The sequence below is a fragment of the Oreochromis aureus genome, linkage group 17 (genome assembly GCF_013358895.1).
Source record: "Oreochromis aureus strain Israel breed Guangdong linkage group 17, ZZ_aureus, whole genome shotgun sequence".
NCBI classification, from domain to species: Eukaryota; Metazoa; Chordata; class Actinopteri; order Cichliformes; family Cichlidae; genus Oreochromis; species Oreochromis aureus.
In genome coordinates this window covers 19,831,484-19,944,687 of record NC_052958.1, presented here as the reverse complement: position 1 = coordinate 19,944,687, position 113,204 = coordinate 19,831,484, and the positions used below count along the sequence as shown (strand labels likewise).

The window sequence follows — 113,204 nt, the reverse complement described above, 5'->3', positions numbered from 1 at the left end:
ATCACACGGTCCCTGCTCAGGCTCATCAAAAGCTGGTATGAAGCTTTGGCCTTCCTCCACCTCACCTTCTGATGTCTGGAGGTCTGACTCTTCTTCTACATATTCACGCGGAGACGAAAGTACATGCATGGTACAGTACATGCGAGTGAAATTCTTGTATGCGAGCTTCACAAGCAACAGAGTTGTGCAAAAATACAATAACGTAAAACAAGCAAAATATAAGAATGGCTAAATCTGAGTGTAATAAATATATGTACAATATAAGAGTGTATGCATTACTGGATGTGTATACTAAATATGTTTTTGTTTTTTTGTTTTTTTTATGTGTGTGTATACATATTTTACAAATTAAATAGATTAAACCATAAAATAAAATATATAAAATATACAGAGGTTGGTAGTTGAGACGTGCAAAACAAGTAGCATTTATATACAGTGTGGAGTGCATAATGTTGTTGAATGTGGGTGAGGTGTCTATGAAGTGTTCAGCAGTCTGATGGCCTGATGGAAAAAGCTGTCTCTCAGTCTGCTGGTTCGGGACCGGATGCTGCAGAACCTCCTTCCTGATGGAAGTAGTCTGAAGAGTTTATGGCTGGGGTGACTGGAGTCCTTGATGATCCTCCCCGCTTTCCTCAGGCACCGCTTCCTGTAGATGTCCTGGAGGGAGGGAAGCTCACCTCCAATTATTCTTTCAGCACACCGCACCACTCTCTGGAGAGCTTTGCGGTTGTAAGCGGTGCTGTTGCCGTACTCTCCCTGTAATGGATGCTCCCGTGTGTACGCGGACTAGTGTGCTCTTTAGTAATGTGTGGTAGAGGTGGCACTTTTATTTTTGATATTGTAAATAAATTAGTACTTTTGGAAAGTCAGAAGCTGTTGCTCATTCGCTATCCACCTGCACACCTCCGCGGCTGACTTCATCTCCACCGCACGTTACAGTGTGGACGTAGCCTTAATAACAACATTTAACGTGCTTTACCTTGTAATTTCCAATACTTAGGACACTGTTATATTTCTCACCCGATACAAAAGGTGTGAAGATTGTTTCCAGAAGCATTATGGGAATTGTATTTCCAAACTTAAAATATGTGTTTGTAATGTAAATAAATGACAGACCCGTGGTTAGAGAAGTTAAACTTTATTTAGTTTCACAGGAAACATTAAATTTATCTTATTATCCAAAAAGAGCTTTCAGAAACATTTCTTAAATAAACTTGAGTATCTTAAATAAATAAATATCAAAGATGTTCAACACTCCATTTTAACGGCAATAATTTCTCAATAATTAAACAACTTTCAAGGAAATTTCCAGAAAAACCTGAAACCATGCCAAATAAATTTCCAGTAGTTAAATATATGCATGAAAATGAATTTGGGTTCCTTTCAAGGACACTTCCCATAAAGGGGTCAGAAATTAAATGCCGCTAAAATAAAGCACTGCTTGATGTTAGCAGCCTCGGACACTTTCAGGTGGTGGCGGCGTCGTGCACCGGGCAGCGTCAGAGCCCTTTGGGTTTTTAATCCGGTTAAGGTGAACTCATCAAGGGAGAAGCTGAGATGCAGAACGAGGCGATCCAGGAGCGAGCGAGCTTGGCGGAGGCGACGGAGAGCAGGCGCAGAAATGATTCAGGGTCGAGTGTCTTTTACAAGACACGGCCGATGCTTCTAAAGTTTGCATCGTACAAAATATAATTAACACATTCTAAAAATATCTCTCTTTGCCACAGAGCGCCACACCTGTCCACACCAGAACACTAAATATGGAACAAAATCCTCCCATTTTTTAAAATGTCGGCTTAAAAAGTCACAAAGATCTATAAAATGTCTGAAAGCTAGCTGTGGAGATGTTTCCATCAAATTTAAAGGCGACACAAAAAACATTCAACAAGTTACAACTTCTCACATTTGAGCTCCACCTCCATCTGTTTTCTGATTAAAGATTTAGTGAAAAAAACTTCTAAAACCTTTCAGATATAGCCTCTGCAGAATTTAGTTTTCACCACCAGGGGGAAGCAGTTTCTTCGTTCATTTTAGCATTACTTCAATTTTTCAATATGTGCTGCAAATAATGTTTACATTGACTCACTGCACCATCTTGTGGTGCTAAATGGTATTACATTAAGGTACAACTCAGCCTTGGTTTACGTTTAAGGCGGCATCTCTCCAACACCACACACAGGTGTTATGAAAATAAAGTTGTAGCTGTGTTTCTTAATATTCAGCAATATTTATAGATTTAGTTAATTATGTAAGGTTTTAAACTATTTTTAAATAAAGTCTTTAAAACGCAGCAGGAAAAAGGAAAATCTCAGATCTAATTTTCCAGTCCTTTTCCACTGCTCTTCATATGAAACTCTGGGGGCTTCTGTTTGTAGGACTTTCATAATGATGGTGGAGCTTTAGAGGGCGTGGACCTGAGATTGGTCAGTGAAGATGAGTGTTTAATGTAAGCTGCACCAAAATACATACAGCAAAAAAGAAGAAACGACACCAAGCATTTAAAAAAAGAAGAAGAAAAAAGAAACCCGAGGCAATGTGAAGCTTGGCGTTACCCGACAAACCCTTGCCAGGCACATTCCAGAGGTTCGAGGACAGAGAAACAGGTCAAATAGTAGAATTATTAACTTTTTCAAGAAAATCTTCTCAGATTTGAAGAAAGCACCCGTATGTGCCCGAGAACTAAAAGTTTATTTTATTTGGGATTTAGTCAAAGTAAATCTGCAGTGGTCTCAGCTGAGGTAGGTGAGGATGACAGACTGGATGGGCAGCCTGCAGACTGGGCACAGCTTGTTCCTCTTCTTCAGCTTCCTGGCACAGACGTAGCAGGACATGAGGTGTCCGGTGCGTCCGTGCACGATGCAGCCGTTCTTTGGTCGCGACTGACAGATGAGGCAGGGGTCCAGACACGAGTCCGGCAGACGCCACTCCGCCGACATGCTGCGCTCCATATCGGGGACTTGCGTGGTAGGAGGAGCAGCTTGAGCTGCAGCTGGAGCTGGGGAAGGTGAGAGAAGCTCCTGAGAATCAATGGAGGATGAGTATGAGGAAGAGGAGGGCTGGGATTCGGGAGTCCAGAGCTTCTCCTGCGAGTAGGATGAGGAAGGCTGGGAGCATGAGAGAAGATCCTGGGAGTTTGGTGCGGAGGAGGCGGAGTCAGCAGCGGCGGAGGAGCATGTGGAGTCTGACGCACACTGCGAGTGCAGAGGAGGAGGAGTTTTTAATCTTTTCCCATCCGGAACGTCGACTCCATTCTCCTCCACGTCAGAACCTGCAGGACACAAATCAATCGATCGATTAGCAGATTATCTGTCACCGAAGATAAAACTGACATCAAGCTGCAGTGAGGGGAAAAAAGTGAACCAGTCAGCACCTGCAGGTTCTTACCTGAACTGAACGTATCTGTGCTTTTCTGGAGCGTTTTTGATTAAATTATTTGAACAACAACAATAATAATAATAATAATAATAATAATAATAATAATAATAATAATAATAATAGGAGGAAGAAGAAGAAGAGACTTAAAAATGATTTCTACATTCATTTTGTGATTGGCCATTCATTAGAAAGTGGCTGCAGATAGAGATGTGCACCAAAACTCGAGTATCAGCTACATAGATCTGAGATGAGGTGTACAGCAGCAGCTTGTCTCTTTTTTCCTCTCTGACTACTGATTCGTTTTCTAAAGTGTCGCTTCAGTATTCTGATGTAGACCATGATCATCAGTGGTTTTACGTTGGCTGTGTCTGACTAATATGAAATAATCTGAGTGATGTGTAATTCTGCACAGGTGTGTTGACATTGGCACACAGTGACATTCGACCTGGTTTTATAGACTGAAGTTATGTTAAATGAAGGAGTCCAAACTTCATTGACCTTTGAAACGTCTGTGTCCTCCTCCTTTCATTTACACCTCTTTGACAGCAGTACCCCGAAAACAAACTACTTTGGTCTCTGTAGACATGATAAGATTTACCTGGAGGTTCTTTGGCAGCTAATAGGTTGGTCGGCTTTGTGGGTAGGGCTTTAGGGCTGGAGGAGGTGCAGTTGACAGACACCTCAGGTAGCCAATCCTGGCGCAGATCCCAGCAGCGGAGGCAGTTTCTGGGCAGAGGAGGGTTCAACTCATCGCATTTCGCACAGCGCCAGTAATCCTGCGAGGACAACACTCCATTACACCTGAACAACGTGCTTAAGTGTGTGCGTTCGTGTAATCTGTGTGTTTGTGCAGCAACTCACAGCTTCAGTAATCTCTGTGTCTTCATCAAAGGAGTCGTCGTCATCTGCTTCAAAGATTGTGACCTCATATACCTGCAGCACACGGACGGGATGGCTGTTAGTAACGGTGTCGAGCTAAGGTAGCTGTTTAATGGCCAGCTCAGTCTATTAAGTGGTTCTTACCTGATCATCAGCAGAGAGAGAAGCATCATCTTCATTGTAATCATCTGAATCTATGGACTCGACTTCAAATTCAACACTGAAGTTGTCGCTGTCAGAGTCTGACGCTGCGTCCGTGACCTCTGATCTCCCAGACTAAACACGCACAGAGTCCACATTACACATGATACATCAATACAGGCTCAATAAAACACTGATTGTGCGTTGTGCTTACTGTGCTGTGCGAGTCAGATGATTGGCTGCTGTGTCTTTCCCGCCCGCTCCCAAGTCCTCCAATCACACACCAGGACAGGCTGTCGTCGAACGTCAGCGAGTAGCTATCAGACCGTCTCCTTTTCGTGCCTCCCTCTTCCTCATCCTCCTCTGAGTCTTCCTCAACATCCTCGTTGTCTACACTGTGTGAAGGACCTGCAGACAAAAGGTGGGCGGAGTTTGGTTAAACAGTTAAACACCTTGAATGCAGTTGTGGTGGAGTTAGTGCTGGTACCTCTTGAGGAGAAACTCACCTGGCTCATTGCTCCTGCAGCTCCACCTCCTCCTCCTTCTTCTCCTCCTCCTGTCAGGCGATGAAGAGCGACCTTCCGTTTCTGCCGCCTGAAAGCACAAACACATTTTTGAGCTGATTTTGAAACTTTTAAACTCTTGTTGGGCCACAGAATAATCACCACACTCCACTGTAAAATCTGAGGACTTTTAAATTAGATTATACACATTAGATTTGTTTATGATCATCGTCCCCATAAAGGTTCAATTTCTCCCAAACACAAAACAAAAAAGTCACAGGAAGGCAAGAAGGAAACACTGCGGAGTTTCCTGATGTGCAGCCAGATGTGTTTGATTAAACCGCTGACAGAACAGAAAAAAGGAGAAAGCATGTGTTGGAGTATGTGTGTTAATAGGATAACGTGGCTTGTGGTCTAATGCCACAATTGAGTTAACTGGGAATACAGGAAAACACTTTGTTTGTTGGTTTTTGGGGTTATTTGTCTTTAAAAATTCGGCTGCAGCTCTACTCTTTAAATTCACCGCCGCCCTCTTGGATTGTTAAGCTGGGGTTACTGGGACTGCTTTGACTCAATCAAGAATTCACTATAATAGCGGTTTGAGTGCTCAGTAAGAGTAGAATGTTTCTGTCTGTAATTCAGAAGGAAGTCAGTGAAAGTGTCGGTAAAAATATTCCTCAGTGAAGACTGCAGCAGCGTTTGTGCTTCTTAGGTGGACTCATAACTGGAGTTGAGTGCACCTGGAAGTAATTCTCTCATAAGCTGGAATGGTTCAGAGGTTGGAGCTTGTGAAATGGTCCAAAATAGCCTGTGTGAATAGCACAAGCTGAAATTTTACTTCGAATTTATTCTAAACGTCCTAAATGCTGCGCTCACAGCATTTAAAAAGTGATCAGCAGCGAGGGAAAGGAAGCTGAAGGTACGTAAATGTGAAAGAACAAACCCGGGCCAGAAATATCGAAGGTTTATCTGGCAAAAACACAACAGATGTAGAGAATCCAAACATGGTGTGCATCTTACCTCCGTCCTTCTGTCTGTCTGGCTGCTGCTGTGTGGCTCACTCAGACTTGTTGTTGATTCTAAGAAAGAGAGTGTTTGTCAGAGTCAGAGCAGCAGGATATCATCTATATATACACAAACACACACACCCTCAATATTTAGAAGCTATGCCTTTATCCTCCAGAAGGAAAAAGCAGGTGGAGGTCTGACATTTCATCCCCAAAAGTCAGAAAAACAAGTTCATTTGGAGTCAGTTGGTGTTTATACAGAAACTGCTAAATTTGGAAAGCCCTTGGTTTTCCACACGTGGGTAAGACTGGAAACTTTCGGAGCACGAAGGCTGCAGTGTTGCATGGCTTCATTAAATATGAAGAAGTTAATGCGGAAAAACAAATTAGCTGATTCTGTGGTGATCAGGTGTAAACTTTATTCTTACTACGAAGACCTCAGCTGTATTTAATAATGAGCCTCGTGTGTAAAATGTGATTCCTACCTGGACTCCTGACAGCCACCAGGTTCTTGGTGATCATTGCAAACAGAACCCTGAAACAGGAAAACATCACGTATTTTATTTACAGGGGTTTTTTTTCCTTTTAGTGAATCTGAAGGACCAAAAGCTTCATCCTCTTCCACTCACTCACCGCGGCTCTTTCACGGAGAAGCTGTCGACTCCCAGCACACGGCCCAAAGCATCCTGGGCGCAGTGGACGATGTGTTGCTGCTTCTGGTCGTACAGCTGCTTCTGGATGATGTACTGACCCAGGTAGAACATTACCTGAAAAAAAAAAAAAAAAAAAACAGAAACATAATGGGACGATTGTAGGATGCACAGACAACAGCCAATCAGCTTCTCAGAGTCCTCCTGAAACTTGGGGAACAGGCATATGAATTGCTAATTATTACATTTGGGTGTTTTGTTATTGTGGTTTTTAAACATCAGCAATTTTACCAACATTACAAGACTGCAGTCAAATTAACTGAAGTTATGCACTCTGAAAAAGGAACAGGATAAGCTGAGTTTCTTTTCAAGTATTTTCCGAAACTAATTTTATTTCCATTTTAAAACTACCAAAAATGCTTAATATGCCGGAAAAATCCTCATAATACGGTCTGCTTGCAGAGACGAATGAGAAAAAAGAAATTCAAGTCAAAGACGATGAGCTCAAAAAGAAAACAAAACAATGTATAAATAAATAACACGTCTTAACACAACGAAGACCACTGCCCCCATTTGGATTCCACGATGGTGGAGCTAAGGTTTGATTTTCTCTTTTGCAGTTCACAAAATGACACTGAAGACTGGTATAATAGTGAGATGCAAATGACCAGGATTTAACCTTCAAAATAAAAGACCATGACTGGCGACTGTCCAGAAATTAAAAAGTGTCTATATGTGGGAAACACTACAGACATAAGACTGAGAGGGAGAAGGAGTCGAATAGGGAATTCTGGAAAAATCATGAGGATGAACTAAAGGAGAGCTGAGGTGAGTCTCAAAGTTTTGCTTTTTTCACACCGTCTTCATTAAAGGGCCAAAACACCATTTTTTCTGCATTGGCAATAGATCCTCACAGTGACCAGTAATTTCCAGCTACCACACAGCTCGATCACACCAGTGTACCGATGGAAAGAATCAGCTTGGTCAGAATCACGATATCAGCAATAACGGCAGAGAGTCTGAAACTTTCAGGGGCAACCAGCAGTGACGTGTCAACCGAGTGCCACAAATGTCAATGACAGCAACGACAGCGTGCGAAATCCCCTCCTGCAACTCAGGGTGGGCGGGTCCCACGGTAGCCTTCGGACTTTTCTAAACTTTCAGAGAAGCAACTGAAGCGAATAAGAGCGCAGTTCAGTGTAGTAAATACAATAAAGGGGTTACCTAGGCAACCAGAGCCTGGAACATCCACTATTGACGCGCGATGAGCAAATTGCTTCCCGTTTAGCTGTACGAAAGCAAAAAGAACAATCAAACACTTAAAATAGTTTTGCACTTATAGTTTGTAAAGTTTCTTAAGACTTTCTGCAACTTTCTGTCTTTCATTACAGCCTGCCTATTTTTTTTAAAACATTTTTCTTTTTTTGCATGCCAAAGAGCAAAGTGAACTGGACTTAAATATCTTGTTTGTGTGCACAAACTTGGCCGAATAAAGATGACATGCGCGTTTCTAATAACAATTTTTAAATATTGTAACACCAGACACTATATTTCACATTTTATAATTTTTATTTTGCTGAGCTCATCCTGCATTTTACTTTATTCAGCCGATTTTATTATAGCTGTGTCTAATGTTTTAGCTGCTGTGATAGCAGATTTTTGGACAGAAAAAGCATATTTAATCTCACTCACTGTATCAGTATCCACAACGTATTACTACAAACTTCACCACAAGGTGGCAGTGTTTCATCATAAAGTGTGCAACTGCAGTATGAGGCAGATTTTTTTTATGCAGGAGGGGGCAGCGGTAGTAAAGAAAGTTCTGGGTTCATTCATTCATTGCTGTCCGTGAATGCAGGTCCGGTAACAGTCCTAACACCACCTGACGACACCCCTCACACATCAAAGCCGACAGAAAGACCGTCTCAAAGCTCCCGGTGAAATGTGGAGCAGTAAATGGAAATGCCGTACCTCCTTCATGGTGAAAACATCTTTAGTGGCTCCAGCATGCTGCAGCAAAGAGCAGAACTCTACCTTTGGTCTCACCTGAACGCACAGAGAGAGGAAAACGTTAAGTCACACAGTCAGTGAAGAGTTACGAGCACACGGAGAAGTCGGGAACTTGCCGCCCTCACCAGTTTGTTGTCGTCCTCTGCGGACCAGGTGTTGGTATCACTGTCGGCTGACATGGTGAAGCTGATTGTCCCTGCACACCAACACACAGCAGATTATTATAGATTACAGAAACCAGTACAGGAATATTAAAACAGGATAGATTTGGAAAAAGCGCTCCTAAAGTAAATCTTTTTCACAGTTTAAGACAGATTAGGCATTCATCATTAGCATTAGTTATATTTCTTTGAAGTCCTACCCCTCCACCTGCGGCACTGCAATATAGACCCGGACACAGAAAGTATAATCCCAGGCTTACTGTGTAAATATTATCATCTTCTTCGTCTGAGTTTAATCTGCCTGGTTTAAAAAGTTAATTTAACCTTTTAAGATGATGCAGGTTTGTTTAAAGCATGCTGACCGCCTGGTGTTGCCTGAAAGGAGCGGGTTCCTTTTCTGTGTTTTTATTTTGCTTACATAAAAACACAGCTGGAGGAAAGGGACGAGGGCCACTGAGCCTCCAACTGTGGATCATTTAACTGAAGAAACCAGGCACGTGTCGAGCTGATACTTGGATCAGATATTGGTAATGAAAAAAGCAGATCAATGTGGCCAATCTATTGAAATCTGTCCTCTGATTACTAGATTTATTACTCTGTGATGCAGCAAAGGAAAAAATATTCATTTGTGCGTTTACAAAATTCAGTTTATTCATTCAAGACTGGTACGGGATTTGCATTCTGTACTGCAAACACCTGCAGTCAAGGTACTTGTACACTAGGAATGGATCAGTGCATCCTCACCTGAAAGTCTAAGGCACCCTACCTGACAGACGTTTGTGTATTTCCCTATTTGATAAACAAAAATATTTTTTTAACCTTGAATAAATTGTAGTTCACCTTAAAAGAAAAAACAAGCCTAATAGGGCTGTGCGATATGACCAAAATCTCATATCCCGATATAAGACATTTATCGTCCCGCAAACGATATATATCACAAAAATTTTACATTTTCTATAAAATTCTGTGAGTCACGGGCAACTCCACTTGCTTGAAGTGTTTTCAGCTGGGTGTCGTGTACCTGAAGTCAAGTGTTTTGACCGATGCATGAAACTATACATTTTTAGACATTAGTTGTAATGGCCGCCATTTTCTTTGTGAGTATTTATTACACGGCGTGCTGTGGCGAAAAGCCTGTTCTAACGTCTTGATGCATTCTCAATCATCCAGGAAAGTAAATCTCCAAAAGTTGAATCTGTTCATCTGGACGTAGCGTTTTGTGGGAGAAACGTTTCGTCACTCACCCAGCGTTCCTCCCTGTCCAGGATGTGTACATGATGAGGATGTACACATCCTGGACAGGGAGGAACGCTGGTTTGAGCGCGGAGTCAAGGAGGCCATTTACGTGAAAAGGGAAAGACCATCTCTGAATCGAGGAGGGGGCCTAAGGGTACATCTGTCACCATCTTACAACGCTGTAATTGCAGCCATTCCCCAACTCTCTGTGAATGGTACTCATGGCCATTGATCAGTGTTCTTTGATCAGTGGGTTTTGGTCAGTGATTGTTGATCAATGGTCATGGGAATTTGCATAATTATGATTAAGGAACTGACCTCACAGCCCATTGTTCCTTCAGTGGGCTGGTTTCAGTCATTATGCAAATGTACTGTTTATAAGGTTTGGGGAAACCTGCAGTCAGCTGAGACTGAAGAAGTCACTTGGATGAGTGACGAAACGTTTCTCCCACAAAACGCTACGTCCAGATGAACAGATTCAACTTTTGGAGAGCCTGTTCTAACGTTTGATCTACTGTTTATTTTGAGCACCTGACGGCTCTTTTCAGCTTCTCATCCGTAAACTCTCCGCATACTATTTCACGTAATTCAGTCATTTTTTGAAAAATCTCAACAGGATCCTCAGCTTTATAAACAAGCGGACGGCGGAGCCACACGCTGGGTTTACCGTCGTTGTTGCTAAAGACAACGTGTAAAAACAGTCTCTTGTTCGTCCATAGTGTGGTTATTTTAAATATAAGAGAAAGAGAGAACTGTAAGAAATGAATATAGCCACTACAGTGACCATCAAAACGATGAAAAAATATTGCCGTAAACAGCTTATTTAGTGACACTACAAAACAAACAATAGCGTAACATGAAACGATAGACGTTTTCATATCGTTATATCGAACAGCCCTAAAGCCTGGAGATTTTTATTTTTGTGGAGGGCAGAAACCTCTTTGAGCAATAATCTGATCTAAATACTGAGTTCAACTGTAAACTCAGGAGCACAGGTATCAGTGCAGATATTACCTGTGACTGTAATTAACAGGACATTTACTGATGTAAGCGGCTCATATTTACAGTATCTGATCAGTTGTGACCTGACATGTTGTTGAGATGAAAAGCTCTAAAATCAAACTTATGGAAGATCTCTTTGTTTCTGTGATGTACAACTGGAATATAAATAACCACAAATATGTGCACAGGCTCCCAGCCAAACTGATACCGAGCCAGGATTTCATAACCGGTGCATCACAAATTTTCGTTCAGAACAGAATGTCACTTTTCAACAGGCAAATAAAGCAGGAAAATTTAAAAAACATCACACTCTCAGACAGAATATACTTACAGATATAAAACAAATATTTACAGAAAACAATTCACAGAAGCTTGTAAAAACTTTGTGTCAGTTTTGCTTAAAAAGTGACTGAATCTTTGCTTGTTTTTAACAACACAGACATGTAGTCCTAACACAACACCTAACAGACAGATCAACTCAATTACCACCCAGTCTTTTTGCATTAGCACCAGGTCAATGCTTAATAAATCAGCTGTTAAAAGTCTAAAATGTTTTCCAGTATTCAAGGAATAAAATGAAGTCCTTACCAGTATATGCAGGGGAAATGAAGGAGTTTTAGCAGCTCATCTTGTGCAAATAACGGCAGATAAAGTGCAGAGAGAGTGGAGCAGGGCAGAGCTGCAGCCTCTTATAGTCCTGCTCAGACATGTCAGGACTAGACCAGTTTAAAGGCCTGGCCTAGTCTGACTGGGGCCTATCATGTCCTGACTCAGCTGTACTCATGTTTGTACGACTGGAACAGCTGATTCAATCATAGAGCTTCTGTAGACAAGCCAGGGCTAGTCTGCAATGACTCATCCCATCTAAGTGACATAATCACACTAACCAGAGTGCTGGTTATCTCACTAACCAGGACTAGTCTTAGCCAGATAACCAGGGCCAAATCAGGGGCGCAACATCTGCTTGATCCGAGCACAGGGAATAGGGAAGATCAGCGCAATACTTAATTCTCCAATTTATTATTTATCCCAACCAAAAGTGTTTTTTTACATATACATTTTCTTTCTGGTCTCAAGTAAAAAAAAAACAACAACACAAAATTAGACCTAAAAAACAATATATTAAAAAGTCATAAATAAGAGTTCTTCTATTCTATTTCTGTTACATTTTCTGTTTTCAGTTCTTTGTTTCTTGTTTATTTTTTATTATACATTAAAAAAAAAAAATTAATATTTTTTCTTTGTTTCAGTGTTAGTTTGACACTTCTGTTTTTTAGTAAATGTAGCTTTTTGAAATGCACAGACTTCTGTTAAATAATGTAACATGGACAGGTTGGCTTAAAGGCCCATTCAGATTTTTTTTTAAATCAAAAACTGTAAAATCTAGTTTTTATTTTGATTAACAAATATGTGGTTTCACACTTTTTAGTTTAAATCTCATTAACTAAGATGACTAAGGATGGACCTTGTTCTTTCTGTTACTGTAAAAAGACACATACTGATTGGATTTTAAACTTTCCAACAACCCTGGAAAGCACCGCCTATGAGACTGGGTTTTTTTTACAGTTTCCAGCAAAGCAAAAAAACAAAAACAAATCTAAGCTTTAAATTGTGGATAGTTTGATATGTTTACACACTGATCTGAGTGGTACTAAACAGAGTTATGTCATCAAAACTTTGCTGCACTTCCCCACTGAAAGCCCTGTTTCCACAGAGGTGCAGGACTTTTTTTTTTTAAGTGCACCCACACAGTTCAGAGGTGTAAACTACAAATGGCAGCGGCTCAGAGAAGGAGCAGACCAACCTGACCACAGTACACCGCGACAGCAGCACTCAAAGTCACGCTCAACAAAAAACAGCCGTAAGTTTATCTGTTGATTTACCGGCTCACCAGTGACATAAGTTTAAAGTTCACATTTTTCTAATAAAGATTTCCTTTTTTTTTTTTTTTTTTTGCAGGAATAATTCGCAAACAAAAACAAAACATACATGACATTTAAATATCTGTATGGGCCAAACTATGTGGTATTCCCAGGTACAGGTTTGCTCTTTGGGGATGGCACCCAACTCATTTGACATCTGCATCTGACGGTTACTGCTAAATATCTGATCAAAATCTCCATTAATCTGGGTTAAATTAAACATCCAACCGGGTTAAAAATTGAGCTTTAGGATTGGCTTAACGCTGTCTGTCTGCATACGTTCATGTTCAGATCGCTGGACAAACAAAAGTGTCCTATACACCCACTACAACCCTGTTTTAGGTAGTTTTCCTTTGACTCGGTGGGGTTTTTTTAATAGTAAAAAAATGACTTTGTTGCTTTTGTTTTGCTTCTCTGTAGCTTAGAGTATATTCTGATTTAAAGCAGCAAACAGATCAGAAACTGCTGAGAATATGAGATATTCTCAGGCATCTTAAAGCAAATCAACATAATTTCATTAAAAGCATAAAATCCATCAGATCAAATTGTATTGTTTTTGGTTGTTCAGGTTTTTTCTTTTTTTCTGAGTTGAATAAACCCAGATATAAATGAAGATGATTGTTTTATGCTTTTTACTGGGCTATGTAGCTTTTAGTAACCATCTTATTTCTTGTCATGATTTAACTTCTGAGGTGTTTTTGTTTTACTAACAGCATGTGGTCACTGTTTCCCAATTACTAATCTATTGATTTTGTTTAACATTGTCTACACAGTGCTGTGGCTGTAACCTCTCTACTTCACAGTCTTCCACCTGGAATAAAACCGCATTATGAAGAAAGTTTTGCTTGCTGTTTCAGACCCAGAAATTAAACTGCTTGTAATAAAATTTAACTCAAATTGCTGACACAACTATGATAATCTAATGAATGCAAAAATGTGAGGCAAATAAACATGTTTAACCTTATATTATGAAGGATTATTATTATTAACTTTATCTGCATTGAATTGTGAACATACTCAAAATGCTTAAACTAATTATCTTTACAGTGCCACTTTTACTACTTCAGCCTGAGTGATCTTATGGCTTTTCCTGTGTGCACCACTTCCCCATGTCTTCTGTTTTTACGAGCACATCACTAGTTTCCAAAACTGATATTGCATACAAATAAACTTCTTATTTTTTAAGGATCCTAAAAGAGCTGCCTAGGTGAAGCCAGTACACTTTGTACTTGTATGGCTATGCTTTTGCTCTCGAGTGTGTAATTTTTCCCCGCAAACAGCTGACCGGCTGTGTGAGTCAGCTGCTAAACCGTGACAACTCAGAGAGGCAGGAAGGTTTGCCCAGACATGTCCCGCTCACTCTCCTCTGTCTGAGTTTCTGTCTTACACAAACAGATCTGAGAGAGCCCGGCCGGAGCCTTTCATCACCTCTGAATATATTATCTCACACTCATCGGAGGAAAATTAATGAGCAGATACTTCAAACTGACCGCAGACTTCAGGAGCTAAAATTAAAGGCCGATTATTGTTTTGTCTGCAGAACGAGGTACTAAAGAGCTCAATTGCTGGCTGCTAACAGTGGACAAAAACACACATCTACTTAAAACTTTATGCATGAAGCAAAAACAATATTTAGTAATACATTTCTATAAATCAGATGTAAAAGCGCCTCTATCTGAACAGTTAAATCCAATTTGCTCTGCGGTATTGACGGCTAACGCTGAAGCTTTAAATATACTTTTTAAATATCCTTTAAACAGTAATTAAAAAAACCGCAGAGACTAGAAACCCACCAAAAGCGTTAGTGTTAAAGCACAAAGGGTCATTTTAGAGTGTTCTTTTTATCTTACCAGGATTGAGCAGACGCACTTGAGTTGCTAGAAAGCAGCGTCCACGGCGCTACTTCTCAACGCGTGTCAACTTGATCAGGAAACCCCGAGGCTCCGCGGCCTGCTAGCCACAATATGCTAACAACTTGCTAACGCGGACTTCTGCTGCAGTTAGAGCGCTAAACTCTGGCGCAGAAAAGTTTAGCCGTTATTTACGCACATTTCTAATTCACTTGTGATGAAATAATATCCAACAACGACGTTAATCCAACAGTTTCCCGGACAGTTGAGCTACTTCCACTTAGTGTTTACAACGCTCAACACTAAAAGGCTGCGACTTAGTCAGATGGCGCCCCTAGTGGCTAGGAAGCCGACACTTTCTCAATTCAAATCCCCAAACACACTGATACAACAGTAAAAGCATTAATCATCCAATCATCCAATCTGAGCAGTTTGGGCCATAAAATTCCAGCCAAAATGAAAGAATACATTATTCATTTCAAAATAAAGTCCAGTCTACATTCGCAGGACATGTTAAAATATGATCAGTAAATTGCTAATGTTTTATATGAAATTATTTTACCTCAAATCTATACATATGATCATGCTTTCCATTTTTAAAGAAATTTATATGACATGACCCAGAGCTGTGGGAAGTGTGGGGTGAAGTGGAGGCTGTAAAGGTATTCATGTTACAATGAAGTCATATTTTTGAGATTGATGTATATTTTACCCCAGTAGCACATGGTTTGGAAATATTTCTTACATAAATAACTGCATAGTTTTTAAATAAAGAATTTGTTTATATGTACATATATTAATTTTAAAACTGTCAAGAGATTTATTCTAAAGACACTTCTTCAGCTAAGAGTCTAAGGGCAGAAACACACAGACGCTGCAGCATTTACTTGTATACAAGGGCGATCACAGAACGCTCACACCAGAGTGGGGGCCCTGCGATGCGCGCTCCGTTACCGCTCTGGTCTTTATTTATATACAAAGCAATACAACGGTGAATACGTCTATTCATAGGCAGAGGAATTTTTAGTGCGTAGGGAGTGAAGATAAGAGTGGTTCAGGTGTATGTGTGTGTGTTGTGAGATTCAGAAGGACGCGGCCCCTCTTCTTGTTAGAGAGCGCAGATAAAAGTGTCCAGCTCTCCTCTTCCTGCTTGTTCAGCTATTATCGCTGTGAGAAAGAATTTATAAAACAGTCTTGTAGTGGACAACAGTCTAAGTCATCAAAAGGTCAACATACAGTATTCTATCATATGCAAACTTATATCATTAAAAGCTTATACTGACTACTAAGTACAATTTTCCATTGACAAAAACCCAAACTGGCACCTGTGCCAGCTCGTGTACTGGGACCTGCTTCTAATTAAAATACACAAGGCACTACAGGAAACAGGCTTTTATTTTTTTTATTTTGCAAAAAACAGACAATCGAAAAACAAAACAAAACAAAAATCAACAGCGCTTCAAACACTGCTATGTGTGTGTGTTTCTTCGTTCATGACTGCAGTTCATAGCCCAGCGGGTCGACTCCTCGGTCCAACAGAGCGAGAGACGACTCCCTCAGTTTCTGCAGAAACCTCCTCAGTTCCTCCTTAGAGAACACCTGAGAGCAAGAGGAGAGGGACGAAGAGTGAAAACAAAGAAGCAGAAACCAGGAATTTCCACAAACTCAAGTTTCATGTTCCAGTACAGCTGATGTGAGTATGATCTATCAAATCTGAGTATGTTCACCCCTAGTTAAGTCTGTCCTTAAGTAGGGAAAGAAAATCTTCATTATAAATGGACCTGCAATACCACGATTCACCATGGCAACCGGTCGTTTTAGAGAAATACTGAAGTCATTTTAATCAGCTTAGTCAACTCCATGATCACAGACAACATAAAAGTTCATATAATTTTAGTTTTTATATCTGATGTTTACCCCACTTTAATTTTCATCAGACGAAGATGGAATCCTAATTTTATATTTGCTTTTAAATTTAATTAATCAGCTGTAACCCGAGAGGGACAAAACTAAATAAATAAAAGTAAGGCTTTTCCAGTTAGTCAGCTGTGAGACATTTTTCCATCAGTGACTAAGTACAACACGATCAATGACTGATCATTGAGATCACTGATCAGTGTGATCTGTGTCTGTAGCTTTACACAGATCTGTTTGTTTCTCAGTAATGTAAATGTTTCAGAGACACACAATCTGAAAGCGGCATCACTGTCCAATAATGTCTCTGTCCACATATACTGATGAATGATTATAAAAGTGTGGATGTTAAACACATCTCACTGTGATTCAAGTGCTTGTAAAAATCTTCTGATGGCCTTGCTTTGAGCTTGGATAGCGACTTCATGAATGAGAAAATGAAACTGAGTGTCAGGCGGTTCAGGTGTAGCAGGAGGGGTGGAGTCAGAGCTGAAGAAAACCTGTCTGCTACCATGGTAACCGACTCAGAGTTGAAGTCAACTCTCTTTTTGGAACAGGAAAGTTTCCCTTCAACTCAGGATTAACAAACTTAGTTGATAGCTAAACCTGCTTCCTGGAGTAATACCCTGACAAAGAAAACATAAGTTGACAGTTGGAAGTTCATGGAGGCTTCAGTTACCTGGTAGAGGCGGTGCTGGTCAGACGAGATGATGTCAGCAAGCCGCAGCGCCTCCTGGTGTCTCGAGGAGCTCTGCAGCACGCTGAGCAGCAGGAAGCTAAGACGTGGAAGACACAGAGAGCGCAAAGCCGCCATTTGGTGGCTGCGCTCTGAGTCTGGCTCCGAATCCTGAAAACACAACCAACCAAATATTAAATTACCACATGGTCACGTTATGAATGTAGCTGATGCTCCTAAATTAATCTTTTAGAGTCTGTGTGTTGTGATTTAAGCAGTAACCTGTCTGTTGTCGACCATCCAGCCTCCGTCCACGAACAGCAGAACATTGTAGATTCTCTCTTTCACATCTTCCGTCAAAGCATCCAAACGGCAGGACCAGGCGGACAGCGAGGCCTGAAAAACCAGACAATGCACATGTGGAACATCTGCAGTGGTAAAGTTTTTATTTTTAAATACTGATGCCTTAACTACATTAAAAAAAATAAATAATAAAAAAAAAAAAAAAATACCTGGTACTCCTTTTCCCTCATCTCATTGGCTACCCTCTCTGTGAATTTGGCCTCGGGTGCCGGTGCCGGCTTCTGTGGGGCTGAACTGCTGTGTCTGAACCAGTCAGTGAATGCCTCGTGGGCCTCCTGCAGGACCATCAAAGCACACGTTCAGTCCAATACATCTCAGTGAACTGGGTTATAAAAACAACATGAAGACAGGTGTTGCTAACAGACCAGGTAGGCTCTGATGCACAGGTGTTCTCTGATGGCATTCTCATCCTCAGCAGGAAGTGGTGTGGTCTGACTGATTCCTGACCACTGGGAGCAGATCTCCCTCATCGAGTCTTCCGGGACTTTAGAAAACACCGCCTTGGCTGCGTCATGTTTCTGCAGAGCTAAGGCACGACAGACGAAGGAAGTCAGCTGACCACTGAATCGCAATTTAATTGGAACAAACAAAACCATCAATAAATAAACAGCTAAAAGAAAAAAAAAAGAAGAGTACCCAAAAACTTCCTCATGATGGCATTTGACTGCTTCAGGGCCTCAGCTCGGTGGGCAGGGTCATAGAGGAGCCAATCAATGACATCAATCTTCCTTTGGTCCTCCTATCAGAGCACAACATCACTGTAGCCATGTTCACATAAACAAAACATCTTCAGCCTGATGAACACTTGGATTAGAACGTCACTGTTGGACATATGGACCCTAAATTAGCTGGTCTGATCAAGACATGCTTGAACAGAAAACATCATTCAGACTCGTCAAACGGAAACAGACGTTGTTGCAGCTGTGTGAATTTCTCCTAATATCTCTCTGAACTTCAACTATTGTTTCTGCTTGTATTTGATATAGGCCAGTTCCAAACATACTGCCATAAATTACATAATTCCCTTAGGGATTATTTAAGTATTCTGATTCTGAAGAGTGGCGATATGGCGCATCAACGACCCAGCAGACTTGTGTATATGGAATAATATTTATGTCAGAAGTTCGGTGCAAGAAAAAAAAAATCCTTAGCAAATTAATTAATTTCAAGGGTGCAGGTATTCATTGCAGAGTCACTCTCTCGCAGGTAACTTCCAGTGAAAAGTCAGTCGAGTCGATCGAGAAGGATTCAGATCCAAGAGCAGAGTTACCTGCAAGAGCGTGAATCTCTCACAGCACTCAAACCACACACTCTCCAGACATCGTCCCTGATTGCTGCTGAATTTAACTGTGCTAGTGGCACTAAATATCTTTTCCCGTTTCCACACAGTTCACCAACACTGCAAACATTCTGCATACCTCTGCTAAATAAGGCAGTTTAGCTTTAACATATTCGACAAATAAAAATTATTTTTATGTAGAGTGTTTAAAGGTTTAAACCAAAGGTGTGATACATGGCCTAATACAGTAGTTCTCAAACTTTTTGCTAGGCCTCCCTTTGTTTTACAAGAAAATCTTTGCACGCCCGGCACAAACACATCCTCCAACCACACACACATAACAGAAAAACAGACCATCATTGTGGTGTAATTAATTTAAGTATAGTTGTTTGTTTTTTTATTGTGCAATACTATTCAACACTACTGGCAATACATTTTTCAAAAAATGTTTCTCTGTGCAAAATGGGTTTAAAAACATAAACAGCTGTGGGATACTGTTTGTGATTTTAACCGGGGGATCATTATATGATATTATTTGTATCCCACTGTAACTTTAATGTATAAAGAGCTAACATTGCCAAAATTTCATTATAAGAAGTGTTTGTGAAGTATAAATGAAGAATGTAGGATACTCTTTGTCCGTGATTTGGACAGCCCAGCGCGTGCTCCCAAAGCAGGGGAAATAAATTCTGTTCTGGGTACCTACCTTGGCACCGCCGTTGTGCAGGTGAAGCCAAAGGCAAGATATGCTTCATCATATCATCAGGAAGTTGGTTTGGAGACATATGTGGTTCGTTCATCTTCTGCTTTGCGTTTGTGTGGGAGCCCCATCAAAAACCTGTCCATTATGCTAGCAGTGTCCAAGCATTTTTTTTTTTATTTATTTATTTATTTTTTTGAAATTCATATTGCCCCCCCCCCCCGCAATGGCTCTGCACTCCCCCTACTTTAGGAACCACTGGCCTAATATATTCCCACACATGTGCAAAGTTACATTTTTTATAATTTAGACAAATTACTTGAATCACCTCATTAGAGAAACTAAATCCAAAGTGGACACTTTGGTCGTTACCTTTGTAGTTCCCGTCTCCAGCGTCTGGCTGTGGTGCGTGAACTCTGTGTCGTCTGTCTCTCTCACAGTCTCCACCACCAGCTTGGTTATGGCAGAAACATCCAGACCTATGCACACACATGGTCAGTTATCTTTCAGTGATAAAGCGTCTGCTCTTGCTGACCTCAGCGTGTAACAGCGTCTCTCTCACCCGCTTCGGTGGCGAGCTGCAGGCAGCGGGGGCGGAGTTCCGGCTGGGTGACGGTCTCCAGGAAGGCGGCATATTGAGAGGTTGCAAGATCAGCGGGAAGCTGGCCGACGTAGCTTGCCACAAGGTCTGTCTGCTGATCTTGGATCAGAAGGGAGACGTACGTCTTCACCACATCAACGCACACCTCCTCCTAGAGACAAGAGGCAGGAACACGACATTTAAAAACGTGAACCCGTAAACAATGTGAACGCCTCATTCACTGAAAATATAACTGAGCCACTTAAATTCCTCTCAGAGTCTCCAGATTTGGTTCCTGAATTTTTTTAGGATTGGGGGGGGGGGCTATAAGAAAAATAAATCCCATTTGTTGGACTGCACAGTGTTCCTCACGCTTAACCAGCTCCATTCTTTACACTCAAAATTTGGAAAAAATAAAATAAAATAAGGCTGGAAACATGACCAAACATGAAAAAGTGATTCACTGTTTGCAGTTTTGTTGACTAATTATTTATTCTTTGAGAGTTTGTCAGAACTGTCTTCATTACTTTAGGCAAGAAACTGAAAAATACATTTAAAAGTGAGGTTAAAGGTTAAAGTTAGATTACATTGATCCAATCTGCTCTTAGTATTTGTAAAATTAAATACAGACTAAAGCGAAAATTTCTCATAAAATGACCTGTAAGAACCTTTAACGTGGATTTTACCTTTAGTGCCAAACCCAGAGAGCGGAAGAACAGCACAAGGTGAGTCATGAAGCGCAGCAGGTGCGAGGGGAGGGGCTTAGAGGCGGTTAGCCAATCGGAAAACTCCTCCAACAAGCCTGAGTGAGACACAAACAAAGAGGTTCATGAGAAACTGGAGCTTACATGTTTATGTGACCCGTCAGGTCAGAGCTGGTCTTACCGTCCAGGTCTCCCAGGATGACAAACTTCTGGATGACGTGATAATGCTCTCTCGTCTCCTCCAGCACCCTCTGCACACAGTAAAATAAATAAACAAACACTGGTTTACTGTGCTGTGCAACTTCAATATGTCCCACCAATCGCATTCAGTTAGAACCGGTTTCACCTTCGACTCGGATGATTGAAGCTCCTCAAACACTTTCTCCATGGTCCAGCTGCAAGAGGAAGCAGTAGATCAGAGACGAAGCAGTTTTGTTTTTTTAATTTATTTATTTTATTCTGTGTGTGTGTGTGTGTCCTACTTGGCCTCCAGGTACTCCCGCGGTAACGTCTCCACCTCGTGATGAGCCATACCCGAAGACATGAGATCCTTCTCAACCAGTGAGTCAACCATCACACGGAAATATGCCCACACGCAGTCCTCCCACGATTCACACACTGCCAGCAGCTAACACACAAAGACACACACAGAGTCAGGTCTGCCATTATCTAGGATTCGACTGACCGTAAACACAGAGGTGACTCTGAGCTGCTGATTTCTGATTAACACAAAAACTGGTTATATTACCGGTCTGAGGTTCCCACTCAGGCTGGCGTAGATCGCCCTCTCATATCTGTTTAACTGCTCCTAAAACACACATTTTATTTTGCTTTAATTCTTCTCATTTTCAAGCTTGACTGAACACAAGCTCAGCCTTCTTATTTATCACAAATTTGGTAATGCATGACCTACCTCCTCGGCCATTCTCCAGCAGCAGGCCTTCCATATGCCTCTTTGTGGGTTTCCTTCAACTGGCTGCAACTCGATACCACCTGCAGAGAGAAGAGGACAGATACACAGTCATGCAGAGAAGGATCGTACAGGTATACTTTGTATTTAAAAAGGTGGGAAAAGTCCCAGAAATTCCTTTAATTAGGGTCCTGTTGCTTTTCCTTATTTCTTGTCATAAATGCTGTTAAAATGGTGGATGTACATATTAAACATGGATACAGTTAATGATCACTGTGAGCAGCAAGCCCAGGCTTTAGGAATTGTAATTATCATGGTGGTTCCTCTTCCTTTCTCCCATTAAAGGAGGTGTGTCAAATTTAAGTTCTACAGCTTTTCCTGTAGCTACAGACCTCCCCAATGGTCATTCACACTACACCAAAGTTATTAAGCAATAGGTTAATAATTAAATGGCAGAAAGACAGAAAGATGTAATTTCACCACCTCTGTATCCCCTCGTTCTCGAGTTGTTGCATTCACTCGGCGGGGTGATGTCACCACCCCATCAGCCTTTTATAGCTGAAGGGTAAAAAGGGCTATTTTCTGTGAATTACAAGATTTCTGTTTTCTGAATACAGGTCAGTGTGGGGAATAAGCTTCCTGAACTTTAAATAGTAACTATAATTGATTTTCTTACAGATTAATCCCAAATAATCCCTGTAATGCTGACAGATTACGCTCTTTCATACAGCAGCATTTCTGTGTCATTATGTTGAAAAACAGAAAGCCATGAGCTCAGATTTCTTACAGCATTTCTCTGTTGTTGCTTTGGATGGCTGAGCACAGATATTTAAACTTAGGTAACATCACTCCCTGTGCTCTTTACTTTGGGGCCAGACAGTACCTGAGGTCATGTTGGGGTCATGGTAGAGTTTCCAGCCTTCCAGAGTTGCTGCTCTCCAGGCCTGACCACAGCGTTTGCACAGCCGCTGAGCCTGAAAAAACACAAAGACACAAACAGCTGAAGACATGAACAGGAAATGAAACTTCACAGCATCCACTGTAGACCATCAAAACTTTTCATTATGTGCTCCAAACTCCTCTCAGCTTTGCTGTCCTTATGGTGCACCTAAGAGACTGGAAGATCCTCCATGATGTCTCAGGAGCTAAGATCACCTTAAGCACCAGCACGACACCAATAAAGTGCACACTTAAATTATCTGCCTCTTATTACAGCTTTCCAGCTTTCCTGGTGGAAATCCTGCAGAGCTTATAAATTTTCTGGATCATAGCAGAGAGAAACACAACTAAAAGCTTGACTTGTTTCAGCTTTTAAACAAAACACTGAGTGCGTTTTGATTTTTTGTTACCCTGACTGAAGAGGCTGGGATGAGAATTAGAGCGTGAATCTGAACCTGAGACTACGGTTCCCACTCTGGGTAGGAATGAGTTTCAAGACTGGTTTCAGTCTTTTAAAGCACTTTGAGTTGAATTTGTCTAGAAGGTGAACTTCTTTAAAAACATTAGTTTATTGATGCCCCTCTATCCCCTGCTGTGTGTTTCGGTGTCTCTTCACCTCCTCGGTCATCCCCGCTCTGATCAGCGTGAACAGGTTCTTCAGCAGCCGGGCGTCATCCTCTCTGTCCAGGTCAGCCAGGGGGCGCTGCTGCCGGAGGGGGGCGTCTGGGTCCTAAACACACAAATGTTATGGACACATTCAGAAACACAGGGGACAAAGAAATTATGCGATTATGTTTGCAGTAACAGGCCTCACCAGCTCAGTGACCAGAGGGACTGTGAAGGTGGTGCCGCTCTTCCTCCTCATCTTCAGCGCATGGAGAGTATTCTCCCTAAAACACAAATACCCCACCGATGACTTTAAATATGGGCTAACAATATGGGCTTTATGCTGACATAAATAAACAAAGGGGCTCACCAGCACACATTTTTGGCGTAGTATTCAATGTTATCAGAGAAATCTCCAATCTGATCCTTGGCGATGCTCTCCAGCCAATCAACAACCAGCTGCAACACAGGGACCACCAGGGAAACAATTAGCCTTACAATCGGCTCATTAGATCACAAGAAATATAGAGTCCAGATACCATCAAGATCAAAAGACTTCACCAAAATATGAAAAATAATAAAGAACAACACATAAGCCTAATTGTTCTGGAGTTTCTGACTTTTGTTTTCACTTTAGAAAACAGGTCTGACTACAGGATTCCTGACATTAAAGGCACATTTATGGGCTCAAATTGTGGTCATAAATATTTTGTACTTGTAAATCGTAGTTGTGAACTGAGGTTTGTAACCTTATAAACCAAGATATCTGAAAAATTTTATGTTTAGCGATCTATAGATGAGAATTTGGTGTGTGTGTAAAAAAGATTTGTGCTTGTACAAAATATTTACACAAGTTACAAATTTGTTTTGTTAAGGTCTGCTTACAGATAGAAAGCAAAAAACCACGTGTAAAACTCTGCGCTCAAGTTCCCTGGCTGTGTGTGACTTTCAGCTTACCAGTAAGATATTTTGACCAAATTTTCATCCTTTCAGCTGATTGGTCAATGTCATGTCAATCACGAATTTAACAATCCAATCAGAGAACATATTGGGGGGGGGGGGTTGGTTTTTGTTTGTTTGTTTGTTTGTTTTTTTACACACACACACACACACACACACACACACACACACACACACACACATTTTGGTTTACAAAACTCAGTTCACAACTACGCATTTGATTTACAAGTACAAAATATTTATGACCACAATTTGAGCCCATACACATTTCCACTCTTATTCATCACAAAACCATGAGGTCATTTTATAAGGACAACATGAGGGCAGTAAAACCTAAACCCTCTGCAGTCTTATAGCCTGTTTACCACTAGTACCTAATCTACTTGTTTTATATTATACCTGCAGCTCAGTGTATGGCTTCTAGTCAGACTCAGGATTCAGTGTTGGTTTCCCTCGTTGAGTTTCAAAAATGCTAGTTTTGATTTTTGTGAAAGACTAACTCATGACTCATCGAGTGACAACACTGACTGTCCAATTAGTGGCATTCAGTCTCTTGATGCCACATTTCTGGATCAACAAGGTTCAGCTAGAACCCCGGCTGAGTAGGTTACTAAAACAAAAAAAACAAAAAACAAAAAAAAAAACTACCCCGTACCAGGTAATACCACCTAATGGAAAACCCTAAAAACCAAGTTGAGTTGAGGTGAGCAGAGCAGGTACTAGTAGAAAAGGGCTTCTTATGAATTAAAACAAATTAAGTAAAGCACAACCACCAATACTAAAGATCTTAAAGATTTGGTGTTGCTACAATGGAAATGTAAGTACACAACTTTCATTTCATGTGGTACAGGATCACTTTAGTTTTGTGCAGGAGCAGAGGATGGTCGGGTTGAGATCAGTAAAGCTACACAAGTCCCGAGAGTTGAGATAAACTCATTAATGGTGCAGGCCGGATCCAGAAGGACCCAAGTTAACTCACCATTTTCATCTTTGAATGATTTACTATTAAAATCTAACAAAAAGACAGAAATCATGTAACCCTAATTGCAGCTAATCCATGATTAAATCTGCCGTGTAGAACAGACAACCTGCAAACCCTCATCACTGTAACCCTTTCTATTTTGTGTGTGTGTGTGTGTGTGTGTGTGTGTGTGTGTGTGTGAGAGAGTGAGTGAGTGAGTGAGTGAGTGAGTGAGTGAGTGAGAGAGAGAGAGAGAGACAGTTACCTGGCTCTGTCGTATGACGGCATCTCTCTGGAAAAGCTGCTCCACTACAACCTTCTCGCTCTCACTGGGCACCTACAAACACAAACAGGTAATCATTACAGCTTCCAGAAGACTCAGATTCCTGCTGTGGTTGTGTTGTTTACTGAAGCTAGAGCTCTGAGTACTTTTAAAAGAGGCCAAAAACAATCCAGTATACGTTACTCACAACCATGTCCGTCATGAGGTCATCCTCCAGCGCCAACTGGACCCGATCTCTACATGAACACATTTGATTGTTGAGGGTTGAGCAGACAGCCAATTAGTTACAGAAAGTAAATCAGTGAATTAGGTACCTGTAGAGCGAGGCGATGAGCCTCCATGTGCAGTTCTCCTGCTGCAGCAGCCAACGGACGCCGGCTGTTTTACTATTCTGACCCGCTCTGAGCACCACAGACTGCAGCACATCCACCTTAAGGCATGTGACAGAGAACAAGAGAGCATTTAAAATGAGCACACCACAGCTTTCACGCACATCAAGCAAACTTGCCTACCTTATCCTGGCAGAGCGCCTGATAGTCATCCAGTAGCTCAAACACAGCCGAGGAAGAGTGTTTCAGAAAAGCCCCAAGGAACTCAGGGAAAAGACTGGCAGCGGCTTAAAGGAGCAAAAACCGGAGCGTTAGCGGGAACAACAAGACACCTGCAGAGTAACTGGGCATGCTCAGGTGATTTACTCACCAGCCTCTCCTGGGTCATCCTCCTTTAGGAGAGCTGAGCTGAGGTTCCCGATATCTTCTCTGAAGAAACTCGTGTTCTCCAGACCCGAAACAGGCGACGTGTACATGCTGTTAGTCCAATCACTGTCGTCCAGATTCTACACACACACACACACACACACACACACACACACACACACACACACACACACAGCATCATCATGGAGTTAGCAGTGAGTTCAACATAATATGATTGTAAGTAATACATCATTAAGTTCAAGAAGGGTTTGACAAAACTGATACACTGAAGGTCTGGAGTATCTGAGCAAGCTAACTGGTCAGCAGCTGGCCTGTTTGGGTTAGTGACAGCATTTCCACCAATCACAACTCAACTACCTAAACAAAACCCTCACTAATTAATATGTTTTTCTGCTGTCTGTATTTTCACATTAAAGAAAGTTTGTGACATCACTAATACAAAGAGACCGTTCTTTGTGTCATGGAAAACAGTAGAAGTGCAAAGAACTCACGTTTTCATTTATTTAACAAAATATATATACATGAATAGAAAAGTGTGTGTCTTACCAGACTGCTGAGTGCGTTTCTGGGCGTGTGTGTGTATCGAGGCGTTCGACCTCCTGGGGCCAAAATGGATGAAACATCTGGAACTCTGGGAGTAACTGAGACAAACAGATGAATGAGAAGAGAGTGGAGATTTAGTCAAATATAAATGCCTCTGATACCTGTGGGTCTGTCTGTCATATATCTATCTTACCTGCTTGTCTGAAGAGTGAAGCAGGTGTGTTCCTCAGCAAGGGCCGAGCTGGTGTCACTGTGGAAATGACAGGGCTGCCGCTACCGGGTGATGGGACTGACAGCAACAGTCAGGAAAACAAGCAGCTTCTACTTTATCAATCAACACTGTAGCAAACAATTCCACACAACAAAAACCCAGATAAATTAAGCTCTTCCACTCTACTTATGCCACCATACTAAACACAGATGCAGGTGGCAATCAATCGGTCAGTTTAGTGAATTAGTAAAGTGAAATACAAAATCCACTTTTTTTAAAATAGAAAAAACGATCAAGAGAGATTGCTGATAATCGTCATCATGATACCCAGAATCACTTGCTGGGATTTTAGGATTTGTTGCACTTGCTTCATACTACAGATCTTAACCATGACTCAATAATCACAGCAATTTCTGCACCATACAATAACACACCAACGGCAGCTCATTTATAATCCAACCCATACACCATGTCCCACATGGACTGTGTTTATGCGTTTGTGTGTGTAAGCTCCACCAAATGAAGCACTCCAAACCAACCGACATTAATTGAACTAGGTTATCAAGCCCTCCAATTCTGTGACTCCACCATCTAAAATGGACAAGAGGGGACAAATCACAGTTTAAATCGTAGGGTTACAGGTTCCTGTTCCCATTTCAGAAAGGTGAATGTACCATAAAGCTTGCAGCTATATTTCCACCTTTCCCCTTTATTAAAAGACCCATCAGCAGCTGCTGGGGTGAATGGGTGGGTGTAGGGGCTGGACAGGAATCAGGTCAAAGTCTTTCTGCAGCAGGATACAGGCCACTTTCTTCCTCCTCCTGCGGGCAGCAACCGTTACCTCGTCGTCTCGAACCACCGGAGACGGCAGCTCACTCTGAGCCCTGAAGGACAAGATGAAGCACAAGAAAGCACATTACCTAGAGAATTATAAACATATTAATTTATGTGCAGTTCAGAGGCTTTTACACCACTGAATTTACATCTTTTTTCTTTCTCTGCTCTCTTTAGGGGTCGCGACATTAGATCATCTCCCTACCCGTCATCCTGTCCCTAAAATTCTCCTCTCCAAGTCCACCTTTACACCATCAATGAATCTCCTGAGGCCATCTTCAACATCCTTTGTCGAATCCCTCCTCTGCACATGTTCAAACCATCTCAGCCTGAGCTGTCCTTGTATCTAATCCTGTCCATCCTGGTCACTTCAGCTTGACGACCTATTTTTTCAGTGCCACCATCTCCAAACCATACATTTTAGCAGGTCTCACTAAGATCCTGTAAACCTGCCCTTCCGTGAAGCCATATTGCTTCTTGCTTTTTAAGGCCCTCACTTCTTAGCTTCAGCATCTCTTTTCCCAAAGCTTCATGGTATGGCTCATCATCTTTATCTCTCTGTAGCCGACACAGCTCTGGACATCAACCTTGTTCTTGACATTACATTTAAATCTTTAAATTACTAGAAGCAGTCAAAAGAAGACAAAGGACAATTTAATTTTCTAATCACTTATAAAAGGTTACTGTGGGTTCAACACAAAAAAGCCGTGGCACTTCCGACGGTTCTCTTTAAAAAACATTTTAGTCACTGGCTTTAACTGTGCCTAAACTAACAAGAAGCGTCACAGGTCTGTGTGAACCCATGCAATGTAAATAAAACAACTACAGCAAACAATTTGGCCATATATGGCTGATCTATATAGCTGAGAGCATATCAAATGTTAGTACTCATAAAACAACAACATATTGCAATCTTTATAACACTTAACGTAGTTCAGTTATAACCTAGTAAATCTAACTTTATGTAATACTTCCCTAATTGCAGTAGTTCTTCCAAAATACTGGCTGCTAACAGCTCTACTAAACCAGTAGTTCTTATTTTATTCACCCTGGAGAGCAGCTCTTGTTCCCGACTGTCAACGTACCCAAACCAGAGCATTTAGCCGGTTAGCCTCGCCATTCACTGTGAACGGCAGCATTAGCGCTGTTAGCATTGTTAGCGTCAGCTAGCAAAGTTGAAGTCCCTGAATTTAGCACACTAGCGGACTAATAAGAAGCCAACGGTCTGTAATCACCAGACACATGCACAACTAAACATACATAAGAATAAAATGTGTATAACTGCTGAATAACGCTTAAAAACAATGTTTTTACCAGTCCATAGCGGTGAGTTATCAGTTCCCGCTTCACGAGGTTTAACGGGGTTGCTTCTTCTACTTCTTTTCAATTCTCAGCAGACTGCGTCTCTTAATTCACACTGCTGCCCCCACGAGTCGCAATTAGATTGCATCCAGCCTTGTATATGTCTCCACTGTTTTTTGTAAACTTAAGTATTTTATTAATCATAGAAAAAAAAAAAAACAATCCAAATCTGATTACGTCCAGATCTATTGAATCACTAAAATAGAACCTGTCTGATGTAAGCTAAAAGATCTCAAAGCAACACATAATGCCACGATATAAAGAAATGGATAACAACCAAAGTCACTGACATCTATCACTGTAGAAAGGGTTACAAAGATATTTCTAAGTCTTTGGGACTCCAGGTAACCACAGTGACATCTATTATCCACAAAACTTGCAACAGTGGTGAAAATTCCCAGGAGTTGCCAGCCAAAAAAACCTCCAAGAGCCCATCAATGACTCAACCAGGAGGTCACAAAAGCCCCTGAACAACATCTAAAGAACTGCAGGCCTCGCCTTCCCCAGTTAAGGTGAGAGTTCATGATTCAACAATAAGAAAACGGCTGGGCAAAAATGGCGAATTCCAAGGAGAAAACCACTGACCAAAGACGGGCCAAAGGCTAGTTTCGTATTAGCCAAGAAACATCTTGATGACCCCAAAGTCCACAGAATATTTTGGTGAAAATATACTTTTGGAAGGTTTAAGTCCTGTTACACCTGACATAAAACTAACACCGCATTTCATAAAAAGAACATCATACTAACAGTCAAACACGGTGGTGGTGTGATGGTCTGGGACTGCTGCTCTTTAGGTTCTTTGTGTGGTAGTTTGGACTTAAATCAGACTGAGATGCTTAGGCACGGACTTAAACAGGCTGGAAAACCCTTCATTGTGGCTGACTTAAAGCAATTCTGCAGAGGACTGGGCTCCACCCGGTTTTCTCTATGGAGTGAAACATCTGCCACATACACCACCTCTGCGCTCCTCTTCCCTCCGGTCCGTTAGCAGCCGCTGTTGCTTGATAGACACAAACGGTAAACGGTGTTAAACTGGGAGGAAGCAGGAACATACTCACTCACTCACTGGGTGTTTTTTTCTTCTCCTCCTGCTGGAAGTCACGGCTGTGTTACGATCTGCGGAAGAGCAGGGAAGACATTCCTCCGGCACAGCAGCGGGGGTTTGGGCACTGCAGAGGCCGGGAGAGGAGATTCGAACGCCGGGGAAGACCGGTACCACTCCGGGGTTTGTTTGGCGGCAGCGAGGCAAGACGGAGGAGAAGCAGGGAGGCAGATGGAAAGATGACCCGAGGTAAACTTTATACAGTGCGTGGCAGACAGACAGAGAAGCGGATAAGTCTTTTTTTTAAAAAAATATATACCACGTATCGTTTTAGATGTGAGTGGAGCTGTGAACTTGAGTAGCTCGACCGGTTTCCACCTAATGGTTTTAAGTAAGTCATAAAGTAAGACAGAGCATCAGGCAGAACTCCGTTATTTTAACCGTTAACCGTTACAAACGGCAAAATGTTCCCTCCGGTAGTCTGAAAGCTTGTAGAGGACTTAACGATTATTATGTTATTTACGACACTGGATTACAATTTAAGGAACTTTCTTCTGTGTGCTTTCAGTGTATTGGAGTAAAAACACCAATATTAATCTGTAATATTCAGTTAGGTCCATAACTATTTGTACAGCGCCACACCTGGAGTGGATTTTAAATTAAACACTGAAGATGTGATTGAAGCACAGACTATCAACTGGTTTATTAAAAGTAGTCCACTAACTGATTAGGAATTACAGACATAAACACAGTCTCCCATTTTCACAGCCTCGGATGTAATTGGGCAAACTGATAAGCAGTTTCAAGGCCAGATGAGCCCTGCTCCCTCGCAGAAGATAAAAGATCTGGTTCTTTTTCCCAATACTGAATTTATGTTTTAAAGTTTTTCACTGGGGCGCTCAACGTGGGTTAACTGAAGGAGGCCATTATTACCCTAAATACACAAATAAATCTATGATAGAGAGCAGAAACTTCAGAAGTCACCAAGTCAACGCACTGCTCAGCCCAGCAGCACCTAAAGGCCCAAAAGGCCACTACGGACAATTAAAGTGGATAATAAAAACAACTTCATGACATCTAACCAAGTAAAAGACTCTTGAGGAGGCAGGTCTATCACAGTCAAAGTCTATAACTAAGAGATGACTCCATGAATGGAAATGGAGAGGATTTACAACAAGGTGCAAACTACTGGTTACTATTAATGCTTATTTTTGAAGTGATTGCTGACAGAAACATGAGGATGGATTGCAAAGTATAAAGGGTTGTACTCGCTGCTCACATTCAGACAAATGTCACAAAACCGATTAAATGGCTTCAAAGTGGAAATTCATAATGACCTAAAGAAGGCTGCAAAAGTAAACTAAAATAAAAATGTGATATTCTTCATTGGACATGTCAATCACCGGATCTCAAACCAATAAAACAGCCTTTCTGTGACTGAAGACAAAATTGAAATCAGTGAGACCCAATAAAACAAGCAGCAGCTGACAGGAGCTGAAGTAAAGGCATGGCGGAGCATCTCAAAGTAGTAAACGCAGCTTTTGGTGATCACTGACTTTCATCCAAGTATCAAAAATAATCCCTATATTTAAATTAGTTTGCTCAATTACTTCTGAGACTTTAAAAATGGAGGTCTATGTAAAAATATGATAATATCTTTACCTTCATATAGTTAATTCAGTACTTTGTTAAACCTTTTTGAATGAACTTTTTATTGTAGTTGTTGGATTCTCAAATAGAAAAACACTTATTTTAGTTGTAGCTTGCAGATAGATAATAATAATAATAATAATAATAATAATAATAATCCCTTGGGTAGGTTCCTCCGGGAAATTCAGGTTGATGGTAAACAAACAATGCAGGTGGAAGAGGTGTTAAAGTTCTATTACAAACTTAGTGGAGTCAAAGTAATAAATAAAACATGTCTGGACATCTTTCTGTTGAAGAGAAAAAATGATTGTAAACCTGTTTGGTAGAAATTTAAACTGGGGTAAAAATGGAACCCAACCCATGTTTCTAATCATAGGTAAACTGATTAATCTGCCCTGTCTGTGTAAAATTGACCATGAAAAGAATCCAGTAATGTTTGGACTATATTATTTTTTTGGTTCATCTAACTTGAATTTGCATTTCTGTATTAAAGCAGCTGTAAAAATCATGCATGGTACCATGAGCTTCTAGACTTTTTTTGTTTTAGACTTTCTAACACTAGTATCTCTCTTTCACCAGTGTGAGCAGCTCAGCTAAATTCAACAAAGCTCCATCTGAGTAACTTTAACTCTGAGGCCTCCCAGATCATGGCTGCCAGCTTTTTAGCCGACAGGCGCATTGTCGCTGGCCTGCTGGTCAACCTGTTCTCCTCCATCTGTATCGTCTTCATCAACAAATGGATCTACGTACACTATGGCTTCCCCAACATGACACTGACCCTCGTTCACTTTGTGGTCACTTGGCTGGGACTCTACTTCTGCCAGAAAATGGATGTTTTTGCTCCAAAAAGCCTTCCGATTCGCAGGATTGTGTGGCTGGCTCTGAGCTTCTGCGGGTTCGTGGCCTTCACCAACCTTTCCCTACAGAACAACTCGATAGGAACGTACCAGTTGGCTAAAGCAATGACCACTCCTGTCATCATCCTCATCCAGACTACCTACTACAAGAAGACCTTCTCCACCAAGATTAAACTTACACTGGTTAGCAAAGCCCCATCTGCTTGTTAGAGCTGTAGAAACATGCCAATCTGAATGATTCTTGCAGGATACTGGGGTTTGGGTCACTTTGGGGTAAGTGAGAGACAATGTCAGCACAATCTGTTCCCCTCTCCTCAGGTACCCATAACATTAGGAGTGATACTGAACTCGTACTATGATGTGCGGTTCAACTTGCTGGGGATTGTGTTCGCGTCTCTTGGAGTTCTGGTGACATCACTTTACCAAGTGGTGAGTAAATGTATATGCTGACAAAACACTCCACAGAGACTGAAGTAAAGTCATTAACTGTTCTCCACGTTTCTCTCAGTGGGTAGGGGCAAAGCAACATGAGCTCCAGGTGAACTCCATGCAGCTTTTATACTATCAGGTGAGACCCAGCCACAAACCAAGTAAAAGATCACTGAATACTCAGTATCTAGTGTTAGATAATATAATCAGTTTTCCTATGTAATGCTGCTTATTATGCGATGGGCTTAGAACTGGACTTAGGACTGCTTACTTTGCTTACCTTGAGTTGTTGGTCATTATTTGGGATTATTTTGTCTGTGGATTTTATAAGATGTTAGAATTTCTTTGGAACTCTATTTAGTTTGGCCTTACATTAAAACTGGAATTGGGACTTGTTATTCTTGTCTTGGGATTCTTAGAGACTTAAAAGTTTCATATTTGATTTGCAGGTTGCTGAATTGTGTCTTGATTTGGATTCGTGATATTTTCTTGGACCCGCTGGTACAGAATTATATGGGACTTGTTATGAGTTGTCATCTAGAGTTGTGTTGGTACTTTCTGATACTTTCAGATGATTTAAGGCTTGTTGACATTGTCCTGTAACTTGCTGATATAAAGTATTCAGGACGTGTTACCGTCATGTAGGGCTTCTTCATAATGAGTTGCAAATTGGCTTGAGATCTGCTGATGTTTGGTTTGGAGCTTGTTAGTACCATTCAGTTCCAAATTATGTTATTGGAATTGGACTTGGAATTAAAAAGTACTTTGTCCACTAGATCTTTAGTACCACGTATTTAACGTAGTTTTCAAGGTTTTTGTTAAAAAAAAAACTTTAAAATGTATTATTTAAAATTTATTATTCAAAAATGATTGTTTGACGACTGTCACCTCACCAACACAGTGTAGACTAGAGCAGTAAAATCAAACGTTAATCAGCTTCAGTGTTCTATTAAGCATTCTTAAAGACACATTACAGGTCAGAGACAGATCAGCTGAGGGCTTTGGAGTAATAGTAGGATGTTATTTATATTTTATACTTGATATAATGCAATGGCTGTAGATTTTTACTGCGCAGACTGTCCTTTCAGGCTCCTCTATCATCAGCCTTCCTGCTCTGCATCGTTCCACTGTTTGAGCCGCTGACTGGTCCCGGAGGAATATTTGGACCCTGGTCCTTGCCTGCTCTGGTCAGACTAAACATGACACACACACACACACACACACACACACACACACACACACACACACACACACACACACACACACACACACCACTTAAAAAGACACACACAGCTGCAGCTAGATGATCTGCAATTGGAACTAATGTCTGGGACTTTCCAAGTAATAGTCTGCCACATTTTATCAAAGACATTAAAAGCGGGGCATTTATTCTGCCTGTCTGTTCTGCTGACAGTCACATTGGTCAGTTGGTTATTTAATACTGCTATATGTATTAATAGATGGAAGTATTTAATTTAATACATTTTGACTCATGTTCCAAGTCTTAGTTTGAGATTCGGAGCAGCTGGTAATGGTGTTTTCCTTTTCTTCTCTAGATGACTGTGCTGTTCTCAGGCGTGGTGGCTTTCCTGGTCAACCTATCCATCTACTGGATCATTGGAAATACCTCACCTGTTACGTATCCTCAAACACTTGTGGGCCAGAAGAGGTCTTGCAGTGTCAGTGGTTGCTTCAGTTTTTGTGGATCTCGTTGGAGTTTACTTTAACAGGGGGTGCAAGGCCTATTCTGAAGTAATTTATGGGGCTTCCTTTGGACTTCTTGTGTTCCTGATCTCCTTCAGGGGAGTCATTGGTTTTCTCAAGCAGCTTTGTATATGTGTCAAATGTTCTAGTCTTATTGAAAGGGTTGCAGAACTTCTTAAAAGGGTGTTTTAAGAAGTCTTTTACAGTGAACCTGTTTATGTCTTGGAAAGATTTAAAACCTCCTTGAGTTGATTTTTGTGTTTCAGTGTCTTGAAGTCTTTGTGAGGAGCTTTTTAGGGATTCAAGAACTCCAAACAAAACACTTCTTTAAGGGTTGAGAACTTTTATTAAAGGTTTCATGTCTTCTTGATCGTTTCGTTGGTTTTCGTAGAAAGTTTTGAGGACTGGCCCAGGTTTTTGGAACTTTTTTTGCTTTTTAATTCTTTAAGGCAGGTTTAGGTTTCTGGTTTTATTGGTATTTTGTGAGGAGCTCTCTAACCTAATGCTCATCTAAATCAAAAGTAGGCAGTTGATGTAGTTCAGGCATCTAACTAGTGTTTTTAAGGCATGTTGAACATGTTATCCTTCCAGAAAGTCACAAAAGAGAGAAAGGTCTGTACATTTCTCCATTGATTGCTTTCCTTACACCTCTGACCCAGATAAGTGGTAAAAAAAATAAATTGGTGGGTAGATGAATCTGTAATCTTACAAAAATACAATTAAACATCTTGAAGAGGTCTTCAGAGACTTCTGGAAGAGTTGTGGTCTTTTCAGGATAGTGCTGCCTCAAGGTCCTCCTGGTACAAATATTTCAGATGACATTCATAAATGTTGTTATCCTGATTCTAGTTCACAGCTATAACATGTTTGGTCATTTTAAATTCTGCATCACACTGGTTGGTGGATACCTGCTCTTCCATGACCCACTGTCACTCAACCAGGTGAGTCTTCCTGTGCTGCTCTGATGAGTTAAACCAGGCAGTTTTCAAGTGTTTTCGTCAAACCTTCTGCTCTCTTCCCGTCTCTCACTCAGGCGTTGGGGATCCTCTGTACTCTGGCAGGTATCCTGTCTTACACTCACTTCAAGCTGATGGAGCAGGAAGAAGGGAAGAGCCGGCTGGCCCAAAGACCCTAGGCCATCTTTACATGTTGGTCTGCTGCACAGACTCCTGCTATTGGCCATCCACAGTGAGACCAGCTAGAGATACCTCTTTATATATTTTTAGCATTTTTATTACAGGTATTTTTTTAGAAGAGAAGGGATTTCATCGTGGATCGTGTCAGATTTAAACGTATATGGCATGTTAACACTGCTGTTCATACTACTTCCACTGAGCTTCAGCAGCACTGATCCAAAGTCTTAAAGAAACCTGAAGCTCATCACAAAGGCAGCTTCTCAAGTGTTAACTCGCTCTCATCACGCAGCTTTAACATAGATGGATGGAGGTGAGGTTTAAACCAACCAACCAATCAAAAGAAGGCTGCAGTTGGGCTCTATGAAAGATCCTTCAGGACACCAAACCTTCATCTGTTGCTGGAGGCTGAAAAAAAATATTGCAGTGATATTAGAAAAATTGCATCATCATCTGCTGTTTTTCTGATTTTTGGTACTCAGTGCAGACATGAAGGCAGAAGACACTGATGGGAATCCATCAGCAATCTGGCTGGATTTGTTTAAACAAGTTTACATAATAAATACTTCTGTCAGGTCCCACCTGTTATCCATCAACCACTGGAAGAAACCAGTTTGCTTTGAAGTGAAATTTGAAGGATTTTCTTATTAAATCATTTCAGTGACTTACAGATCATGAACACATAGAAACTCAGACACTGTTGGGGCTACAGCAGTTTTCCAAAGAAGTCAGTGGCAGAAGCTTTTCTGTTATCAGCCTTTCTGTATAAGTGATTTCCATAGACTGATCAAAATGAATTTGATTGCTAGTCAAAAGCCAGTAACTTACATGTGGTATGAAGTGATAAATGAGGTTCAATATTGAATAAAAAGTTACTAAATAACTTCTCCATAAACTGTTCTAAAATTTGTGGAAGACTTTATAATCAGGCAGAAATGGGTTAAAGTGAAATGGTTTATAAAATGATGGTTTCTTCCATTTCTGAGTCCCTGGCTCGTATTACTGAGCAGAAAAGTGACTCGTTGCAGTTCTGCAGGGCTGAGTTTGCTGTGTAAAATTTTTGTGGATTTTCTTTGCAAAAGTTATTTGTTTGGCCCTTCAAATCAGACACTGACCTGAATAATTCATTAATCTGTTGGGGGATTTTGTTGTTGTTTAGAGTCTGCGATAGGTCTAGTTTTATTTCAGATTTAGCCACATTCATTGCTGATGTAACTTTTTTAAATTAGTATTTTTTGATAAAATTTTCTTAGCTTGTGTAGCTGTTATTTAGTGACATATTGCATTATTTGGGTTTTTTTTTTTGCAGTCTGATCCTTTGTCTTGACCGTGTTGATGGTACAGGTGGGATTTTGGGGACGTGGCTCAGCAAAGCATGATGATCTGCTATTGTGGATTACAAATCTGGAGAAATGCTCAGTTACTCAAAGAATTGTTGAAATAAAACTTTAATCTTCTGCATCTACAGTGATTTCTTCTTCATGACACTTTGTGATGTACAGCAGCTTCTGAACATGTAGTCCTCAATCTGACATCCTCGTGGTGAGCACGCTCAGTAGCGCTTTCTTGTTTATATTTCACTGTATTAAGCAAATTCAGCCTGCTGAATAAAAACGAATTAAGTGGCAGTTTGGATTGTTTGAGGGTACACAAGTATCTAGATGTGGTGCTCCTGAAAAAAACAAAAAAACACCATCCGTTAGTCTTTATGATCTTGTTTACTTGCTATCATAAATATGCTATTAAAATGACTTCTTGTAATAAACATGGCCAGTCTGAGCCAAATCTTCTGACATGCAGTTTTATCTACTCTTCACTTTGTATTAAGCAAGAAGGAACATCGCATAAACGGACATCTTGTGCACAGAAGCTCCACGCACCTGCTGTTCAAACCTGTTTATTGGAGGCAGCCAATGAGAAGAGAGTTGGTTTAAAGGGAGAGGATGAACTGAGTTTGAGCTTTACAGCTTTACAGCAGTAGCTTTGCATGACTGTAAAATATGGAACTGGAAGAATGGTTTAAACACCCACTTTAGGAAGGGCAGCATTTTCATCGTTGCTCGCCCAGACATGACATCATAGAAGAGCACACTGTTGTCATCTGTAATAAGCGTGTTATAATATAACCACACCTAAGTGGAGTTCTCCTGTGAACAGCCTCACTGTGGAGCGTCCCTGGGTTTCCCCTTAGATGCGTGTGTGCCTCATTCATACCCTGCCAATAAAGCTGCAATTGTAACACACACACACACACACACACAGCAAGGCTGTGCCAGGAGGGAATTTCAGATGAATGAACAAGTGGAAAGAGTGTGTGTTTAAATAAATCTCTACTCTCTGAGGAATGAGCGAAACCCGAGAGCTGTTATTAAACTGCATACTGCGGGCATCCTACTGCTACCACTGTGGGTATGTGTAGAAGGTATTCATAAGTGTTATTTTTGGGGAGAGAGGACTGAAATGCAGGCTCTGGGAGGCTGAATAAAACAAGGAAAAGTTAGCTTTAAAAGCTGATGAAATACATACTGCTAAAATCAAAAGAGGAATCAGAGACTTGTGAAAAGTACAATGAGAGAAAATGGAAAAGAGGGAAAGGCAGAACTAGAGCCACAGCTGAATAGTTCATTTCTCTTGGGAAAGTTTCTAAGTGAAGTGTCCCTGAAGCACAGCCACAATAAGAGCTGTCTGAATTCTGTGAATACTTAGGAAAAGTGCTTCAGTGCTTCCTTTACGACCTCGTTTAATATTTTCTAAAAACAAAGGAGATCATGTGGTCCCACAATTCACAGCAAACCACCATTCAAATGTCATTAAAGACAATCAGCAACTGACAGCTGATAGAATCTACAAATATTCAAAAATAATGTATTTTTCATTTCATGCCATAACCCAGTGATATGTTTTTAATCTCTAAACTTTAGGCTGCTTCTTCTCCATCTTCTTAATCTACTTCCCACCTCTGCACACATCCAAACAATCTCAGCCTTTGTCTTCTGTCAACCACTCAACCTGAAATGTCCCCACTGGTCACTCCAAATGAAAATCTCAACATCTTCAGCTGTGTTACTAGCCTTTCTGTCTTGTTGTATCTGCAACCATCTTCTAAACCATACATCCATTCTCTTCTGCTTATCTGGTTGAGGGTTGCTACCATAGGACGGGAGTCAGTCTGTCTCAGTGCTAACACAGACAGCCAGTCACATCCACTCCACCCTGTCTTCTTCCCTCCTTCGTGCACTGTCGGTTGCTTTGAATGGTTGACCTCAAATATTTAAACTCATCCACCTTCGCTGCCTCTACTCATTGCATGTTCACCTTTCCACCTGTCTTCCTCTCATTCACACGCATGTACACACACACCTTCATCTTTTGGTAGTCTGTCTACACACCTGCATCAACAACATGCAATGTTACATTATTAAGGAGGCTTTGGTAAGTGCAACTGGATCCTCTGAAGTCCTTATGAATTCCCCTTTGCACATTTCCTTGAATTCATAATTTCTTCCATTAAGATCAAGATAAACTGATTAGGAAAAGGGGGTAGTAGGTCAAAATATATGCAGAGGACTGATGGGTAAAGAAGACACAGATGTGAACAGCTAAACCTGGATAGACCGAATATAGCGAAAAGAACAAAGCATGAAGTAAAAAAAACAAACAAACAAAAAACATTTAAGAGATTTAAGAAAATTAACTTCCAGAACAAAACAGGAAGTAACTGAAAGATGAAAGTAAAGATGAAACTGTAAAGATGAAAGTCCATAATAACACCTCTACTTGCTTCTTGAAAACCTGCGGTACCCATGTTGAGTCATATCAGGGCACTAAACAGCCATTATCAACTGTAACCTCTTCACAGATATAACTAATACCTACTCACAGCCCAGGATGTGTGTTGATTAGTGATTAACTGAAAGAAGACAGTGGAATAATCACCCACAGGTTACCTAAAGCTTCAGTTGATGCACCTGTTAACTAGTGGTGAAAAACTATAAATAGGAAAAACAGTTAAAATTGCAGAGAGAGTATAATTATTTCTCCAGGAGGACTCTTTTGTCCTTCACAGTTTCTGTTATCAATGCATGGCATTAAAAACCTGGCAAAAGAAAATACTTTTGAGGAAAAACGATTAGGGTAAAAATTATATCTATATCTATCTATCTATATATATATATATATGGTCTGACCTGTTAGCAGTCTGGAATGCTGCCTGTTGGGGAGACAACAATTTTAATATATACTATAATAACATTCGCTTCTTTAAAGATTAAATTGTTAAGGCAATCGTTTAGAAAGCTCAGAATAAAAATGCTCTCATGTACCGGAGAAAATGTAAGGTAACTTATATATTTTTTTAATCAGGCATAATTTGGAACTCCAAAACGAGAGGGTCCTGATGCTGTTCACCCGGAAATCAGCACGGGTGAACCGATGTTTGTTTTGCTACGGCTAACAGGTAACCCCGCTCATCTTTACATATTATTTAGAAGAAACTGGGCTTCTCTAAACAGGGAGTGCTTGCTGTATGTTTGTGTAAATTTGCGTTTTAATTACTGTCTGTCAGTTTTGCGCTGTCTAAGCGTTTGTTTGCGGCTGTTTTCGCTAAGTCCATTTGAGCTAAACCCGCTAGCTGTGCTAACGCTAGCTCTGTTTTGTTGTAAATTTGTTTGTTCATTTAAAAACGTCGCAGCGTTTGCTGGGCGCTGTGAACGCGGCTTTCTCCTTGTCTTTTAAAGTGAAGCTTCTGCTGAGCTGTTCACACGGAGGAAGCTGACGCAGGTGTAGCGGAGGCTCGGCGGATAACAGGCGGAGTCTGCGTGGGCGGCTGTCACGCTGATTTTAACGTTACAAGTTCAACCCCAAAAGGTTGATTTTGTTGAACGTAGCGTTTACAGTGGAAGAACGTTACACGTTTAACGTTAATCTCTTCTTTTTAAACACGTGCACGAACCAAACAGCGTTTACACGCGCGGACAGGTGTCAGCTTTAAGGAGCTTCTCGCCTGATTTACCTGCTCACCTGCAGGGCCCGTTCAGCCGTGTTTACGTGGAGTTTCTGTCTGTGTTTGATTAAACTGAATTATTTTTAATTTTAGGCCCTTATGACATCTCACCACGATGACCCTTCCTCCATTTTGTGTCTGGAGACTTTAGACGTGACTTTTAGTTTATATCAATCCTGACTTTGTTTTAATGTCTCAGGTAAACAGGAAATCGTTGGGCTTACCTGTGCGGTTCGATCACAGCAGTACAATGATAGTCTGTGTCTATGTTTAATTTGAGTTAATTACTTTTGATTTGTTTCAAAAGATCTTCAAAATGAATTGCTATAGATGTATCTGTCTGCCCCACAAATTTTTATAAATATTTTGTTATGTCTTTTCATGGGACAACGTTGAAGATATGACACTTTGATACAATGTAAAGTAGTGAGTGTACAGCTTGTACAACAGTGTAAATTTGCTGTCCTCTGAATAACTCGACACACAGCCATTATTGCCTAAAGCGCTGCCAACAAAAGTGAGTACATGCCTAAATGAAAATGTCCAAATGTATTTATTTATTTTTATGTATGTCCCGTTGAGCACTGTAACAATCAGAATTATTGTCTGAAGTCCAAGAGAAATGCCCAACGGATTTATTTTTCCAAGTGGACCATTATGGCTTTGCCATAGTCCACTTGATTATTATTTATTTATTTTATTTTATTTTTAACTTTTAAGTTTTTACAAACAGAACAGACATGACTTTTCATGTTGTTTCATGAAAAGATATAATAAAATATTTACAAAAATGTGAGGGGTGTACTTGTGAGATACTGTACATTGTTGCCTCACTTAGTTAACTGTTACTGTGTACCTGCAGCCCCGCCCACAGTGAGAGTCCAGAGGGGTGTACTCTGAAGTGAGATGAATGGTTTAGTGAGCTGTCTTAAGATTCAAATCAGAGGTTTCAGTGTCTCTCTTTTTAGCTGGCTAAATCACCATGGTAACTGATGCTGAACACATCACTGTGTTGGGAGCAGGTTGTTATCAGAGTTTCAATTTAAAATGCAAATGCAATATTTTCATGTATTCTCTTATTTACAGTATGTTATGAGAGCTCTATTATCTGCAGATACATGTTATATGTGCAGCTTGTTACCTCACTAACATCAGGAATGAAACTCAACTGTAAAGTACAGCACTGTATGTCACATTGTCAGTGGAATGTGCATGTAAAACTATAAATGTTTTTATACTTTAATGTATTTTTCGGTGTAAATGTAACTTGGACCCATATAAGCTGAGTTTGTTTGATCGTAAATGGTTGGTTTGTTGATTTGAGGATTTTGGTGTGTTGTGCTTGGTGTGCAGCTGTGTGTGATAAGTGTCAGGACCTGAAGTTTCCCAGGAGAATGTCAACAAGTATTCAAATGAGTTATTCCCATTTCATTGGATTCATAAGGTTAAACAAGGCCCGACAACAAGTTCCATACCCTCCTGAGGGTTTTTTCTTAAATTGGATGGCCTAATAGAGTCAAAGGAAATCAGAACATTTAATAATAAAGCTCATAATTAATATTTCAATTTTAATAAGAGGCTGATTGAATTATTTTCAAAGAAGCACAGATGGTTGTATGATTATTTAACTTATACAGCAGCATCTGTTGTCATTAAGCTTTTCTTGTTGTCCTTCCTCAGTATGCCTGCTGAACGCAAGCGCTCAGTAAACATGGATGAGAAAGATGTTTGCACCTTCAGCAACAAGGAAAAGGAGAAGGACAGGGAGGCTGACAGGAGGCCAGGATCTGCCCGGGACAAGGCCAAAGACGAGGCCAAAATGAGCGGCAAAAAAGACGGTGGCAAGGAGGAGAAGAGGAAGCGGCTAGAGGAGGAAAAGAAAAAGAAGGAGGAGAAGGAGCGGAAGAAGAAAGAGGAGGAAAAACTGAAGGCAGAGGAGGAACAGAAGAAGAAGGAAGAGGAGGAGAAGAGGCAGCAGGAGGAGCAGGAGAGGAAGCTTAAAGAGGAGGAAGCCAAAAGACAACGTGAGGAGGAGGCTGCCCTCCTCAAGTAAGTCATCTTGATTGTTAAATTCTGACTTAATAGCGATTTTAGCAATGTTTAAAATGCCATTTAGATCAATGCTACCGCTTACTTAATCTTAGCCACATTTATTGGAGGAAGGCGTGAACACATCAATGTTAACAAATCTGCCAAGCGCAGGACTGTGATCTTGCTCCATATCATGTAGAAGAACAACATTATCGTCAAAATCCAGCACAAATTTTGGTCAGTAGTTATGCTGAGGCTCATTAGTATATAAGCATAATAAGAGTGGGGAAGGCATACAAAGACTTGTTTTAAAGTCTGTAGAATAATACACTGCACTAAAGTTCACAATAAAATGAAGATTTGGCGACATAAGAGCTGATAAAATGGCGATTTGACCTACAACTTTATCCCAAGATGAATCTCTGTAGTTTTTACTAATGTAGCATTAATAAATTTGAAGATAAACTTTGATAAAAACATTTTGAATTCAAAGATGATCTTTAATGAGGTTCTAATTTACTAGAAATACAAAACCTCTCCACATCAGTGCTTCATCTGCTTGTGCAGTTTAATCTATTGGGTTTAAAAGCTGTACATTTGCTTGTAATAAATGAACTACACAAAATTTCTAGATTCCCTAAAATGGCTGTAGTTCTGTTCAAATGCAAGCTGATCAGGTGAGTTTATTTGAAAATCTCCATGTGGCCTTTGTGTAAAATACTTAATACAGTAGCATGTAAAAAAAAATGTAGTGGTAAAGCTCAAGCGACTTAAACCTTGTGTTAAAAGTTTGCCATACACTGTCTGCAGATGAAAGTTTTCTTTTGTGTCTTCTACTTTTAAAAATCTGATACAATAACATGTTTTTCTATGTTTTGAAAGCATATTGATATCAGCATATTTATTTATTTATTCATTTAAGAAATAAACATAAGAGAAAGTGATGTGTCTGCTGGTCCAGCGTGTATATGTTTGACTTGACCTTTTGCAGAGCCAGAGTTGTTCACCACCATCCATCTCAACCCCTGATGTTAGTCTTAGAGCCACCGTAGCACCCGAAACAACTGCGCTGATTTCATTATCTTGCTTTAATCATGACTCTTTCTGCGGGTCACCCCATCTTTGCAGGGAGAAGGAGGAGGGGCATCAGCTGTACCAGGAGGCATGGGAACGCCATCAGTGTAGGAAGGAACTGCGCAGCAAGAACCAGAATGCCCAGGAGGGTCGTCCTGAAGAGGCCTTCTTTAGCCGCCTGGACTCGAGCCTTAAAAAGAACACCGCCTTCGTGAAGAAGCTGCGCACGCTGACCGAGCAGCAGCGAGACTCACTCTCCAACGACTTTGCCTCACTCAACCTCAGCAAGTACATCGGTGAGGCCGTGAGCTCCGTTGTGGAAGCAAAGCTGAAGATCTCAGACGTTGGCTGCGCGGTCCATCTGTGCTCGCTCTTCCACCAGCGGTACGCCGAGTTTGCCCCATTGCTCTTGCAGGCCTGGAAGAAGCACTTTGAAGCCAGGAAGGAGGAAAAGGCGCCTAACGTGAGCAAGCTGCGCACAGACCTCCGCTTCATCGCTGAGCTCACCATCGTCGGTCTCTTCACGGACAAGGAGGGTCTCTCGCTCATTTATGAGCAGCTGAAAAACATCATTGGGGCCGACCGCGAGACGCACACCCACGTTTCCGTTGTGATCAGCTTCTGTAAGCACTGCGGGGACGACATTGCTGGGCTGGTGCCCCGCAAGGTGAAACTGGCGGCCGAGAAGTTTGGCTTGGCTTTCCCTCCCAGCGAGATCATCAGCAGCGAGAAGCAGCAGCCCTTCCAGAACCTTCTGCGGGAATACTTCACATCTCTCACCAAACACCTAAAGAAGGACCACCGGGAGCTGCAGAACATCGAGAGACAGAACAGGTGAGGTTCAGCTGTTACAGGAAACCACTGCGTGATTGTTTTGAGCGTACCTAACATTTTGTCCTCTTCAGGCGGATCCTGCATTCCAAAGGAGAGTTGAGCGAGGACCGGCACAAACAGTACGAGGAGTTTGCCACTTCCTACCAGAAGCTGCTGGCCAACACTCAGTCTCTGGCTGATCTGCTGGATGAAAACATGCCCGAGCTGCCTCAGGACAAGACTGTGCAGGAGGGTGTGTGGCCACACATTTTTTTTCTTCCTCATATTACACCCTGTCAATTTTTTATTAATATCTGATATTATCACGGCTCTGCTCTCACAGAGCACGGCCCTGGGATCGACATCTTCACCCCCGGGAAGCCTGGAGAGTACGACCTGGAGGGAGGGATCTGGGAAGATGAAGATGCTCGTAACTTCTATGAGAACTTGGTGGACCTGAAGGCGTTTGTGCCCGCCATCCTCTTCAAGGACAACGAGAAGAGCAGTCAGGGCAAAGAGAAGGAGGATGGCAAAGGTATGTTATAAAACACCCATGTTCACAAAAAGGAAGAGATTTGTGTACTTTGTTTTGACTGAGCTGCTGTTGCGTTCAGATGGCAGAGAGGGGAAGGATGCGGGCAGCACCACAGAGGAGCTGGAGCTGGAGCTCGAGGCTCTGGACATCACAGATGAGCCTCTTGAACTAGAGGGACCAGACGAGGTGGAAAATGAAGAGCTGGCCAAAAAACTGCTGGATGAACAAGGTAAACAGGATTTTCCAGGAAACCGCTACTGTACTACTTCTATGATGATGTGTCACTGCATGCTCATTGGCTGACAGTGTTCAATCACAAGTTAGCCAATAAAAATACACCAGTTTGTCTTTCTTTAATCTGATTAGACTGTAATTTACTAAATGAACAATAAGACTTGAAACTCATCATAAACTCATCAGGAAAATGGTTACTGAGGTCAAAGATCAGAGGAGCCAAGTGCAAAAAAAAAAAAAAAAAAAAAAAAGAGGAGCCAAGTGCTGCTTCATCAAAAACATCTATACAGCTTGTTTAACAGCCAGCAGAAGCGCTCCCTTCTGGCCTTTAGAAGAAATGCAGGCTTAAGTCACTCAAGTATTGGCTTAGTTTTTTTGTAGACCACTAGATGGCACCTACGTCCATCTTTTATGCAGTTCGTGAGATTTACTGGGTCTTCTGCAAGTAGGTTCTTCAGCTTGGAATGCATGAATTTACCTAATGCTTGGGTCACAAGTGTAACAGTGGACAGAGAGGGGGTTGCGTGCAGAGGAGGGCTGCTGGGTATATCAGATAAAGGTTGATGAAGATGGAGCTGCAGAGGACAAGAAGGAAAAGAAGCTGCAGAAGGAAAAAAAGATTAGAGAGGAAGGATAGATGTAGTGAAGAGACAAGGGTCGGTGTGACAGAGGAGGATGAGATGGGGGCAGTTGATCCACAGAAGTAGCGCTCACTTATAGTCGATTGTGGAATATCTAGGAGGCAAGAAATCTCATGAACTGACTAGTTGCAATCCTCTTTTTTTCTTTCACTAAAAGGAAGACTGCATGGATACAGGACTAAAAACACCTGAATTCAGAGATTAAAAGATGTGGCCTAATACTTTGAGTTTTTAAAATGGTGCAGAAATCCTTGTATAGACAAAACTATGAACAATAACTGGAACATACACATTGCATTGATTTTATTTGAACTGCATACAGTGTGAACATTTGTTTGTGTCTGTGCAGAACAAGAGGATGAGGAAGCCAGCACGGGGTCTCACCTGAAGCTAATCGTGGATGCTTTCATCCAGCAGCTTCCCAACTGTGTCAACAGAGACCTCATAGACAAGGTGAGGCCAAGAGGACAGACACACTGATCAAAGGAAAGAAATGAGCTTCCAGATGTTGGATGGTTTGTAAAGGTTTATGAGCTCTGGTGATTCCTGCAGGCTGCCATGGACTTCTGCATGAACATGAACACCAAGTCTAACAGGAGGAAGCTAGTCCGTGCCCTCTTCACTGTCCCCAGACAGAGGTAGGCTTCATGTCAGAAAACCTGAAGTGAAAACAATCTGTCATAGTTTTTACCTTTAATCACCACAAGGGGGTGCTATCGTCATGACTGATTGTGGGAGATGCACTGAGTCATTCTCCTCTTGCAGGTTGGATCTCCTGCCCTTCTACTCTCGTCTGGTGGCGACGCTGCATCCATGCATGTCAGACGTGGCGGAGGACCTGTGCTCCATGCTGAAGGGAGACTTCAGGTTTCATGTAGGTCCTCTGCTCACTTACATCAGGTTTTAAATAGATTTGTCATACTTGGCTTTTTTCCATCATGTTTGCATTAAAAACACTTGCCAACATTATGAATCGAATCTGTGTTTCTAGATTCGGAAGAAGGATCAGATCAACATCGAGACCAAGAATAAAACCGTCAGATTTATCGGCGAGTTGGCCAAGTTCAAGATGTTCTCGAAGACAGACACACTTCAGTGTCTCAAGGTGGGAGAAAGAAACCGCTGTCTGAGTCACATCAGGCTGTTTGTCTTTAAATCTCTTTACAAAAAAAAGAACACTTTTAGCAACATCTCTGCTCATCCAATCAGATCACAGACAAAATTCCCCATTAAGAAGAAGATGTGAAAAACTAAACTTACCTACTTACCTTCATCCTCACTGTGATAACAACCAGGAAATGCTTCCAGAGCTCACTCTGCTGTGTGCATGCATCAGAATAACAACACAGCTGGTGAGATAACCTCCAGCGTAGCTGTTATAGATTTCTGTCCTTGTCTCCTCCTCCAGATGCTGTTGTCTGATTTTACGCACCATCACATAGAGATGGCCTGCACACTGCTGGAGACCTGCGGCCGCTTCCTCTTTAGATCCCCCGACTCTCACCTGCGCACCAGCGTCCTGCTGGTCAGTACTGGTTCTCTTCGCTGGGCTTCGGTTCATTTTGAAGCAGCAAACTAGAATGTGATATAGCCAAGAACAAAACCAGAGAAAATATTTGAATATAAAGATGAATGAGCGATTTTTAGCCTGACTTTTGTCCCATGTGTGCTCCAGGAACAAATGATGCGCAAAAAGCAGGCCCAACATCTTGATGCCCGCTACGTGACCATGGTGGAGAACGCCTACTACTACTGCAACCCACCGCCCATGGAGAAGACGGTGAAGAAGAAGAGGCCGCCGCTGCAGGAGTACATCTGCAAGCTGCTCTACAAGGACCTGTCCAAGGTCACCACAGAGAAGGTGTTGAGGCAGATGCGCAAGCTGCCATGGCAGGACCCCGAGGTGAAGAGCTACCTGATCTGCTGCATGGTCAACATCTGGAACGTCAAGTACAACAGCATCCACTGTGTGGCCAACCTGCTGGCTGGCCTGGTGGCCTACCAGGAGGACGTGGGGATCCACGTGGTGGACGGTGTCCTGGAGGACATCCGGCTCGGCATGGAGGTAAGGAGAAGCAAAATCTGAGTCTGAAAACAAGACATGCTTGTGTGTTTCATCCTTAACTGAGCTCTAAGTAGTTTATAAGTCCGTAATTTGATTCTCTGATCAGTAATTTTTATATTCATTGCCATTAGGGATGCACTGGCCCGATATTTGGAATGTATTATCAGTCTGATGCTGACCCAAAACGCTCATGACAATGAGCAGACTGAATGTGTGCGAAAGGTTTTATTTAACTGCAGACTGTGGAAAGATCAGATGGTGGCGAAACGTTCTTTCTTTTTCTCTCTCAGGCCCGCTTGTTTACTTTAACTCTGGTCACATTCAGTCAGAGATCATATCGAAGAAGCTAGAAGGACGTTGCTCCTTCTTGCTGTCGATATTATTTCTCTTTAGCTTTCTCCTGAGAAATCTAGTCCTTTTTTCATTCATGCTTCACTACTAAGTACTAAAGAGCCGGTGTTCTTTATATTCTTGAATGTATTTTTTTCCTGCATCTTATTTTACATGATGGGAAAACTGTTTCAGTTGAGCCTGATGTTTCCTTACACATAAAAACTAAAAAGGATCTCAAGTCGAGTGATAGAAATTATTCATTTAAAGCTACAAACTATCTGCAGGGGTTTTTTTTTTGAGTTTTAATAACTGTTCTGGACGTCTCTAACCTCTCACTTGAAGCTACAGATGCTTCGGGTGTCACATATTCAGCACGTTTATTGAAGGAGCGGTGAGATCAGGAGCAGTGAATAGACAGGACGATCAAAAAACCCCGATGCTGTCTGCTTGACTGGCAGTTCATTGAAGGGGACGCCTGTGTTGCTGCGTCATTTGTGTCTGCTACGTGTTGCAGGAAACGTGGGAATGTTGTCGGATTCCATTTGCTCGGCTGAGGTTGTGATTTTACAGAAAAAATAATTGAACACAAACAGTTGGGCCTGTGTCACAGCTGCAAATGCTTACTTGCATATTTTAGAAGCCGTGCTTACCCTTTGACCCTGATCTGGTCTCCATCTGACCTCAAAACAGAGTCCAGTCAGCCAAAATTCAAGCATTATCCCTAGCAACCAGGAGGTTGGCGGTCTTGGTCCCTGCAAGCAAAAAGCTTTTAGAATTTTCCTCCATTTTTTTTTTCTTCTCCCCTGCAGCATCCTATATTATATTGTTGGACATCGCAATTTAGGATCTCCTCTTCTTCCCTCGCTGTTTCCTTCCTAGGTCAACCAGCCCAAATTCAACCAGCGGCGGATCAGCAGCGCCAAGTTCCTGGGCGAGCTCTACAACTACCGCATGGTGGAGTCGGCCGTCATTTTCCGCACCCTCTTCTCCTTCATCTCCTTTGGCGTGAATCAGGACGGCAGTCCCAGCCCTCTGGACCCCCCAGAGCATCTGTTCCGCATCCGCTTGGTCTGCACCCTGCTTGATACCTGCGGCCAATACTTCGATCGAGGCTCCAGCAAGAGGAAGCTAGACTGTTTCCTCATCTACTTCCAGGCACGTAACCTCGTAAAGTGCCTGTACTTTATGTTTGGGAGGCCTGATATTTACTGTAAATCTACTGGGTGTAGTCACTGTGCCACTGTTTTGAGTTTGGCAGACCTGTGAGGTTTGCTCAGGAGGCGTTCTGGTCAGGGGTGAAGTAATTAAGATGTTGTTGTGTGTCTGCAGCGGTACATATGGTGGAAAAAGAGCCTGGACGTGTGGACTAAGGACCACCCGTTCCCCATTGACATCGACTACATGATCAGTGACACGCTGGAGCTGCTCAGACCTAAGATGAGGCTCAGCAGCTCCCTGGAGGAGGCCATCAAGCAAGTCAGCGACCTAGAGAGAGAAGTGCTCGTCAAACTAGGTAGGAGGGTGACACTAAGTAATCATCTTTAATGTGCGTGGAGCGTGACGGCGTTGGTGTAGCAGCTGGTGTTGCCAGTTTGGTTGCTCTCCGTTGTCCCGGCAGAGCAGCATTCCTCAGTGTGTGGGAGGGCAAGCGCGCATGCTGCGTCACTCCTCTCTCTCCCTCTGCTTTGTCTGTCGGACAGGTTTGAACTCATTGTTTAAAATGCCGAACACATGCACTCCCACTCATTACAGAGACTTCAGGAAGGATCTTTTAAAATCAATGACGACTGTTTCAGACTTCCTCTGGACCTCAGTTTAATCTAGCCTGATAACCTCGAGAGATCTGATCTCACCAAAGATGCATTTGTGTGCTGTTGATAAAACATGTGACATGCACTCATTTGTTTTGCTGACTAAACCTATTCAACCAACAGGAGTCTAAATAATCTTGCACTACTTCAAAAAGCAGTTAATCAGACAGAAAAATAATGTTTTGTCCATTTTGTCTGTTGAGTGTCTGAAATGTGACGATTTGGAGATTTTCTTTCAAGTGCTGTCTGTAGACCTCTTCTAGCACTCTTTAATAATGATGAACATCTTTTTATAAATCTGCCCACTGAAAATAATTAAAAACAGGCCAGGATCTAACCTACTTTCTTATTTAGATTCTAGACTCTATTAAGATTCACCACTGAGGTGTAAATAAGCTGCAACTCCTAACACCTCTGTCCCGAACCCCGAAACTACAATGTTTGCGACACATAATCTGAGCTCAGAGACAATATGAATATTCAGAAATGTAAAAACCAGAACACAATCAGGACAATGATATCTGGAGAGGAGGAAGAAGGAAGTGGTGCAGCAGGTGTATCTGACTCTGCGGCATGATAACAGCGCAGCAATGTGAGCTTTGTTTAACAGTTTCAAGGTGTTGACCTGGAATGTCCCGAGAAAAAATGTAAACCACAGCTGCGCCCTCTGAGAGCAGGACACCCTCCAGATCCTGTACTCAAGTAAAAGTACAGATACATGAGCTGTAAAGTACTCAGTTATTTAAAGTAAAAGGGTGTGTGTGTGTGTGTGGGGGGGGGGTTGTTAGTTCTTTGGAGTCGGATTCCTTCAAAGAGGCATTAATGGGAGAGAGATGAGGTTAGGAGCCGCTTGTTTAACCTTTGCTAATACATCACCTTTGGTGTGATTAGCAGCACAAGCCAGAAGTACTAAAATGTCAAAGTACCTCAAAACTGTATAAAAGTACATGTAATCAGTAGCTTTCCATCACTGTTGTGTTTATGTGTTTAAACCTTTATGCAGGTAGATAAGCAGTAAGCATGTGTTTGTGTGTGGGAATGTAGGAGAGGAGAGTGATTGATGAAGGCCCCTGAAGCTAAACAGTGGAGCTATTGTTACCTTTCATACTTTAACCAGGATCGGACATTCCTCAGTCCTTGAGTCACTCAAGACCTGATCTTCCACTCCACGCCGCTGCCCGACTTCGTTTCTTTGCCGTTACCTTTTCTTGCATAATTATGCTGTGTGACAAGCTGCATAGAAACAATAATTTTCCTCTGGAGTATTTGTTCTATATATAACTGAGGGCTTTGTTTGAGTAAAGCTGGTCTCTCGGGCTGGGCTGGGCTCGGAGGCGTTTATGATATAATTTGTCCTGATTGTTTTAGTGTTACGTGTCCTAACAATGAATATTTCCACGTGTTCTTGCGCAGGTCTGGCCATGGAGAAGGACGGCCGCTCCAGTGCCATGAGCGAAGGGGAGGGCCTTGACGAGGAAGATGATGACGGGGACGACGATGAAGAGGGAGGCGCTGAGACCGAAGAGCAGTCAGGCAATGAAAGCGAAATGAACGAACAGGAAGAGGATGTGAGTGTTGACTCCCCCATTCTGGCCTTGTTCCTCAAAAAAAATCCATCTTGCAACAGAACAAACTTACAGGAAATGCTAAATATTCAAACTAAGCCTAAAGTTAACAATGGCGTCCAGCAGGTGGACGCTGAGTGCCCAGAAGTGAAACATCTGGTTTCAAAACTCCAAGATGGTGGCAGTGAAATAATCTATTTATGCTCGCCGTCAGGTAGCTGCCGCAGTATTCTCCTGGACATTAGGTGAACTCGGATAAACTGGGATACCCCCACATCCGACATAACCGCACACTCTTGCACACCCGGCTGCAGATCGAAAAACCTGAGAGCTGCATGGCCAGCAAAAGCAGGAATATAGCTATGACTGCTTTTTGTTTGTTTGTTTTGTTTTGTTTTGGGGTTTTTTTTCCCCAACAGGAAGGGTCAGAGAATGAAGAGGAGGAGAGGGAGGAAGAGGAAGAAGAGAACACGGACTACCTGACCGACTCCAACAAGGAGAACGAGACTGACGAGGAGAACAATGTAAGCAATGGGAAATGTGTATAACTGTGTATAACTCCAGATTTAATACATTTTGTTGGTTTAAAGATTTGCCCTTTTGCTGATGTCGATTTGCTGCCTGTGTGTGCAGGAGGTCACCATCCGTGGCGGCGGGCTGAAGCACGTGGCATGCGCTGAGGACGAGGACTTCATTCAGGCTCTGGACAAGATGATGCTGGAAAACCTGCAGGTACAGCGTCTTGCTGCCACGCTGGCCATGAAGTACTTTTTATGCTACAAAAGGCTTTATTGACTTACACACAACACACACACACACACTCTGAATTTTTGATTTAATTCTAAAAACATCAAAGAGATGAGTGTAATCAGGAGATAAGAATCTTTATGATGTCCCTTAGACAAAAGCTAGTGTATCATAGGCTCAGGCTTATGTCCACTCCATTAACTTACCTAATGTTTTGACACTGTTGTATACTTTCTCCCATTAACTTGAAATTTATAAACAGAGAGTTGAAGCCTGTAGCATGAAGCAGGGGTAACCCTGTGTTTTCAGGATTCACTTATTACTGTGGTACATCACCATGGTAACTTAAGGTGCATGCCTAACCTGCCTCAGAACAGGTTGTCTCCCGGATAAGAGATGAATGTGCACAAAATCACTGCTTTCTGAGCAATCAGTTCACTGGAAACGAGCGTCACCATTCTGGAGGATTTCTTGAGTCTCGCTGTTCAGATATATGAAAGTTTAAGTTTTCAGAGACCACCTTATATTGACTACAAGCAATGCCATTGTTAAGCTTTAATATAGCAACATAATCCTAAAGCAGACTACCAAGCTTTGCACTTGCTGACCTGTGAAATGTAAAATTTTCAAAAAGTCTTTGTACCATTGGTTCAGGAAAAGCACATCGTCTGTAGAAATGCCTTTGTTTAAAAGTATACAGGTGCATTTAGTCTGATTGTTCTTTCTTTGGATGAATCTGCTTAACATTATTATTTGCAGTTTTTTCATTGCTTATCCTTTCTGCACTCATAATAACAACTGAAAATTCATGCACAGTTTCATAGCTACATGCAGCGTTTTTCTTTTAACAGCAGATTTGTAGCTTTTGGCCTTTATTACACTATTTTTCTTTGTTTTTCTTTGTCTCTTTTACGTGAACATGCTCACGGCTAAATTGAAACCCAGGTAGCCTTATGGCTTTGGTATCCATCTTGCTGATGTAAGCCAGATAATGATGGGATATTCTGAACATAATGAATTTGCTCAGTGAAAAGAAGCACTTCATAAACATAAGAAAACATAGAGTAGTACAGGTCTCCTCAGCTTTGATCCAGACCTCGCAGACTGACTCTTCACTGTGTGTTGTGTCACTGCAGCAGCGTAGCGGTGAGGCGGTGAAGGTGCACCAGCTGGACGTTGCCATTCCTCTGCAGCTGAAGAGTCAGCTGAAGAAGGGACAGCCATGCATCAGCGAGGGAGACTCGGACATCTCCGATACCATGCAGTTTGTAATGCTGACTCGCAAAGGCAACAAGCAACAGGTAAGGTGGTATCTATGTGCCAAGCTATTGCAATATTGCAGTTCTTTAAAAATCAGGCTGGTCACAGCAGTTTGTTGCAGGTGAAAAGTCTCTTTTTAACCACATTTTGATACCGGGTTCATCTTCTAGCCTTCTTGGCCAAAATAGTCTTCTAAGGGTTTGTAACTCGATTAATATGCTACAGTTATTTGGCCGATCTTCTGTGGAATGATCCTGCAGGGTAGACTGAGTCATGCACTTAAGGTTTCTAAAATATTCCACATTAACAGTAGAAGTTACATCATGGCGATGAATAATGGAGCAATCAGGTGTGAAAACTGTCTGCACCATGAACCAGCTCTTTCTCCTGTTCATTCTGGTTGTTCTTTAAGGTGTTGTGCATAAATGAATGCTTAATAATGTTCACTCTGGGTGTGTGTGTCTGTGTACTGTAATTGAACCAGTTTCAGTTTCTATCCATTCTAGAGAGGGCATTTCTGCAGGACCGTTGCTGTTGCTTCTGTCTGAAGTTGATTCAGCAGCTTTATCATTCAGAGTCATGTTTGCACCCCTGAGGTGGATGTTGGTACAGTAATGAGTCTCTTTTTGCTCAGTTTCTGGTCTTCATGTCCTTCTGAGGAAAATCTCCTGCTAAATGCCCCTCTGTGTTCTCTGTGTCCATTATGTATGTAAGGCTTCCTGAGAGAAACAGTTTCAGCACTATAGATGGAAAAAATTGCGTGTATGTCAGCAGGCGTCCTAACACACACACAGAAGGACACAGGTGTGTTTCTGTGTGTGTGTGTGTGTGTGTGTGTGTGTGTGTGTGTGTGTGTGTGTGTGTGTGTGTGTGTGTGTGTTGAGGCCAGCCGCTGCGTGGTGGAATGTGTGGTTTGAGGGCAGAGGCTGGTTGTTGTGCTGCTGGGTGTGTCCAGCACTCTGCCTGTGCTCAGAGGTTTCATGCAGCGTTCAGTCTGCTTGAAAAACAGCTACCAGAAACGCCAGCACACACAGAGCGTCTTTGTCGGTGCGTCTGAGAGTTCTGTAGCTCTAGAAATCTCAGGCTCAGCCAGTTGAAGGGCTGATATCAGTTTTCAGGGAGTGAGAAATTCTGCTGTCAATCAAACATTATTTTAACTTCACAAGATTAATCACTTTCTGGCCTAAAGAAAACTGCAGAGTTCACCCTACAGAAACACTGTCAGAAGCTTCCTTTCTGCCCTCTACCGTTTTCTGTCTGTCTGAAGGTGAAGCTCTGCTTCAGTCAGCTGGTCTCTCCTCGATTCTCTCATGTGTCAGGAGAATCCCAGTGAATGGATTTTCATTATACAGTGTGAAGTTAAAATAATTTAAGTTGAGATCTGCCTGTATTTGCGACGCCTGGTGTGAATTCTAGTTGATCCGCCTCATTGTACAGACTACAGACATGTAGTCATGCTACGCATTAATGAATTAATTAGTTAAAAAAAAAATTTAAATGCTGCGCTGTAATTACTAGAACCTGATCAAAATACTACTATGCTTTATACTTTAAGTCCTGATAGAAACTTTCTCTTTGGGGACAATAAAGTGCAAGTTGCCAACAGTACATCGACAGAGGTGAGGGGGGCTTAGCAGCGACGCCTACACAAAAAGGCTCAGCTGATATATCAGTATCAACTTCGTCAGATACCGGATAGACATGGAGAGACATCTATCAGTATCTGATGGATGAATACTATTTAAAAAGCACAGAAGAGACCAGAGAAACACCCTTCAGCCAGGTTATTAGTGTTGATGTTGCATAGTTTATCCACCAGAGGGCACTCTGCAACTTACGAGCTGATCCGAGCATGAATAAGTAATCTGCAATGTGAGACAAAACGCTAATTTTAAACAATGCTGTTGAATTATCGGAGTGTGAACTTATGAAAAATGCGCTTGTCCAGCTAAAATGTCTTTCATTCTCCTGAACAGTATAAGATCCTGAACGTGCCGCTCTCCTCCCACCTGGCGGCGAATCACTTCAACCAGCAGCAGGCCGAGCAGGAGGAGCGCATGAGGATGAAGAAGCTCACTCTGGACATCAACGAGCGGCAGGAGCAGGAGGACTACCAGGGTAACCATGGAAACTGTTTGTTTATTGTTTGTTACCGCATCTGCCCAGGTTACATGAGTGGATCGGCTTCTGTTTCATATCTGACCTGTGAAAGCAAACTGTGACCTTTGACCTGAAATCAGGGAGTGTTGTTTTGCTTACCCAGTGAGTCCTTTGAAGTTCTTTCTCTGTGCAAGGTCACACTGACAAGAAAAAGCTGGTTCATTTCCACCTTAAATCTGCACAGATTATTATAGTTGTGTATTGTCGGGGGGCGTGGTTAAAAAGTCAGTGCATGAGTTTGATTCATTTTTTTCAAGGTATTAAGTTTGTATAGGCTTCTAATAATTACTCTAGAAATGTAAGAGTCCTGATAAACCTTCACTTTCTGCTGCTGCCGCTTACCTCAGAGGAGCTTTAGTAGTAGGAGGTTTATAGGTTCAAACTGGGCCTTTGCAGGAGGGATGTTTTCAGTCGAGGCAACGAGTCTGTGGTTATATAAAATTTGGTTCTGAGTGAAACCTCTCAGGGAAATGACAACAAATCCATTTGTAGTGATTTAAAGTCAACATAGACTAAAGTAGCTATAGAGACCAAACTAGGCTTTTTATTTATGCAGTAAATTTGTCATTTTAACGTGAAAGTCTGTGGGTTTGGCTAGTGGCCATCAGCAGAACTGCAGGTTTTGCTACTTGTTGGTACCACATAGTTCAGTCCTGGACGTTGCTGATTTTATTCCACTGAGGTGCAGTTTATCCATATGTGTTAAATCGTCACCGTAGTCACATCGTGACCTCAAACCCTACTCTGTAACTCGCGGACGTGCACATTGAACCACATGATTGCGTCGACATCATGTGCTTCCTATGACTATGATTGTCTTTATGATTTGTCTGTCAGTGCGCCCCAGGGTGGCTGTGGCTACAATGTAGCTTGCCATCACCAGTGTGTGAATGGGTGTGTGAATGGGTGGATGACTGGATGTGTAAAGTGCTTTGGGGTCCTTAGGGACTAGTAAAGCGCTATACAAATACAGGCCATTTACAGGCCATTTGTTTCTCCAGCTGTATTTCCAGCTACTTCTTTTGACGACATTTTTAAAAATCAACTAGAATGATAATGTTCTGTTGGTGAAACTGCAGGGCAACAAAAAAAAAACAAAAAAACAAATGTCCCTCACAGGCTGCAGGTAGGCTCAACACAGAAGCTTAAATTAAGCGTAAGGCCACTGGACGTGCTTCCTGTTCATGTAAGCAGCAGCGGCCTGATAAAAGCCATAATAACTGTTAACACAGAGGACAAGATCAGTCATCCATGCTAGTAGTTTTTTTTATTAGTCATCAGAGTTTGTCTGCTTGTCTTTGGTTTTTGTCTCCTTCTTGTCAAAAACTGTTGAAATGTGAAATGTTTTTCATGTCAGTTTTCTGACTGCACTTCCTTTTTGCTCTCCATGTCACAGAGATGATGCAGTCTTTGGCCCAGCGTCCGGCTCCAGCCAATACCAACCGGGAGCGCCGTCCCCGCTACCAGCACCCGAAAGGCGCTCCCAACGCCGATCTCATCTTCAAGACCGGAGGAAGGTGAGGCTCAGTCCCTGATCGCTGACAGTCCGGCTGCAGGTTGTGTCAGATTAGAGTTTAAGTTCGCCGTGCACTGACAGCGCCTCATTGGTGTCTCTTTGAACAGAAAGAAAAGAGCAAGAAATGAAAGTCAGGAGAAGCGAGACAGGCAGGAGAGGCGAGACAGGCAGGAGAAGCAGGAGAGAAACCAAAGATATGAGTTGGAGTAGGCTAAAAGAGCCAGAGCTGCTGTGCGCCCAGAGGCGAGGCTTTAGCAAGCAAAAAATCTCAGTATCGAGGACATCTTGTTCCTATTTTCACTGAATCTCATTGTTTAGTGCAGAGTTATTTTTTTCCCTTTAAAAGCTGAAGTCTGCAAATAAAGATCACTTCCTGGTTACATTTTGACATCAACACCGCTTTGTGCGTCTTTGTATCTTTAAAACCAAAGCACAACACGAGACGTTATTATTATGACGGTGTATCTGAGTGGCTTTAAAAAAAGAACTATTATATTCTACTCCTCTTTATCTTTGCTCTATTTTGCAAATAGAGCAAAAAAGTCAGTGATCACTGTCAGCCTCACTCAGTTTTTATTACCACTGTTCATTTTAAAGCTTAGTTTTTAAAGCCTTACGATGTAACCAGCCCATGCAGCAGTATGTTAATGACTAACCTCGTATTGTGGATGGATTATCTCAGTTGTTCTCCTGGCTGAAGTTTGGTCCGTTTACGGCATCCTGCCATGCGATTGCATTTGTCCCTAACCATCGGAAACCCTCAGCGTTCATCCTCCAGCTTCACTGTGTTTATGTTATGCTAACCATAGCTGTGTAGTTAGCCCCCACATACCACATCATTATATACCAGCTAGCCAAACTTCAGTAACCCTACAAACGTCACTGCTGTTTAGTTTCCTGTCTTCATTTATGTCAGAAGTGATAGCAGAGCTGTATGTTTTAATTTTTTTCAGAAATTCCTCAGCCAGAACATGGTATATTATGTTAAGGTGGAAACAGTAAGGACGGTACCTTGATCAGGGGTACCTCAGGGTAGGCATTCGACCTGGGAAGTGCTAATGACGTCAGACTTCAATACTGGATTTCCATCTGCAGCAGGAAGCTGTTTTCACATTAAATCTCTAAACAGCCTCTGTACTCCACAGTTAGAGGCTAGCTGCTGCTAGTTAGTGGAGCTTTTAGGTTGTGGAGAACAATAAACGAAGAAATCTTGGACTTGCAGCATAGTGATTTTTTTTTTTTTTTTTCGATGTCTGAAAAACAAATACATCCTGTTCTAATATTTTTGTCCTGGTGCTAACAGCAAACAGTAGTTTCACTTATAGCACTTTTACTTTGTATAACACACAAATAGTCTGTCTACTACCTCAATCATTTAACTGATGTATGAAAAACCCAAAAGTCAAGAGTGGAATCCAGGCATTAAAACAGAAACTTGAGCAGGAAAAGCATTTTTTATATATTTAAGGAGCATGTTTGGTCATTTCACTTTAGTTGTGAATTTTTTTTTTTTTTTTTTTTGTTTTCAGTGATAGATTTAGTAAATCAGTATAGAAAATAAACTTTTTGAAAGTAGCTGACGCTCAGTCGTGTAGATATTTGAAACCTCGATAATCGAAACCTCAAATACAAAAATTTCTTCTGTTATTTTGTCCAAGTTCAAAAAATTGTCTCAATTGGTTTGAGGTTTGGTTTTTCTTTTTTCAAAGGTCTAGTTTTTATTTTAATTTTATTTAAATGAAATGTTTTTTTTCACAGTAGTTTTATTTTGAAGGGGTCAGGCTTTAGCTTTACTTTCAGCACCTCTGCAGTAAATGTCCTGCTCTGTCCTCCAGGAGACGCTGATCGGAGTCTGGGCCCAGGCTGAGCGAGCGAGGCAGAGAGAGAATGAACGAGCAAAAGAGAGAGAGAGAGCGCAAGAGGAAAACGAGAAGATCGGAAGGGAAACCGGTCGAAAACAAGGGAACGAGTTCTCCAGACGCCCCCTGAAGCCGGGGACGGACCAAACCCCTGACATGAACACACACAGGAGAAGGAGAAGAAGAACTGACAGGGGGAGGGAATTGGGTCAGAGGTCAGGGGGTCAGACAGGTGGCTCTCTTTCTTTTTTGTCTGTTACCTGAGATGACAAAAAAAAAAACACAACTGTCTGGACCCGCGAACGCATTAGAAACAGCTGACCGGCAGAATGATGGCGAGGCAGGCGGGGAGAGGCGAGATGAGCGGCTCACCTGCCACCACCACTGCACCAGGCAGGAAAAAGTGACTCATCTTTGGGAGTTGAAATCTGCGAGTGCACAACTTTTACATGAAACTAGCAAGGATTTTTTGTTTGTTTGTTTGTTTGTTTGATTGATGGATTTTGGACTAACTTCATGAACAGCTCGGTCCAATTCTGTGTGAAGCAGCAAAAGACAAATGTGTTGGGTGTTTGTAAACTGACTAGTAGAGCAGAGAAAAACGTGCTAATCGAACAGCGACCGATGGTGTGCAGCGAGCTGATTTATAGCTCTGTGTTGCTTCTTAGTTTTACTAAAATAAAAATGAAAGCGTGGATATGTCTCACAGGTATTTTTTTTGATTATCAGTTACATTTTTAAAAGAAGTATGTCGCAGTTATTTTCTAGAGTTCATTACAGTTCATTTCTAATCATCGCATAATTGTTATTTATTAGGTACTTGCTCTCCTATACACTCTACAGATTTTAGCAAGACCTTTAAAGGCGACCTATTAGTCTCATTTCCTGCTTCATGTAATTATTCTTGGATTCTCTCAGAGTAGCTTTGCATAAGTCACAGTTAAGCCAGCTGTCTTCGGATTGGCTACCCCCTCCTTAGCCGTTGGGTGGAGCCTGTGCTTTTGGCTCAGAATCTTTCGTCTTGTTTAATGTGAACACCTGACGTTGGAACCGGAGATTTAAGATAGTGAATGAGGAGATGTTACACAGGTCTCCATTCCTAAACGAAAAGCCTTGATACAATTGTCTTCATTATTTAAAAAATGTGCTAATTATTGACAGTGTGGACAGTTAACAGAGGATATCCACTGCTAGCTTCAGTGAGCAGTTATTCAGTGAGTATATCACAGAAAGTGTCCATCTGAAGAATGACCACATTTTGAATTAATGATGTTAAAGTATTTTCTTCCAGATGTTAACCAATCAGAAGAAAGTGGGTTTTTAGGGAGGCGGGAAACTTAAAAAAAAATCTGTCTCAGCTTAGTTTGGTGAAACTAACAAAAAGTGAAGATTAATGCTCAAAAATGGGCACAGACAATTTAAAGTTATATTTTTGTAGAGGCAGACACCCGTGTCCTCTTTGTTTTTGGTCTTAATGCTCAGCTAATTCATGCCCCACCTGCAGATGTGACAGCGGTGTCAGGTCAGTGCTTTTGCTGCTCTGCTGAGAAATCTCCAGCTCTCGCACCATTGGACACTTTTTGATCCCTTCTGCGTTCAGACTTGTCAGGATCGAGTGACCTGCTCAGTGGTGGACACCTGAGTGTAAATATTCAGCAGTTCTTCCATTTCTACCCAGTTCGATGATTTTTTTTTTTTGTTTGGTTGGTTTTTTGCTAACATCCAGCTTGCTTTGATTTGTGAATTGTGTAACGTGACAAAAGTTTTTCCTGGATAACAGTGTGCCTGAGAGTCTTCCTTAGTGATGACGTGACTATAATAGATAAATATAACCTGTTAAGCCTCTAGATATATAAATATATCCTCTGTATTCTGCTACATGAACCTTTTCTGCAGCAGCTTTGTGTCTTTGCTATAGTAAAGATGACCCAGAACTCGAGTTTGTCCCTGTCCAAGCTGATATTCTTTAAAAAAAAAAGGAGAAAAAAAAGCGAGAAACAGCTGCCTGCTAAAGCTTTATGTCTCAGCTCATAACAAATAAAATTTACCACAAAAGCACAAAGTTGTCTCTCTGAATGAGGTCAGTCGTGTGTTTGAGGCATGCGAGGGTGCGCCTGTTTGTTGAGGTCTAATTACAAGCCAGCGAGAGTGGGTATTTCCTCTTTTCCTGCCCACGCCCTCCTCTAAACATTACATATGTGGAGCGCTGGTAACCATGGCCGGATTAACCGGTTAAAGGGCCACGGGGTAATCCACCACCCTATACCTCTGGGGGTCAGGTGAATTGGAGGAGTTTGGAGGCCAGGTCAACACCTTTGGCGCTTTCTTTGAGTCTTTCTTAAGGCATAATAGAAGACCACAGCCACCAGGGATTGGGGTGGTGCTAATTCCAGGATACGCTCTGAACAGGTCACCACTCTGTAACTCTGATACGAGTCAAAGACATATGGTGACATGCAGTGCTCCACATTTTTCCACTCAGCTGTCAGTAATTTGTATTTGTCTCAGGTTTATTTTCAGTGTGTGTGCAATAAAACTAGAACAGAACTGATCATAGAAAGCCTCATTTTGATTATCACAAACTGGGATTCAGTCTGATTCTGTTTCCAGAGTGGAGATGGAAACGTGACGTTTGAAGGCAGACAGGGTTCAGTATGACTATTTGGCTGACCCAGGGCCAACAGAAAACCTGGTGATGGTGTTTCCAGTGAGCAGACTGTTTTCTTTCTCATAGTTTTCACATTAAATTAAACAACTGGGTCTTTAAATTTGTCAGATTTCTTCTGACCTGTGCTGCAGGCAAACAGCAAGCAATGGAAATCAAAAGAGGGGAGTATTCAACTTAAAGGCTTAGATACTCTTTTCTGGTATACAGTGAGTAAAATTACACAAGTGTCCATTTAAAAAAAAAAAAAGTCTGATCATCTTTTTCTTCAGTGCTTCCACCGGTCCATTGTTTGCAGAGGGAACAAACACCGGTTGTTTAAGGTTGTTTTCCTATGTGACGCGGTGCTGAGGTCACATCTGGGGCGGGCGTAAATGTTGCCTTTGTTTATGGTCATTCAGCTCAACCTGACTGGAGAATGTGCACAGTGTGAGCACCAATGTTATAAATCTGTTAAAGTTAGGTATGAACACAGCGCCCACAGAGATGGGCGAGCATGCTCATTAAAAGCATGAACAATGGCAATAAAGGCAGAACATCAGTCATCCTGGGCGCTGCCACTGACGCTGCAGATACCCCTCACACACACACACCTCAGGAATGAAAGCCTCTGTGTCGAAGGCTTATGTAAGAGTCTGCAGTCCAGACAGTGTCTTTAGTGTTGCTGCTGTTTAAAACACAAGCAGCCCAGTGTGAAATGTGGAAAATGGGTCAGAAAATCCTTCCACAATAAAAACATGAGCAGGGAGGGGCTCGAGGTCCATAGCTGCACTATTAAAGGAGCAATCCAAAGTTTTTAGATGTAATACATCACCTCTGTTTGCTCTGACTAGTAGTCAAATACATTCTAACAAATAGGCCTCTGATTAAGAGTAGAACTTAACCTCCTAGTACCTGGTGTCCACATATGTGGACATCACATTTTGGGTTGTCTAGACCAAAATACTAAATTTTGCTCTACAAGGGCCTGATATCCACTTACGAGGACATTATACCGCCACTGTCCTATCAACATTTAAACGAATGTCCTCTTATGTGGATCTAATTTTTCTCAGAAAAAAAGGTAGTAATTCTTTGGGACCTGATGAATGTAAAAACAATCAGCCCAAATAGCAAAGAAAAATTTAAAATGTATGCCATGAAAGAGTCTTAAGAGGTTAAAGTGGACCTATTCTGCTCATGCCCAGGTCTGTTTTTAATCTCAATCCCTACTAAAGTAGCTCTTCATAATTAAGTGAGTCCATAAAAATAACCTTTATTTAACTTATTCTGGGTCTTGAGCTCTCTGATTGGCTGCCCCTCATAATAGAAAATTTCAAACTGCAGATAGGAGGGGCCTGTGTGTCTGATATGTTAGGGATATCCATCTCTGTGACATCATAAAAAGCTCCAAACAACAGCAGAAACTCTACAGCAGAGAGAAAAAAAACAATCAGAGCTGAACCTGATTAAATGCTGTGGTGTGACCTTCAGAGCTGTGCATAAACAAATGTTGCAAACCTAACTGACCTGAAGCAATGCTATAAAGAAGAAAGGGCAAAATTCCTTCACAGCCATGTGAGAGGCTGATAAAGTCATACATACAGTCACACATTTACTTCAAGTTATTGCTGCTAAAAGACGTTCTGAATCATGGAGGCTGCAAAGTCCTGCAAATGAAGATCTAAGGAAAGAAAAGGAGGCGTTAAGCTCATGTTAACAACTTAAAAGCTGGAAAATTGTCAAGATTTTTTGTTCTAGTAGACATACTGTACCAATATGGCTGCCCTGTTGGCTACAATATGGCTACAAGTGCAAATGAGGCACCTTTGAGTCTCGACCTATGTTTTCCAAGAGGCTGTGCAGCTTTTGTGGGTAAGATCCTCAAAAAAAAAGTACAACCCTCAAATCTCCTCTCAGCTGACACTTTATTCAGTCATTAAACAGCTGCTTCTTTTTCACATTCCCCAGTTAATCAGAACAAAACAGACAAAGCATGCAGACAGATGTAAGATTGTTCAGTTTAATGGGTGCAAATATTCGAGCAGATGGACTATGTACAGTTTATAACGTGGAAGTTTCAACAGTCAGAAAGAACACCGGGCTGTTCACTTATAGCAGCAACTCTCACACGGCCGCTCAGCTTCCCTTTAACCACACAAGAGGCACTTTTTATCCCAAATCTGTGCAGACGTGACTACTTCACAGGAACATTTCCTCATAAAGTAGCTCCATACTGCAGGTATGCACCATTAGATACTTCAACATGACTGTAGCTGAACTACAGAGAACCGGAGTCTGTAAACATAAGTTTATAAAATATACTTCAAAAGTTACTGTAGGTAAACTACAGAGGCCGGAGTCTTGATAAACAATCGCGCACACACACACACACACACACACACACACACACACACACACACACACACACACACACACACACACACACACACACACACACACACACAGCAGTTAAATAACACATTTTCAAATGTCAGAAACAACATATAAGTAACCGAGGATGTATTTCTAGACTGTGTGGTTTTAGTGCTCGTGTTTTGTACAATGCTATGTGCACACCCATCCCTAAAGAGCAGTTTTTAAAGTATTCCCTCTGCGTAGTAAAAAAGTAAAAGTCCTGCCCTCAAGCCCAGACCACCAGTCTGTGGTTTGGTGTGGGAGGTTTGTTCGTTGGAGTAAAAATATCCCCCTGCTCGGCTCCACATCTTCAAGGAAACAGCGTCTTTTCTCCGTTAGTCCCATACATAAGATCCCTTTTTGCTCTTTAGTGTTGATTATATTATAAGTTTTTTTTAAATAAAAAGTTCTTTTAACTGGAAAAACAAATATACACACTAACGTACCACTGACTAGAAAAAATGTCCAAAGTCAGTTAAGAAAACCAGTGAAAACCAGAAAAGGGCTCCCGTGTAACAGAGGTGATAAAGACTTCACAGTCTGAGAATCCAAGATTTAAACAGAAAAAAAATCAGTGAAAATCAATCCAACCTTAAATCCAAAGAGGCTTGAGAGCCTCCAGATTAAACTAATGCTTTTGGTAAAAAGGCTAAAAAAAACTCTGGATGTTCACAATTGGACTCGTGTCGCAAACAAAGCTGAGACAGGAAGCTAAATAAATGTTTTGTTTCCAAACTTTTTGGAGAGATTTAAAGCAGTTTAGCTCAGCTATACTATCTGTAAATCTGTAAAAGTCTGTCTTTATCCCTCCACTCATTAGGGGGAGCTATAAGCAAACGACCTCCACCAGCAGGAAAAACTGAGGATAAATCCAGAAAACAAATAAACAAGAGTTCATCAAGACTTTTTCAGCAACCCCAGTTTCCTCAGTGCCTCTCTGCGTGATTCGTTCATCTCCCCTCGACCAGAAAACTGCACTGTGATGCCTTGGGGGCGGAACATCGAGTTGGATCTTCGTCTGTTGTCTGTGGACAAGGACGTCGCTGGTTTCTGGGAAACAACGATGCCATGGTAGGAGTGTCGAGGAGGTCTTGGGGCCGGTGTTGGGGCTGGAGGTTTGGAACCCCTTGCTGGGCTTTCTGAAGTGTGATATAAGCCGGTGACCGTGTTGAAGCTTCGGCTCTTTCCTCCGTAGCTGTTGTGCTCGGGCTGCAGTAGCTCTGATTTGTAGGGCAAGGTTTGACTCCTGTCCATGTGTGAGCTAAGGATGTCAGGAAGCTCGGTCCTGGAGCCAGATAGGGAACCAGGAGTCATGACTTTGCTCTTTCCCCCGTAGGTGTTCGGCTCACTGGGGTTTGAGAGTGCAGAAGGGTGGGTTATGGGTTCATGGCTTGTTGTTGAGGGTGCAGATTCACTCTTGGAGCCAACAGAAGGGTGGACCATGATGGATTTTCCTCCGTAGCTGTTAAGTGACAGCGAGGTCACCTCAGATGGCTGCTGGGGGATGGACACTTTGTTTTCCACAGGAGGTGGATAGGAGCTGCTCTGTGCAACAGCTGGAGGCGACAGTCTTGGTTGGGGGTTTCTGTCTTCATTGCTCCTAGAGGAAGATGTCCTCCGAACCTCAGGTTTCCTGTCAGCGTGAATCAGGCTCTGAGGTGGGGTACTGACATGGGCTTGGGGCGATTTGGGCCCAGTCTCAGTTGTTGTTGGATGATGAGCCTCCAGTGGTGTGGGACTGCTGCCTGCACCTGTAAGAGGAACCAACGGGGTAATGTTAGGGGTGATTTGGAGAGACATACCCCCAGACATAGCTCGATTTCTGGTCAGGCCTAGCTTAGACAGGGCCTCCATCCTAGATTTGTCTGGTGTGGGGTCGCTGAAGGAAATGCTGCGAGTAGGAACATTTCGAGGCTTCTCCCCTACATTGTGTAGAGAATCGTCCTGCAGCAGAGATTGATTCGTACCTAGGTTTGCCAGCATATGCGCCTGTCTCTCCTGGATGTTCACATTAGGTGGTGGCTGGTTTTGGCGGTCCTTGCTGCTACGGATCATGTTGATGTTGTCAGGGTAGCGGGTAGGCTTGGCAGATGTAGGAGGACCCTGCTTCACTGGATGATCTGTGCTTGGCTTTTCATCCACGCTGAGGCGGTGGAGTGAAGGAAGGAAGTTAGCTGTTCCTCCGGACTGGTTCTCAGCTATCTTCTTGGCAATCAGCACAGGGGTGGGGACACTGCCTGCCGGGTGGTAGGAGGTGTCCGTCTGCCCGGACATGCCACTCGGGAGGGGAGGGTTGTACTCTGAAGGCAAGCTGTCCATCGGATTGTGCCTTGGCTTTATCTCAAAGTGGCTATCAGGGGGTGGCACCATAGTTTGAAAGCCTGGTAGAAACAAATTGCAGAAGTTTCAGTCATCACGACTTTAGAAGTTTAGAGATGTAATTTAATAATCTGCTTTATCTACATAAACAATTTTAAATATTGTAACTGACTACTCTGAACACAAGCACCAACTGCTGTACGCTACCTCGATGGGTGGGACTGAAGATCGGCTCTTTAGAGTGAACCGAGTCTGCTTCCTGGTGGACCAAGTCAATAATATTGTGATCTTTGGGGTTGGTAGTGTAGGGGTTGGCAATCATAGCCACAGGTCTAGTGACCTCTTGAGTGGAGTTTTCGAAGGGCCTCGCTCGCACAAGCCTCCAGTCGTCCTCCTCTAAACTCGCCTCCAGCGAATCGATGGTTTTCTCAAAGAACTGGATGCAGTCCTGCTCCTCCTGACTCAGGTCTTGATCATCCTGTGAAGAGATATAAAACATTTCTGCTATGTCTTCTTTGTTCCTTAACATTTTTGCCTCAGAGGTTAAAGAGTCGGGTTACTGGGAATCATTGTAGTGCACGCAGCACACATAGAGAAGTTTCTCCACTATTTACAAAGGGAGGGGAAGATTCGAAGGTTGCCGCTTAAGAGGGAGGCACTCTCGGTTTCTGATTTAAATACTTGAAACCATTTTTCTTGTTCTTGTTTGTTTTAGTGTGCTAAAATATTTGTGTACTTCCTGTATGTGAAACTGTATACAAAGTATGAACAAAGATTTTGACATTTTGAAATAGAACGAGTGAGTATATCCTCTTTTATTCTTCATGATTCAGTGATAAATGTTATTGGTACACCGTCACCTGACCTGGGCCTCTGTAAAAATGTATCTGCACCTCATGTCCTTGCAAGCGACTACACATGAATAAATGCAGGTAATGGTGTTGGCTGTGTGCATGAGCTACGCCATAGCCTTTACATAGATTCACTGCATATCTATTTATGGAGTGTTACTCTAATAATGATGATAATTTACTAACTGGATTTCAGGATTTATTTAATATTACTCAAACTAGTGACTGAGCTAGTTAAGCTATCAGGATACCATTTTACAGAGGTCACAGGGCAAGAGAGCTGAGAGTCATTTTCCCACAGACTGCTATAAAACTGACTGCTATAAAACTGGAACATGTTTTACTGCCAGAGGAGTCGCCCCCTGCTGGCAACTGAAAAGAATACATTGGCTGCCATGAAGCCATCTTGGCTTCATGGCAGAAGTTGAGGAGGCGGGATTGGCAGACACCTCCCGTCATTTTGTTAGTGCACTGTCTCCAAACCAAACTTTACAGGTCTCACTACCATGTGTTAAATCTTCCTGTTCACTCTAGCTAATCCTTCTGTCACACTTGTATCCACCCACTCCACTCGGCCTGCACTCTCTTCTTCACCTCTCCTGTGCACTGTCCGTTGCTAAGGATGGTTGACCCTCGGGTATTTAAATTTATCCACCTTGACCTTTCTGCCTGCCTGCCGCCTCTCTGTAGAAAATACCTCCACTTTGTTTAGTGTTAAAGCGTTTTGAGTTTTTGATAGCTTGGTGCTAGCACAGCAGCTCTTGTTCCATTTACGGTAAGTTCAAATCTCGGCATGTGTTCAGTTTTGAAGATAAGAAAGTTGAATGTGTCTCTAAAAAAAAAGGGCCTTAAAGCTGAGTTCTTTCCTACAGCCAGCAGGGGGCGACTCGTGTGATTGCAAAGAGACTTCCAGCTGTATAAAGTCTACAGGCTGACTTTAATATGTTTCCCACTCCAGTTCCAAGAATCAGAAGAATCAGAAAGGTGGATTATGCAAATATGCTCCCAGGTGTTCGACAATGGCAAAAATGCTCGACTTGAGGCTTTCGCAGAATTTCTCAAACCTGCATGTGACCTCACAGTCACTACATCTGCCTATTTTACTGTTTATGACTGAAACATACTGAAAAAATGACTGATTGTTGTTCTTAATGCAAAACAAGACAAAAAGGCCTGCTGTGGTGCTGCTTATGTCTCCTCATCACTGAGCTCCACATATATGGGTGCGAACGGTCCACGTATGACTCTCACACAGTAGGCATGTGTAGAGGGAACACAGACCTGTTTGTTCCTCCAGACTTCTTTTCCCACCCTGTTTCTGGCTCAGTTGGCCCTCCCTCTCTCTCTCTCCTTCTCCCTCCCTCTCTCCTGCTGGACGGCTCCCTCACCTCTTCCTCTTCACCTCCACATACTCAGAACCACCACAGCAGGGTATCCAGTGACAACACTCAGTGGCCGCTGATTTTGCTGAGGTCTTTTTGCGGTCCTGATAGGATCGAGGCCGCCTATTTAAACCAAACCACATGGCTTTAGGGGATCCCCTGACACAATGTGTAATGAACCTAAAAATAAATAGAGGTGGCCACGAAGAAAAAAAAGCCTCGTTATGTAAACAAAGTGGTTCGTTATCATTTGAAATTACAGCTGGTCGGGGCAAACTCTATGAAAAACTCTAAACTCTATTTTCTTTCAAAGTTCTTCAATAAAAGTGATTTTTGCGGATGTCACCTGTGACTTTCGCTGGACTTCGCAAATAAAACTCACACACAAAAAAAATCTGAATCCAGACGTCTTAATGACTGAACTGGGATTCATGACCCAGTACTTACACATGAGTATCACTGCTCTGAAAAGTGGACAGCAGGACTTTTGCCCCTTATTTGTTCTCTGTCAAGGTGATGACCTTCAGGCTGCAGTTGAAACGGCATTATGGGGTTGCTGCTGAAACGAAAAGTGCCATGACCAGGTTACCAAGACACCTGCAAAGACAAAGACACCTGCAGCAACACCCTCCTGAAACTAATCAGAGATAAACACGCAGATCTGCCAGTTTCAGCTGCCGTGAAAGTCGTCCATTGTAGCGAAGCAGCTCAGGACCTAAAAAACTGCAGCTTAACCGGTTCGGCTGTGTCGTGCGCTGATAATAAATCTCATCCCTGAGGCATGTGAAGGGATTAAGTTGTTAGGCAGGTGTAGTTTCCCAGCTTCTGAGATGACTGGCTGCGTTGTGTAAACACGCCGTCGAGGCCTTAGCCGGCGTGAAAGTGCAGCTTGAACAATCAGGTGTTCACCTGATACGCACAGTCTGTTTGCTGTGGTTAATAGGACAAAAAGAACAGGACTGCTCTTTTCTCTGCCATGATGTGACCCGGTGTCGACTACACAGCACCCATTTCCATCAGGGGAATACTCGTGCAGGAGCCAATTAGCAGGTTTTTCTAAAGGCTGGTGGTCTTTTGTAGTTGAAAAATAGCTCCAAAATGATTGTTTCACCAACAGAAAGTTTGTCTTTGAGAAAGACTGATATTGCTGATTTCCTAAGACAACGTCAGACATCTACATCTGTCAGTGTGGAGAGATAACGGCCGAGATCAGAGTGACCTCCTTAATCCAATTTTATTTCAATTCAACTCGGCTGCAAAGCCATGCCAACACTAAACTGAGTAAAAGATTCAGCTCCTTTTGTTCCTCTGTTAGTTGCTCAGGGGCAAAATACTCCAAAAAATCCACAGTAAGACCTCTTCTGGTCAAGCAGGTTACCCTTATGCTGAAGGCTGGCACAGGGGACTATTGCCCCTATGGACATAACTGAACTACTCAGTGGACCGATTCTTCTTTAAGATAGAAAAACTGCTGTTTCATGTCACCAGCTTTAGTAGATTTGACAGATTAAAAACTCTAAAGGAACTTTCCCCCCTCCCTGACTTTCAGAGAAATCTCTTGTGGTAACAAAGTTATTACAATTGCTTTAATTTAAAAAAAAGAAAAAAAAAGTTTAGTTTCAGCCTGTTTCCTGTGTGGGTTTGCTCATAAGAATGTGTGCTAAATTACAGAGAAGCAACAAAAAGCTCAACTCTGAGTAAACCAGAGTGGTTTTTGAGTACTCACGCCTGGTCTGGAGCTGCTCCCGTTGACCCTGTAGTGGAGGTGAGATTTTTCTTGCAGATGGAAGTCCATGTCTGGTTCTGCCCTGTAGAATCATCTAATCTGCGTCTGAACGAGAGTCTGCGGACACAGAGGAGAGCATATCAGCTCAGGCTTCAGTCTGCACTGAAGGCTCAGTGTCAACCTGTTTTTTCTGCTCCTGGCTCCGTGTGATATCAGGAGTATGAGGTGCAGCCAATCAGAATGAAGTTGGCTTAAAGGGGAGGAGCTAAAACAGCTGCTCAAGAATGAAAGAGTATTTATAGTGCAGCTGGCTTAACATAGATATATCTCAAGGGTTTTGCGTTATTTTTTTAGGATAAATGTTTCATTTTTTGGGGGAAATATCAGAGATGTTTACATATTTTGGCCTCAAGACAAGAAAGTCTGGAGGTTTTAAAATTACTAGCAACTTCATAGGTGCTGCTGCTGCTTTATAATCAATAAAAAATATCTTTCAGCCACCTGTTTTTGTTATTACATGCTTTATTATTCAAGATTTCTACATCAAGTTTGTAGTAGATTCACATTTGGCCCAATAAAAAAGCAATAAAATGTAAGATTTTATTACTGCAAAAAAAACCAACTATATGCACAAATATATTTTTCTTTAAGTAAAAGTATATTAAGGTGAACAGATTATGTTTGCGCTTGCAAAACCTTCAGTTTACAGGAGATTTTTTTTTCAATAGTTGGCAGCAGTTGCAGAAAGCAGCAGTTTTGTTGGTCATAAAGGTCATAAAGAGCTGGATTAATCTTTAACAGCGTTAAAAACCTGTCGGATAAATGTACAGTGTGCAGAGTTTCCCTCAGGAATGTAACGGAGCACAAGGGTAAATTTAGTCCACAGCACCTGATGGACCAGTTAACCGAGAGCAGGCGACTGCAGAACAGGATTGCAGAGCCGAAACCAATGAGCTCCTTGGCCAACACATTCCTGCCTGATGTCGCGCTCATGACAAGAACAAAGAGAAATGCTGCTTGATGAGTTTGAAAAGACAGAAATGAGGAAGTGACTGGAGAGCCAAGAAAAACCTAAGTATAGACGAGGCGGTCACAGTGAATGAGCCTGGGTCTGAAACCAGCCCGGATTCACGTGGGTCCTCAGTCACAGTTCAGCAGGGCGTTAGGTTTAGTACAATGAGCACAACACTTTGTTAGCTGTCACACAGCTAAACCGGCTCTGCAGGTGTGGAGATCAATTATGAACCAACTTATCTCCAAGTTGTGTAAAGTAAACCCTCAAATCAACATAACTCAGATTGAAAATGTTCAATCTTGAGGCACAGGCTCATTCTGAGCATCATTGTTGGGTTAAATGCCAAAAACCTTCCATAAAAAAAATTAAAAACTGAACACCACAATGATACTTCTGTTTAAGTCTTGACTACTTGAACCCAGACTGTTCTCTTTCCACCACTGTTAAGCTATTATTGTTATTATTTTATAAAGATTTCTACTTTTTTTCTTTTTTAAATTAGATAAAATATGTATCCTTCTAATTCCTGCTAATCTAGAATAATTTCACGGTCACAATTAGGGAGCAGCTGGTTTGCTCTGGCTCAGAACCTGTAGGTGATAAATGCTGAGTCAATGATGAAACACACAGAGGAGTGTTACTACACAGTTATGAATGAAACCAAGCCCAGGCAGTTACACGCACTCATTCCTCTGTTATCAATATTAATATTTCTCCCGAGTCCATTATTTTTTAAGCATCTTTAGATTTTCTTTGGTTTATTTATATCCCTTCATGATTATTGATAAATTGATGTAAACGACTCTATTTCTAATGTTTTTTTTCACTGAAATGCTGTAAATGATCTTTGCTTTCAACATTTGAAATACAGCACATTTTTAATTACTCATGAACTTCACTTTTCTTTTAAACGATAACGAATAATACATACTTTTATGCACACATTCCTGCTCATGGAAATAATTATTAACAGTGGATCATTTCAGTTTTCACGAGATGGTCACAAACAGACAAATCAGTCTTTACATGTGTCTCTCATTCTTATAGGAAAGTCTGTCCATATGTTCTGAAGTGTTTTCAGTGTACTGCATTTTAACTTTAAACATCTATCAGACCATCACTGAAAAATAAATCTGCCTTAGAAAACTTCCTTTTCCATTTTACACCTGGACAAAAACAAACAAACAAACAAACAAGCAAAAACAGAAAAAAACTCTAAACAAAAACAAAACAAAATGCGGCAGAATGCAAGAAAGTAAAACTTACCCATAAAATCCTCGCACGAATCATCCTGAAGTTCAAACCAGAAGCTGGACAGATGATTTTCCTCCTTCACAGAGAAGGCAGCAACATCAGCCTCTAATCTGGCTGGAAACGATAGTCCGAGCTCCGTGTGCGTAATGACACCACCCGGCTCGTTACGCATCACTTAAAAACACGGGGAAACTCCACCCCCAGAAGGGTGTGTGTGTGGTTTATTCAGGTGTGTGTGACACAGTGGAAATATATTACACACACACACACACACACACACACACCTCAGAGTATCATAGGGATGGGTTCAGAAGCAGTAGGACATGTGAGATTTGTTTTGTTTTGTTTTGACATGTAATTGAACTCATCACATTCCTATCATTCTTTTGGGACTGCATTAAAAAAAAAATCAACAATAGAAGAACAATAGAAACAGTTTAAATCAAATATAGCTCAGCCAGCTCCCCGAATCTGCATCTTTATAATCTTTATATATCTATATCATATCTCCATATTACACAGTTACAGAGTGACATATGTGTGTCTCTGTTTTACAATAAAGACTCCAAATTGTGTGTAAACTACTTAAATTTAGCTCCACAGTCATAAAACGTAATATGACGTCAGTGACGGGACTCGCTGTGCTGCTCACTGAGTAACTGTAACTTACAGATTACTCGGGTTTTGAGCACCCTGATTTTTTTCCCCCAACTTTATTAAGACTGGCTGACATCAACGCAGAATGACAGAGCATTAAAATCGTTCTAATACACTCAGTTATACAAGTATATTAAAATGTTTAAAAAGGTGAGGCTTTTTCATTCTTGTTGTCCATTCGGGGCTGCGAACATGTGCAGCCCCGAAGAAACAGGATCTAGTAGAGAACAGCTCCAGAGACCCGAGGAAACACTCTGATGGTGCGGGTTCGCGTCTTCGTGTGTTCAAAGAGCGCACGCACAACAAAACATAGCGCGTCTTTAAACTTGGAAAAACGGGGCTTGTTTGCCCCCTGGTGGCTTTTAATTCTTCTTCACTGTTTATCTTCATCCTCACACACAGCCTCTCTGACTGGAATGAATTGAATATTTAAAGATTAAAACCACTGGAGACCTTAATCTCAAGGAATATACCACCTGTTTGTTCATTTTTTCCCTCATACTCAGGGACCATCAGGGAATACTATTCCCATTCCGAGCTACAAATTATTATTATCATTATTATTATTATTATTATTATTATTATTATTATTATTATTATTATTAGTCGTAGTAGTAGTAGTAGTAGTGGTGGTAGAAGTAAACTTTCAATTTTGTTTATTACAACTTAAACTTAATAAACTTGGATTTTGTCACTGAATATTATCTCGTCCCTACTATATATTTGAATCAATTAAAAAAATAATTACTGTGTGTGTTTATTTTATTTAATTATTAATTTTGTGTTTTCACAACTTTAACATCGTAAATTTAACATTTAACAACAATTTAACTATCATAATAGTTATTCCCCTCACTGAGCGATATTTTTATTTTATGATATATTTCATATATTGTACCTTTAGTTGTATAAATCTTAATTTTTATTCTCTCCGAACATTATCTCTCTATCCAAGCACAATATTTTATTTATTTAATTATTATTATAATTATTTTATTTTACAACTTTTAGTTCATAAGTCCAGACTTTTTGAGCTTCATATTAATTTGAATTGTTTTTTCTTAGTCTTTATTTGTTTCTTCTTTCACGCGCTCTCTTTTTTTTCTTTACAATTAAATTAAATGTAATGTAATTTTATTTGTTAATGGGCCTAATGCCGAGTAATGAATTCCTGCTCTCTGCACTGTGACGAACTGCTTGGCGGCTCTGTGGTTTCCCAGCGGACCGTGAACGTACCTCCCGTCAGTTGGAGCTCCGCTCTGCGTCAACAGCCGCTCCGGTGAGTGTCTCTCCGTTTGTTTGTCTGTTTTTCGGGCTGTTTCGGCACGTTACCGTTAGGAAGACTGACCGACTGGGCTGCTGTGCACGCAGAGGTCCGGTGAGTCCACCTTTAAAGCCTCGTTACAGTTTTTATTTTAATCCGTGAGTCGCTGAGTTGGGCGAACTTGCTCAGCCCCACTAGCTTGCGTGCTACATACAAAAAGCATCGATGCGCCCATTATCGGACAGCGTTTCTCCTCTCTCTCAGCATCACTCCGTCACTCTCTCAGTTTTCTGTTTTAAAGCGAATCCGCAGTTTCATAAATCCGTGCATTCATCTGTTTGATGTAATCAATGAAATTAGCTAGCCGTGGCCAGGCTTAGAGCAGTGGCCGATAATGGAAGCAGGGGTTCCCTCTGCAAGCCATTCCCTGATGTTTACTGAATGAGAAGGACGGATGTGTTTGGGTTTTGTTTTGTTTTTTTGTGTTTTTTTTAATAGTTCTTTTCTTGTCATGTGCTTAATTTCCGTGTTTTAACACACCTGTGCCCACACTCACCCTACTAATATCAAGTAATTGGCCAGCTAACGTTAGCTGCTCAGCTAATCCTTAGCCCGATGTAGCAGCGAAACCCGAAGCTCCGCGCAGAGACGCCGCTATCATGCATCTTTCAGACAGCGTCAGGTGACAGCCCTTAGCTCTCTAACTTCAGCCCCCCGCAGGTGCTCACGTATTAATGTATTAGCATAATAGGTAACATCACTTAACGTGCTATCCGCGGCTAATCTATTGCTAGCTGTCCACAAGACACCACCTGAGAGCAGGAGTAGCTCACCTGGAGGAGTGACCTCCAGCGTACAGGTGACACTGTAAGCAGCCCATCTGGGTGCAGGGAGAGCTGGAGGTCGGGTAAATGAGCAGAGACGCTGTTGCAGGTGTAAACTCAGGTGATATTTGTGCACATGCTGCAGTTTTTGTGCTGAGCTTGGTATCTGGTTTCTCTGAAGTACTACAGTGTGTCAGGACCACTGAAGGGTAAGAAGAGGAAACCCCAGGGCTCAAAAAAATTAAAACCTGGCAGATTTATGAGAAAAAAAACAGTACAAATATAGACGACAATACCTGGCACATTTATGGCAAGAAATGAGAAAATTTATCAGGAAAACCTGGCAAAATTTCAAATACAAATTGTACATTTACACATTTAATTCTCATTTTATGAGAATTAACCGGAAAGTTTTCAAGTGAAAATTTTTAAATTTACAATAAAAAAAATGGCAAGTTTGTAGGCAAAATAGGAAAATGTACGAGATAAACTGGCCAAAAAAACCTTAAGTATATCTGCAATTAAAAGAAAAATCTATTTAGAAAAGCTACCAAATTCACACAGAAAAACTTAAATGATTAAAAAAATCTAAATTTGCAGCTTAATTAAATTTATAAGCAAAACCCTGCAAATTCACAAGAAAAAGTTCCATTTTTGAAAATAAAAATATCACATTTCCAGTTTTAGAAAAAAAGGCAAATTCTTGAAGAAAAGCTGGAAATGATTTATTTTTTAAATTGCCAAGTAATTTTTAAAAAAATGTAGAAAAATGTGTGAATAATTACCAGTAAATGAATGCAAACTGACCTCCCTTTGCACTTTACATATCGAGGAGTAAGTATAAGAAATCTACAGGCTTAATCCTATTATTGAACAGACCCAAAAGGATTTTAACGTCTGGCTTGTTCTGCTCAGTCTTTAAATCCTGATAATTCAGTTGATACATCTGATTATGGGAACAACCATTACCTGTACACATCTGTAAGCACACAGAAGTTTCATAGGCTTCTGGATCAAACAGGCTCTGTCAGGCCTGGTCGTGGTATGTTTGGTGAAGCAGGTATTCCTTCAATGGCTGTCTGTGCGAGACGCTCTTATTTTTTTGGAGATGTATTAAAGGACGGCGTTCACCTGTTCTTCTTTCTGTTAAATGATAAATGCAGGTCAGTGCCACGGAGCCCCGGCACCTTTATTTTGACCCATTTGTCACCACAAACTGTTGATGGTGAGCTTTTCATTGTTGTGGTCAGTCGAGCTGTTTGGGATTCGCGTAAACACCGCCACTGAGACACAGGATGAGCCTTCATCGGGCGGCCCGAGTAACTGGGTCTTTGCACGACGTGTCGGGTTACCACGCCAAGCTCTCTAGGACTGGTCTCTATGGCGACAGGCAGGCAGGGAAGAGGAGTCAGGTTGTTTTTAATGAAGGTGGAGTTTCACCTGTGTGTGTTCATGTCCATCACCATGTGTCATACATCTTGGATGAGTTTGTGCTGATGTGTTTTTCTTGCGGCACACTGTCAGACATGTGAGCTGTCTTTCTTTCTTTTATATTAATATTTTATGGGATGAATAATTAAACCAAAATACCTTAAATTATCTAAAATCACCATCTTTTGCAGTATTTGATTGTTTCAACTCTCTTTGTTGGTTGGAAGTTGTGATTGGTTGGTGGAATTTGGCTCTTTAACCTCTGACAGATATATCCTAATCTGACATTACTTCCTGATTTCTGTGCCCCGTGTTTGAAACCACAAACCTCCTCAACAAACCACACAAGAGGAAACAGGAGATTCATTTATATCAGGTATCATCAGCAGTTTTTTGTAGTCTGATGTCTGATTGGCCTTGAATGCAACGTTAATGCCTGCTGTCAGCTGCATTCCAGCATCAGTGAAACTCGGACCAAACAATGACACGACTCAACGTTAACGGAGTCCGAGACACGGCATCACAGCTGAGGATCATTTCCCAGCATGCCTCACTGCGGCGGGAACAAAACCCCTAATCAGGCCTAATGACGGGCGCAGAAGAAGAGATGACATGATGATACTGACGGAGAAACAAAGCAGTCACTCAGCATGCTCTTAAAATACAACAAGGGAGTGACAGCAGCTTTATTTGTACTTAAGTCTCTCTTTGTGTTTACATTCATCAGGGGAGGACACACCCACTGAACACACACACACACACACACCAGATGGAGCAGGTGTGACCGGTGTGCTGTTCAGCCACTCTGCTCAAGTGTACAAAGCAAAGGAGAGAGACAAAGAAGTAATAAGATTACTTTGAGAACACATCACAGTGATGCTGGTTAATGATATAGCAACTTGGGTATGACGCTTCAAAGGGAACTTCCTGCCTGCCCGCTGAACTTTGACCCCAGCCTTCATGAACTGCACATTAACTTTGGGCAGTTTGTGGAGGAAATGCAGTCATAACTCCACATTACTGGAAGGTAAGGGAGCTGCGTGGGTTAAACTTGCAAGAGGCCCACCTTGTGGCTGCTCCCTTCTTGTGAACACAAAGTTCAGGTGGACTTGGTATCATAGTGCTGGCACATAGAAGATGAGCTAATGTCTAACCGGGAGATGTTTAAAATACAGTGCTGTTTTTCTTTGGTGGTGGTGTTTTGGCTTGTTGAGCTTGGCGTGTGAAGTCTTGTTGGTCCTTGCTACCTTTTCTAGCTCAGAGATTCAAAGATTAGCAAGCTGTGAGTTTCCTGTTTGGACTTCTCTTCTTAGACCAGTGTGTTGGTGCCAAAAACTGCAGTTCCTCTAACGGCCACTTGAGGTTGTCTACAGATAGCCTCCAAGGTTAAAATGTCCTGTTTATAGCAGTGAAGCAGCAGTGCTACTGCCATCAGACCAGGTTCAGAGGGGCGAGGTGCTGGATCAACACATACACTCAAGTAATTTTAATGCTTCCTGATGAGGAAGACTAAAATTTCACTCACCAAAATCCAGGACGCCGCATTATTAGTCAGATAATTCAGTGTGAAAAGTGCCAACATCACAAACAGTCCAGAGGTCAAGTTCAGGGACTGTCAGTTAGACAGCCTTCAGCCTGTGGTAGCACATTTGTACCACCTGCTTTAACATCGGAGTCTATGGGAACTGACTCAGCGTTGGAGGCGGCCTCAAGTGGACGTCAGAGGAACTGGAGTTTTTACTCCTAAGCCTGAAGGCTGATGGTGTCCTGTCATCATCCGGGCGGGCAATGGTGACTCAAGATTGGTGTGGGAGCATCTACTAGAAATCTCAGGCGAGCTGATTCTCAGGGAGATTGACCTCAAAGTCAGAGGTCAAGTATACTGAAAATCTTGTGAACATATGTTGCTGTATTTAAATAGACGTTTGAGGAATAACAGTCCATGACGTGGGGTCATGTGTCCGGTCATGACAGTGCAGGGACTGAGAGTGCAGTCAGACATTAAGGATGAGTAAATTATGTTTGCTTCACAGGTGTTTCAGGGGTGACCCGGCAAGCAGGTGTACTTCAGCCCAAAGTCTCCCTGGTAGACATCAGTATATAATTTTAAAACTGTGAAATTGTAAAACTGTGTATATACTTTATATTCTGTGTATTTTATCTCATTCTTATTGCCTGTTTATGCCCCGTCCTTATCTTCAACGTCATGCTGCTCTGTTGTATCTTAATTGCCCCTTGGGGATAAATAAAGTCTCTCTGATTCTGATTTTTGGCAGTTTGGCTTAATTTTCTACCAGTGCAGTGAGCTTGGTGTGTTTATCGGTGTGAAACCTGCAACTAATGCTCAGTGGCATCTTTGTGGAGAAAGGGAAATGGTTTTAAAAAAGCTTCAGTTTAAATTAAAAGGCATTTTGAGTTAAATGTGAGTTATTGTGTGGACACATCTCAATTAGGGACAGAAAAAGTGGCTTTGAAATCCAAGAGCGTGTCCCACTGAGCTCCTGTCCTCAGTGTTGTCATGCTGAAACCATGAGCGATGTCTGTACACTGTGTTCAGACCTGGGGTTTAATAAAAACTGTGCAGGAATCAATAAAACGACGATGATAATGTTTCTTAAGAAACTGAAAAACACACAAACCCTCCTTGATATCAGCAGCAGCAGCCTGACAGGCGAAGTCTGGGGCAAAAACATCTCCTGTTTCTGCCTGTGAGATTAATTACTGTTGAAATTTCTGCCCACTCAGCTCGGCTCTCATTTGAGGTTTGGAATCTGGACAGTAAAACGGTAAATGCAGGGACCGCCTCATTCTCTCTAAATGTTACGAGTCAGCATCCATAAACCAGCTAATGCTAGCTCACCTGGAGCTGCTGCTGGGTCAGGCAGGTCTTGGACTGCAAAAAGTGCCTGAGCTCTTGCTACATCCAGTGTTTTTTTTTCTTTGAGGAGTGGTTGGGGTTTATTTAAGGATTTTAAAAATACCATTAAAAATAAAGGCGTTTAGTGGATATTTAAAAGATTGACTAAAAGAGTGACTTCTAAGCCTGATGATCTTTGGGATCGGTTATCAGGACAATTGTTTTAAACTCACTCACAGCAGAAAGTAAAACTAACCTGTCTCTGTGCCTCTTTCCCTGTTTTTCAGCTACAGGACAGTCTTTTCCTGTTGGCGTGTGCTGAGTCACTCCTTCACCTGAGTTTTACTGACTGCCTGTCCTTGGGCCTCCACTGAACCTCGAGATTTCTCCATCCACAGCTGCACCATGGTACAGTGAACAGAAAACAATTTGAGATATCAGATGCTTTCACCGAGGTCGTTAGCCTGTTTAGAAAAACCCAAATTATTTATTTTATTTTATTATTTGTTCAGGTCATCAAACAGCTGTTAATAAGGTCCAGGGCTTTCTGCTGTGAGCACCATGCAGATTTTGTTTCCTTATTAATCTTCTGAAAAGGTTTCTCTGTGCTCACCTTAAGTTTACCACCTCTGAATTTAACACCTGAACTCACCTGCAAGAGTTTGACAGTTTCAGGGTTTAACATGAAAAATAATCACAAGATTAAAACACACTGTTTTCTTTAATTCTGAGGTGGTGATTTGAATTATGCATGTTGCAGTACTCTCCATGTCCAGCTGGGGGCAGCAAACAGAGTGCCAGACTGTTACACTTTTTTTTTTTTTTTTTTTTTTTGCAGGTAGATGGTATTTTATTTTGTGGGGGTGTAGTCGTGAACCTGTTTGCAGGAGCACAAACAGAATCAGTTGAATTTCAGACCACCACTGCCTCTTACAAGCTTCACATAAACTGGACGTAAAGGATCCGTTTGAAAGACTTTTGTATTTGTTTGCGTTAACAAGAAACTTTTTAATTGCAAACTTTCAGCGAGGAGAGCGCTAATGGCTGCTAATTCGCCAACAAACATCTTTTGAAGCCTGTGTTTGGGTCCCCCCACTGTTAGTCACCAATTCTCCATCTGCAGTCTGGACTGAAGCGAGACTGCTGCAGCTTTCACACAACTCACAGCTCTGTGTGTGTGTGTGTTTGTGTGTATTCAGAGTGTATGATGTCTGACAGCAGTTGCTATGGCCTGCAGCAGCAGTCAGAACAATGCAGAGACTCTGGAGGGGTTCCATGAGGTGAATCTGGCCTCGCCCACCACACCTGACCTTCAGGTAAGGTTGGAGCTCCAGCCGTCCCCATCAGCTCCCTGCATGCGTCACGTTTCAGGAGGTCCACTCTCGTATTTCATCGCTTGAAGTTTGGAAATAAAGACAAAATGTTTGTTTTGAAATCTGCGGCACCTCCGAGTCTTCTCTTGTGCATGATTTTTTTTTTAAAAAACAAACCCTCGCTGTCGAAGATTTTTTTGTGTCCTGTGTGAAAAAGTTTGTTGTGTGTTTGTGCGTGAAGATGAAATGTCGTAAACTCACTGTTCTGGAGTTTGTGTCACCCTGATTGCTTGTGTTTGCCCTGCAGAACCAATCGGATCAGCGCCCGGCTGCCCGTCACACCACCCCGCCCGCTTCTCTATATCGCACCCACTCTCTGGGAGCGCCTCCTCCAGGCCTCCCCACCTCACTGCGAGCAGATCAGTTGCCGACTCAGCCGGTATACTCGGCACCGCGGCACAGCCACAATGGAAGGTAACAAAAACACAGACGCCTGCACCCAATCGATCAGCCGTAATCCGTAACTCACCCGTGCTGTTTCCCCGCACAGCGTGCCGGGCCTGGAGGCCGAGTCAGCCGAGTTCATGTCCGGAGAGGACGGGGAGGAGTGTGGTGCCCTGAGTGAAAGCCTGTCACGGCTGCGCAGCCCGTCAGTGATGGAGGTCCGAGAGAAAGGATATGAGAGGCTGAAGGAGGAGCTCGCCAAGGCTCAGAGGGTAGGGTGTGCTCGCTCATGGTCACGTCTTCATCACACAGAAGACATCGCAACATCAGCTTCCCCCAGACTAATCTGACCTGAATGTGACCTAATCCTGACTTTAACTCAAATACTCGCGTTTATGCTTTAAAGGGACAATTCACCCCAAAGTCAGGGTTGCTTTTGTCAGGAGAGACAAAAGAAGTAAGATCAAGAGCAGAGAAATGAGAGAGGACAGAAAAAAGATGAAAGAAAAAAATTTAAAGATGGGCAGTCTTCAGAAATTATGAAACCCTTACTCAAAAAATAAATACAATAAAATTCACAGACGTCTGCTTTGGCACTTTCATTAGGATTTATTTTATTTCTGCCAGATCTTAGCCACAGTGCAGGAGGCAGCGCCCGTTTACTGTAACGACAGGATGTAAACAACAATCACGTCTCGCCTCAGCTGAGCTGTAATTTACTGTGTGCTTCTTCTGGCGGATGTAGACAGTAGAAAGAAAATAGTTCCTGGAGGAAGGTTTGAGGATTTTTCTGAGTAACTGAGGGACGTTACTGCCATGCAACGAGACTAATGTCACTGCGTTCCTTTATGTTTGAGAGAGCTGTATTTGTGTGTGTGTGTGTTTGTGTGTGTGTGTGTCTGTTGTGTTTGTATTCACTACATCTCACCACAGCATTCATTACTTTAGAGCAGGGGTCCCCAATCTCAGTCCACGAGGGCCGGTGTCCCTGCAGGTTTTAGATGTGTCCTTGATCCATCACAGCTGATTTAAATGGATAAATTACCTCCTCAACATGTCTTGAAGTTCTCCAGAGGCCTGGTAATGAGCTAATCATGTGATTCAGGTGTGTTGACCCAGGGTGAGATCTAAAACCTGCAGGGACACCGGCCCTCGTGGACTGAGATTGGGGACCCCTGCTTTAGAGTGATATCGTGTAATTTTTTTTATTTGAAAGCATGTTTAAAATGATTTTTTGTGTTAAACATGTTTAAATTAATTTCTTCATTTCTTTGTTCGTTTGTCGCCATGCTTTCATTTCCACATGTTCATTTGGTTGTTTTTCTGTTGTGTTGCTGTGCGTGTGTGTGCGGAAGGAGCTGCTGTTGAAGGATGAGGAGTGTGAGAGGTTGTCTAAAGTCAGAGATCAGCTCGGCCAGGAGCTGGAGGAGCTCACCGCCAGTCTCTTCCAGGTCGGTCCGCCTACCCTACGTCTGTCCTCTACTTCCTGTTTCCTTTCCTCCTCTTCCTCCTGAGGCACCGGACAGAAAGAATATGAGTGATTGACACAGACAGTGTGAAAGAGGTGTGATGGGTTTAACAAAGCTTTTAGGTGAACTCTAAACATTTAGTTTTCTCACCCATCAGGCATCGCAAGTTTCCTCTAAAAAAGGGCAGATAATTCAATTTGATCAGAATAAAGTTAAATTATCATTTTTGTTCAGTCTAGCTTTTGTGTTGTATTATGTTAAAAATCAAGTGCAGCCTTTTCACCTAAGGCCCTGCTGAAAAGCTCAAACTCGACTACAGGTCGAGGCACAATGCTAAAAACCTAAGAATGTTTCCACGAGTGTCTCCTGTGAAATGTGAGGTCCAGAGCTGGCATCCTCCAATGTGTCTGTCCTGAATGAATCTGTCCGGCAAGCCCTGAAAACGTGCTGCTCCTCTTCCTCCGTGCTCTCCGTTCACTCTTGGCTTTCTCTCACAGGTGGTGTTGGGACTCTCTGTGCTCTTGTGTGTCTGTAAATGCAGATTACCTTTATGTTCCTGTTCCTGTTCTGTGTTTTTGAGTTTATTTAAGATATTTCAGTCTCACTGAGCTTGTTTAGCTGCTGATTCACCGTCTGTGTGTTTTCCAGGAGGCTCACAAAATGGTGAGAGAAGCAAATGTCAAACAGGCAAACGCTGAAAAACAGCTGAAAGAAGCTCTGGGCAAGGTGAGCACTCACCACTCCACCACCAGACCAGACTGTTTACCAGCTTACTCTGAGGATTTCTGTTTTCTTTCTTCAGATCGACGTCCTACAGGCGGAGGTTCAGGCCCTGAAGACGCTCGTGCTCTCCTCCCCGACCTCCCCGGTGGGTGAGCTTCCCTCTGTGGGAGCGGGAGGAGGGGTGAAGACTCCCTTCAGGAAGGGCCACAGCAGGAACAAGAGCACCTCCTCCGCCATGCTGGGGACGCAGCCTGACCCGTCGGCCACGCAGCCCATCGTACGCGAGTGTCGGGAGGTAGGAGGAGCAGCAGGAGGAGGAGCGCTCAGGCTCCCACAGCTTTTTCTTTAACAGCCGATGATGAGACTGCACGTAGTTTCTGACTTGCAGGTGGACGGTCAGCTGTTCAGCGAGTTCAAGGCATGGAAGGAGGAGCCGACACTCGACCGGAGCTGCAGCTTCCTGGAGAGGATTTACCGTGAGGACATCTACCCCTGCTTGACCTTCAACAAGAGCGAGGTACATGACGACCTCCCGAACTCTTAAAAGCGCTTTATTAGGAGTAGAAAAACATGCAAACATTCACAGATCCGAGATTTCAGCACTGATATTTTCATTTCAATTTTTTTTTTTTTGTGAAGATCAAAATGTTTAGAAGGTTTAAAACTTCTGATCTTATCTCTCAAACTCAGTCACTGTTTATCTCAGATGATTAAAAGACGTAAGGTTTCTGTAGACAAAGCTACAAAAAGTTTGTTAAAGGTGCGTGCATCTGCCTTGTGGGGACACTGTCACCTCACAGTAAGAAGATTTGATCATGAGTGGGTGGCAACCTGGCCAGGCATGCCCTGCACTCGCCCTCTGACAGCTGGAAAAGGCTTCACCGGGTTTGTTTCGGTACGCATTTGGTTTGATGGTTTAAAAAAGTCCTGTAAACAAATGGGCAGGGTTTAGAAAATCCCAGGGAAAAGCAGGGACCGCCCTGAGTCCTCTGGAGACGCATGTTGACATGAATCAGAAGGATTCTGATACCTCCTGCGTCCGTTAACGCCCTCCTCTCCTCTCCCCAGCTGGGTTCGGCCATCTTGGAGGCCGTGGAGCAGAACACGCTGAGTGTGGAGCCGGTCGGCTTCCAGCCGCTGCCTGTGGTCAAAGCATCGGCGGTGGAGTGTGGAGGACCAAAGTGAGCACGTGCACACACTTGAACTTAAACACACACACACACACACACACACACACACACACACACACACACACACACTTTCTCCCCTGCATTGAGCTTTCACTCCTTCATCATCACATCTCCATCTTCCGATTTCCTCCTCTAGTGGGCGCAGGTCTGAGCTCGTCACGTAAGTCTGACTCTCTCCCCCATTAGCTTTTATTTTTCCTTCTTTAGCCTCTCCTCAGTTGCTCCCCACCTCCATCCGGCTCTTCCAAACCCTACTGCTAACTCACGGCATTCCCTCCTTCTAAACTTGTCCAGGATGTCAAAGCCATCCCGATGATGCAAACCTTCATCCTGTCATCCTCTTCTCCTCCTTCGCTGCCTCAAGCCGTGTTAGTTTTGCTCCTGTGTAGTTTGTTCTGCTTTGTAGGAGTTTTTTTGTTTCTTGTTAAAATAACAGCTAACTCATGCTTTTTGTTTGTTTGTTTTTGTTTTTTATGTCCATCTGGTAGAAAATGTGCCCTGAGCGGTCAGACCAAAACCTGCAAGCACAGAATCAAGTTTGGAGATTCGTCCAGCTATTACTACGTGTCTCCCTACTGTAGATACAGAGTGAGTGTAACACCTAGCCATCCACTCACACCTGAAAGCTTTACCTCCCCTTTATGTCCGGTCCATCTTTCCTGAGCCAGAACATTTTCTAAATTACTCCAAAACTCAGTGAGCACTAAAACAATCCTGCCAGCTTCTTCCACCATCGCTGTAAGTAAGAAAACGACTCTGAAGGTGATTCAGTCCACGTTACTGCACTTCTACATCAGCAGTCCCTCTGCATGAGGATAAGAATAAAGGGCTTTCAGAATGACTGATTAAAGCAGCCATGCCTCTAACTTTAAGTCTTACACTTGTTATGAAGGATGAAACTATCCAGAGACACAAACTGTTTTCTCTAAACGTGTTTATTTATTCTTCAAAGTTTTAACTTGGAGCCTTAAGTGAATGTCACAGGAACTGTAGTTAGAAACCTCCTCCCTCTGTGATTTTTTTTTTTTTTTTTTTTAAGAGTGATTTTTTTTTATGTAAATGAGAAATTAGAACAGAAATCTGAATACTTTAAATCGTCCAAACGAACAGAAACCTAAGTTTTAGCAAAATCACTAAGCTTATAGTTCAGTATGTAATCCTGTCCTGAAGTTAAACATATGGATTTAACGTATTTATTCCTTAACTCTTTGCAGAGTAGCTTTGCATGAATTCACCTGAAGCTCACAAACCGTTGACTGGTGTTTTCAGCAGTGTCCTCTCTCCTTCAGATCACAGCGGTGTGCAACTTCTTCACCTATATCCGCTACATCCACCAAGGGCTGGTCAAACAGCAGGACGGTACGAAACGCGCCAGTGGATTCTTGTGGTGGCTCGATATCAGTGTGATTAAACTTCCTGCCTCCCTCTGTGTTTGCAGCAGAGCAGATGTTCTGGGAGGTGATGCAGCTCCGCAGGGAAATGTCCCTCGCCAAGCTCGGCTACTACAAAGACCAGCTGTGACCGGGGCCGTCCTCCAATCACAGCGTCTGAGCTGAAGCCCCGCCCCACCCTGGCTTTTGCCCCTCCCCCTTCTTTTGTGTGAGTGTTTTTTGTGTGAGAGAGAAAAACTGTTTTCAATCATCACAAAAGAAGACTGAAGACTGTGATTTTGGCGCCGGTGGTCGTTACTGATCTGGAATCTTTGGGTTCTGAAACATGCAACACTCCAGTGTGTCAGAAAACTGACATGTTTCTAAAAAATAACACTACAAACCGTTTGGTCATCAGTTACATGTGATCTCTGGAGAGATGCATGTGGGTTTTGAAGCAAGCCTCAAAACAAGAAAAATATCAAAAATAGATGTTAGAAATATGAGAAAATATGATAAAAGTCGTATTTTAAGGGTGAAGTTGAACTGTAGAATAAAGTCATTGTTTTAAGAGGAAGAAAGTTGTAAACAGAATCACAGAAACTGAGGAAAAATAACCCCGTTAGGTTTCTGCTGTGGAGCCATCTGTGGCACCTAAAGTGGCCGTTCGAGGAACTGCAGGTCGTGCTGCGCTTCCAGGTTCGCTTCATTTTCCTGCTAGTTAATGGGACCCATCTTCCTTTTTATTTAGGAGGATTTTTCAAAATAAAACGCCATTCATAACATAAACCGTCATTATGGATTTATGCGTGGTGGCTTTCAAAGCAGACTTCACCTTCACCTTAAATACTACAAGAAAATATTATTTCAGCAGTAAAGCTGTGGTAAAACTGCAGCTGTTTAAAATGTAAACAATTTAGAATATTTGGATATATATTTATGATAAAACTCATCGCAGGGAACAAGTGACAGCTGATGTGACAACATCTCAGCTGAAGAATTCAGAGTTACAATTCTTCAGTTTTAAAACCTAAATTTTGAATTTTTCTTCTGTAAATGTTGAAATTAACTCAAATTCATGACTTATTCTTAATTGTAATCCTTTAAATTATTATGTATTTACGTTCCTGCAATTTCAGCTTTACTTAGTCAAATTAAAATGAACAATTTTTTTTAACCTCCAAATTTTGACAATGTAATAATTAATGTTAAATTAACATGAATTTGAGTATTTTTTACTTATTCTTGTCAATTTTTCATTATTCATATATCAAAAAATACTGAGTTTTTTTTCCCTCATGTGAAATTAACACTAAGTTGACTCACTCTTTGCACTTTGATTTTTCTCCGTTATTTTCCTCTGAAATTGTGCTCTCACAATATTTTACTTTTCTCATTATTTCATTTTATTGTCAAACAACTTAAAACTTTTTTTCCAGACTTTACATCAAACTATTGAGCTCTTTAATCATCAAATTTTGGGGCTTTTTGGGGTTTTTTGGGTCTGAAAAGTCTGAGAAATGTCAAATTTTGAGTTAAAGTAATTATAACTTTGCTACAGTACACTTTCCTTCACTGTTGGTGAGTCTATCATATATTTTCAGAGGGGAAAAAAAACAGTCAAATTGTTATTGTTTAGTAAACTTTGAATAAGCTTGTATTTTGAGTTAATTTAGGTCTCGATGATGGCAGAGTGGGATACAGTGTTTTTTGTTTTTTTTTTACTCACAGAAAAAAGCTGCAGAAATAATTGAGCATGTATCTGGAGGAGGAAGGACTTGATGTCGGCTCTCTTTGAGTTTTTGAGGGTTTTTGTTTTGTTGCTGGATATTTACATTTCCTGCTGTGAAACGGGGCGCTCTGCAGCGAGCTCCGTGTGACCAATCAGGACTCGTGTAGATAATAAGCTGTGTGTGTGTGTGTGTGTGTGCGCGCGTGTGCATGCGCACCTGCTGTTCTGTAAACTTTATATATATTAATTTAACCCTGACATCTCTCTCCTGTTCAAAGTCAATGTCACTCTCCCGGTTTGGTTTAGTGCCTTCTCTCTCAGACACTGAAATAAAAACAGTAATACCTCTGAAAACGATCCGTGGACTCCTCCACAATTTTGCTTCTTCAACTGAACTTTTACACGACTGCATATTAATGACCGACCTTGCCTCCTCAGACGTGCCCTCATGTCTCCGCCCACTGCAGATCCTCAACCTAAACTTTTGAGAGCAGTTTAACCTTAATGCTCCATCTTCCCTCTGGTACTGTGTTCATATTAGTCTAACCACAGCTCTGCATCCTTTTATGTTAACTACACAGTCAACAACCTTCCACCCTGCTGCTAGTTTCTTTGTTTAGACCAGAATTACAGCAGTTTCAGTTCCTGATTTTATTTTTTGTTTTTTTTCACTAAATGGCAGAAACGTCATCTCATCTAAAATAAATCAGTCAAATCCAGACTGAGGGGTTGGCAGTGAAGTTTAATACATCTGGCCTACTGAACATGTCATGTTAAAAACACAGTGGCTTTGAGCTGATGGTGTGGATGGAGCTGATGGTGCAGGTGTGGCTCAGTTATTAAAACCTGTGCTTTTTTAAAAAAAAAAAGAAAAAAAAAAGATGTTGGTCTCAGATGTTTAGTCAGTGTTTGAGTAACACTAACTCAGGCAGCCAGCAGGTCATAAAACAGGCAGACAGTTTTTAGTGTCAGTCTATCGAGGCCACGCCCCCCAGGCCAGCCCCGGCAGGATGAGCGCGATGAGGACCGAGGAGAACAGGTTGACTGCGTTGTTGTCTAAGATGGGTTTCCCGCAGATCCACTGGGTGGTGGCGGAGCTGTAGCTCACCACCTTCCCGATGCTCGCATCAAAGCCTGAGGGGACACAAGAGAAAAGTCAGAAAATCTCTGCGCGTCATTGGACAAAAGGAAGCTGCTGAAAACATTACCAAAAAGTTAAACTCCTTTTTTTATTTTTTATTAGTCTGCAGATGTGGTTTACTTGTTTCAGTCAGGCTAAACAGGGATTGAGGTTTAGGAGAGCTCCTCTAAAGCTATGTTTTAATTCTGTTTAATTTTTAGTGAAATAAGTTTGAACTCCATGAGCTGGGATTTTCTCCTGAAAACAACGACATTCACAGGAGTAAAAGCTGCTTGATCTCTGGTTGAGGGCCGCTGAGTTCAATGGTTCAACTTCACTTTTATATGGAGAGAAACTGCAGAACTTCACTCTAACTGGGCATGTTCAATACTCTAAAAGGAAGCCACTCACTGTTCTCCTGCTTCCTCTGATCTCTGTATGAACGTCAATCTTATTTTTACAGCAACAAATCATCTCGAGGAGCTTCACGTTGTAAGGTAAAAACCCAACAATCAGACGACACCATATGAGCAGGCACTTTGGCAACAGCGGAAAGGAAAAACTCCTTACATCCATTACATCTGATTTACAATCAGCTCAGACTAAACTTTAATCTCATCTCTGTAACACAGCCGTCAGAATGCAAACATATGCTGTACGTTGCTGAGAATCGGTGTTTAAATCAAACTGATCTGTGTAAAAATTCAGACACTGATCAATCATTGATCATGTTGTAATTGATCACACTGATGGAAAAACATCTGTTTTAACAGATGTTTTTAAATGAATTTAAGACTCTGAAACTGATCTAAATGGATTTAAAGGGCATTTTTAAAAGAGGCTGCAGACAGGCTGATTGTAATCTGATTACATTTCATATTGAAATGTGATCCCGGAATGAGATTCAGTCAGTAAATGATGTCAAACAACATTTTAAAGGTTCAAAGTCTGAACGCGATATCTGTATCTGTCTGACACATCTGGGTTTGTGAGACAGAATCATAAAGGCTGTGTGGCAGATCAGGAAGTTTCTCTACATATGCAACGGTCACATGAGATCTGGCTCAAACCCACCTGAGTACTGCATGTGCGCCCCCAGAAAAGAGTCCAGCATGGACCCAAGCAGGCCGGCCACGCCGCCGTACACGACGATCGGCCACTGGGGGTCGGATAGGTGGAGATCGCGGACTGTGAGCAGCTGCGTCACAAAATAAGCCACGCCCACCGCTGCCCCACCAAGGAAGCTGGCAACCAATCCTATGGGAGTAACGCCTCCGTTTGTTCCTGCAGGGAGAACAAAACAAAACAGAAAAATGAGGCGGCTTATCTAAAAATGATTTTCAGCGCAAAAAGACCCGTGATGAGGTCGACTAAAAGCTAAAAAGAGGAAATTAATTTTTTGTTTTTCTTTTTACTGCTGATCTAAACCTACAGCCTTTTAATGAAATGCCATGCAGCATGATTCATCTGTGGACTCTCTTCAGATAAATCAATGTGACAAGTCACATTATTAATGAAGCTCACAATCACGCCTCCTCATCCTGATGAAACGGTTGTGAAAATCTAATCTGCGTGTTTGGCTTCAGCTCTTCTCAGGAGCCCTGAGCTTCACAGTGGTTGGACATTTTTATTTAACTTTGAAAAAAAAACAAAACAGTCTGATCTGAACTGTGCTGTGGGACTTTTCCTCTCTTTAACACAAAGTGGAACATTCGCATCATTACCCCACCCTGTTACTGGCTCCTCACCTGTGGGGACTTCCTTCCAAGTGGTTATGAGTCTCGGCTTTGATCGGCTGAGGACTGGCCCCACCTCAGATGCCCAGGTGTCCCCAGTGCTGCATGCGAGTGCGCCCAGTAGGGAGAGGCACATCCAGGAGGCAGAGTACTGCTTATTGAAATCGATGGGGATCTCACCTGGACCCACCTGAAGCAGGAGCAGGAAATGAACAACTTTACTAACATTACACTCGCACAGAGCAGCTTATTTCCTGTGCTTCTGGGTTTACCTCGATCATGTAGAGCAGTGCCAGCTCAGTGGGAACACCTCCATTGCAGAAAACTTGAATCCAATTCCTCTGACCCCCTAAAAACAAGTAATTCACATTTAATTTAAACTGTTCCAAGACAACTGTTTAAGCAGCCCAGATAGAAGGCGGTGGGCCGAGGGGAATCACTAATCAGAAGCTTAGTTTTTTTCTCTCAGTCACAGATCATTTAAAAAACAAACTCGTCACACTGGCCCATTAAAAAGCAATAAATAAACATATTTAGTATAATAATATAAAATTATTAGTTGACTTAAATTTCATATGAATGAACTTAATATGCAAAATAATTAAATTTAAAAGTTACATTTTCACCACGAGATGCCAGCAGATTACAGATTATGGTCAACAGAGGTCTATTTCCTAACCCCTCCCATTTAAATAGCGAGATCCTAGCTATGGTGGCTGCTGGACAAACGCATTTTGGCCAACTACAAGAGATCCCAGTATTAAAGTTAGACTGTACCCCATAAAAGCTGTGACCAGAGTGCACGTTTCTACTATTGTTTGTGAACACATTTTGTAATATATTTAACATATTTAAATCATTTCAGCAATAAATCAGCAAGTGTACTCTTCCTTGCTATCAGTGTACTCTGATAGCAAAGTGGACTCCCCCGACAGTGAAATATGTCAGTTCACCATTTACTTCAGCTGTCAATGCCGGGTAAGAAGCGTCCGCCTGTATTTTCTCTGGGAGAGGCTGAAAACTTATGTTAGCTTATAACTAGCTGCTGCTGTTGTTGTTTATCCATCTCATGTCTAATCTGTTGATGATAAGTAATTGTGACAATATCGGACATAAATTAGCTATTTTACGTATGTTTTCGTGTGTTAGAGCCCGGACTTCAGTTCAGGAGACGAGGCTTGAGGTGAGGAGGAAGAAGATGATATTTTATTAAGATGACTGTGATGTCTGTTACCTCTGTGTTTCAGTTTTTTGGAGAAGGGGATCCCTTCTCAGATGATAAACTTACAATCAGATCTGTGTTTTATGAGAATGCATCATTTAGTTGGAAAGTGTTATTACACACTAATTACGCACATTCATTTTTTTGTTAAATAACCTCAAAAAACTACAAAACAATGAAATGCTGTTCCCTCGCTTAGACACACCTGTGCGTGTTACAGGTGTGTCTGTTAGAATGGTTGAGGATGGCAGCAAAGTTTGTAAGAAACCTGACAAATTTAAAGCTGATAACAAACAGAAGTGCATGCACAGCTTCAGCTCCGTCACAGTCAATGGAGCTGCTGATGGACACTTTACTTCATCCTCAAGCTAATGGTTGGACGCCTTGTGCCGCTCGTTTGAGTAAGACATCAAAAGTGTTTTCATCTCTTATTCTCTCTGTGGCTCCGCCTCCTCGCTGTGTCACAGAGCTTCCACCAGTCTCTGCAGCACTGCATCACCTGCGAGGCCTTTACGTCTCTCACCTTCTTTGTACTCGGCGTCGATCTTCTTCTTCTGCGCTCCTCCCCAGCGGGTCAGTCTGGAGGAGGTGATGAAGAAGGCCAGCAGAGTGGAGAAGAAGCTGTAGTTTGCCATCGTCAACACAAACCCCACCAGGAGGGCTGAGGGCACAGAAACGCATGTTAGCGCAAGCTCACCAGTCATGCAGAGCGTGCCGTTCTGTACTTTTCTATTTTCTCAGGTTGGCAAAAGTTTAAAAAGAACAAACCCAGCTGAAGATTTCAAGCTTTACAAAAAACACCCCATAAAGATCGTTTCATTTTGCGTTTCCTGGAAGGCAGAAAAATCACCTCCCTTCTTCATATGCTGTAGATCGCCTGACTGTCACAGAGGCATCATTCAGCAGTGTAATAAATCAGATCAGTATCAGTTCTTTTCATAATTGCCCCGACTTCAGGCTGCAGCCTCGTGACTCAGTTTTCAGAAATGTGAGTTCTTGTAGATGTTAAATCCATAAAAAGCAAAAATCAAAACTCTCAAGGAAAACTTCAAGAATTTAATGATTGTCACTTCACATCTCAAAACTTACAGCGCTGTGAAAAAGTAACTGTCCCCTTCCTAATTTCTTAGTTTTTTGGTACATTAGTTACATTTAAATGTTTCAGATCAAACAAATTTTAATATTAGAGAAAGATAACCTGAACAAGTTCAAGATTTACTTTTAAAATTATGTTTTCATTTATTAAGGGAAACAGTCAACCAAACGTACCTGGCCCATGTCAAAAAGTAACTCATGAATTATTTGATTAATTACCGAGTTTAATTTCACTGCCAGACCTGCTGAATGAAGAAATATCTCAAATAGAACCAACACATCATGCCAGAATCTAAAGAAACAGCTGAGAAACAAAGTCACTGATTCACGCTGGAAAGGGTTACAAAGACATTTCTAAGGCTTTGGGACTTTAGTGAACCTCGGTGATTCTTCCCAGAAGAGATTGGCTAACCAAAATTACTCCAAGAGGTCATCAGCGACCCATCAAAGAACCCAGAACAACATCTAAAGAACTGCAAGGTCACAGTTCGTGATTCAACAATAAGAAAGAGACTGGGCAAAAAATGGCAACAGTGAGAGAGTTCAAGGAGAAAAGCAGTGCTGAGCTAAAAGAACACAAAGGCTCGTCTCATATTTGCCAAAAAACATCTGGATGATCCCCGAGAGTTTGTTGAAAGTATTCTGTAGACTGACTAACACTAATGCAGCATTTCATAAAAATAATATCATACCAACAGTCAAACGTGGTGGTTGTGGTGTGATGGTATGAGGCTGCTTTAGGATGACTTGCTATAATTAATGGAACCGTGAAATTTGCTCTCTACCAGAAAATCCTGAATGAAAATATCTATCCATCAGATCGTGCTCAGAACCTCGAGCAGCAGGTCAAAAACACACCCGCAAGTTCACTTCTGAATGGCTCAAAAAACAAAATGAAGGTTTTGTGTGGCCAAGTGAAAGTCTGGACTTAAAATAGATTAAGATCACGCCAAAGCAGCTCAAAGAGGTTGTTCATGGTAGAAAACCAATGAAAACAATCGTGCAAACAGGGGTGGCCCAACATTCCTCCACAGCGATGTGAAAGGCTCATCAACGCTTATCGCAAAAAACATTTGACTGCAGTTCTTGCTGCAGAGGTTGGCACAACCAGTTATTAGGTTTAGGAGTTAAACACCTTGTCACACGGGGCCAGGTAGGTTTAGAGATCTTCTTTCCCTTAACAAATGAAATCATGATTTAAACACTGCACTTTGTATTCACTGTTTCTCTTTGTCTAATATTAAAAGTTTGATCTTAAACATGCAAGTGTAAGAAAATAAGACATCAGGAGGGGAGCAAATGCTTTTTCACAGCACTGTAATCAAATTCCACAAAATAAACATCAAATGGAAGATATCAGCAGTAAGCTGAATATTTCAAACTGAGAACAGCAACGTGAGACGTGTGGAAAAGTTCCCTCTGCTTGTCTGTTACACATATTTTTACCACTTTATCGAATTCAGGCTCTGGTTTACATTTTTAAAGTCCCGATTCAGGAATTAAAAGGTGTCTAATGTGAAAATTGAATCTGTTCATGGGGCGATTTTGTGACAGCATTAATGTGGATTATGAGTTTTAGATCTTTACAGTCCATGACTGCAGCCAGGAATCCTGTTTTCTGCTCTTTAACTCGAGCATTTGAGAACGGGTCTTCTGTGACCACCATAACTTCAGTTTAATGGATCACATGACGAGATCTGTGCGTCATCTGCCGACTCGTAGTAAGAGGCCTGGTTGTTTTCTGGTGTGAGTGCTGGGAATGCGTTACAGTCTTTGGTTTTAAATGCATCGCTTACATCATATAATACCAAGAAAAGAGGCAAAAGCAGCAGCCTGAAGAGTTTGGCGTGTTATCTGAAACTGGAAAAATGGTTCGGATTTCTTAAAATGTGCCTCTTCTTGGAAAAAATGTAAGTACTGGAGAATCCTCTTTATTTTAAAAGGTCATAGAATATCCCCCTTTAAAACAACAAAACGACAACAAAAAAAAAAACAACAACAACAACAAAAAACACTCAACCACCACTTTATAAGTCACTCACAATGCAGCAACTTGATGCATGTAGACACGGTGAAGACCACCTGCTGGAGTTCACACCAAACATCACAGCTCTTCTAATGTTCTCTCATAATGACTTCATAACGGCTAAGCAGTGAGCCAGGAAGCTCAAACGACTTCCTCTGACATTCCTTCCTCTGGCAGTTGGGTAAAGGTGAGGACAAATACTCACCGGCCAGCGCTCCCGATCGGTCCAGACTGCGTCTCTTCAGCGCTCGCATCGTCACAGTGAGGGGAACCAAGATGGAGAACAACCAACGCCACGGCGACACGGGCTGCAGCGTGCCTGAAAACAAACACACACACACACACACACCAAGACCACCATCAGCACATAAAGATCCGTTTTCATTCTTAATTGATCACAGAGTGAATTTTTTTTTTTAAATATTAAAAAGAAATGAGATGCACTGTGTTTTTAAATAAAACTGATTAAACTACAGCTGCTGCATTTTATTCAGGCTTTTTCTGGCTCATTGTGGGCTTTGGAGGTGATCAACTCCAACAACAGGGTCAGGTCACTCAGAAAGTGTAATAATCCAGTAACTGTGTCTTAATTTAAAACCATGCAGGGACTGAATTTCAGTGGGGACAGCTGTAGAAAGGAAATCTTCTATCTGACGATGATGATTTCAAAATAAAACCGGAGAGACGAGAAATGAGCCGATGTGCTTCGATCTGTTGGTCACATAAGTCCATATACTGTAAGCTGTTGAAATAATTTAAATGTGGCAGGGTGCAGCAGGTGGAGATGAGTGCAGAAGATTTAGAAGATGGTAGTGAGACCTGCTGTGATGTTTTGTGTGGGGACGGTGGCACCGACAGAAAGACCGGAGGCCAAAGTGGGGGTCTTCAGATTTTCACTGGGAGTGAGCAGGAGAAGATTAGAAATGATCTGAGGGACAGCTTAGGAGAGATGGAGGATACTGGACAAAGGATGATGAAGATGGAGGAGAAGGAGGAGGAAGGAGTATAAGAAGGAGAAGATGGCAGCAGAAGAAGGAGAAGTAGAGGAGATCTTGGTGGAAATGCTGTAACATGTCTTGTCATTTGTGAAAATCTGATGCTTGAAGCACAAACAAATGCTTTTTCTTTCTAAACCAGGTCCGTGTAACTGATCTCAAACCTTTGAGTAACAGCATGAAACCCAAACTTTACTTGTCATGTTGTTCAAAAGAAAGCCCAGAAACCCTGACTCATTTTTATTCACCAAGTATGTGCACACATACAAGGAACTGAGTTTCTTCAGCCGTCAAGTTTGTCTTTCAACATATGCCTCGTGTCCTCATTGCCACACTCTCTCTGTGCATGTACAACTGTGAAAAATGGTACTGAGGTCTGTTCAGCTTTTAACCCACTTCAGGAGAAAAAAAAAATCAAAGTTAGTGTGAAAGCTAAAGTATTTAGGGCACATGGAGGGGCACATGATTTAATGGATTAACTTCCCATTTAAAGGCAGTTTTAAGAAAATAAAACCTTAAAGTGAAAACATTCCCAGGCAGGCAGCTCACCGTAGAATGTGCTCATTGTGAGAGAGAGGATCCAGAAGAAGAGAGAGAGTGCCAAAGTGGCACACAGCACGATCATATCAATCATCATGTTGATGGACTCCTTCATCAGGATATCATTTTCAGAGTCCATGCTGAGGGACGGCCCGTGCTGCAGGACAGAGGACAGAGTCACGTCAGTGTTTGTTAGATAGTTTCTGCTGCTGTAAGAAAACGACACTGCTACTTCACGTTGATCAGAACATGTTTAATAACAAAGTAAACGCTCTCATTTTGTCAAGACTTTCATTTCTCCTTCGTAACAGTGCCTCACAACAGAAAATACAACCTAATGCAGCCTAAATTCCTTTTATGCTTTATTTTGCTGTATTTAGCTTACATTGTAAAACTACACAGCTTTTAGGTTTGTTATTTTCTGTATGAAGCACCTTGAATTTACATATAATAAAATATGCTAGTTAAATAAAAATACCATTCCTTGGAATCGGTGGCATTTACAGGGATCATGTTGTGCAGAAAGTCACATGACATGTAAAACTTCCCTCCTGGAGCCTGAACCAGAGAGCCCAGCTTGGTACACCTCTCAGGTAACACCCCTTGTGCCGCCTCATTTCAAACCTCCTGACTGCCCTGGCACTGCTGACCTGTACTCATCCTCTCTCTGCTCTGTTTAAACGAACTGCCTGAGAACCACTCTCTTAATTTGCCATGAAGAGAGTCATGAGGAGGGCGGAACCAAAACAAAGCACCATCAGACCTCCCTTAAACTGAAATTATACACCTAAATGTGAGAACCAAGTGTTCTCAAATTAAACAAAACAGAATAACACTCTATAATAATATCAAACACCGGGCTGAAGTGTCAGTTTGGTACATGTGAATATATTTAGGCGGTACTTTTAAAAAATATACATATATAAACTCACCGTTTATCTCCTGAGCCATCACGACTTATCGGTTAAACGCCCTACTTTAACGAGTAAATTAGAAAGTTAGCTTTCTATTTTCGAAGTGGAACAGCTAACAGTAGTGTTTCTTACAAATATAATTAAAGAGAAAAAGATTTTAGCAGTGAAACCAAACAGAAATCAGAAGCTCAGCTGAAGCTTCCAGGCTAAAACACCTGCCGGAGGGAGAAAACACGACGGACCGACTTCCGGCAGCAAGGCGCTGAGTTCTTAAAGGGACAGTAACCCAAATTATAGCTCTCTTTTTTTTCTTTTTTTCTTTTTTAAATTTTGTTGTTGTTGTTGTTTTTTGTTTTGTTGTTTTTTAAATAGCGTGGCACAGGTGGAAACACAAAAAGCTCAGGCGAAATCAGAATATTTTATCAATTAATAACTGTGTTTAATTAATAGCTGTATTTGTTATTAAGATATTTCTGGTTTAAAAAATGTTATAATTTGGTGTTTACTCAGAACACCTTCCAAAGGTTTCATCGTGTTTTAAACTTAAAAAATGAAAATTAAGGCTGTTGAGTCCTGTATAAAAATGAAAAAAAGAAAAGAAAATACCAACATTGCACCCCATTAGAGTCATCCATCTCAGCTCAGATTGGTAAGACTTTGGATAATTAAACACCCACAATGTCATTGTTAAAGATCTTGCTGAGGTGCTGATGATCCTCTTTACAATAATGCCGCAATATTTCTGGAATTTGACCAATGACGTTCATGCATTTTGTAAATCTATGTTTCCTGGCATGTAAAGGCATTTTACATATGTGGAACTTAAAATTACATTGACGTTCCTCTTTTGGATCATGAAACTGATTTTAAAACATGTAGAGCAACCCTGGAAAAATTGGTGTAATCGAGTTTTTGTAGTGTTGCTTGTTTGAATGTGCAGCTTACTCCTTAAGAAGCTGGACTCAAGTAAAACATAACCCAAACGGTAAATAACCCTTACAGACAGAATACATGTAAAACGATGTCCTACCGTTTGAGGAAACAGAATAATATCTATAATGAGTCTTGCCATTCTTCTTGGAATTTCTGAGCTTCCAATGACCTTCAAGAGCTTTAAAGCTCCGCTCAAAATGCTGCCTTTAATCTATGATCCCATGGGAAATACTTCTCTTCCTGACAGCAGAGCACAGAGAGACCTCTGTTCTTGTCTTGCATCACAGCAGAACTTTTTTTTTTTATCGGGTGTGTAATGGAAAATCAAAAATTGACACACTTTAGTCAAATCAATTATGTCCTATTGAGAATACAGTTGGAGATTTCAGAAGCTTCAAATAACAAGAAATATCTGTCCACCGGTTTGATCATTTTCCCTTAAAATACCTCTGCAGTTACTGGGCGAATTATCTTTTTATTGTGTGGCGATTCGTGGTTGCCAGAGGATGAATCCTACCCACTCTGGTAATCCTCTGACATGGCCTTAATTTCCTGTGAAATCTTTCCAACTCAAACTGACTGAAAGGCCTAAATCTTTCCACATTCTTGATCATGGTTTTCAGATGATGAACTTTCCCCACTTTCTTTTCCCATTAAATTAGCTCCAGTAACTGCATGGCTTACCTGTCAACATTGTGTTGACATTCACAGTTTCCAGACAATGAGCGTACATTTTTATTGACCCAACTTTTTGTTTAGTGCCATCATGATTTTGACATTTTTAATCTAATGTCTTCTCAGAGATACTGGATGCTTGCAGTTTATTTGTTGAGCAATTCAAGGTTCCGACATGATGAATCCCAACTGGATCCAAATTTTCATCTAATGGCAAGTTATTTTGTTTGCAAATATCATAATCTACTTGATGAAGTGAACAAAACCTTTGCACAGGTTCCCAGACGATCAGTCCCAGTTACTTTGGAGATCCGCTGGGCTTCACTCTTGTGCCTCCATGAGGTTTAAATTTCACATTTGATATCATTTCAGAAACTGGACAGAATTGATGATGTCCAAAGGATGAATACTGGCAAATGTTATAAACTCACTTCGGTTCAATTCAGTTCAATTCCATTCATGTTTATTCATGGTTCCCAGATGATGATCCCAAAAATCTTTGGTAATCTTCTAATATTCCTTCAATTTACAGAACATTATCAAACCCAGAAAATAAATAATATAATTTCTGATAACCCTCCATGGTAAATAAATTAAATACATCAGTCATTAGATGCATTACCATGATGCTACATGCTAAGATGCATGGTTCCCAGAGGATAAATTCTTTAAGTTATGGTAATCCCCTGACTTTTCATCTGGTGCCAATAGCTACAAAAGCCGAAAGCGAAGGCTACAACATTTTCTGTGCAACATCTCCAGATGAGCTGGGCGACCCGATTGCACATTGTTTTTCATGGTTCCCAGATGATAAATTCCAAATTCTTTTTAGTATTTATTGTTGTTTTTGGCAAATAGTGTGTGAATATTACTGATAAAGCTCAATGTACACAGGAGCGGGCTGGCAGTGGGTTAAGACTGGTTTGTGCATTCACATTCCCTTAGGGAGGAACTCTAATCACTTTAATTGGTAATTTAATTGGTAGACTTTTTATCATTTTGGTTTATGGCCTAATATCTGTAACACATAATCAAAAAACTGCTCAACAAGCTAGCATGCTAAGGGTAAGACACTGAACGGGATGTTAGTAATTAGCTTTGTCATGTCAGAGTGGTTCAAAATGATTTTCCAGCTAAGATAGCACGGTGTACAGTGGGCTGAGCTTCAGCTGATAAGAAAGGTCAGTTTACCTTCAACTCTCCTGTCCTTATCTTAGTTTATGTGGGGTGATTTACTATTTACCACAACAAATGGAAAGTCAGTCTGAGGCTCAGGGGATATTCACTGTGTCACAGGTATTTACACATAAATTAAAGTCTAATTATAAAACTCATCTGAAAATGTTACAGGAATCCATTCAGATAGTTGACTGTGAAGCTCAGCTCAGCTTTAACTGTCACACTGATGAGATTAGATGTATTTCTGTTCCACTGCATTTGTACAGACTAATAAAAGTGATTCTGCATCTGCCAGCATTTTAAAAGCTTTTCTGTGTAATGAATGTGGAGCAGTTTGTACACATTACACACTTTTAGTACCAGGGTTAGAAAAGATTGTGTCTCATCATAAAAACACAATTCCTCGATTTTTATAACACCCCATGAACCATTTATGAATCGATTTATGCTTTCTAAGTAAAAGATGCAGCCTGGTTTTTCTGGAAAGAACCGAAAGATGTGCCAATTATGCTCATTTCTGAGAGGAACATCATCACATAACATTAATCACAACTGTCCACAGCAGTGCTGTTGAATAACTGTTCCTTCGTCTTTTTACTAGTAACTAGTTTTTTTCTTTCCAGCATTAAAAACTTAAAAAAAAAATGTTTCTGCTTTTACTTGATTACGTATGATTTTGTTACTTAATATTTTCATTTAAATGTGTGCCTTTTTACTGTATTCTATTTATTTTGACTTCAGAGTAGTTTTTTTTTAAATTACAATATTGCTATCGAACAGTATATATTACATGATTTCATAACTTTTTACTTATTTAAGCTTTTCCCCCCTGTGTGTTTAAATGTGTTTAAATAATTTTAAAGTAGTAGTAAAGTAGTAATTAGTTAAGTAACAGCCGGCAGCAGAAATTGAAGACTCAGGACCAGGAAACATTTTTTCAGTCTTGCATTGCGCAGTTTTGGTGAGGCTGTGTGAACTGTAGCCTTTGTTTTCTTTTTTTTAGATGGCAAGAGTGGCACCCAATGTGGTCTTCTGCTGCTTTAGCCTGTGTGCAAAGTTTGAGTTTGCAATGCTCTTCTGCATACCTTAGTTGTAACAAGTGGTTATTTGAGTTACTGTTGCTTTCCTATCAGTATCAACAAGGCATTTTCTCCCACAGAGCTGTGATTTACTTCATATTTTCCTCTTTTTTGGGCCGTCCTCTGTAAATCCCAGAGATGTTTGTGTTAGAAAATCGCACCAGATTAGCAGTTCGGGAAATACTCCGACCAGCCCATCTGGTACCAACAACCACAACACGTTCAACCCAGTTAAAATAATCTTTTTTCTCATTCTGATATTCAGCCTGAATGTCTGCAGGTCATCTTGACCACGTCTGAATGCATTGAGTTACTGCCACAGGATTGGCTGAATAAATGTTTGTGTTTGTGTTACCAAGGAGTTGAAAAGGTCTACCTAATAAAGTGGCTGTAGAGTGTATATCCAAAAGTATAAAGCAAAATGATTTAATGTTTTCAATAAATGACAATAGACTAAATACCCAAAACAAGAATTTGTATAACTACATCTGATTCACACAGGTGCACAAACCTGCGGATAATTTACAGCTCAAATTTCTTGTAGCCTGGTCTTATGCTCCAATATTAAACCCACACACAGTCATAGTGGTGATTTAAATATCAGTAGTTTATTTTGGATACACACCATAGATGTCTATTAGTCAAAAACATTAACTGAGATCAAACTATGAACACACACACACTAGGGGAGAGCTATTGGAGGAAAGAGAGATTATGCCACCTACCGAGCAGCAACGAGTGGAGGAGGATCAGAGGAGATGTGGTTTGTGTGAAACTGAAGCAGCAGTCACTTTTTAAGAGGGGGGCTAGATCCACCCCTGGAGAGAGAGAGAGCCTTAAGAGAGAATGAGAGAGAGAGACCTTATAACATGTGTTCTGTATGTCCGAGACTCATGGGAAGTGTAGTTGTTGAAAGTGACTTCAATCTTCACCCAAAATTTAAAATCTGTTTGTAGACATGATGTTGGAGTTTAGTGAATCCCCCAAAGACTCTCGGGGCAAATGAATCCCGAGGGAAATCAATGGGCGAGCCAAACTTTAAACCATAGACTGTATATAAAAGATGGGCATAGTCACTGCCAGGCTGCTTTTTTGGTACCGGAAGTGACCCTATTAGGACAGGCCTAAGTCGTTTCTTGCTTCAGGCTGTAACAATGTTTATGTCTGCTGTGAAGTTGGATGCGTTAACATGGGAGTCTATGGCAACTGACTCACTGTTTGAAGCAGCATCAAGTGGCCACTAGAGAAACTACAGGAACTTCATCCCCTTAGGTTGGTGCTTGGCTTAAGTCAGGGGTGTCCAACTCCAGGCCTCAAGGTCCAGTGTCCTGCAGATTTTAGATATCACCCTGTGTCAACACACCTGAATCAAATGATTAGTTCACTACCAGGCCTCTGGAGAACTTCAAGACATGTTGAGGAGGTAATTTAGTCATTTAAATCAGCTGTGCTAGATCAAGGACACAACTAAAACCTGCAGGACATCGGCCCTTGAGGCCTGGAGTTGGACACCCCTGGCTTTAGTGATATTAAGGTTATATATCTTCACCAACACCCCTGACAGCAACATCAATATTACATTACTTTTAGTCCTCCTTGCAACATATTTCAGTGCCCAGTTAAAAGCCAACAAGAATGAGGACATATAACAGCAATATATATGAAACAAAAGCAGCAATATATATGAAACAAAAACAAAAACCAAGTAATATAAAACTTATTCAGAGTGTTATTTAGTACAAACAAGCAAACATAACAGTTCTTTTAAATAACTGTGTTAAAAAAATAAAATAAATGTAGATAATGTAGTGGGAGGTTTTCCACAATTTCAGCCCCATAAAAGATCATTTTAATCTATTTTCAACAATAAAAGTGAAAAATAAGTCTAAACCTTGGATTTGCTTCATTCCTGTTGTTAATTAGAGGGGATACATGACGAAAAATAGTAACGTGTAGTAACGTGTAGCAAAATTGGAAAAAATACTGGCGAAAATAGTGGTTTTTTTAGTCAAAGAACAATATCACTTCACTTATTAAAGTTATGTTGTATTTAATTTACATATTAATTTATATATTTGAACTCCTGGGATCAATAACTCATAATAATTTTTCAGTTTACTTTTTAAAATTTGACCATTTTTTCTTGGAAATTTGAGTAAAAGAAAAGCTTTTTAATAAAAATTAAATACAGTGAAAATAAATAAAACTATGATAAAAGACGCCTCCTCTATCGCCCCCTAACCTAGGAGGCTCTTCTTTCAATTTCGCGGCAGGTTCTTCATGAATTGACGTCCGCGGCTTTCCGTAGTGTTTACATCCGGCGTAGCCAATATGGCGTCTTGCAGTTGGCCTGTTAGCTTTAAATAGACGTATTTTAATTTTTTTGTTTGTTTCACATTCATATTTAATGGTTTTCTTGGGATCAGTATGTAAAATTAGCTTTTTAAATAGAACCACACAATTTATCAGTTGGTGTATTTTATTTGGAGGATGTTTTTTCTTACACACACTTCCCGTTGCTAACACGGCCGGCTAACAGTTAGCTCGCTCCTCTCCACTCTCGGGGCTATCTGCGAACCATGACGGAGGTGGAGGAGCTGCGGCCCGTTCCCCGGGAGCGGGCCATCCTGGAGAGCTTCTTCGCCCAGCTCGGCATGTTTTCCTTCGACCGAGCAAAGGACTACGTGGAGCGGGAGAAGGACGGCAGCAGGAGCAGCGGGAGCATCTGGAGCGCGCTGCTGGCCGCTCTGGCTCACCTGGCCGCGGCGGAGAAGGTGTACCACAACATGACGTTCCTGGGACAGAAAATAGGTAGCTTTCTTTGCTGCTGTGGTCTGCTGTATAACTACCACCATGTGGTGGATTGAAACAGATAAAATGGAGTATAATATGGGGTCTGTGCATGTACGAAGCTAGAATAATTCGTCGATCTGTAATTGATTTCATTGACATATTAAATGAATTTAAAATGTATTAAAAACGTGCAAATCTATGAGGGAAAAAGTTTTAATTTCAGGTGAAAAATTGCATATTTGTAAGAAATTTTTTTGAGAAGATTGGAGCATGTTTATAAGTAAACAAAAAGAAAAGGGTCACTGCAAATCTGCAAACAAGTCTGTTCTGAGCATTCACCTTTAACCTGTGGTGAAATATTTCTGTCGTCATGGGAGTCATCTCCTTCAGAATGACAGTGCAACATCAGTAGGGCATGAGTGGTCACTGAACACCTTCATTAAAACATCAAATATGGGAATGTTTTGGGAAATCTGGGTTCAGTCCATCCAAAATAACTGTGATTTCAGGGTTTTTACTTCTTTTTCCTGCTGTGAGAGTAAACATTTCTAAGTATTTATCTTTTTTTGCTCCTAATAAACAGCTTTTAAATGTAGTGCTGTGAATGCAGAGTTTTAGGTTTTATAATTTATGTCCTCAATGGATGTCCTGCATCACATCCTGCAGAACACACAACAGCTCCAACTTTTTTTTATCGCTGCTTCAGTCAGACTTTTAATCCAGTCTGAGCTGAGACTTATTATTTTTTCATCTTCATTACAAGTAAGCAATGATTTCTTATTGTCTAATATTTGTAACCAATTAAACATTTAAAACTCGACATATAAATGTAACTTCCACCACCAGGTGGCGCTGCAGAACCTGAGTGTATCTGTAGCTTGACACACTCCCCTCTCTCTGCAGGTGGCCAGTCCTTCTTTAGCCGGAAGGACTCCATCCGCACCATCTACACCTCGCTGTACAACGAGCTCAGGAAGGTGGTGATGATGGGGCGCCACGGCCAGTCGAACTCCTCTTCCTCCTCCTCGGCCTCCTACCTGGAGGACCTGCTATCGCACCTTTCAGAGCAGCTCTGCCACTTCATCCAGGCCCGCATGGAGATGGCTGACCTGTACGAGAAAATGCACTCACTGGGCAGCCAGAAGAACGTCAACTCTGAGGAGCTGGTCACAGTGCTCGAGGTCGTCCTCCAGAAATACAGCTCCAAGTGTGTATCTGATTACAGAGTACTTTTACTCAAGTACTGCATACACAGTACAGAGGCACTGCTACATTATATTCAGGGGTGCACATAAATGGTCCGCAGGTGCGCATTCGCTGTCTAAATAAAAGACGCGCACCAGAGAAGAAGTTGCAACGCGCGTTTGCGTACATAAGATTTTCTGGAGGAGGACAGACATTTGTTTAGAACTCTTAAAGATGTCGAAGAAGCAAGCTCCTTTAAGCAATTACTTTGGTGTTCCTCCACCTCCAAAGAAATGTCAGAAGGAGTCCGAACTGCAAAAGAAGTGCGTATTCTTGTTAAAGTGGTTGCAGGAGGTGAGCTGCCTTCAAACAAATGATGAACGCACAGAGATGTGGTGCAGAATATGCTGTGAAAATCCCACTCTAGCGGACAAAAACAGTGCCTTTTATATGCACGCAACTTCTTATCTGGTGCGCGTCTTTTATTTTGACAGTGAATGCGCACCTGCGGACCACTTATGTGCACCCCTGATTATATTTTACCTCCAACTTAATTATATGTACTTCTATATACTTGTATAAGTTTTGAGTTAAAACATTTTATTGATTCAGTAAACAAACTTCAGTCCTTATTTCAGGTGTTAAATCTTCCTTCTTTGTTTTTTTTTTTGCATTTACTTTTACATTTTTATCACCCAGCAACCTTTGAAGGACTACGAGGTCAGCCTTCAAGAAAATCTTTTAATTTTGCAATGTAAGAGTTAAGTAGAACAGTTCGAAACTACCACAACTAACATTCGACTAAGACTTCCAGACCCAGGTAGTGTGGTCCTTTGATGTTGATGATAAAAAAGCGAGATAAAAAACCCCCCCAAACATTTACGGTTAAGTATTTGGACAATGACACAATTTTGACACAAACCAGGTGACTGTGCATAAAAATGTCTGTAATTCCTAAACAGGTCCTCGAACTAAAGCTGGAAGTCAGCACTTAAATCATTTCCTCGTAGTTTAATTAAAAACCTGCTGTGGTGGTGCACAGAGGCAAAAATTGTGTCATTATTCAAAAACTTGTGGACCCAAGTGTAAAAAACAAAGAGCGAGAGAGAAAGAGAGAGAGTGACATATTGAGGTTGTTGAAGGGAAACTTTGAGCTCAGGAATCTGGCGTTTTCCCCAGAGACGTGTCAGCAAAGTGGCGTCCTGCAGCCGCAGCAGGAACAGAAAGCGAGTGAGCTGTTGACTGAGCTGGAGCAGGATGCGCTGTGACGTGCCACACGTCAACGGGTCAGCCAGCCGTGAACCGGCGAGAAATGGTGACGTGCTTGCTCTCTCTCTCCCTCGTCAGCAGACCTGGGGGAAACGTTTGTCTCAGCTGCTTTCAGGTTTCTGTAAATAGGCCAGAAGAGAAAATAAAGGATTCTGTCTCCTCAGGGAGATTTTATTTTGGCACCCTCAAAACTTCTTCACATTTTGCCTTTTGCAGGTCTGTCAGCACTGTTCAGAAGTGATTGTTTCACTGGAGCCTCAGTGTGTGTTTGTTTCAGGCCTGGAAAAGATGAATAATGTCAGACCCAACAGAAGGAATAATGACTGATTGATGGAGGAAGTTATTGGTTCCTTCTTTACTTCCTCACCTCCTTCTCTTTCTTTCTTTTTTGCTCTTCCAGGTTCCATCATCCCATTGTGGGCCGGGTGGAGGAGGGCTTCCAGATGGAGGTGGACGTAGTGACACAGCTGCTGCGCTGCCAAGCCCAGTTGTCCGAGTGGCACTTCCTGCCTGCCCTGCTCAGCCTTCACGGTGCCAACTCCAAGCTCATCACCTGGGGTCAGCTTTTCCAGCGGCAGAAGGAGACTCGCAAGCACCTGTTCGGAGGTCAGTCCCAGAAGGCAGTGCAGCCTCCGCACCTCTATGTGTGGCTGCAGCGCTTCCAGGCGGCACTGCTTGCCAAGTTCAGCTTCTACTTTCACGAAATTCTGAGCAAGCAGACGGTACCGGCTGACATGAGGGCGCAGACGGCCCGCACCACCCCGGACTACTACGGCAAGATCTCCACCTTCATACGCAAACACGATGCCAGCAATGTGTCGCTTGTGTTTGACAACCGCGGCTCGGAGAGCTTCCAGGGTCACGGCTACCACCACCCACACTCGTACCGGGAAGCACCGAAGGGCGTGGAGCAGTTCCCCGCAGTGGTGTCGCTGCCATCGGGAGAGCGGCCGCTCACGCACTGGCCCAACGTCATCATGATGATGGGAGACCGCGCTGCTGAACTCAACACTCTGGACAAAGTGGTGCACTTCTATGATGACAAGGTCCAGAGCACATACTACCTGACGCGGCCGGAGCCGCACTTCACACTTGTCGTCATCTTTGACGGAAGGAAATCTGAGAAGGACCTGCACCTCACCGGCTTCTTGCAGGAGATTTCCGGCTCGCTTCGGAACTCCAAACCTTTCAGCACCCTCAAACCCGGGTCGAAGGGCTGAACTACACATCGACAAGACGCTAAAGTTTTACACGGTCCTGCGTTTTCTGTGGTCCAGCTGGTGCTTTTTGCTGCTTTGATTCTCAGTTTGCCAAAAATGTTTCAGACCAAAGAGACTCGAGGTGCTTTGAATTTATTTGACCTGGCCGTGACAGGATGACCACCACAGCACCGCTCGTGCTTAGAGCCTTTTAATTATTTGGCATCATGCAGTTTTAACAGGTTTATGTTTTAATTCGTTATACATTACATTTGTTGTGCTTAATACAGTTTAAATAAAGATTTGAAATGTAAAACAGTAAAGTTTCAATATTTACTTTTTACATATTTGTTGTATGATTTATTTATTTTTAATATCCTTATTTGTTTTAAATTCTGCTTTGGTGCAGCTGCTCAGTTCATCCTATCTGAAACAAGCTGCTTTGGCTCCTCCCCCTGTTTGAACCAACTTTGTTCTGATTGGTTGCCTCTCATAGGCAAGGATACGTGACATCATTTCGAGACCAGAGCAGTTTAACCTGTGAAGCTTTTGGCTCACTGTACATAAAGTGATCTCATTATTTGAAACTTTGGCTATGTTTAACAGGAATATCCATCACTGGAACAGAAAGCTAAATATTTTAAAGGACAATAAAATACTCACATTTTTTTGTGAGTATCGGCTGAGATTACAATTTAAAGAGTGTTCATTTACTAATGCACATACACCCACTGGCCCTTTTATTAGCCCAGTACATTTAAGTATGCAAACACAGTCAAAACGATCCTCCTGAAGTTCAAGCTAAACATCAGAATAGGGGAGAAATGTGATTTAATGGACTTTGAACGTAGCCTAAAACTGCCCATCTGCTCTCCTGCACAACCAGCTTTAAAATTTACAAAGAAAGATCTGAAAATTGAAAATGTTCAGTGAGCGTCAGTTTCTGGCCAAAAATGTCCTGGTGATGTCAGAGGAAAATGGAAGGCAACAGTATCTGAAATAACCACTCACTGCAACCAAAGTATGCAGAAAAGATTCTCTGAAAGCAAAACCGGTTGAACCTTGCAGCTGAAGGGGAAACCGGGTACCACTCCCGTCAGCTAAGAAGAGGAAACTTAGGCCACAGACTCATTAAAAACTCAATTTCTGCCGCAACTTTCAGATGGTGGGCGCACAATTTGGTGTTAACAACATTTGGAGAAATTGTGTAAAAGAACTATGAACAGGTTAAATGGCAGCAATTTACTGAACACATCTGGAAGTTTGAGTGAAAGAAAAACAGCGAAGGAAAGGATCAAATCGATGAGTGGCTTGAATGCTAGTTTAGGTTTATTTATAATATAAATACAACACATTGATACAATCCATTTGGCTATATGAGCTCATCATTAGGAAGCTCAGTTTTCAAATACAGCAACACTAACAGACAAAAACCATTTCCTTTATTATCAAACACATTCAAAGAAACCTCCCTTTGAGTTAAAATGCACCAACATGTTATGATGCTACATGCCAAGTACACAATCCTATACATCAAAGTGCAATGTTCACAATGGGTTAATGCTAGAATTCATAATTAGGAAATCTACTAAACACTTTATGATTATTTCATTCGGAGTGCTGCTGCTCTTCGCTCAGGACATGCGTGAGTGGATTCACAACTTCCAAAAAAGGATTTAAAAAAAAAGGCACTTTCACATACACACACACACACTCACAGATGTGCATCCACAGCCCATCTCAGCACGTCATGTTTCATTTTAATCACCACACTCACAGCCCGGTTGGAGGCCACATTCAGTGTGCTGTTCAAGTGTTTTTGGGCGTTTACACACAGAGCCCCACCCTGTTAGCTTATTGTGAGTTTAAGGTTAACTAGTGACTTCAGTGTAACGAGCAGGTAAACCAGTATTCTGACAAACACACAGATAGTGGCATGCTTTTTGCACTCGTTTTCCCCAACTTCCACTCGCGTGTTCTGGCACTCCTGGCAGGCATGAATTATCTATTATCTAATGCTATTCTAGTACTTCTGCACTTACAAGGGAGCAGAACAAGGGCAGGCAAGCAGAACACACACATACACACACACACTTTACAAGGAGTATCAGGGTCACACTGAGGAAAAAAAATATTACAAGAAGTTCCTCTTTAATTTTGCAGAACAAAGTCGAAACTTGAAGAATGAAGCTGTAACATCAGAACAGAGTTGAAATAATTTAAGGATCAAAACAAACTACTTGTGTAGGAAAAATCGAGTCAGTTTTAGGAAATGCTGGAAATTATAAAAACTGTGCGGTTAGAAGTAAAGGATTATGGGGACAAGGTTAGTCTTGATTCTAATTTCAAAATCCCATTTTAAAACTAAAAATACTGTCAAGAATAAACTCAACATTTTGCGAACAAACCTAAAACACTATTTCCAGAACAAAATTGAAACGGAAGCTACTCTCAGCTGCTCCTTTAATCACCACACTGAGTAGCTCTGCACGTTTGATATGGCAGAAATTTGAAACGCTATTTTGAGAATTAACAAAATAAAATGTCCTTATTAAAGTTGAGATGTTATGCTGAGAAAGTCGAGATTGTGAGAAAAGTCAAGATTTAAGAGTAAACCTGAAAAACTAAAGCTGAAATACTGTTTTGAGGACAAGTCAGAAATTTCAGAATAAAGTCAATATTCTGAGAATTACATTTTGAGAATAAACTCAAAATAAAGTGTCCATATTAAAGCTGAAACACTATTCTGAGAATAGATTTTTATAGAAGTCAAAATGTGTAAATTTTATGTCTGTGCAAATACAATGAGAATTTATGTGTGTGTAAAAAAGATTTGTGTTTGTAAAAAATATTTACACGAGTTACAATTTTTTTTTGTTAAGGTCTGGTTACAGATAAAAAGCAAAAAACTGTGCTCAGGTTCCCTGGCTGTGTGTGACTTTCAACTTACCAGTACAAATTTTGACCCGATTTTTCTTCCTTTCAGCTGATTGGTCAATGTCATGTCAATCACAAATTTAACAATCCAATCAGAGAACAGATGGATTTGGCTGTTGGAGGGGTGCTTTACGGAGCTTCAGGTCCTTGAAGATTAAATGCTCTTTTACATGCCAGCCCAGAGTTTTCCTTCATCTCCATGAAGGAAAAACAGTCTGCATGTCTGAGTTCAGTGATTTTTGTGTCACAGGTTTACGTGCTTATACAGAGCCTTTTCAGCAGTGCTGCAGACCTCAGGGGAAAGTAGTGTTGTGGAAATGACACAGTCTTCAATAGTGGGGATAGTCACAAAACTTTCTTCATTATGAATTAGCGATACATGTTTTTATTGAACATTTGAAGATAAAACAACACAAACTGTTGTAGAGGACATAAAGTCAGAGATAGAAACGACAAGGAGCGGGCGCATCTAGTACACGTAGAGCTGCCGCAAAAACCCAGAGAGCAATTCTGCATCCTTGGGTCTTACTTAGCAGTTAATATTAGCAGCACATGCTGCGTCCGCTGCGAAAGGGCCTTTATGCTGCGCACTGTGACTCACAGCAATGGTCCCGGGTCAGCCCTGACTTTGTGTTAAACTAATCCTAAAGTAATAATGGTATTTCTAACCACTGATATACCAAAACTTTATCCTTTCAACAGCCACCGAAAGTTAAGGAACCTAGCTTGTATGAGCCTTGTGGGATATTTATATAGAAATCCTCCAGCTTCGAACTGTATTAAGCGCAGAGTTTTACATGTAGGTTTTTGCTTTGTATCTGTAAGCAGACCTTAACAAAAAAATTTGTAACTCGTGTGAATATTTTTTTATAAACAAATCTTTTTTACACACACACACAAATTCTCATCTGTAGATGCACAAACATAAAATTTTCAAATATTTTGGTTTACAAGTTTACAAAACTCAGTTCACAAGTACGCATTTGATTTACAAGTACAAAATATTTATGGCCACAATTTGAGCCCATACACATTCACATTAACGCTGCAAATCTCCGTTGGCGAGTCACCGCTGATCGCCCCATGTGTGGGGATGCACGCTGTCAACGCGTTAACGAGCTAACCACGCTAACGAGTTGACGCCATGCCGCCCCTCGCACGGAGCGATCTGCGGTAACTCGCTAACGGAGATTTGCCGCGTTAATGTGGTTATGGCGTTAACGTCATTTTAATGAGATTAACGCTGACAACACTAAATTAATGTTTCAAGAATACATTTGAAATACTGTTTTGGGCATACAGTTAAAATTTTCAGGATAAAGCTTAAATTTCAAGTTCGAAATTTAATGTAATTCAGTTCAGCTTTATATTGTAAGGGAAGGACCCTACAACAATCGAATAAACTGAGAATAAACTGGTACTACTAATTTTCAGAGTAAAGTAGAAATACCGAGAATAAAATGTTGAAAATAAACTCAAACATTTTCCATAATGAATGGGAAATACTGTTTAGAATAATCAGAAGCTCCTTAGACTACGATGACCTGGACGACTGAGAACCTTCAAGTTGAGTATCAGAATAAAACTGTTCGTCTACAGAACACCTCATGTAGATTACGTCACACTTACGAAGCATTTTCAGTCACTCATTTTCAGTTTTTTCTCTTATAACTCACAAACACTTCA

The 113,204-nt window shown here is 41.6% G+C and overlaps 8 protein-coding genes across 20 annotated transcripts; 4 read left to right on the top strand and 4 right to left on the bottom strand.

Moving 5' to 3' along the window:
• Positions 1–2,420: 2,420 nt before the first annotated feature.
• Positions 2,421–15,064, bottom strand: mdm2 (MDM2 proto-oncogene). Of its 3 annotated transcripts, none has more exons than XM_031760351.2 (12): positions 14,737–15,064; positions 8,691–8,761; positions 8,527–8,601; positions 6,539–6,672; positions 6,391–6,440; positions 5,919–5,977; positions 4,902–4,989; positions 4,610–4,803; positions 4,399–4,530; positions 4,237–4,308; positions 3,974–4,151; positions 2,421–3,268 (listed from the first exon to the last, which is right to left on the bottom strand). In XM_031760351.2, exons 2-12 carry the CDS (start codon positions 8,742–8,744, stop codon positions 2,730–2,732), a joined length of 1,575 nt encoding a protein of 524 aa, XP_031616211.1. In that variant the 5' UTR covers positions 8,745–8,761; positions 14,737–15,064; the 3' UTR covers positions 2,421–2,729. The 3 variants fall into 3 exon arrangements, with proteins under 3 accessions (XP_031616211.1, XP_031616212.1, XP_039456978.1); XM_031760352.2 differs by lacking the exon at positions 14,737–15,064 and adding an exon at positions 11,553–12,158; XM_039601044.1 differs by lacking the exons at positions 8,527–8,601; positions 8,691–8,761; positions 14,737–15,064 and adding an exon at positions 7,780–8,490.
• A 957-nt stretch (positions 15,065–16,021) lies between these two features.
• On the bottom strand, positions 16,022–29,348 carry nup107 (nucleoporin 107). Its single transcript, XM_031760372.2, has 27 exons — positions 29,230–29,348; positions 27,883–27,965; positions 27,064–27,159; positions 26,874–26,968; positions 26,311–26,446; positions 26,124–26,227; positions 25,926–26,041; positions 25,799–25,847; positions 25,594–25,665; positions 23,778–23,866; positions 23,616–23,691; positions 23,418–23,531; positions 22,746–22,836; positions 21,866–21,945; positions 21,701–21,760; positions 21,435–21,580; positions 21,299–21,347; positions 21,134–21,203; positions 20,935–21,050; positions 20,231–20,420; positions 20,041–20,147; positions 18,326–18,428; positions 18,055–18,215; positions 17,839–17,964; positions 17,609–17,722; positions 17,330–17,497; positions 16,022–16,335 (listed from the first exon to the last, which is right to left on the bottom strand). Exons 1-27 carry the CDS (start codon positions 29,235–29,237, stop codon positions 16,228–16,230), a joined length of 2,727 nt encoding a protein of 908 aa, XP_031616232.1. The 5' UTR covers positions 29,238–29,348; the 3' UTR covers positions 16,022–16,227.
• Positions 29,349–30,411: 1,063 nt separating this feature from the next.
• On the top strand, positions 30,412–37,885 carry slc35e3 (solute carrier family 35 member E3). The gene is made up of 8 exons (XM_031760373.2): positions 30,412–30,568; positions 32,549–33,009; positions 33,145–33,255; positions 33,335–33,394; positions 34,344–34,442; positions 34,812–34,894; positions 35,816–35,900; positions 35,993–37,885. Exons 2-8 carry the CDS (start codon positions 32,617–32,619, stop codon positions 36,092–36,094), a joined length of 933 nt encoding a protein of 310 aa, XP_031616233.1. The 5' UTR covers positions 30,412–30,568; positions 32,549–32,616; the 3' UTR covers positions 36,095–37,885.
• A 2,565-nt stretch (positions 37,886–40,450) lies between these two features.
• Positions 40,451–61,796, top strand: upf2 (UPF2 regulator of nonsense mediated mRNA decay). 4 transcript variants are annotated; one of them, XM_031760358.2, is made up of 21 exons: positions 40,451–40,548; positions 42,775–43,143; positions 44,254–45,033; positions 45,105–45,265; positions 45,356–45,547; positions 45,627–45,776; positions 46,772–46,875; positions 46,975–47,060; positions 47,188–47,296; positions 47,414–47,527; positions 47,831–47,947; positions 48,098–48,487; positions 49,700–49,975; positions 50,150–50,333; positions 52,045–52,199; positions 52,616–52,720; positions 52,830–52,928; positions 54,080–54,244; positions 56,180–56,321; positions 57,760–57,880; positions 59,718–61,796. In XM_031760358.2, the coding sequence occupies exons 2-21, from the start codon at positions 42,776–42,778 to the stop codon at positions 59,722–59,724; spliced, it is 3,825 nt and encodes a 1,274-aa protein (XP_031616218.1). In that variant the 5' UTR covers positions 40,451–40,548; position 42,775; the 3' UTR covers positions 59,725–61,796. The 4 variants fall into 4 exon arrangements, with proteins under 4 accessions (XP_031616218.1, XP_031616216.1, XP_031616213.1 ...); XM_031760356.2 differs by having other exon boundaries at positions 59,715–61,796; XM_031760353.2 differs by lacking the exon at positions 59,718–61,796 and adding an exon at positions 57,987–58,273.
• Positions 61,797–64,383: 2,587 nt separating this feature from the next.
• LOC116336468 (serine/arginine repetitive matrix protein 1) lies at positions 64,384–73,481 on the bottom strand. 2 transcript variants are annotated; one of them, XM_031760360.2, is made up of 5 exons: positions 73,360–73,481; positions 71,079–71,195; positions 67,327–67,597; positions 66,768–67,181; positions 64,384–66,551 (listed from the first exon to the last, which is right to left on the bottom strand). In XM_031760360.2, exons 2-5 carry the CDS (start codon positions 71,145–71,147, stop codon positions 65,698–65,700), a joined length of 1,608 nt encoding a protein of 535 aa, XP_031616220.1. In that variant the 5' UTR covers positions 71,148–71,195; positions 73,360–73,481; the 3' UTR covers positions 64,384–65,697. The 2 variants fall into 2 exon arrangements, with proteins under 2 accessions (XP_031616220.1, XP_031616219.1); XM_031760359.2 differs by having other exon boundaries at positions 64,384–67,181.
• Positions 73,482–75,169: 1,688 nt separating this feature from the next.
• Positions 75,170–88,978, top strand: LOC116336475 (RAB3A interacting protein (rabin3)). Of its 6 annotated transcripts, none has more exons than XM_031760366.2 (13): positions 75,175–75,283; positions 80,668–80,788; positions 81,580–81,696; positions 82,001–82,167; positions 82,244–82,409; positions 83,493–83,588; positions 84,255–84,332; positions 84,409–84,624; positions 84,718–84,846; positions 85,398–85,510; positions 86,008–86,107; positions 86,809–86,878; positions 86,958–88,978. In XM_031760366.2, exons 3-13 carry the CDS (start codon positions 81,607–81,609, stop codon positions 87,038–87,040), a joined length of 1,308 nt encoding a protein of 435 aa, XP_031616226.1. In that variant the 5' UTR covers positions 75,175–75,283; positions 80,668–80,788; positions 81,580–81,606; the 3' UTR covers positions 87,041–88,978. The 6 variants fall into 6 exon arrangements, with proteins under 6 accessions (XP_039457412.1, XP_031616226.1, XP_031616227.1 ...); XM_031760367.2 differs by having other exon boundaries at positions 75,175–75,382; XM_039601476.1 differs by lacking the exon at positions 75,175–75,283 and adding an exon at positions 75,304–75,377.
• Positions 88,979–89,343: 365 nt separating this feature from the next.
• On the bottom strand, positions 89,344–99,388 carry tmem19 (transmembrane protein 19). Of its 2 annotated transcripts, none has more exons than XM_039600634.1 (8): positions 99,300–99,388; positions 97,365–97,512; positions 96,026–96,139; positions 93,223–93,360; positions 91,750–91,826; positions 91,490–91,667; positions 90,816–91,025; positions 89,344–89,755 (listed from the first exon to the last, which is right to left on the bottom strand). In XM_039600634.1, exons 1-8 carry the CDS (start codon positions 99,339–99,341, stop codon positions 89,595–89,597), a joined length of 1,068 nt encoding a protein of 355 aa, XP_039456568.1. In that variant the 5' UTR covers positions 99,342–99,388; the 3' UTR covers positions 89,344–89,594. The 2 variants fall into 2 exon arrangements, with proteins under 2 accessions (XP_039456568.1, XP_031616222.1); XM_031760362.2 differs by lacking the exon at positions 99,300–99,388 and adding an exon at positions 98,288–98,532.
• Positions 99,389–104,393: 5,005 nt separating this feature from the next.
• Positions 104,394–108,897, top strand: kics2 (KICSTOR subunit 2). The gene is made up of 3 exons (XM_031760369.2): positions 104,394–104,946; positions 105,832–106,135; positions 107,783–108,897. The coding sequence occupies exons 1-3, from the start codon at positions 104,715–104,717 to the stop codon at positions 108,600–108,602; spliced, it is 1,356 nt and encodes a 451-aa protein (XP_031616229.1). The 5' UTR covers positions 104,394–104,714; the 3' UTR covers positions 108,603–108,897.
• Positions 108,898–113,204: the final 4,307 nt, after the last annotated feature.

Coding starts and splice junctions, on each gene's coding strand:
- mdm2 (XM_031760351.2), bottom strand. CDS start 8,744: ATGTCAGCCGACAGTGATACCAACACCTGGTCCGCAGAGGACGACAAC. Junction 4,531..4,609: donor CATCTGACTCGCACAGCACA/GTAAGCACAACG, acceptor GTGCGTGTTTAG/TCTGGGAGATCAGAGGTCAC. Junction 4,152..4,236: donor ACACAGAGATTACTGAAGCT/GTGAGTTGCTGC, acceptor TTGTCCTCGCAG/GATTACTGGCGCTGTGCGAA.
- nup107 (XM_031760372.2), bottom strand. Junction 23,692..23,777: donor TACGCCAAAAATGTGTGCTG/GTGAGCCCCTTT, acceptor TTTGTGTTTTAG/GGAGAATACTCTCCATGCGC. Junction 21,051..21,133: donor CATCCTGGGAGACCTGGACG/GTAAGACCAGCT, acceptor TGTCTCACTCAG/GCTTGTTGGAGGAGTTTTCC.
- slc35e3 (XM_031760373.2), top strand. CDS start 32,617: ATGGCTGCCAGCTTTTTAGCCGACAGGCGCATTGTCGCTGGCCTGCTG. Junction 33,256..33,334: donor TGACATCACTTTACCAAGTG/GTGAGTAAATGT, acceptor CGTTTCTCTCAG/TGGGTAGGGGCAAAGCAACA. Junction 33,395..34,343: donor TGCAGCTTTTATACTATCAG/GTGAGACCCAGC, acceptor CTGTCCTTTCAG/GCTCCTCTATCATCAGCCTT.
- upf2 (XM_031760353.2), top strand. CDS start 42,776: ATGCCTGCTGAACGCAAGCGCTCAGTAAACATGGATGAGAAAGATGTT. Junction 45,266..45,355: donor GGACAAGACTGTGCAGGAGG/GTGTGTGGCCAC, acceptor CTGCTCTCACAG/AGCACGGCCCTGGGATCGAC. Junction 54,245..56,179: donor GCAAAGGCAACAAGCAACAG/GTAAGGTGGTAT, acceptor TCTCCTGAACAG/TATAAGATCCTGAACGTGCC.
- LOC116336468 (XM_031760359.2), bottom strand. CDS start 71,147: ATGGACTTCCATCTGCAAGAAAAATCTCACCTCCACTACAGGGTCAAC. Junction 67,598..71,078: donor GGAGCAGCTCCAGACCAGGC/GTGAGTACTCAA, acceptor ATCTCTTCACAG/GATGATCAAGACCTGAGTCA. Junction 67,182..67,326: donor CTTCAGTCCCACCCATCGAG/GTAGCGTACAGC, acceptor TGTTTCTACCAG/GCTTTCAAACTATGGTGCCA.
- LOC116336475 (XM_031760366.2), top strand. CDS start 81,607: ATGGCCTGCAGCAGCAGTCAGAACAATGCAGAGACTCTGGAGGGGTTC. Junction 81,697..82,000: donor CCACCACACCTGACCTTCAG/GTAAGGTTGGAG, acceptor TTTGCCCTGCAG/AACCAATCGGATCAGCGCCC. Junction 84,333..84,408: donor TGAAAGAAGCTCTGGGCAAG/GTGAGCACTCAC, acceptor TTCTTTCTTCAG/ATCGACGTCCTACAGGCGGA.
- tmem19 (XM_039600634.1), bottom strand. CDS start 99,341: ATGGCAAGACTCATTATAGATATTATTCTGTTTCCTCAAACG. Junction 96,140..97,364: donor CACAATGAGCACATTCTACG/GTGAGCTGCCTG, acceptor GTTTGTTTTCAG/GCACGCTGCAGCCCGTGTCG. Junction 91,827..93,222: donor CGACGCCGAGTACAAAGAAG/GTGAGAGACGTA, acceptor ACTTGTTTTTAG/GGGGTCAGAGGAATTGGATT.
- kics2 (XM_031760369.2), top strand. CDS start 104,715: ATGACGGAGGTGGAGGAGCTGCGGCCCGTTCCCCGGGAGCGGGCCATC. Junction 104,947..105,831: donor GTTCCTGGGACAGAAAATAG/GTAGCTTTCTTT, acceptor CTCTCTCTGCAG/GTGGCCAGTCCTTCTTTAGC. Junction 106,136..107,782: donor CTCCAGAAATACAGCTCCAA/GTGTGTATCTGA, acceptor TTGCTCTTCCAG/GTTCCATCATCCCATTGTGG.